General features: G+C 52.9%; 16 protein-coding genes across 16 annotated transcripts in view; 1 reads left to right on the top strand and 15 right to left on the bottom strand.

Moving 5' to 3' along the window:
* Positions 1 to 1427, bottom strand: part of LOC129135824 (protein FAM90A15) — a 3011-nt gene extending 1584 nt beyond the window's left edge. Inside the window, exons 1-3 of the mRNA XM_054657637.2 lie at positions 1305 to 1427; positions 611 to 810; positions 44 to 152 (exon numbers count right to left, since the gene is read on the bottom strand). Coding sequence (XP_054513612.1) covers positions 44 to 152; positions 611 to 810; positions 1305 to 1427 — 432 coding nt within the window. The remainder of the gene's footprint in view (positions 1 to 43; positions 153 to 610; positions 811 to 1304) is intronic.
* A 4634-nt stretch (positions 1428 to 6061) lies between these two features.
* LOC129135823 (protein FAM90A15) lies at positions 6062 to 9081 on the bottom strand. Its single transcript, XM_054657636.2, has 4 exons — positions 8948 to 9081; positions 8254 to 8453; positions 7689 to 7797; positions 6062 to 7024 (listed from the first exon to the last, which is right to left on the bottom strand). Exons 1-4 carry the CDS (start codon positions 9068 to 9070, stop codon positions 6062 to 6064), a joined length of 1395 nt encoding a protein of 464 aa, XP_054513611.1. The 5' UTR covers positions 9071 to 9081.
* A 4638-nt stretch (positions 9082 to 13719) lies between these two features.
* On the bottom strand, positions 13720 to 16784 carry LOC129135818 (protein FAM90A15). Its single transcript, XM_054657630.2, has 4 exons — positions 16606 to 16784; positions 15912 to 16111; positions 15347 to 15455; positions 13720 to 14682 (listed from the first exon to the last, which is right to left on the bottom strand). The coding sequence occupies exons 1-4, from the start codon at positions 16726 to 16728 to the stop codon at positions 13720 to 13722; spliced, it is 1395 nt and encodes a 464-aa protein (XP_054513605.1). The 5' UTR covers positions 16729 to 16784.
* A 4599-nt stretch (positions 16785 to 21383) lies between these two features.
* LOC129135822 (protein FAM90A15) lies at positions 21384 to 24405 on the bottom strand. The gene is made up of 4 exons (XM_054657635.2): positions 24272 to 24405; positions 23578 to 23777; positions 23011 to 23119; positions 21384 to 22346 (listed from the first exon to the last, which is right to left on the bottom strand). Exons 1-4 carry the CDS (start codon positions 24392 to 24394, stop codon positions 21384 to 21386), a joined length of 1395 nt encoding a protein of 464 aa, XP_054513610.1. The 5' UTR covers positions 24395 to 24405.
* A 4638-nt stretch (positions 24406 to 29043) lies between these two features.
* On the bottom strand, positions 29044 to 32065 carry LOC129135816 (protein FAM90A15). The gene is made up of 4 exons (XM_054657628.2): positions 31932 to 32065; positions 31238 to 31437; positions 30671 to 30779; positions 29044 to 30006 (listed from the first exon to the last, which is right to left on the bottom strand). The coding sequence occupies exons 1-4, from the start codon at positions 32052 to 32054 to the stop codon at positions 29044 to 29046; spliced, it is 1395 nt and encodes a 464-aa protein (XP_054513603.1). The 5' UTR covers positions 32055 to 32065.
* A 4071-nt stretch (positions 32066 to 36136) lies between these two features.
* Positions 36137 to 39755, bottom strand: LOC129135815 (protein FAM90A15). Its single transcript, XM_054657627.2, has 4 exons — positions 39577 to 39755; positions 38883 to 39082; positions 38316 to 38424; positions 36137 to 37651 (listed from the first exon to the last, which is right to left on the bottom strand). Exons 1-4 carry the CDS (start codon positions 39697 to 39699, stop codon positions 36689 to 36691), a joined length of 1395 nt encoding a protein of 464 aa, XP_054513602.1. The 5' UTR covers positions 39700 to 39755; the 3' UTR covers positions 36137 to 36688.
* Positions 39756 to 44343: 4588 nt separating this feature from the next.
* On the bottom strand, positions 44344 to 47365 carry LOC129135814 (protein FAM90A15). The gene is made up of 4 exons (XM_054657626.2): positions 47232 to 47365; positions 46538 to 46737; positions 45971 to 46079; positions 44344 to 45306 (listed from the first exon to the last, which is right to left on the bottom strand). The coding sequence occupies exons 1-4, from the start codon at positions 47352 to 47354 to the stop codon at positions 44344 to 44346; spliced, it is 1395 nt and encodes a 464-aa protein (XP_054513601.1). The 5' UTR covers positions 47355 to 47365.
* Positions 47366 to 51436: 4071 nt separating this feature from the next.
* Positions 51437 to 55055, bottom strand: LOC129135813 (protein FAM90A15). Its single transcript, XM_054657625.2, has 4 exons — positions 54877 to 55055; positions 54183 to 54382; positions 53616 to 53724; positions 51437 to 52951 (listed from the first exon to the last, which is right to left on the bottom strand). Exons 1-4 carry the CDS (start codon positions 54997 to 54999, stop codon positions 51989 to 51991), a joined length of 1395 nt encoding a protein of 464 aa, XP_054513600.1. The 5' UTR covers positions 55000 to 55055; the 3' UTR covers positions 51437 to 51988.
* A 4577-nt stretch (positions 55056 to 59632) lies between these two features.
* On the bottom strand, positions 59633 to 62641 carry LOC129135821 (protein FAM90A15). Its single transcript, XM_054657633.2, has 4 exons — positions 62519 to 62641; positions 61825 to 62024; positions 61260 to 61368; positions 59633 to 60595 (listed from the first exon to the last, which is right to left on the bottom strand). The coding sequence occupies exons 1-4, from the start codon at positions 62639 to 62641 to the stop codon at positions 59633 to 59635; spliced, it is 1395 nt and encodes a 464-aa protein (XP_054513608.1).
* A 4068-nt stretch (positions 62642 to 66709) lies between these two features.
* Positions 66710 to 70336, bottom strand: LOC129135812 (protein FAM90A15). The gene is made up of 4 exons (XM_054657624.2): positions 70158 to 70336; positions 69464 to 69663; positions 68899 to 69007; positions 66710 to 68234 (listed from the first exon to the last, which is right to left on the bottom strand). Exons 1-4 carry the CDS (start codon positions 70278 to 70280, stop codon positions 67272 to 67274), a joined length of 1395 nt encoding a protein of 464 aa, XP_054513599.2. The 5' UTR covers positions 70281 to 70336; the 3' UTR covers positions 66710 to 67271.
* A 4012-nt stretch (positions 70337 to 74348) lies between these two features.
* Positions 74349 to 77975, bottom strand: LOC129135811 (protein FAM90A15). Its single transcript, XM_054657623.2, has 4 exons — positions 77797 to 77975; positions 77103 to 77302; positions 76538 to 76646; positions 74349 to 75873 (listed from the first exon to the last, which is right to left on the bottom strand). The coding sequence occupies exons 1-4, from the start codon at positions 77917 to 77919 to the stop codon at positions 74911 to 74913; spliced, it is 1395 nt and encodes a 464-aa protein (XP_054513598.2). The 5' UTR covers positions 77920 to 77975; the 3' UTR covers positions 74349 to 74910.
* Positions 77976 to 81997: 4022 nt separating this feature from the next.
* On the bottom strand, positions 81998 to 85614 carry LOC129135810 (protein FAM90A15). Its single transcript, XM_054657622.2, has 4 exons — positions 85436 to 85614; positions 84742 to 84941; positions 84177 to 84285; positions 81998 to 83512 (listed from the first exon to the last, which is right to left on the bottom strand). Exons 1-4 carry the CDS (start codon positions 85556 to 85558, stop codon positions 82550 to 82552), a joined length of 1395 nt encoding a protein of 464 aa, XP_054513597.1. The 5' UTR covers positions 85559 to 85614; the 3' UTR covers positions 81998 to 82549.
* Positions 85615 to 89636: 4022 nt separating this feature from the next.
* On the bottom strand, positions 89637 to 93253 carry LOC129135809 (protein FAM90A15). The gene is made up of 4 exons (XM_054657621.2): positions 93075 to 93253; positions 92381 to 92580; positions 91816 to 91924; positions 89637 to 91151 (listed from the first exon to the last, which is right to left on the bottom strand). Exons 1-4 carry the CDS (start codon positions 93195 to 93197, stop codon positions 90189 to 90191), a joined length of 1395 nt encoding a protein of 464 aa, XP_054513596.1. The 5' UTR covers positions 93198 to 93253; the 3' UTR covers positions 89637 to 90188.
* Positions 93254 to 105472: 12219 nt separating this feature from the next.
* Positions 105473 to 108542, bottom strand: LOC129135808 (protein FAM90A15). Its single transcript, XM_054657620.2, has 4 exons — positions 108359 to 108542; positions 107665 to 107864; positions 107100 to 107208; positions 105473 to 106435 (listed from the first exon to the last, which is right to left on the bottom strand). The coding sequence occupies exons 1-4, from the start codon at positions 108479 to 108481 to the stop codon at positions 105473 to 105475; spliced, it is 1395 nt and encodes a 464-aa protein (XP_054513595.1). The 5' UTR covers positions 108482 to 108542.
* Positions 108543 to 112559: 4017 nt separating this feature from the next.
* LOC134810906 (putative protein FAM90A23) lies at positions 112560 to 116122 on the bottom strand. Its single transcript, XM_063817352.1, has 4 exons — positions 116000 to 116122; positions 115566 to 115699; positions 114739 to 114847; positions 112560 to 114074 (listed from the first exon to the last, which is right to left on the bottom strand). The coding sequence occupies exons 1-4, from the start codon at positions 116120 to 116122 to the stop codon at positions 113112 to 113114; spliced, it is 1329 nt and encodes a 442-aa protein (XP_063673422.1). The 3' UTR covers positions 112560 to 113111.
* A 10152-nt stretch (positions 116123 to 126274) lies between these two features.
* On the top strand, positions 126275 to 129288 carry LOC129135648 (olfactory receptor 7E24-like). Its single transcript, XM_054656543.2, has 2 exons — positions 126275 to 126490; positions 128433 to 129288. Exons 1-2 carry the CDS (start codon positions 126316 to 126318, stop codon positions 129131 to 129133), a joined length of 876 nt encoding a protein of 291 aa, XP_054512518.2. The 5' UTR covers positions 126275 to 126315; the 3' UTR covers positions 129134 to 129288.
* The last annotated feature ends 4225 nt before the right edge of the window (positions 129289 to 133513 follow it).

The raw sequence follows: 133513 nt of genomic DNA, 5'->3' as shown, positions 1-133513 counted from the left end.
GACCTAGAGGAGAAAAGGACCAGGGGCCCGGGGTGACACTCACCCTCAGATAATCAGAAGATTCCGTGGATCCTTTTCGATTCGGCAGCGGCTTCTCTGGAGGTTTCCCAGAAAATATGTGGAGGAGAGCCTTCCTCTGCGGGTCTTGTTGCCTGCAGAACAGAAAAAGGTCAGGCCGTGCCCCCTGGTTTTCCCCAGGAGACAGGGAGAACCCTGTGTGGGGCCCAGCCCCGTTCCGTGTTTTGTGATACAGAAATGGACATCTGGTGCCCTTTCCGCCTCTGCACCTTCCCTCACGTGCCAACCTTCCCGTCCCCCAGGTGGCCCTCTAGGCTTCCCAACTAAGGACTGTGATTTGGATTCCATCGCTTTTCCCCCTGTCGTGGGGAACCTGCACGAAGCGCCCCCGCCTCTCCCCGTCCCTGATTCTCCCAGAGCCAAAGGAGCTCCTGGGTGTGGAACCCCGGAGGACACGGAGCTCCGGCCTATTTCTCTGCAGCGTTCCTTCCCTGGCCCGGAGACGGAAAGGCACACGGTGTGCAGGTGCAGAGACACCATGTCCTTAGGAGGCAGTACCCTAAGAGTGGTGAAAACCCCTCCCACTGCTCACCTTGGTCTCTCTTCCTTCTCTCCCTTATCCTTGTTCAAGGGCCCCGGGTTGGCTTCAACCTGGGGCTTCCATGGTTTCAGGTTTTCCTTCCCTTCCTTTTTCCCCAAGGTCGCTGGAACCAGGGCTGCCTTCCAGCACTTCATGGGGCACCTGGTACTTCTGGCCGTGTGGCCAAAGGCCCCGCAGTTTTTGCACTTGAGCTGTGGGTGGAAAGGAAGTGATGTCGGTGAGTGAGCTGAAGCCACAGGCAGCGATCCCACGTCCACATTGGGACGGATTGTGAATTCAGAGCTGAATAAGGATTCCAAAGAGGGGACACCGGCATGGGGGCCGTTAAGTGCTGGGAGAGTTCGGATACGATGTTCCCTCCCAAAGCCCACGTGACGGAGGAACTCTGAAAGGAAGGACTCAAGGTTCCAAGGGGCACGACGGTGAACCCGAAGTCAACAACACAGCCAAACGTGGCTACACAGGACTCTAAGTAGAAAGGGAGGTTGCCCCCAAGAGTCTCTCAAGGGACCTATCGGGCCGGGGAGAAGGTCCCAAGCCACGCCCACCTTGGATGGGAAAAGCAACCTGGGTGGTGGTGACAGAGCTCTTTGGAATCCAACCCAGTCTCTGAGGACCGTGTGACATCCCCTCCCCCCGTCCCCACCCCCACCCCGATACCCAAGAGATCCAGGGCTAGACTTACCCTGGGATCTTCTTCATCGGGCGGGGGAGCCCTTGGCCCAACTGGGGCCCTCCGCTGCTTCTGGAGGGTCTGGGCTCTCACCAGTCTCTTGGCCCAAGATTTGGGGTCCCGACGTGCCATCATCTTCGTCGCCTGGGGGTTTTGTGACCGCCTTTTTCAGGGGTTGACTGTTGGGTCACCTGAAACACACACAAACACACACATGTCGATGGTTAAGCACATTGGATATTCACACACCCACAGGAAGCCACCTGCTAACTCCCTGCCAGTGTGGTCATGAGGAGACCTCACCACCAGTCGGTCAAATCTGTAGAACACAATGTGCTGTGTGCATCCTCGGATACTGTGTGTTCCTCTGCCATGACTACCTAGTCCAAGAGTAAACCGCACCTGCCACAGGGCCCGTGGCCTAGGTATGGGGAGTTGAGCTTTCAACCCCAAACAAGCAACTGATTCTGGAGACTGGACTTAGGTCTCTCATGATTCACTCCGGTAGAAGACACGGTGATTCTATCTCCCTTGACGGACAGAATGATCGAAGACACAGGGCATGGCTTGCGCCACCCTTTGGCAGGTCTGTTTGAAGTCAGGGATAAGGGATGCTTCCTGTGACAACTTGAATCGCTACTCTGGCCATTTCATTAGGCAACTTCCAAACACAAATTCATAGAGAGAAGTTACCTTCCTCTCTACCACACTAGCAGGTGATGGTCTTTCCTGTTCTACCTTTTGGCTTTAGCTCCAGCCCCTCTTTACTTATTTATTTTTTCTGGTATTTTACGCATACCACACGAATTCATCTGAACAAACGGGGAACAAGTGCCACATCGCATCGACGTCTTACACGGCTGAAGGGCAAACCACCCTTTTTTCCAAAGTCCTTTTTCCATTTACCCACCAATTCAGCATGCTGCAGTACATTTCTTTTCGCATTCCCATCTTGGTCTTATCCCACATGTGGAGACGGATATGTTTTCTCGTTTTCTGTTGCAAGAATTACTAGTAACGAGAACACATCCTTCCCCACCAGCAAGCCCCAGTGTGATCGGTTTCTTTCGGCCTCCTGTGTCTCTTCCCCCCACCCCCACACCCCTCAGGGATTGCGTGAAAAAAACAATAGTTCAGTGAAACTAACCTGAAATTACGCGTCTACTTGCTTTCCCCGGCTGGCGCTGAGATGGGCAGGTGCTGGAGCAGCCCCACTGGAAGCGATGCAGCATCCAGGACGACGGAGGAAGGGGCGGAGAGGGACCTCTGCTTTCCAGGCTGCCTTTTATACTGCCTCTGGTCACCTGACATGGAACGTACCCTAACCTAATCAGTTACCTGTACCTTAATTGCAATTAACTTAATCCAATTACGTGACCTGGAAAGGTCTATCTGCACAGCCCACTCTAAGATCATGTCCACTGCTGACAGACATTCTAAAACCTACGTGTACAGCTGCAAGCTTTGAAGAATAGATGCTCCCCGTCAGACATGTAACACTGGTGCCTGTACCCCTGTCTTCTTTTCCATCTTTTTGTTTTGTTTTGTTTTGTTTTGTTTTTAAAAAATGTGGTAAAATAGACACCTTTTAATTGGACCACATTTAGTCTATCTCGACGTGGGCCTCAGTGTCATCAAGGAGATTCTCCTTGACGTGCAGTCACGGCCATGATCCATCTTCAGAGCTTCTCTTTCTTCCCCAAGGTAAGTCTGTCAGCAGAGAACCCTGACCGCACCCTCATGTGTTTTCTCCTCCAGGAGGCGCTTGGAAACCACCGTGAATTGGACCGCACTGGGAAACACAGATGAGGAAAGTCAACAACGCTTTGTCCTTCAGTGCCTGGCTCCTTTTTCAGCTCGTCTTGCGACTCCAGGCATTATGCCTGAAAAGTGTCCCGGACGCCTGTGAGGCTCTAATTCCCTGGGTCCCATTGCCATGTCTCTGGATTTGCGAAGATCCACCGCACCTTCTGTGGAACTCCCGTGTCGGTGAACTTTTGTGCCACGGCCCCTAATTCTGCCCATGGTCATCTGCAGCTGCACGACTTAGGGTCCATGTTCCTTGGACGGGAAGAGACAGGCAGGAGTCGGAATGATGAACCAGCACACTGGGGCATTTTCTCACGTAGCCCAAGTGACCCCATGGTGTTCTTGAGCTTTGGAACCAGTCGCGTCCCCTTTGACACTGCACCCGGCTCCCAGTCTCTCAATCGTGTTGGCCCTCCGGCGATCTCCCGTTGGATGAATTGCTCCTGCTGAAACTCGAGTCCCCTTTGATTTGCGCTTCATTAATTATTCATGATTCAGGTGGGAAGGCCTGCTGACGACCCCCTGTGGCCGTTCTCTGAGCTTTCCTGTCACATCGTTTCCTTCCACGCTCTTTGGTTCCTTATGGTCCTGCTCCTTCTGCTGTCAGAGGAGCAGAGAGTTGATCTTATTGATTCTGGATACGGATACTTTCTAGGTGATCTGGATAATCCAGATAACGACCCTCAACAGCGGCGGAAAGGGAGCAGCCATTTGGTGTGTCTCAGAAAATCCCGCTCAGTTCCGAGGCCCCCTAGATGTGGAATCCTGCTCAGAGTTGTTCCCAGGTCAGAGAATGGAGAGAGCCTGTGCATGATGGGATCTCCCTGCCTAGATCTTTCAGTGAGTCTCTACCTCAGCTACTCTTAGGATCAGGGGGAGAACCACGGTGTCAGACATCCGGAAAGAAGACGGGATGAATGTTTTACCTCTGAAGTACATCCCAAATGTGGGAGTTGACTTCAGCTTTGCTGGGGTCTATTTGGCCAGTGAAACTCTGCCTGGTTCATTCGCACATCCGGAAGCCACTTCACGGGGGGCCGTCGCAACTGGAACCACACACTTGGCATCGGCGGTTGAGCCAAATGGGGACTCGTGGTGCAAGCAACGCTCCCCACGTGTTAGCGTGGGTGAGATTCGGTTGGCGGAATTTTACTAGGTGCGTGTTAGTAGAGTGGGGCTGAGGTTTTCTTGCTCCTGTGGTTGTATACGAAGTCAAAGGTCCTGCCCAGCCCTGCGGTCCCCTCAGTCAACTCTGTTTCGGAGACATAACGATTTGGATTGCCAACAAGTCAAGAAATGTTCAAGCCCTTGGATGTAGGGTAAAGAAAGGGAGATCAGACTGTCACTGTGTCTATGTAGAAGGGGAAGACATAAGAGACTCCATTTTGAAAAAGACCTGTACTTTAAACAATTGCTTTGCTGAGATGTTGATCATTTGTAGCTTTGCCGCGGCCCCTTTGACCCAACTTGGAGCTCACAAAAACCTGTGTTGTATAACATCGAGGCTTAAGGGATCTAGGGCTGTGCAGGGCGTGCCTTGTTAACCAAATGTTTACGAGCAGTATACTTGGTAAAAGTCATTGCCATTCTCTAGTCTCAATAAACCAGGGGCACAATGCACCGTGGAAAGCCACAGGGACCTCTGCCCTTGAAAACAGGGTATTGTCCAAGGTTTCTCCCCATGTGACAGTCTGAAATATGGCCTCGTGGGATGGGAAAGACCTGACTGTCCCCCAGCCTGACACCCGTAATGGGTCTGTGCTGAGGTGGATTAGTCAAAGAGGAAAGCCTCTTGCAGTTGAGATGCAGGAAGGCCACTGTCTCCTGCTTGCCCCTGGGAACTGAATGTCTCGGTGTAAAGCCCGATCGTACATTTGTTCAACTCTGAGCTCGGAGAAAAGCTGCCCTGTGGCGGGAGGCGAGACGTGTTGGCAGTAATGCTGCCTAGTTATTCTTTACTCCGCTGAGATGTTTGGGTGGAGAGAAACATAAATCTGGCCTACGTGCACGTCCAGGCATAGTACCTTCCCTTGAACTTAGTCATGATATAGATTCTTTGGCTCACGTGTGGTTTTTTTTTGTTTGTTTGTTGTTGACCTTCTCCTTATTATCACCCTGCTCTCCTACTACATTCCTTTTTGCTGAAATAATGAAAATCATAATCAATAAAAACTGAGGGAACTCAGAGGCCGGTGCCGGTGCAGGTCCTTGGTGTGCTGAGTGCCGGTCCCTTGGACCCACTGTTGTCTCCCTATACTTTGTCTCTGTGTCTTATTTCTTCTCTCCGTCTCTCATCCCACCCGACTAGAAACACCCACAGGTGTGGAGGGGCAGGCCACCCCTTCACTCGGAAAATCAGTTAAACACAAACACGGAATGAGAGTCAAATGACAATATGTCATCTTTTTGAGAATTTTATTCACTTCAAAACCAATTAAACACACACATGTACAAAGGCATTCCACAGCCCAGTTTTCGAGGCTGAGGAAAGACCCCGAGAGCGCTCTGCACAGCACGCTTCCCAGCGTCCGAAACACTGCTCTCAGGGCGGGGCACAGCGGAAGGGCTGCACCTCTCAGGGTTCCCTAACTTTTCCCTTATTCAGTCATCTAGAGAGCAAATACACAGTAATTCCCCAGTTTCCTATTGACGTCCCAGCGGAAGTCTGACTCCTGCGCGTCACGCAGTTTCTGAGGCAACGAATCTCTGGCACGGAAGCTTTTCCTGGCGCGTTTCCGGAGAACCACGCGAACTACAACGTCCCTCACCAGAATTCAATGAGGCAGAGTCCCTGCATCTGCTCCCTGCCTGGCCTGGGCTCCCACATCCACAGAAGCGCCACAGCCGGGGAGCTTCGGAGTCACCGCACAGAGTCTGCTCTCTGCTCTGCACTCCTCAGTCCCACAGTCCCCTCCAAGTCACGGGAGCTGGAGGCCAAGGAGCCCCTGCCACCTGCAGTCTCACTCCAGGTCAGAATCGCTGTCCTCTGAGGAGGAGGAAACCTGAAGGTCCTCATAGAGGACGCTCGGTGGGACACGAACACGGGGACCCTCAGACTTCTCTGACACATGAGGGCTCTGAGCGAGGAAGGCTCCCGGCTTCTCAGGAGAGTGAAATGAGGGGGCCGCCAGGAGGCTGGAGCTCCAGCGTCCGTTTTCCAGTCTCCGGAAGAGCACTGTGAGAGGCTGGGCCCCATCATGGCTGGCCGCTGGGTGATGGGACATGGTGCAGGCCTGGGCAGTAGGCAGGCAAGGTCTGCTGTGCGGAGGCTGCCGGTCGACGCTGGGCACCTGGGCGGGTGTCCTCCTGCCCATCTGGGGCGACGTACTTGGTCCAAGTTCGGTTGCGGCTGGCGGAGGTTGGAGATTCTCCGGGGCCCCCAGCTCACCTCCCTGGATGGCGCTTTCGGGGATCTGGAAGGGACCCAGTCTCGGTTTCTTGGGGAAGTTCAGGCAAGCCTGAATCCGAGCCTGGGCAGGTCTCTTGGCTCCTGGCCCGAAGCTGAGATTGGAGCCTAGGCCCAAGCTGTGTGTGGCGGCTGGCGGGCAGGGCTGTGAGGTCACCGCAGGACGTTTGTCCTGTGCCTGGGGTCTGATGGCCTGGAGCAGGCCGTGGGTTTTGGAGGCAGCCTGGGGAACTTCTCGGCAGCCACCCTCAGGGCTGCTGTGTGTCGGCTTCACCACGAGGAGAGGCTCGGGGCCCTGCTGCCTGACTGCAGGCTGAGGGATGTCGGCCGCAGCCCCTGTCTGTCTTTCCTTTGGTCCAAGACTTGAGGAGGAGCTCAGACTGGCTTTTCTGAGGGGAGACGGCGAAGCCAAGACGGAGCCCCTGTCAGACGTTTCGGTAGCTGAGCGATCAGCGAGGACAGGGCCCAGGCGCGGCCTCTTACTGGTTGTGTGGACCGGCATTGGCCCGCTTGCAACCTGAAAGAGAGGAAACAACACAGGTTAGAAGTTCCTCCGCATGGAGCCAACGTGAAAATCAAGCACATCCAAAGACAAGGTGCACACGCCATGAAATTCTTAGTACAGTATCGACAGGCGGTCCTTGGAAGTAGGGACAGACCCTCCACTTGAGTGCTGATCAGGACAAGACACATGAAAGATGCGCTCTCGAGCTATGTGTAGCTGATCTAAGCACACCATTGTTCAAAAGATCGCGTCTTGGGCATTAACTGGATCAAAGCGCCTCCACTCAGCCTTCCATGAAGTGGAACGGACTGAGGCCCTTCCGAAGGCAGGTTGGTGGCTCAAGGGTACTCAGGACGTCTTCTCTGAACACATGCATGTTCCTGGGTTTAGCCTTCTCCACGTTTGGGGCCTCTGAGGGACTAATTTCCTCATGCCGCTAGGAACATGTTGTTGGCAGGCTTGCCATAATTGGACAGAAAGAAAGCAACAGGAAATACGGCATCTTCAGATGCCTTCGCCTGGAATCAAATTGACCTGGAAGGATCGTGGAGTCCCTGACCCCAAGAAGGCAAGAAAGAGGGGTTCCCCGATTTCCTCCCGCAGACGGGAAGCTGAAAGGAAATCAACCAGGGTGACCTAGAGGAGAAAAGGACCAGGGGCCCGGGGTGACACTCACCCTCAGATAATCAGAAGATTCCGTGGATCCTTTTCGATTCGGCAGCGGCTTCTCTGGAGGTTTCCCAGAAAATATGTGGAGGAGAGCCTTCCTCTGCGGGTCTTGTTGCCTGCAGAACAGAAAAAGGTTTTCTGTTCTCCTGGTTTTCCCCAGGAGACAGGGAGAACCCTGTGTGGGGCCCAGCCCCGTTCCGTGTTTTGTGATACAGAAATGGACATCTGGTGCCCTTTCCGCCTCTGCACCTTCCCTCACGTGCCAACCTTCCCGTCCCCCAGGTGGCCCTCTAGGCTTCCCAACTAAGGACTGTGATTTGGATTCCATCGCTTTTCCCCCTGTCGTGGGGAACCTGCACGAAGCGCCCCCGCCTCTCCCCGTCCCTGAATCTCCCAGAGCCAAAGGAGCTCTTGGGTGTGGAACCCCGGAGGACACGGAGCTCCGGCCTATTTCTCTGCAGCGTTCCTTCCCTGGCCCGGAGACGGAAAGGCACACGGTGTGCAGGTGCAGAGACACCATGTCCTTAGGAGGCAGTACCCTAAGAGTGGTGAAAACCCCTCCCACTGCTCACCTTGGTCTCTCTTCCTTCTCTCCCTTATCCTTGTTCAAGGGCCCCGGGTTGGCTTCAACCTGGGGCTTCCATGGTTTCAGGTTTTCCTTCCCTTCCTTTTTCCCCAAGGTCGCTGGAACCAGGGCTGCCTTCCAGCACTTCATGGGGCACCTGGTACTTCTGGCCGTGTGGCCAAAGGCCCCGCAGTTTTTGCACTTGAGCTGTGGGTGGAAAGGAAGTGATGTCGGTGAGTGAGCTGAAGCCACAGGCAGCGATCCCACGTCCACATTGGGACGGATTGTGAATTCAGAGCTGAATAAGGATTCCAAAGAGGGGACACCGGCATGGGGGCCGTTAAGTGCTGGGAGAGTTCGGATACGATGTTCCCTCCCAAAGCCCACGTGACGGAGGAACTCTGAAAGGAAGGACTCAAGGTTCCAAGGGGCACGACGGTGAACCCGAAGTCAACAACACAGCCAAACGTGGCTACACAGGACTCTAAGTAGAAAGGGAGGTTGCCCCCAAGAGTCTCTCAAGGGACCTATCGGGCCGGGGAGAAGGTCCCAAGCCACGCCCACCTTGGATGGGAAAAGCAACCTGGGTGGTGGTGACAGAGCTCTTTGGAATCCAACCCAGTCTCTGAGGACCGTGTGACACCCCCTCCCCCCGTCCCCACCCCCACCCCGATACCCAAGAGATCCAGGGCTAGACTTACCCTGGGATCTTCTTCATCGGGCGGGGGAGCCCTTGGCCCAACTGGGGCCCTCCGCTGCTTCTGGAGGGTCTGGGCTCTCACCAGTCTCTTGGCCCAAGATTTGGGGTCCCGACGTGCCATCATCTTCGTCGCCTGGGGGTTTTGTGACCGCCTTTTTCAGGGGTTGACTGTTGGGTCACCTGAAACACACACAAACACACACATGTCGATGGTTAAGCACATTGGATATTCACACACCCACAGGAAGCCACCTGCTAACTCCCTGCCGGTGTGGTCATGAGGAGACCTCACCACCAGTCGGTCAAATCTGTAGAACACAATGTGCTGTGTGCATCCTCGGATACTGTGTGTTCCTCTGCCATGACTACCTAGTCCAAGAGTAAACCGCACCTGCCACAGGGCCCGTGGCCTAGGTATGGGGAGTTGAGCTTTCAACCCCAAACAAGCAACTGATTCTGGAGACTGGACTTAGGTCTCTCACGATTCACTCCGGTAGAAGACACGGTGATTCTATCTCCCTTGACGGACAGAATGATCGAAGACACAGGGCATGGCTTGCGCCACCCTTTGGCAGGTCTGTTTGAAGTCAGGGATAAGGGATGCTTCCTGTGACAACTTGAATCGCTACTCTGGCCATTTCATTAGGCAACTTCCAAACACAAATTCATAGAGAGAAGTTACCTTCCTCTCTACCACACTAGCAGGTGATGGTCTTTCCTGTTCTACCTTTTGGCTTTAGCTCCAGCCCCTCTTTACTTATTTATTTTTTCTGGTATTTTACGCATACCACACGAATTCATCTGAACAAACGGGGAACAAGTGCCACATCGCATCGACGTCTTACACGGCTGAAGGGCAAACCACCCTTTTTTCCAAAGTCCTTTTTCCATTTACCCACCAATTCAGCATGCTGCAGTACATTTCTTTTCGCATTCCCATCTTGGTCTTATCCCACATGTGGAGACGGATATGTTTTCTCATTTTCTGTTGCAAGAATTACTAGTAACGAGAACACATCCTTCCCCACCAGCAAGCCCCAGTGTGATCGGTTTCTTTCGGCCTCCTGTGTCTCTTCCCCCCACCCCCACACCCCTCAGGGATTGCGTGAAAAAAACAATAGTTCAGTGAAACTAACCTGAAATTACGCGTCTACTTGCTTTCCCCGGCTGGCGCTGAGATGGGCAGGTGCTGGAGCAGCCCCGCTGGAAGCGATGCAGCATCCAGGACGACGGAGGAAGGGGCGGAGAGGGACCTCTGCTTTCCAGGCTGCCTTTTATACTGCCTCTGGTCACCTGACATGGAACGTACCCTAACCTAATCAGTTACCTGTACCTTAATTGCAATTAACTTAATCCAATTACGTGACCTGGAAAGGTCTATCTGCACAGCCCACTCTAAGATCATGTCCACTGCTGACAGACATTCTAAAACCTACGTGTACAGCTGCAAGCTTTGAAGAATAGATGCTCCCCGTCAGACATGTAACACTGGTGCCTGTACCCCTGTCTTCTTTTCCATCTTTTTGTTTTGTTTTGTTTTGTTTTGTTTTGTTTTAAAAAATGTGGTAAAATAGACACCTTTTAATTGGACCACATTTAGTCTATCTCGACGTGGGCCTCAGTGTCATCAAGGAGATTCTCCTTGACGTGCAGTCACGGCCATGATCCATCTCCAGAGCTTCTCTTTCTTCCCCAAGGTAAGTCTGTCAGCAGAGAACCCTGACCGCACCCTCATGTGTTTTCTCCTCCAGGAGGCGCTTGGAAACCACCGTGAATTGGACCGCACTGGGAAACACAGATGAGGAAAGTCAACAACGCTTTGTCCTTCAGTGCCTGGCTCCTTTTTCAGCTCGTCTTGCGACTCCAGGCATTATGCCTGAAAAGTGTCCCGGACGCCTGTGAGGCTCTAATTCCCTGGGTCCCATTGCCATGTCTCTGGATTTGCGAAGATCCACCGCACCTTCTGTGGAACTCCCGTGTCGGTGAACTTTTGTGCCACGGCCCCTAATTCTGCCCATGGTCATCTGCAGCTGCACGACTTAGGGTCCATGTTCCTTGGACGGGAAGAGACAGGCAGGAGTCGGAATGATGAACCAGCACACTGGGGCATTTTCTCACGTAGCCCAAGTGACCCCATGGTGTTCTTGAGCTTTGGAACCAGTCGCGTCCCCTTTGACACTGCACCCGGCTCCCAGTCTCTCAATCGTGTTGGCCCTCCGGCGATCTCCCGTTGGATGAATTGCTCCTGCTGAAACTCGAGTCCCCTTTGATTTGCGCTTCATTAATTATTCATGATTCAGGTGGGAAGGCCTGCTGACGACCCCCTGTGGCCGTTCTCTGAGCTTTCCTGTCACATCGTTTCCTTCCACGCTCTTTGGTTCCTTATGGTCCTGCTCCTTCTGCTGTCAGAGGAGCAGAGAGTTGATCTTATTGATTCTGGATACGGATACTTTCTAGGTGATCTGGATAATCCAGATAACGACCCTCAACAGCGGCGGAAAGGGAGCAGCCATTTGGTGTGTCTCAGAAAATCCCGCTCAGTTCCGAGGCCCCCTAGATGTGGAATCCTGCTCAGAGTTGTTCCCAGGTCAGAGAATGGAGAGAGCCTGTGCATGATGGGATCTCCCTGCCTAGATCTTTCAGTGAGTCTCTACCTCAGCTACTCTTAGGATCAGGGGGAGAACCACGGTGTCAGACATCCGGAAAGAAGACGGGATGAATGTTTTACCTCTGAAGTACATCCCAAATGTGGGAGTTGACTTCAGCTTTGCTGGGGTCTATTTGGCCAGTGAAACTCTGCCTGGTTCATTCGCACATCCGGAAGCCACTTCACGGGGGGCCGTCGCAACTGGAACCACACACTTGGCATCGGCGGTTGAGCCAAATGGGGACTCGTGGTGCAAGCAACGCTCCCCACGTGTTAGCGTGGGTGAGATTCGGTTGGCGGAATTTTACTAGGTGCGTGTTAGTAGAGTGGGGCTGAGGTTTTCTTGCTCCTGTGGTTGTATACGAAGTCAAAGGTCCTGCCCAGCCCTGCGGTCCCCTCAGTCAACTCTGTTTCGGAGACATAACGATTTGGATTGCCAACAAGTCAAGAAATGTTCAAGCCCTTGGATGTAGGGTAAAGAAAGGGAGATCAGACTGTCACTGTGTCTATGTAGAAGGGGAAGACATAAGAGACTCCATTTTGAAAAAGACCTGTACTTTAAACAATTGCTTTGCTGAGATGTTGATCATTTGTAGCTTTGCCGCGGCCCCTTTGACCCAACTTGGAGCTCACAAAAACCTGTGTTGTATAACATCGAGGCTTAAGGGATCTAGGGCTGTGCAGGGCGTGCCTTGTTAACCAAATGTTTACGAGCAGTATACTTGGTAAAAGTCATTGCCATTCTCTAGTCTCAATAAACCAGGGGCACAATGCACCGTGGAAAGCCACAGGGACCTCTGCCCTTGAAAACAGGGTATTGTCCAAGGTTTCTCCCCATGTGACAGTCTGAAATATGGCCTCGTGGGATGGGAAAGACCTGACTGTCCCCCAGCCTGACACCCGTAATGGGTCTGTGCTGAGGTGGATTAGTCAAAGAGGAAAGCCTCTTGCAGTTGAGATGCAGGAAGGCCACTGTCTCCTGCTTGCCCCTGGGAACTGAATGTCTCGGTGTAAAGCCCGATCGTACATTTGTTCAACTCTGAGCTCGGAGAAAAGCTGCCCTGTGGCGGGAGGCGAGACGTGTTGGCAGTAATGCTGCCTAGTTATTCTTTACTCCGCTGAGATGTTTGGGTGGAGAGAAACATAAATCTGGCCTACGTGCACGTCCAGGCATAGTACCTTCCCTTGAACTTAGTCATGATATAGATTCTTTGGCTCACGTGTGTGTTTTTTGTTTTTGTTTTTGTTTTTGTTGTTGTTGACCTTCTCCTTATTATCACCCTGCTCTCCTACTACATTCCTTTTTGCTGAAATAATGAAAATCATAATCAATAAAAACTGAGGGAACTCAGAGGCCGGTGCCGGTGCAGGTCCTTGGTGTGCTGAGTGCCGGTCCCCTGGACCCACTGTTGTCTCCCTATACTTTGTCTCTGTGTCTTATTTCTTCTCTCCGTCTCTCATCCCACCCGACTAGAAACACCCACAGGTGTGGAGGGGCAGGCCACCCCTTCACTCGGAAAATCAGTTAAACACAAACACGGAATGAGAGTCAAAAGACAATATGTCATCTTTTTGAGAATTTTATTCACTTCAAAACCAATTAAACACACACATGTACAAAGGCATTCCACAGCCCAGTTTTCGAGGCTGAGGAAAGACCCCGAGAGCGCTCTGCACAGCACGCTTCCCAGCGTCCGAAACACTGCTCTCAGGGCGGGGCACAGCGGAAGGGCTGCACCTCTCAGGGTTCCCTAACTTTTCCCTTATTCAGTCATCTAGAGAGCAAATACACAGTAATTCCCCAGTTTCCTATTGACGTCCCAGCGGAAGTCTGACTCCTGCGCGTCACGCAGTTTCTGAGGCAACGAATCTCTGGCACGGAAGCTTTTCCTGGCGCGTTTCCGGAGAACCACGCGAACTACAACGTCCCTCACCAGAATTCAATGAGGCAGAGTCCCTGCATCTGCTCCCTGCCTGGCCTGGGCTCCCACATCCACAGAAGCGCCACAGCCGGGGAGCTTCGGAGTCACCGCACAGAGTCTGCTCTCTGCTCTGCACTCCTCAGTCCCACAGTCCCCTCCAAGTCACGGGAGCTGGAGGCCAAGGAGCCCCTGCCACCTGCAGTCTCACTCCAGGTCAGAATCGCTGTCCTCTGAGGAGGAGGAAACCTGAAGGTCCTCATAGAGGACGCTCGGTGGGACACGAACACGGGGACCCTCAGACTTCTCTGACACATGAGGGCTCTGAGCGAGGAAGGCTCCCGGCTTCTCAGGAGAGTGAAATGAGGGGGCCGCCAGGAGGCTGGAGCTCCAGCGTCCGTTTTCCAGTCTCCGGAAGAGCACTGTGAGAGGCTGGGCCCCATCATGGCTGGCCGCTGGGTGATGGGACATGGTGCAGGCCTGGGCAGTAGGCAGGCAAGGTCTGCTGTGCGGAGGCTGCCGGTCGACGCTGGGCACCTGGGCGGGTGTCCTCCTGCCCATCTGGGGCGACGTACTTGGTCCAAGTTCGGTTGCGGCTGGCGGAGGTTGGAGATTCTCCGGGGCCCCCAGCTCACCTCCCTGGATGGCGCTTTCGGGGATCTGGAAGGGACCCAGTCTCGGTTTCTTGGGGAAGTTCAGGCAAGCCTGAATCCGAGCCTGGGCAGGTCTCTTGGCTCCTGGCCCGAAGCTGAGATTGGAGCCTAGGCCCAAGCTGTGTGTGGCGGCTGGCGGGCAGGGCTGTGAGGTCACCGCAGGACGTTTGTCCTGTGCCTGGGGTCTGATGGCCTGGAGCAGGCCGTGGGTTTTGGAGGCAGCCTGGGGAACTTCTCGGCAGCCACCCTCAGGGCTGCTGTGTGTCGGCTTCACCACGAGGAGAGGCTCGGGGCCCTGCTGCCTGACTGCAGGCTGAGGGATGTCGGCCGCAGCCCCTGTCTGTCTTTCCTTTGGTCCAAGACTTGAGGAGGAGCTCAGACTGGCTTTTCTGAGGGGAGACGGCGAAGCCAAGACGGAGCCCCTGTCAGACGTTTCGGTAGCTGAGCGATCAGCGAGGACAGGGCCCAGGCGCGGCCTCTTACTGGTTGTGTGGACCGGCATTGGCCCGCTTGCAACCTGAAAGAGAGGAAACAACACAGGTTAGAAGTTCCTCCGCATGGAGCCAACGTGAAAATCAAGCACATCCAAAGACAAGGTGCACACGCCATGAAATTCTTAGTACAGTATCGACAGGCGGTCCTTGGAAGTAGGGACAGACCCTCCACTTGAGTGCTGATCAGGACAAGACACATGAAAGATGCGCTCTCGAGCTATGTGTAGCTGATCTAAGCACACCATTGTTCAAAAGATCGCGTCTTGGGCATTAACTGGATCAAAGCGCCTCCACTCAGCCTTCCATGAAGTGGAACGGACTGAGGCCCTTCCGAAGGCAGGTTGGTGGCTCAAGGGTACTCAGGACGTCTTCTCTGAACACATGCATGTTCCTGGGTTTAGCCTTCTCCACGTTTGGGGCCTCTGAGGGACTAATTTCCTCATGCCGCTAGGAACATGTTGTTGGCAGGCTTGCCATAATTGGACAGAAAGAAAGCAACAGGAAATACGGCATCTTCAGATGCCTTCGCCTGGAATCAAATTGACCTGGAAGGATCGTGGAGTCCCTGACCCCAAGAAGGCAAGAAAGAGGGGTTCCCCGATTTCCTCCCGCAGACGGGAAGCTGAAAGGAAATCAACCAGGGTGACCTAGAGGAGAAAAGGACCAGGGGCCCGGGGTGACACTCACCCTCAGATAATCAGAAGATTCCGTGGATCCTTTTCGATTCGGCAGCGGCTTCTCTGGAGGTTTCCCAGAAAATATGTGGAGGAGAGCCTTCCTCTGCGGGTCTTGTTGCCTGCAGAACAGAAAAAGGTTTTCTGTTCTCCTGGTTTTCCCCAGGAGACAGGGAGAACCCTGTGTGGGGCCCAGCCCCGTTCCGTGTTTTGTGATACAGAAATGGACATCTGGTGCCCTTTCCGCCTCTGCACCTTCCCTCACGTGCCAACCTTCCCGTCCCCCAGGTGGCCCTCTAGGCTTCCCAACTAAGGACTGTGATTTGGATTCCATCGCTTTTCCCCCTGTCGTGGGGAACCTGCACGAAGCGCCCCCGCCTCTCCCCGTCCCTGAATCTCCCAGAGCCAAAGGAGCTCCTGGGTGTGGAACCCCGGAGGACACGGAGCTCCGGCCTATTTCTCTGCAGCGTTCCTTCCCTGGCCCGGAGACGGAAAGGCACACGGTGTGCAGGTGCAGAGACACCATGTCCTTAGGAGGCAGTACCCTAAGAGTGGTGAAAACCCCTCCCACTGCTCACCTTGGTCTCTCTTCCTTCTCTCCCTTATCCTTGTTCAAGGGCCCCGGGTTGGCTTCAACCTGGGGCTTCCATGGTTTCAGGTTTTCCTTCCCTTCCTTTTTCCCCAAGGTCGCTGGAACCAGGGCTGCCTTCCAGCACTTCATGGGGCACCTGGTACTTCTGGCCGTGTGGCCAAAGGCCCCGCAGTTTTTGCACTTGAGCTGTGGGTGGAAAGGAAGTGATGTCGGTGAGTGAGCTGAAGCCACAGGCAGCGATCCCACGTCCACATTGGGACGGATTGTGAATTCAGAGCTGAATAAGGATTCCAAAGAGGGGACACCGGCATGGGGGCCGTTAAGTGCTGGGAGAGTTCGGATACGATGTTCCCTCCCAAAGCCCACGTGACGGAGGAACTCTGAAAGGAAGGACTCAAGGTTCCAAGGGGCACGACGGTGAACCCGAAGTCAACAACACAGCCAAACGTGGCTACACAGGACTCTAAGTAGAAAGGGAGGTTGCCCCCAAGAGTCTCTCAAGGGACCTATCGGGCCGGGGAGAAGGTCCCAAGCCACGCCCACCTTGGATGGGAAAAGCAACCTGGGTGGTGGTGACAGAGCTCTTTGGAATCCAACCCAGTCTCTGAGGACCGTGTGACAACCCCTCCCCCCGTCCCCACCCCCACCCCGATACCCAAGAGATCCAGGGCTAGACTTACCCTGGGATCTTCTTCATCGGGCGGGGGAGCCCTTGGCCCAACTGGGGCCCTCCGCTGCTTCTGGAGGGTCTGGGCTCTCACCAGCCTCTTGGCCCAAGATTTGGGGTCCCGACGTGCCATCATCTTCGTCGCCTGGGGGTTTTGTGACCGCCTTTTTCAGGGGTTGACTGTTGGGTCACCTGAAACACACACAAACACACACATGTCGATGGTTAAGCACATTGGATATTCACACACCCACAGGAAGCCACCTGCTAACTCCCTGCCGGTGTGGTCATGAGGAGACCTCACCACCAGTCGGTCAAATCTGTAGAACACAATGTGCTGTGTGCATCCTCGGATACTGTGTGTTCCTCTGCCATGACTACCTAGTCCAAGAGTAAACCGCACCTGCCACAGGGCCCGTGGCCTAGGTATGGGGAGTTGAGCTTTCAACCCCAAACAAGCAACTGATTCTGGAGACTGGACTTAGGTCTCTCACGATTCACTCCGGTAGAAGACGCGGTGATTCTATCTCCCTTGACGGACAGAATGATCGAAGACACAGGGCATGGCTTGCGCCACCCTTTGGCAGGTCTGTTTGAAGTCAGGGATAAGGGATGCTTCCTGTGACAACTTGACTCGCTACTCTGGCCATTTCATTAGGCAACTTCCAAACACAAATTCATAGAGAGAAGTTACCTTCCTCTCTACCACACTAGCAGGTGATGGTCTTTCCTGTTCTACCTTTTGGCTTTAGCTCCAGCCCCTCTTTACTTATTTATTTTTTCTGGTATTTTACGCATACCACACGAATTCATCTGAACAAACGGGGAACAAGTGCCACATCGCATCGACGTCTTACACGGCTGAAGGGCAAACCACCCTTTTTTCCAAAGTCCTTTTTCCATTTACCCACCAATTCAGCATGCTGCAGTACATTTCTTTTCGCATTCCCATCTTGGTCTTATCCCACATGTGGAGACGGATATGTTTTCTCGTTTTCTGTTGCAAGAATTACTAGTAACGAGAACACATCCTTCCCCACCAGCAAGCCCCAGTGTGATCGGTTTCTTTCGGCCTCCTGTGTCTCTTCCCCCCACCCCCACACCCCTCAGGGATTGCGTGAAAAAAACAATAGTTCAGTGAAACTAACCTGAAATTACACGTCTACTTGCTTTCCCCGGCTGGCGCTGAGATGGGCAGGTGCTGGAGCAGCCCCGCTGGAAGCGATGCAGCATCCAGGACGACGGAGGAAGGGGCGGAGAGGGACCTCTGCTTTCCAGGCTGCCTTTTATACTGCCTCTGGTCACCTGACATGGAACGTACCCTAACCTAATCAGTTACCTGTACCTTAATTGCAATTAACTTAATCCAATTACGTGACCTGGAAAGGTCTATCTGCACAGCCCACTCTAACATCATGTCCACTGCTGACAGACATTCTAAAACCTACGTGTACAGCTGCAAGCTTTGAAGAATAGATGCTCCCCGTCAGACATGTAACACTGGTGCCTGTACCCCTGTCTTCTTTTCCATCTTTTTGTTTTGTTTTGTTTTGTTTTGTTTTGTTTTGTTTTAAAAAATGTGGTAAAATAGACACCTTTTAATTGGACCACATTTAGTCTATCTCGACGTGGGCCTCAGTGTCATCAAGGAGATTCTCCTTGACGTGCAGTCACGGCCATGATCCATCTCCAGAGCTTCTCTTTCTTCCCCAAGGTAAGTCTGTCAGCAGAGAACCCTGACCGCACCCTCATGTGTTTTCTCCTCCAGGAGGCGCTTGGAAACCACCGTGAATTGGACCGCACTGGGAAACACAGATGAGGAAAGTCAACAACGCTTTGTCCTTCAGTGCCTGGCTCCTTTTTCAGCTCGTCTTGCGACTCCAGGCATTATGCCTGAAAAGTGTCCCGGACGCCTGTGAGGCTCTAATTCCCTGGGTCCCATTGCCATGTCTCTGGATTTGCGAAGATCCACCGCACCTTCTGTGGAACTCCCGTGTCGGTGAACTTTTGTGCCACGGCCCCTAATTCTGCCCATGGTCATCTGCAGCTGCACGACTTAGGGTCCATGTTCCTTGGACGGGAAGAGACAGGCAGGAGTCGGAATGATGAACCAGCACACTGGGGCATTTTCTCACGTAGCCCAAGTGACCCCATGGTGTTCTTGAGCTTTGGAACCAGTCGCGTCCCCTTTGACACTGCACCCGGCTCCCAGTCTCTCAATCGTGTTGGCCCTCCGGCAATCTCCCGTTGGATGAATTGCTCCTGCTGAAACTCGAGTCCCCTTTGATTTGCGCTTCATTAATTATTCATGATTCAGGTGGGAAGGCCTGCTGACGACCCCCTGTGGCCGTTCTCTGAGCTTTCCTGTCACATCGTTTCCTTCCACGCTCTTTGGTTCCTTATGGTCCTGCTCCTTCTGCTGTCAGAGGAGCAGAGAGTTGATCTTATTGATTCTGGATACGGATACTTTCTAGGTGATCTGGATAATCCAGATAACGACCCTCAACAGCGGCGGAAAGGGAGCAGCCATTTGGTGTGTCTCAGAAAATCCCGCTCAGTTCCGAGGCCCCCTAGATGTGGAATCCTGCTCAGAGTTGTTCCCAGGTCAGAGAATGGAGAGAGCCTGTGCATGATGGGATCTCCCTGCCTAGATCTTTCAGTGAGTCTCTACCTCAGCTACTCTTAGGATCAGGGGGAGAACCACGGTGTCAGACATCCGGAAAGAAGACGGGATGAATGTTTTACCTCTGAAGTACATCCCAAATGTGGGAGTTGACTTCAGCTTTGCTGGGGTCTATTTGGCCAGTGAAACTCTGCCTGGTTCATTCGCACATCCGGAAGCCACTTCACGGGGGGCCGTCGCAACTGGAACCACACACTTGGCATCGGCGGTTGAGCCAAATGGGGACTCGTGGTGCAAGCAACGCTCCCCACGTGTTAGCGTGGGTGAGATTCGGTTGGCGGAATTTTACTAGGTGCGTGTTAGTAGAGTGGGGCTGAGGTTTTCTTGCTCCTGTGGTTGTATACGAAGTCAAAGGTCCTGCCCAGCCCTGCGGTCCCCTCAGTCAACTCTGTTTCGGAGACATAACGATTTGGATTGCCAACAAGTCAAGAAATGTTCAAGCCCTTGGATGTAGGGTAAAGAAAGGGAGATCAGACTGTCACTGTGTCTATGTAGAAGGGGAAGACATAAGAGACTCCATTTTGAAAAAGACCTGTACTTTAAACAATTGCTTTGCTGAGATGTTGATCATTTGTAGCTTTGCCGCGGCCCCTTTGACCCAACTTGGAGCTCACAAAAACCTGTGTTGTATAACATCGAGGCTTAAGGGATCTAGGGCTGTGCAGGGCGTGCCTTGTTAACCAAATGTTTACGAGCAGTATACTTGGTAAAAGTCATTGCCATTCTCTAGTCTCAATAAACCAGGGGCACAATGCACCGTGGAAAGCCACAGGGACCTCTGCCCTTGAAAGCAGGGTATTGTCCAAGGTTTCTCCCCATGTGACAGTCTGAAATATGGCCTCGTGGGATGGGAAAGACCTGACTGTCCCCCAGCCTGACACCCGTAATGGGTCTGTGCTGAGGTGGATTAGTCAAAGAGGAAAGCCTCTTGCAGTTGAGATGCAGGAAGGCCACTGTCTCCTGCTTGCCCCTGGGAACTGAATGTCTCGGTGTAAAGCCCGATCGTACATTTGTTCAACTCTGAGTTCGGAGAAAAGCTGCCCTGTGGCGGGAGGCGAGACGTGTTGGCAGTAATGCTGCCTAGTTATTCTTTACTCCGCTGAGATGTTTGGGTGGAGAGAAACATAAATCTGGCCTACGTGCATGTCCAGGCATAGTACCTTCCCTTGAACTTGGTCATGATATAGATTCTTTGGCTCACGTGTGTGTTTTTTTTTTTTTGTTTTTGTTTTTGTTGTTGTTGACCTTCTCCTTATTATCACCCTGCTCTCCTACTACATTCCTTTTTGCTGAAATAATGAAAATCATAATCAATAAAAACTGAGGGAACTCAGAGGCCGGTGCCGGTGCAGGTCCTTGGTGTGCTGAGTGCCGGTCCCCTGGACCCACTGTTGTCTCCCTATACTTTGTCTCTGTGTCTTATTTCTTCTCTCCGTCTCTCATCCCACCCGACTAGAAACACCCACAGGTGTGGAGGGGCAGGCCACCCCTTCACTCGGAAAATCAGTTAAACACAAACACGGAATGAGAGTCAAAAGACAATATGTCATCTTTTTGAGAATTTTATTCACTTCAAAACCAATTAAACACACACATGTACAAAGGCATTCCACAGCCCAGTTTTCGAGGCTGAGGAAAGACCCCGAGAGCGCTCTGCACAGCACGCTTCCCAGCGTCCGAAACACTGCTCTCAGGGCGGGGCACAGCGGAAGGGCTGCACCTCTCAGGGTTCCCTAACTTTTCCCTTATTCAGTCATCTAGAGAGCAAATACACAGTAATTCCCCAGTTTCCTATTGACGTCCCAGCGGAAGTCTGACTCCTGCGCGTCACGCAGTTTCTGAGGCAACGAATCTCTGGCACGGAAGCTTTTCCTGGCGCGTTTCCGGAGAACCACGCGAACTACAACGTCCCTCACCAGAATTCAATGAGGCAGAGTCCCTGCATCTGCTCCCTGCCTGGCCTGGGCTCCCACATCCACAGAAGGGCCACAGCCGGGGAGCTTCGGAGTCACCGCACAGAGTCTGCTCTCTGCTCTGCACTCCTCAGTCCCACAGTCCCCTCCAAGTCACGGGAGCTGGAGGCCAAGGAGCCCCTGCCACCTGCAGTCTCACTCCAGGTCAGAATCGCTGTCCTCTGAGGAGGAGGAAACCTGAAGGTCCTCATAGAGGACGCTCGGTGGGACACGAACACGGGGACCCTCAGACTTCTCTGACACATGAGGGCTCTGAGCGAGGAAGGCTCCCGGCTTCTCAGGAGAGTGAAATGAGGGGGCCGCCAGGAGGCTGGAGCTCCAGCGTCCGTTTTCCAGTCTCCGGAAGAGCACTGTGAGAGGCTGGGCCCCATCATGGCTGGCCGCTGGGTGATGGGACATGGTGCAGGCCTGGGCAGTAGGCAGGCAAGGTCTGCTGTGCGGAGGCTGCCGGTCGACGCTGGGCACCTGGGCGGGTGTCCTCCTGCCCATCTGGGGCGACGTACTTGGTCCAAGTTCGGTTGCGGCTGGCGGAGGTTGGAGATTCTCCGGGGCCCCCAGCTCACCTCCCTGGATGGCGCTTTCGGGGATCTGGAAGGGACCCAGTCTCGGTTTCTTGGGGAAGTTCAGGCAAGCCTGAATCCGAGCCTGGGCAGGTCTCTTGGCTCCTGGCCCGAAGCTGAGATTGGAGCCTAGGCCCAAGCTGTGTGTGGCGGCTGGCGGGCAGGGCTGTGAGGTCACCGCAGGACGTTTGTCCTGTGCCTGGGGTCTGATGGCCTGGAGCAGGCCGTGGGTTTTGGAGGCAGCCTGGGGAACTTCTCGGCAGCCACCCTCAGGGCTGCTGTGTGTCGGCTTCACCACGAGGAGAGGCTCGGGGCCCTGCTGCCTGACTGCAGGCTGAGGGATGTCGGCCGCAGCCCCTGTCTGTCTTTCCTTTGGTCCAAGACTTGAGGAGGAGCTCAGACTGGCTTTTCTGAGGGGAGACGGCGAAGCCAAGACGGAGCCCCTGTCAGACGTTTCGGTAGCTGAGCGATCAGCGAGGACAGGGCCCAGGCGCGGCCTCTTACTGGTTGTGTGGACCGGCATTGGCCCGCTTGCAACCTGAAAGAGAGGAAACAACACAGGTTAGAAGTTCCTCCGCATGGAGCCAACGTGAAAATCAAGCACATCCAAAGACAAGGTGCACACGCCATGAAATTCTTAGTACAGTATCGACAGGCGGTCCTTGGAAGTAGGGACAGACCCTCCACTTGAGTGCTGATCAGGACAAGACACATGAAAGATGCGCTCTCGAGCTATGTGTAGCTGATCTAAGCACACCATTGTTCAAAAGATCGCGTCTTGGGCATTAACTGGATCAAAGCGCCTCCACTCAGCCTTCCATGAAGTGGAACGGACTGAGGCCCTTCCGAAGGCAGGTTGGTGGCTCAAGGGTACTCAGGACGTCTTCTCTGAACACATGCATGTTCCTGGGTTTAGCCTTCTCCACGTTTGGGGCCTCTGAGGGACTAATTTCCTCATGCCGCTAGGAACATGTTGTTGGCAGGCTTGCCATAATTGGACAGAAAGAAAGCAACAGGAAATACGGCATCTTCAGATGCCTTCGCCTGGAATCAAATTGACCTGGAAGGATCGTGGAGTCCCTGACCCCAAGAAGGCAAGAAAGAGGGGTTCCCCGATTTCCTCCCGCAGACGGGAAGCTGAAAGGAAATCAACCAGGGTGACCTAGAGGAGAAAAGGACCAGGGGCCCGGGGTGACACTCACCCTCAGATAATCAGAAGATTCCGTGGATCCTTTTCGATTCGGCAGCGGCTTCTCTGGAGGTTTCCCAGAAAATATGTGGAGGAGAGCCTTCCTCTGCGGGTCTTGTTGCCTGCAGAACAGAAAAAGGTCAGGCCGTGCCCCCTGGTTTTCCCCAGGAGACAGGGAGAACCCTGTGTGGGGCCCAGCCCCGTTCCGTGTTTTGTGATACAGAAATGGACATCTGGTGCCCTTTCCGCCTCTGCACCTTCCCTCACGTGCCAACCTTCCCGTCCCCCAGGTGGCCCTCTAGGCTTCCCAACTAAGGACTGTGATTTGGATTCCATCGCTTTTCCCCCTGTCGTGGGGAACCTGCACGAAGCGCCCCCGCCTCTCCCCGTCCCTGAATCTCCCAGAGCCAAAGGAGCTCCTGGGTGTGGAACCCCGGAGGACACGGAGCTCCGGCCTATTTCTCTGCAGCGTTCCTTCCCTGGCCCGGAGACGGAAAGGCACACGGTGTGCAGGTGCAGAGACACCATGTCCTTAGGAGGCAGTACCCTAAGAGTGGTGAAAACCCCTCCCACTGCTCACCTTGGTCTCTCTTCCTTCTCTCCCTTATCCTTGTTCAAGGGCCCCGGGTTGGCTTCAACCTGGGGCTTCCATGGTTTCAGGTTTTCCTTCCCTTCCTTTTTCCCCAAGGTCGCTGGAACCAGGGCTGCCTTCCAGCACTTCATGGGGCACCTGGTACTTCTGGCCGTGTGGCCAAAGGCCCCGCAGTTTTTGCACTTGAGCTGTGGGTGGAAAGGAAGTGATGTCGGTGAGTGAGCTGAAGCCACAGGCAGCGATCCCACGTCCACATTGGGACGGATTGTGAATTCAGAGCTGAATAAGGATTCCAAAGAGGGGACACCGGCATGGGGGCCGTTAAGTGCTGGGAGAGTTCGGATACGATGTTCCCTCCCAAAGCCCACGTGACGGAGGAACTCTGAAAGGAAGGACTCAAGGTTCCAAGGGGCACGACGGTGAACCCGAAGTCAACAACACAGCCAAACGTGGCTACACAGGACTCTAAGTAGAAAGGGAGGTTGCCCCCAAGAGTCTCTCAAGGGACCTATCGGGCCGGGGAGAAGGTCCCAAGCCACGCCCACCTTGGATGGGAAAAGCAACCTGGGTGGTGGTGACAGAGCTCTTTGGAATCCAACCCAGTCTCTGAGGACCGTGTGACACCCCCTCCCCCCGTCCCCACCCCCACCCCGATACCCAAGAGATCCAGGGCTAGACTTACCCTGGGATCTTCTTCATCGGGCGGGGGAGCCCTTGGCCCAACTGGGGCCCTCCGCTGCTTCTGGAGGGTCTGGGCTCTCACCAGTCTCTTGGCCCAAGATTTGGGGTCCCGACGTGCCATCATCTTCGTCGCCTGGGGGTTTTGTGACCGCCTTTTTCAGGGGTTGACTGTTGGGTCACCTGAAACACACACAAACACACACATGTCGATGGTTAAGCACATTGGATATTCACACACCCACAGGAAGCCACCTGCTAACTCCCTGCCGGTGTGGTCATGAGGAGACCTCACCACCAGTCGGTCAAATCTGTAGAACACAATGTGCTGTGTGCATCCTCGGATACTGTGTGTTCCTCTGCCATGACTACCTAGTCCAAGAGTAAACCGCACCTGCCACAGGGCCCGTGGCCTAGGTATGGGGAGTTGAGCTTTCAACCCCAAACAAGCAACTGATTCTGGAGACTGGACTTAGGTCTCTCACGATTCACTCCGGTAGAAGACACGGTGATTCTGTCTCCCTTGACGGACAGAATGATCGAAGACACAGGGCATGGCTTGCGCCACCCTTTGGCAGGTCTGTTTGAAGTCAGGGATAAGGGATGCTTCCTGTGACAACTTGAATCGCTACTCTGGCCATTTCATTAGGCAACTTCCAAACACAAATTCATAGAGAGAAGTTACCTTCCTCTCTACCACACTAGCAGGTGATGGTCTTTCCTGTTCTACCTTTTGGCTTTAGCTCCAGCCCCTCTTTACTTATTTATTTTTTCTGGTATTTTACGCATACCACACGAATTCATCTGAACAAACGGGGAACAAGTGCCACATCGCATCGACGTCTTACACGGCTGAAGGGCAAACCACCCTTTTTTCCAAAGTCCTTTTTCCATTTACCCACCAATTCAGCATGCTGCAGTACATTTCTTTTCGCATTCCCATCTTGGTCTTATCCCACATGTGGAGACGGATATGTTTTCTCATTTTCTGTTGCAAGAATTACTAGTAACGAGAACACATCCTTCCCCACCAGCAAGCCCCAGTGTGATCGGTTTCTTTCGGCCTCCTGTGTCTCTTCCCCCCACCCCCACACCCCTCAGGGATTGCGTGAAAAAAACAATAGTTCAGTGAAACTAACCTGAAATTACGCGTCTACTTGCTTTCCCCGGCTGGCGCTGAGATGGGCAGGTGCTGGAGCAGCCCCGCTGGAAGCGATGCAGCATCCAGGACGACGGAGGAAGGGGCGGAGAGGGACCTCTGCTTTCCAGGCTGCCTTTTATACTGCCTCTGGTCACCTGACATGGAACGTACCCTAACCTAATCAGTTACCTGTACCTTAATTGCAATTAACTTAATCCAATTACGTGACCTGGAAAGGTCTATCTGCACAGCCCACTCTAAGATCATGTCCACTGCTGACAGACATTCTAAAACCTACGTGTACAGCTGCAAGCTTTGAAGAATAGATGCTCCCCGTCAGACATGTAACACTGGTGCCTGTACCCCTGTCTTCTTTTCCATCTTTTTGTTTTGTTTTGTTTTGTTTTGTTTTGTTTTAAAAAATGTGGTAAAATAGACACCTTTTAATTGGACCACATTTAGTCTATCTCGACGTGGGCCTCAGTGTCATCAAGGAGATTCTCCTTGACGTGCAGTCACGGCCATGATCCATCTTCAGAGCTTCTCTTTCTTCCCCAAGGTAAGTCTGTCAGCAGAGAACCCTGACCGCACCCTCATGTGTTTTCTCCTCCAGGAGGCGCTTGGAAACCACCGTGAATTGGACCGCACTGGGAAACACAGATGAGGAAAGTCAACAACGCTTTGTCCTTCAGTGCCTGGCTCCTTTTTCAGCTCGTCTTGCGACTCCAGGCATTATGCCTGAAAAGTGTCCCGGACGCCTGTGAGGCTCTAATTCCCTGGGTCCCATTGCCATGTCTCTGGATTTGCGAAGATCCACCGCACCTTCTGTGGAACTCCCGTGTCGGTGAACTTTTGTGCCACGGCCCCTAATTCTGCCCATGGTCATCTGCAGCTGCACGACTTAGGGTCCATGTTCCTTGGACGGGAAGAGACAGGCAGGAGTCGGAATGATGAACCAGCACACTGGGGCATTTTCTCACGTAGCCCAAGTGACCCCATGGTGTTCTTGAGCTTTGGAACCAGTCGCGTCCCCTTTGACACTGCACCCGGCTCCCAGTCTCTCAATCGTGTTGGCCCTCCGGCGATCTCCCGTTGGATGAATTGCTCCTGCTGAAACTCGAGTCCCCTTTGATTTGCGCTTCATTAATTATTCATGATTCAGGTGGGAAGGCCTGCTGACGACCCCCTGTGGCCGTTCTCTGAGCTTTCCTGTCACATCGTTTCCTTCCACGCTCTTTGGTTCCTTATGGTCCTGCTCCTTCTGCTGTCAGAGGAGCAGAGAGTTGATCTTATTGATTCTGGATACGGATACTTTCTAGGTGATCTGGATAATCCAGATAACGACCCTCAACAGCGGCGGAAAGGGAGCAGCCATTTGGTGTGTCTCAGAAAATCCCGCTCAGTTCCGAGGCCCCCTAGATGTGGAATCCTGCTCAGAGTTGTTCCCAGGTCAGAGAATGGAGAGAGCCTGTGCATGATGGGATCTCCCTGCCTAGATCTTTCAGTGAGTCTCTACCTCAGCTACTCTTAGGATCAGGGGGAGAACCACGGTGTCAGACATCCGGAAAGAAGACGGGATGAATGTTTTACCTCTGAAGTACATCCCAAATGTGGGAGTTGACTTCAGCTTTGCTGGGGTCTATTTGGCCAGTGAAACTCTGCCTGGTTCATTCGCACATCCGGAAGCCACTTCACGGGGGGCCGTCGCAACTGGAACCACACACTTGGCATCGGCGGTTGAGCCAAATGGGGACTCGTGGTGCAAGCAACGCTCCCCACGTGTTAGCGTGGGTGAGATTCGGTTGGCGGAATTTTACTAGGTGCGTGTTAGTAGAGTGGGGCTGAGGTTTTCTTGCTCCTGTGGTTGTATACGAAGTCAAAGGTCCTGCCCAGCCCTGCGGTCCCCTCAGTCAACTCTGTTTCGGAGACATAACGATTTGGATTGCCAACAAGTCAAGAAATGTTCAAGCCCTTGGATGTAGGGTAAAGAAAGGGAGATCAGACTGTCACTGTGTCTATGTAGAAGGGGAAGACATAAGAGACTCCATTTTGAAAAAGACCTGTACTTTAAACAATTGCTTTGCTGAGATGTTGATCATTTGTAGCTTTGCCGCGGCCCCTTTGACCCAACTTGGAGCTCACAAAAACCTGTGTTGTATAACATCGAGGCTTAAGGGATCTAGGGCTGTGCAGGGCGTGCCTTGTTAACCAAATGTTTACGAGCAGTATACTTGGTAAAAGTCATTGCCATTCTCTAGTCTCAATAAACCAGGGGCACAATGCACCGTGGAAAGCCACAGGGACCTCTGCCCTTGAAAGCAGGGTATTGTCCAAGGTTTCTCCCCATGTGACAGTCTGAAATATGGCCTCGTGGGATGGGAAAGACCTGACTGTCCCCCAGCCTGACACCCGTAATGGGTCTGTGCTGAGGTGGATTAGTCAAAGAGGAAAGCCTCTTGCAGTTGAGATGCAGGAAGGCCACTGTCTCCTGCTTGCCCCTGGGAACTGAATGTCTCGGTGTAAAGCCCGATCGTACATTTGTTCAACTCTGAGCTCGGAGAAAAGCTGCCCTGTGGCGGGAGGCGAGACGTGTTGGCAGTAATGCTGCCTAGTTATTCTTTACTCCGCTGAGATGTTTGGGTGGAGAGAAACATAAATCTGGCCTACGTGCATGTCCAGGCATAGTACCTTCCCTTGAACTTAGTCATGATATAGATTCTTTGGCTCACGTGTGTGTTTTTTGTTTTTGTTTTTGTTTTTGTTGTTGTTGACCTTCTCCTTATTATCACCCTGCTCTCCTACTACATTCCTTTTTGCTGAAATAATGAAAATCATAATCAATAAAAACTGAGGGAACTCAGAGGCCGGTGCCGGTGCAGGTCCTTGGTGTGCTGAGTGCCGGTCCCCTGGACCCACTGTTGTCTCCCTATACTTTGTCTCTGTGTCTTATTTCTTCTCTCCGTCTCTCATCCCACCCGACTAGAAACACCCACAGGTGTGGAGGGGCAGGCCACCCCTTCACTCGGAAAATCAGTTAAACACAAACACGGAATGAGAGTCAAAAGACAATATGTCATCTTTTTGAGAATTTTATTCACTTCAAAACCAATTAAACACACACATGTACAAAGGCATTCCACAGCCCAGTTTTCGAGGCTGAGGAAAGACCCCGAGAGCGCTCTGCACAGCACGCTTCCCAGCGTCCGAAACACTGCTCTCAGGGCGGGGCACAGCGGAAGGGCTGCACCTCTCAGGGTTCCCTAACTTTTCCCTTATTCAGTCATCTAGAGAGCAAATACACAGTAATTCCCCAGTTTCCTATTGACGTCCCAGCGGAAGTCTGACTCCTGCGCGTCACGCAGTTTCTGAGGCAACGAATCTCTGGCACGGAAGCTTTTCCTGGCGCGTTTCCGGAGAACCACGCGAACTACAACGTCCCTCACCAGAATTCAATGAGGCAGAGTCCCTGCATCTGCTCCCTGCCTGGCCTGGGCTCCCACATCCACAGAAGCGCCACAGCCGGGGAGCTTCGGAGTCACCGCACAGAGTCTGCTCTCTGCTCTGCACTCCTCAGTCCCACAGTCCCCTCCAAGTCACGGGAGCTGGAGGCCAAGGAGCCCCTGCCACCTGCAGTCTCACTCCAGGTCAGAATCGCTGTCCTCTGAGGAGGAGGAAACCTGAAGGTCCTCATAGAGGACGCTCGGTGGGACACGAACACGGGGACCCTCAGACTTCTCTGACACATGAGGGCTCTGAGCGAGGAAGGCTCCCGGCTTCTCAGGAGAGTGAAATGAGGGGGCCGCCAGGAGGCTGGAGCTCCAGCGTCCGTTTTCCAGTCTCCGGAAGAGCACTGTGAGAGGCTGGGCCCCATCATGGCTGGCCGCTGGGTGATGGGACATGGTGCAGGCCTGGGCAGTAGGCAGGCAAGGTCTGCTGTGCGGAGGCTGCCGGTCGACGCTGGGCACCTGGGCGGGTGTCCTCCTGCCCATCTGGGGCGACGTACTTGGTCCAAGTTCGGTTGCGGCTGGCGGAGGTTGGAGATTCTCCGGGGCCCCCAGCTCACCTCCCTGGATGGCGCTTTCGGGGATCTGGAAGGGACCCAGTCTCGGTTTCTTGGGGAAGTTCAGGCAAGCCTGAATCCGAGCCTGGGCAGGTCTCTTGGCTCCTGGCCCGAAGCTGAGATTGGAGCCTAGGCCCAAGCTGTGTGTGGCGGCTGGCGGGCAGGGCTGTGAGGTCACCGCAGGACGTTTGTCCTGTGCCTGGGGTCTGATGGCCTGGAGCAGGCCGTGGGTTTTGGAGGCAGCCTGGGGAACTTCTCGGCAGCCACCCTCAGGGCTGCTGTGTGTCGGCTTCACCACGAGGAGAGGCTCGGGGCCCTGCTGCCTGACTGCAGGCTGAGGGATGTCGGCCGCAGCCCCTGTCTGTCTTTCCTTTGGTCCAAGACTTGAGGAGGAGCTCAGACTGGCTTTTCTGAGGGGAGACGGCGAAGCCAAGACGGAGCCCCTGTCAGACGTTTCGGTAGCTGAGCGATCAGCGAGGACAGGGCCCAGGCGCGGCCTCTTACTGGTTGTGTGGACCGGCATTGGCCCGCTTGCAACCTGAAAGAGAGGAAACAACACAGGTTAGAAGTTCCTCCGCATGGAGCCAACGTGAAAATCAAGCACATCCAAAGACAAGGTGCACACGCCATGAAATTCTTAGTACAGTATCGACAGGCGGTCCTTGGAAGTAGGGACAGACCCTCCACTTGAGTGCTGATCAGGACAAGACACATGAAAGATGCGCTCTCGAGCTATGTGTAGCTGATCTAAGCACACCATTGTTCAAAAGATCGCGTCTTGGGCATTAACTGGATCAAAGCGCCTCCACTCAGCCTTCCATGAAGTGGAACGGACTGAGGCCCTTCCGAAGGCAGGTTGGTGGCTCAAGGGTACTCAGGACGTCTTCTCTGAACACATGCATGTTCCTGGGTTTAGCCTTCTCCACGTTTGGGGCCTCTGAGGGACTAATTTCCTCATGCCGCTAGGAACATGTTGTTGGCAGGCTTGCCATAATTGGACAGAAAGAAAGCAACAGGAAATACGGCATCTTCAGATGCCTTCGCCTGGAATCAAATTGACCTGGAAGGATCGTGGAGTCCCTGACCCCAAGAAGGCAAGAAAGAGGGGTTCCCCGATTTCCTCCCGCAGACGGGAAGCTGAAAGGAAATCAACCAGGGTGACCTAGAGGAGAAAAGGACCAGGGGCCCGGGGTGACACTCACCCTCAGATAATCAGAAGATTCCGTGGATCCTTTTCGATTCGGCAGCGGCTTCTCTGGAGGTTTCCCAGAAAATATGTGGAGGAGAGCCTTCCTCTGCGGGTCTTGTTGCCTGCAGAACAGAAAAAGGTCAGGCCGTGCCCCCTGGTTTTCCCCAGGAGACAGGGAGAACCCTGTGTGGGGCCCAGCCCCGTTCCGTGTTTTGTGATACAGAAATGGACATCTGGTGCCCTTTCCGCCTCTGCACCTTCCCTCACGTGCCAACCTTCCCGTCCCCCAGGTGGCCCTCTAGGCTTCCCAACTAAGGACTGTGATTTGGATTCCATCGCTTTTCCCCCTGTCGTGGGGAACCTGCACGAAGCGCCCCCGCCTCTCCCCGTCCCTGAATCTCCCAGAGCCAAAGGAGCTCCTGGGTGTGGAACCCCGGAGGACACGGAGCTCCGGCCTATTTCTCTGCAGCGTTCCTTCCCTGGCCCGGAGACGGAAAGGCACACGGTGTGCAGGTGCAGAGACACCATGTCCTTAGGAGGCAGTACCCTAAGAGTGGTGAAAACCCCTCCCACTGCTCACCTTGGTCTCTCTTCCTTCTCTCCCTTATCCTTGTTCAAGGGCCCCGGGTTGGCTTCAACCTGGGGCTTCCATGGTTTCAGGTTTTCCTTCCCTTCCTTTTTCCCCAAGGTCGCTGGAACCAGGGCTGCCTTCCAGCACTTCATGGGGCACCTGGTACTTCTGGCCGTGTGGCCAAAGGCCCCGCAGTTTTTGCACTTGAGCTGTGGGTGGAAAGGAAGTGATGTCGGTGAGTGAGCTGAAGCCACAGGCAGCGATCCCACGTCCACATTGGGACGGATTGTGAATTCAGAGCTGAATAAGGATTCCAAAGAGGGGACACCGGCATGGGGGCCGTTAAGTGCTGGGAGAGTTCGGATACGATGTTCCCTCCCAAAGCCCACGTGACGGAGGAACTCTGAAAGGAAGGACTCAAGGTTCCAAGGGGCACGACGGTGAACCCGAAGTCAACAACACAGCCAAACGTGGCTACACAGGACTCTAAGTAGAAAGGGAGGTTGCCCCCAAGAGTCTCTCAAGGGACCTATCGGGCCGGGGAGAAGGTCCCAAGCCACGCCCACCTTGGATGGGAAAAGCAACCTGGGTGGTGGTGACAGAGCTCTTTGGAATCCAACCCAGTCTCTGAGGACCGTGTGACACCCCCTCCCCCCGTCCCCACCCCCACCCCGATACCCAAGAGATCCAGGGCTAGACTTACCCTGGGATCTTCTTCATCGGGCGGGGGAGCCCTTGGCCCAACTGGGGCCCTCCGCTGCTTCTGGAGGGTCTGGGCTCTCACCAGTCTCTTGGCCCAAGATTTGGGGTCCCGACGTGCCATCATCTTCGTCGCCTGGGGGTTTTGTGACCGCCTTTTTCAGGGGTTGACTGTTGGGTCACCTGAAACACACACAAACACACACATGTCGATGGTTAAGCACATTGGATATTCACACACCCACAGGAAGCCACCTGCTAACTCCCTGCCGGTGTGGTCATGAGGAGACCTCACCACCAGTCGGTCAAATCTGTAGAACACAATGTGCTGTGTGCATCCTCGGATACTGTGTGTTCCTCTGCCATGACTACCTAGTCCAAGAGTAAACCGCACCTGCCACAGGGCCCGTGGCCTAGGTATGGGGAGTTGAGCTTTCAACCCCAAACAAGCAACTGATTCTGGAGACTGGACTTAGGTCTCTCACGATTCACTCCGGTAGAAGACACGGTGATTCTGTCTCCCTTGACGGACAGAACGATCGAAGACACAGGGCATGGCTTGCGCCACCCTTTGGCAGGTCTGTTTGAAGTCAGGGATAAGGGATGCTTCCTGTGACAACTTGAATCGCTACTCTGGCCATTTCATTAGGCAACTTCCAAACACAAATTCATAGAGAGAAGTTACCTTCCTCTCTACCACACTAGCAGGTGATGGTCTTTCCTGTTCTACCTTTTGGCTTTAGCTCCAGCCCCTCTTTACTTATTTATTTTTTCTGGTATTTTACGCATACCACACGAATTCATCTGAACAAACGGGGAACAAGTGCCACATCGCATCGACGTCTTACACGGCTGAAGGGCAAACCACCCTTTTTTCCAAAGTCCTTTTTCCATTTACCCACCAATTCAGCATGCTGCAGTACATTTCTTTTCGCATTCCCATCTTGGTCTTATCCCACATGTGGAGACGGATATGTTTTCTCATTTTCTGTTGCAAGAATTACTAGTAACGAGAACACATCCTTCCCCACCAGCAAGCCCCAGTGTGATCGGTTTCTTTCGGCCTCCTGTGACTCTTCCCCCCACCCCCACACCCCTCAGGGATTGCGTGAAAAAAACAATAGTTCAGTGAAACTAACCTGAAATTACGCGTCTACTTGCTTTCCCCGGCTGGCGCTGAGATGGGCAGGTGCTGGAGCAGCCCCGCTGGAAGCGATGCAGCATCCAGGACGACGGAGGAAGGGGCGGAGAGGGACCTCTGCTTTCCAGGCTGCCTTTTATACTGCCTCTGGTCACCTGACATGGAACGTACCCTAACCTAATCAGTTACCTGTACCTTAATTGCAATTAACTTAATCCAATTACGTGACCTGGAAAGGTCTATCTGCACAGCCCACTCTAACATCATGTCCACTGCTGACAGACATTCTAAAACCTACGTGTACAGCTGCAAGCTTTGAAGAATAGATGCTCCCCGTCAGACATGTAACACTGGTGCCTGTACCCCTGTCTTCTTTTCCATCTTTTTGTTTTGTTTTGTTTTGTTTTGTTTTTAAAAAATGTGGTAAAATAGACACCTTTTAATTGGACCACATTTAGTCTATCTCGACGTGGGCCTCAGTGTCATCAAGGAGATTCTCCTTGACGTGCAGTCACGGCCATGATCCATCTTCAGAGCTTCTCTTTCTTCCCCAAGGTAAGTCTGTCAGCAGAGAACCCTGACCGCACCCTCATGTGTTTTCTCCTCCAGGAGGCGCTTGGAAACCACCGTGAATTGGACCGCACTGGGAAACACAGATGAGGAAAGTCAACAACGCTTTGTCCTTCAGTGCCTGGCTCCTTTTTCAGCTCGTCTTGCGACTCCAGGCATTATGCCTGAAAAGTGTCCCGGACGCCTGTGAGGCTCTAATTCCCTGGGTCCCATTGCCATGTCTCTGGATTTGCGAAGATCCACCGCACCTTCTGTGGAACTCCCGTGTCGGTGAACTTTTGTGCCACGGCCCCTAATTCTGCCCATGGTCATCTGCAGCTGCACGACTTAGGGTCCATGTTCCTTGGACGGGAAGAGACAGGCAGGAGTCGGAATGATGAACCAGCACACTGGGGCATTTTCTCACGTAGCCCAAGTGACCCCATGGTGTTCTTGAGCTTTGGAACCAGTCGCGTCCCCTTTGACACTGCACCCGGCTCCCAGTCTCTCAATCGTGTTGGCCCTCCGGCGATCTCCCGTTGGATGAATTGCTCCTGCTGAAACTCGAGTCCCCTTTGATTTGCGCTTCATTAATTATTCATGATTCAGGTGGGAAGGCCTGCTGACGACCCCCTGTGGCCGTTCTCTGAGCTTTCCTGTCACATCGTTTCCTTCCACGCTCTTTGGTTCCTTATGGTCCTGCTCCTTCTGCTGTCAGAGGAGCAGAGAGTTGATCTTATTGATTCTGGATACGGATACTTTCTAGGTGATCTGGATAATCCAGATAACGACCCTCAACAGCGGCGGAAAGGGAGCAGCCATTTGGTGTGTCTCAGAAAATCCCGCTCAGTTCCGAGGCCCCCTAGATGTGGAATCCTGCTCAGAGTTGTTCCCAGGTCAGAGAATGGAGAGAGCCTGTGCATGATGGGATCTCCCTGCCTAGATCTTTCAGTGAGTCTCTACCTCAGCTACTCTTAGGATCAGGGGGAGAACCACGGTGTCAGACATCCGGAAAGAAGACGGGATGAATGTTTTACCTCTGAAGTACATCCCAAATGTGGGAGTTGACTTCAGCTTTGCTGGGGTCTATTTGGCCAGTGAAACTCTGCCTGGTTCATTCGCACATCCGGAAGCCACTTCACGGGGGGCCGTCGCAACTGGAACCACACACTTGGCATCGGCGGTTGAGCCAAATGGGGACTCGTGGTGCAAGCAACGCTCCCCACGTGTTAGCGTGGGTGAGATTCGGTTGGCGGAATTTTACTAGGTGCGTGTTAGTAGAGTGGGGCTGAGGTTTTCTTGCTCCTGTGGTTGTATACGAAGTCAAAGGTCCTGCCCAGCCCTGCGGTCCCCTCAGTCAACTCTGTTTCGGAGACATAACGATTTGGATTGCCAACAAGTCAAGAAATGTTCAAGCCCTTGGATGTAGGGTAAAGAAAGGGAGATCAGACTGTCACTGTGTCTATGTAGAAGGGGAAGACATAAGAGACTCCATTTTGAAAAAGACCTGTACTTTAAACAATTGCTTTGCTGAGATGTTGATCATTTGTAGCTTTGCCGCGGCCCCTTTGACCCAACTTGGAGCTCACAAAAACCTGTGTTGTATAACATCGAGGCTTAAGGGATCTAGGGCTGTGCAGGGCGTGCCTTGTTAACCAAATGTTTACGAGCAGTATACTTGGTAAAAGTCATTGCCATTCTCTAGTCTCAATAAACCAGGGGCACAATGCACCGTGGAAAGCCACAGGGACCTCTGCCCTTGAAAACAGGGTATTGTCCAAGGTTTCTCCCCATGTGACAGTCTGAAATATGGCCTCGTGGGATGGGAAAGACCTGACTGTCCCCCAGCCTGACACCCGTAATGGGTCTGTGCTGAGGTGGATTAGTCAAAGAGGAAAGCCTCTTGCAGTTGAGATGCAGGAAGGCCACTGTCTCCTGCTTGCCCCTGGGAACTGAATGTCTCGGTGTAAAGCCCGATCGTACATTTGTTCAACTCTGAGCTCGGAGAAAAGCTGCCCTGTGGCGGGAGGCGAGACGTGTTGGCAGTAATGCTGCCTAGTTATTCTTTACTCCGCTGAGATGTTTGGGTGGAGAGAAACATAAATCTGGCCTACGTGCATGTCCAGGCATAGTACCTTCCCTTGAACTTAGTCATGATATAGATTCTTTGGCTCACGTGTGGTTTTTTTTTGTTTGTTTGTTGTTGACCTTCTCCTTATTATCACCCTGCTCTCCTACTACATTCCTTTTTGCTGAAATAATGAAAATCATAATCAATAAAAACTGAGGGAACTCAGAGGCCGGTGCCGGTGCAGGTCCTTGGTGTGCTGAGTGCCGGTCCCCTGGACCCACTGTTGTCTCCCTATACTTTGTCTCTGTGTCTTATTTCTTCTCTCCGTCTCTCATCCCACCCGACTAGAAACACCCACAGGTGTGGAGGGGCAGGCCACCCCTTCACTCGGAAAATCAGTTAAACACAAACACGGAATGAGAGTCAAAAGACAATATGTCATCTTTTTGAGAATTTTATTCACTTCAAAACCAATTAAACACACACATGTACAAAGGCATTCCACAGCCCAGTTTTCGAGGCTGAGGAAAGACCCCGAGAGCGCTCTGCACAGCACGCTTCCCAGCGTCCGAAACACTGCTCTCAGGGCGGGGCACAGCGGAAGGGCTGCACCTCTCAGGGTTCCCTAACTTTTCCCTTATTCAGTCATCTAGAGAGCAAATACACAGTAATTCCCCAGTTTCCTATTGACGTCCCAGCGGAAGTCTGACTCCTGCGCGTCACGCAGTTTCTGAGGCAACGAATCTCTGGCACGGAAGCTTTTCCTGGCGCGTTTCCGGAGAACCACGCGAACTACAACGTCCCTCACCAGAATTCAATGAGGCAGAGTCCCTGCATCTGCTCCCTGCCTGGCCTGGGCTCCCACATCCACAGAAGCGCCACAGCCGGGGAGCTTCGGAGTCACCGCACAGAGTCTGCTCTCTGCTCTGCACTCCTCAGTCCCACAGTCCCCTCCAAGTCACGGGAGCTGGAGGCCAAGGAGCCCCTGCCACCTGCAGTCTCACTCCAGGTCAGAATCGCTGTCCTCTGAGGAGGAGGAAACCTGAAGGTCCTCATAGAGGACGCTCGGTGGGACACGAACACGGGGACCCTCAGACTTCTCTGACACATGAGGGCTCTGAGCGAGGAAGGCTCCCGGCTTCTCAGGAGAGTGAAATGAGGGGGCCGCCAGGAGGCTGGAGCTCCAGCGTCCGTTTTCCAGTCTCCGGAAGAGCACTGTGAGAGGCTGGGCCCCATCATGGCTGGCCGCTGGGTGATGGGACATGGTGCAGGCCTGGGCAGTAGGCAGGCAAGGTCTGCTGTGCGGAGGCTGCCGGTCGACGCTGGGCACCTGGGCGGGTGTCCTCCTGCCCATCTGGGGCGACGTACTTGGTCCAAGTTCGGTTGCGGCTGGCGGAGGTTGGAGATTCTCCGGGGCCCCCAGCTCACCTCCCTGGATGGCGCTTTCGGGGATCTGGAAGGGACCCAGTCTCGGTTTCTTGGGGAAGTTCAGGCAAGCCTGAATCCGAGCCTGGGCAGGTCTCTTGGCTCCTGGCCCGAAGCTGAGATTGGAGCCTAGGCCCAAGCTGTGTGTGGCGGCTGGCGGGCAGGGCTGTGAGGTCACCGCAGGACGTTTGTCCTGTGCCTGGGGTCTGATGGCCTGGAGCAGGCCGTGGGTTTTGGAGGCAGCCTGGGGAACTTCTCGGCAGCCACCCTCAGGGCTGCTGTGTGTCGGCTTCACCACGAGGAGAGGCTCGGGGCCCTGCTGCCTGACTGCAGGCTGAGGGATGTCGGCCGCAGCCCCTGTCTGTCTTTCCTTTGGTCCAAGACTTGAGGAGGAGCTCAGACTGGCTTTTCTGAGGGGAGACGGCGAAGCCAAGACGGAGCCCCTGTCAGACGTTTCGGTAGCTGAGCGATCAGCGAGGACAGGGCCCAGGCGCGGCCTCTTACTGGTTGTGTGGACCGGCATTGGCCCGCTTGCAACCTGAAAGAGAGGAAACAACACAGGTTAGAAGTTCCTCCGCATGGAGCCAACGTGAAAATCAAGCACATCCAAAGACAAGGTGCACACGCCATGAAATTCTTAGTACAGTATCGACAGGCGGTCCTTGGAAGTAGGGACAGACCCTCCACTTGAGTGCTGATCAGGACAAGACACATGAAAGATGCGCTCTCGAGCTATGTGTAGCTGATCTAAGCACACCATTGTTCAAAAGATCGCGTCTTGGGCATTAACTGGATCAAAGCGCCTCCACTCAGCCTTCCATGAAGTGGAACGGACTGAGGCCCTTCCGAAGGCAGGTTGGTGGCTCAAGGGTACTCAGGACGTCTTCTCTGAACACATGCATGTTCCTGGGTTTAGCCTTCTCCACGTTTGGGGCCTCTGAGGGACTAATTTCCTCATGCCGCTAGGAACATGTTGTTGGCAGGCTTGCCATAATTGGACAGAAAGAAAGCAACAGGAAATACGGCATCTTCAGATGCCTTCGCCTGGAATCAAATTGACCTGGAAGGATCGTGGAGTCCCTGACCCCAAGAAGGCAAGAAAGAGGGGTTCCCCGATTTCCTCCCGCAGACGGGAAGCTGAAAGGAAATCAACCAGGGTGACCTAGAGGAGAAAAGGACCAGGGGCCCGGGGTGACACTCACCCTCAGATAATCAGAAGATTCCGTGGATCCTTTTCGATTCGGCAGCGGCTTCTCTGGAGGTTTCCCAGAAAATATGTGGAGGAGAGCCTTCCTCTGCGGGTCTTGTTGCCTGCAGAACAGAAAAAGGTCAGGCCGTGCCCCCTGGTTTTCCCCAGGAGACAGGGAGAACCCTGTGTGGGGCCCAGCCCCGTTCCGTGTTTTGTGATACAGAAATGGACATCTGGTGCCCTTTCCGCCTCTGCACCTTCCCTCACGTGCCAACCTTCCCGTCCCCCAGGTGGCCCTCTAGGCTTCCCAACTAAGGACTGTGATTTGGATTCCATCGCTTTTCCCCCTGTCGTGGGGAACCTGCACGAAGCGCCCCCGCCTCTCCCCGTCCCTGATTCTCCCAGAGCCAAAGGAGCTCCTGGGTGTGGAACCCCGGAGGACACGGAGCTCCGGCCTATTTCTCTGCAGCGTTCCTTCCCTGGCCCGGAGACGGAAAGGCACACGGTGTGCAGGTGCAGAGACACCATGTCCTTAGGAGGCAGTACCCTAAGAGTGGTGAAAACCCCTCCCACTGCTCACCTTGGTCTCTCTTCCTTCTCTCCCTTATCCTTGTTCAAGGGCCCCGGGTTGGCTTCAACCTGGGGCTTCCATGGTTTCAGGTTTTCCTTCCCTTCCTTTTTCCCCAAGGTCGCTGGAACCAGGGCTGCCTTCCAGCACTTCATGGGGCACCTGGTACTTCTGGCCGTGTGGCCAAAGGCCCCGCAGTTTTTGCACTTGAGCTGTGGGTGGAAAGGAAGTGATGTCGGTGAGTGAGCTGAAGCCACAGGCAGCGATCCCACGTCCACATTGGGACGGATTGTGAATTCAGAGCTGAATAAGGATTCCAAAGAGGGGACACCGGCATGGGGGCCGTTAAGTGCTGGGAGAGTTCGGATACGATGTTCCCTCCCAAAGCCCACGTGACGGAGGAACTCTGAAAGGAAGGACTCAAGGTTCCAAGGGGCACGACGGTGAACCCGAAGTCAACAACACAGCCAAACGTGGCTACACAGGACTCTAAGTAGAAAGGGAGGTTGCCCCCAAGAGTCTCTCAAGGGACCTATCGGGCCGGGGAGAAGGTCCCAAGCCACGCCCACCTTGGATGGGAAAAGCAACCTGGGTGGTGGTGACAGAGCTCTTTGGAATCCAACCCAGTCTCTGAGGACCGTGTGACACCCCCTCCCCCCCTCCCCACCCCCACCCCGATACCCAAGAGATCCAGGGCTAGACTTACCCTGGGATCTTCTTCATCGGGCGGGGGAGCCCTTGGCCCAACTGGGGCCCTCCGCTGCTTCTGGAGGGTCTGGGCTCTCACCAGTCTCTTGGCCCAAGATTTGGGGTCCCGACGTGCCATCATCTTCGTCGCCTGGGGGTTTTGTGACCGCCTTTTTCAGGGGTTGACTGTTGGGTCACCTGAAACACACACAAACACACACATGTCGATGGTTAAGCACATTGGATATTCACACACCCACAGGAAGCCACCTGCTAACTCCCTGCCGGTGTGGTCATGAGGAGACCTCACCACCAGTCGGTCAAATCTGTAGAACACAATGTGCTGTGTGCATCCTCGGATACTGTGTGTTCCTCTGCCATGACTACCTAGTCCAAGAGTAAACCGCACCTGCCACAGGGCCCGTGGCCTAGGTATGGGGAGTTGAGCTTTCAACCCCAAACAAGCAACTGATTCTGGAGACTGGACTTAGGTCTCTCACGATTCACTCCGGTAGAAGACACGGTGATTCTATCTCCCTTGACGGACAGAACGATCGAAGACACAGGGCATGGCTTGCGCCACCCTTTGGCAGGTCTGTTTGAAGTCAGGGATAAGGGATGCTTCCTGTGACAACTTGAATCGCTACTCTGGCCATTTCATTAGGCAACTTCCAAACACAAATTCATAGAGAGAAGTTACCTTCCTCTCTACCACACTAGCAGGTGATGGTCTTTCCTGTTCTACCTTTTGGCTTTAGCTCCAGCCCCTCTTTACTTATTTATTTTTTCTGGTATTTTACGCATACCACACGAATTCATCTGAACAAACGGGGAACAAGTGCCACATCGCATCGACGTCTTACACGGCTGAAGGGCAAACCACCCTTTTTTCCAAAGTCCTTTTTCCATTTACCCACCAATTCAGCATGCTGCAGTACATTTCTTTTCGCATTCCCATCTTGGTCTTATCCCACATGTGGAGACGGATATGTTTTCTCGTTTTCTGTTGCAAGAATTACTAGTAACGAGAACACATCCTTCCCCACCAGCAAGCCCCAGTGTGATCGGTTTCTTTCGGCCTCCTGTGTCTCTTCCCCCCACCCCCACACCCCTCAGGGATTGCGTGAAAAAAACAATAGTTCAGTGAAACTAACCTGAAATTACGCGTCTACTTGCTTTCCCCGGCTGGCGCTGAGATGGGCAGGTGCTGGAGCAGCCCCGCTGGAAGCGATGCAGCATCCAGGACGACGGAGGAAGGGGCGGAGAGGGACCTCTGCTTTCCAGGCTGCCTTTTATACTGCCTCTGGTCACCTGACATGGAACGTACCCTAACCTAATCAGTTACCTGTACCTTAATTGCAATTAACTTAATCCAATTACGTGACCTGGAAAGGTCTATCTGCACAGCCCACTCTAAGATCGTGTCCACTGCTGACAGACATTCTAAAACCTACGTGTACAGCTGCAAGCTTTGAAGAATAGATGCTCCCCGTCAGACATGTAACACTGGTGCCTGTACCCCTGTCTTCTTTTCCATCTTTTTGTTTTGTTTTGTTTTGTTTTGTTTTAAAAAATGTGGTAAAATAGACACCTTTTAATTGGACCACATTTAGTCTATCTCGACGTGGGCCTCAGTGTCATCAAGGAGATTCTCCTTGACGTGCAGTCACGGCCATGATCCATCTTCAGAGCTTCTCTTTCTTCCCCAAGGTAAGTCTGTCAGCAGAGAACCCTGACCGCACCCTCATGTGTTTTCTCCTCCAGGAGGCGCTTGGAAACCACCGTGAATTGGACCGCACTGGGAAACACAGATGAGGAAAGTCAACAACGCTTTGTCCTTCAGTGCCTGGCTCCTTTTTCAGCTCGTCTTGCGACTCCAGGCATTATGCCTGAAAAGTGTCCCGGACGCCTGTGAGGCTCTAATTCCCTGGGTCCCATTGCCATGTCTCTGGATTTGCGAAGATCCACCGCACCTTCTGTGGAACTCCCGTGTCGGTGAACTTTTGTGCCACGGCCCCTAATTCTGCCCATGGTCATCTGCAGCTGCACGACTTAGGGTCCATGTTCCTTGGACGGGAAGAGACAGGCAGGAGTCGGAATGATGAACCAGCACACTGGGGCATTTTCTCACGTAGCCCAAGTGACCCCATGGTGTTCTTGAGCTTTGGAACCAGTCGCGTCCCCTTTGACACTGCACCCGGCTCCCAGTCTCTCAATCGTGTTGGCCCTCCGGCGATCTCCCGTTGGATGAATTGCTCCTGCTGAAACTCGAGTCCCCTTTGATTTGCGCTTCATTAATTATTCATGATTCAGGTGGGAAGGCCTGCTGACGACCCCCTGTGGCCGTTCTCTGAGCTTTCCTGTCACATCGTTTCCTTCCACGCTCTTTGGTTCCTTATGGTCCTGCTCCTTCTGCTGTCAGAGGAGCAGAGAGTTGATCTTATTGATTCTGGATACGGATACTTTCTAGGTGATCTGGATAATCCAGATAACGACCCTCAACAGCGGCGGAAAGGGAGCAGCCATTTGGTGTGTCTCAGAAAATCCCGCTCAGTTCCGAGGCCCCCTAGATGTGGAATCCTGCTCAGAGTTGTTCCCAGGTCAGAGAATGGAGAGAGCCTGTGCATGATGGGATCTCCCTGCCTAGATCTTTCAGTGAGTCTCTACCTCAGCTACTCTTAGGATCAGGGGGAGAACCACGGTGTCAGACATCCGGAAAGAAGACGGGATGAATGTTTTACCTCTGAAGTACATCCCAAATGTGGGAGTTGACTTCAGCTTTGCTGGGGTCTATTTGGCCAGTGAAACTCTGCCTGGTTCATTCGCACATCCGGAAGCCACTTCACGGGGGGCCGTCGCAACTGGAACCACACACTTGGCATCGGCGGTTGAGCCAAATGGGGACTCGTGGTGCAAGCAACGCTCCCCACGTGTTAGCGTGGGTGAGATTCGGTTGGCGGAATTTTACTAGGTGCGTGTTAGTAGAGTGGGGCTGAGGTTTTCTTGCTCCTGTGGTTGTATACGAAGTCAAAGGTCCTGCCCAGCCCTGCGGTCCCCTCAGTCAACTCTGTTTCGGAGACATAACGATTTGGATTGCCAACAAGTCAAGAAATGTTCAAGCCCTTGGATGTAGGGTAAAGAAAGGGAGATCAGACTGTCACTGTGTCTATGTAGAAGGGGAAGACATAAGAGACTCCATTTTGAAAAAGACCTGTACTTTAAACAATTGCTTTGCTGAGATGTTGATCATTTGTAGCTTTGCCGCGGCCCCTTTGACCCAACTTGGAGCTCACAAAAACCTGTGTTGTATAACATCGAGGCTTAAGGGATCTAGGGCTGTGCAGGGCGTGCCTTGTTAACCAAATGTTTACGAGCAGTATACTTGGTAAAAGTCATTGCCATTCTCTAGTCTCAATAAACCAGGGGCACAATGCACCGTGGAAAGCCACAGGGACCTCTGCCCTTGAAAACAGGGTATTGTCCAAGGTTTCTCCCCATGTGACAGTCTGAAATATGGCCTCGTGGGATGGGAAAGACCTGACTGTCCCCCAGCCTGACACCCGTAATGGGTCTGTGCTGAGGTGGATTAGTCAAAGAGGAAAGCCTCTTGCAGTTGAGATGCAGGAAGGCCACTGTCTCCTGCTTGCCCCTGGGAACTGAATGTCTCGGTGTAAAGCCCGATCGTACATTTGTTCAACTCTGAGCTCGGAGAAAAGCTGCCCTGTGGCGGGAGGCGAGACGTGTTGGCAGTAATGCTGCCTTGTTATTCTTTACTCCGCTGAGATGTTTGGGTGGAGAGAAACATAAATCTGGCCTACGTGCATGTCTAGGCATAGTACCTTCCCTTGAACTTAGTCATGATATAGATTCTTTGGCTCACGTGTGTGTTTTTTTTTGTTTGTTTTGTTTTTGTTGTTGTTGACCTTCTCCTTATTATCACCCTGCTCTCCTACTACATTCCTTTTTGCTGAAATAATGAAAATCATAATCAATAAAAACTGAGGGAACTCAGAGGCCGGTGCCGGTGCAGGTCCTTGGTGTGCTGAGTGCCGGTCCCCTGGACCCACTGTTGTCTCCCTATACTTTGTCTCTGTGTCTTATTTCTTCTCTCCGTCTCTCATCCCACCCGACTAGAAACACCCACAGGTGTGGAGGGGCAGGCCACCCCTTCACTCGGAAAATCAGTTAAACACAAACACGGAATGAGAGTCAAAAGACAATATGTCATCTTTTTGAGAATTTTATTCACTTCAAAACCAATTAAACACACACATGTACAAAGGCATTCCACAGCCCAGTTTTCGAGGCTGAGGAAAGACCCCGAGAGCGCTCTGCACAGCACGCTTCCCAGCGTCCGAAACACTGCTCTCAGGGCGGGGCACAGCGGAAGGGCTGCACCTCTCAGGGTTCCCTAACTTTTCCCTTATTCAGTCATCTAGAGAGCAAATACACAGTAATTCCCCAGTTTCCTATTGACGTCCCAGCGGAAGTCTGACTCCTGCGCGTCACGCAGTTTCTGAGGCAACGAATCTCTGGCACGGAAGCTTTTCCTGGCGCGTTTCCGGAGAACCACGCGAACTACAACGTCCCTCACCAGAATTCAATGAGGCAGAGTCCCTGCATCTGCTCCCTGCCTGGCCTGGGCTCCCACATCCACAGAAGCGCCACAGCCGGGGAGCTTCAGAGTCACCGCACAGAGTCTGCTCTCTGCTCTGCACTCCTCAGTCCCACAGTCCCCTCCAAGTCACGGGAGCTGGAGGCCAAGGAGCCCCTGCCACCTGCAGTCTCACTCCAGGTCAGAATCGCTGTCCTCTGAGGAGGAGGAAACCTGAAGGTCCTCATAGAGGACGCTCGGTGGGACACGAACACGGGGACCCTCAGACTTCTCTGACACATGAGGGCTCTGAGCGAGGAAGGCTCCCGGCTTCTCAGGAGAGTGAAATGAGGGGGCCGCCAGGAGGCTGGAGCTCCAGCGTCCGTTTTCCAGTCTCCGGAAGAGCACTGTGAGAGGCTGGGCCCCATCATGGCTGGCCGCTGGGTGATGGGACATGGTGCAGGCCTGGGCAGTAGGCAGGCAAGGTCTGCTGTGCGGAGGCTGCCGGTCGACGCTGGGCACCTGGGCGGGTGTCCTCCTGCCCATCTGGGGCGACGTACTTGGTCCAAGTTCGGTTGCGGCTGGCGGAGGTTGGAGATTCTCCGGGGCCCCCAGCTCACCTCCCTGGATGGCGCTTTCGGGGATCTGGAAGGGACCCAGTCTCGGTTTCTTGGGGAAGTTCAGGCAAGCCTGAATCCGAGCCTGGGCAGGTCTCTTGGCTCCTGGCCCGAAGCTGAGATTGGAGCCTAGGCCCAAGCTGTGTGTGGCGGCTGGCGGGCAGGGCTGTGAGGTCACCGCAGGACGTTTGTCCTGTGCCTGGGGTCTGATGGCCTGGAGCAGGCCGTGGGTTTTGGAGGCAGCCTGGGGAACTTCTCGGCAGCCACCCTCAGGGCTGCTGTGTGTCGGCTTCACCACGAGGAGAGGCTCGGGGCCCTGCTGCCTGACTGCAGGCTGAGGGATGTCGGCCGCAGCCCCTGTCTGTCTTTCCTTTGGTCCAAGACTTGAGGAGGAGCTCAGACTGGCTTTTCTGAGGGGAGACGGCGAAGCCAAGACGGAGCCCCTGTCAGACGTTTCGGTAGCTGAGCGATCAGCGAGGACAGGGCCCAGGCGCGGCCTCTTACTGGTTGTGTGGACCGGCATTGGCCCGCTTGCAACCTGAAAGAGAGGAAACAACACAGGTTAGAAGTTCCTCCGCATGGAGCCAACGTGAAAATCAAGCACATCCAAAGACAAGGTGCACACGCCATGAAATTCTTAGTACAGTATCGACAGGCGGTCCTTGGAAGTAGGGACAGACCCTCCACTTGAGTGCTGATCAGGACAAGACACATGAAAGATGCGCTCTCGAGCTATGTGTAGCTGATCTAAGCACACCATTGTTCAAAAGATCGCGTCTTGGGCATTAACTGGATCAAAGCGCCTCCACTCAGCCTTCCATGAAGTGGAACGGACTGAGGCCCTTCCGAAGGCAGGTTGGTGGCTCAAGGGTACTCAGGACGTCTTCTCTGAACACATGCATGTTCCTGGGTTTAGCCTTCTCCACGTTTGGGGCCTCTGAGGGACTAATTTCCTCATGCCGCTAGGAACATGTTGTTGGCAGGCTTGCCATAATTGGACAGAAAGAAAGCAACAGGAAATACGGCATCTTCAGATGCCTTCGCCTGGAATCAAATTGACCTGGAAGGATCGTGGAGTCCCTGACCCCAAGAAGGCAAGAAAGAGGGGTTCCCCGATTTCCTCCCGCAGACGGGAAGCTGAAAGGAAATCAACCAGGGTGACCTAGAGGAGAAAAGGACCAGGGGCCCGGGGTGACACTCACCCTCAGATAATCAGAAGATTCCGTGGATCCTTTTCGATTCGGCAGCGGCTTCTCTGGAGGTTTCCCAGAAAATATGTGGAGGAGAGCCTTCCTCTGCGGGTCTTGTTGCCTGCAGAACAGAAAAAGGTCAGGCCGTGCCCCCTGGTTTTCCCCAGGAGACAGGGAGAACCCTGTGTGGGGCCCAGCCCCGTTCCGTGTTTTGTGATACAGAAATGGACATCTGGTGCCCTTTCCGCCTCTGCACCTTCCCTCACGTGCCAACCTTCCCGTCCCCCAGGTGGCCCTCTAGGCTTCCCAACTAAGGACTGTGATTTGGATTCCATCGCTTTTCCCCCTGTCGTGGGGAACCTGCACGAAGCGCCCCCGCCTCTCCCCGTCCCTGAATCTCCCAGAGCCAAAGGAGCTCCTGGGTGTGGAACCCCGGAGGACACGGAGCTCCGGCCTATTTCTCTGCAGCGTTCCTTCCCTGGCCCGGAGACGGAAAGGCACACGGTGTGCAGGTGCAGAGACACCATGTCCTTAGGAGGCAGTACCCTAAGAGTGGTGAAAACCCCTCCCACTGCTCACCTTGGTCTCTCTTCCTTCTCTCCCTTATCCTTGTTCAAGGGCCCCGGGTTGGCTTCAACCTGGGGCTTCCATGGTTTCAGGTTTTCCTTCCCTTCCTTTTTCCCCAAGGTCGCTGGAACCAGGGCTGCCTTCCAGCACTTCATGGGGCACCTGGTACTTCTGGCCGTGTGGCCAAAGGCCCCGCAGTTTTTGCACTTGAGCTGTGGGTGGAAAGGAAGTGATGTCGGTGAGTGAGCTGAAGCCACAGGCAGCGATCCCACGTCCACATTGGGACGGATTGTGAATTCAGAGCTGAATAAGGATTCCAAAGAGGGGACACCGGCATGGGGGCCGTTAAGTGCTGGGAGAGTTCGGATACGATGTTCCCTCCCAAAGCCCACGTGACGGAGGAACTCTGAAAGGAAGGACTCAAGGTTCCAAGGGGCACGACGGTGAACCCGAAGTCAACAACACAGCCAAACGTGGCTACACAGGACTCTAAGTAGAAAGGGAGGTTGCCCCCAAGAGTCTCTCAAGGGACCTATCGGGCCGGGGAGAAGGTCCCAAGCCACGCCCACCTTGGATGGGAAAAGCAACCTGGGTGGTGGTGACAGAGCTCTTTGGAATCCAACCCAGTCTCTGAGGACCGTGTGACACCCCCTCCCCCCGTCCCCACCCCCACCCCGATACCCAAGAGATCCAGGGCTAGACTTACCCTGGGATCTTCTTCATCGGGCGGGGGAGCCCTTGGCCCAACTGGGGCCCTCCGCTGCTTCTGGAGGGTCTGGGCTCTCACCAGTCTCTTGGCCCAAGATTTGGGGTCCCGACGTGCCATCATCTTCGTCGCCTGGGGGTTTTGTGACCGCCTTTTTCAGGGGTTGACTGTTGGGTCACCTGAAACACACACAAACACACACATGTCGATGGTTAAGCACATTGGATATTCACACACCCACAGGAAGCCACCTGCTAACTCCCTGCCGGTGTGGTCATGAGGAGACCTCACCACCAGTCGGTCAAATCTGTAGAACACAATGTGCTGTGTGCATCCTCGGATACTGTGTGTTCCTCTGCCATGACTACCTAGTCCAAGAGTAAACCGCACCTGCCACAGGGCCCGTGGCCTAGGTATGGGGAGTTGAGCTTTCAACCCCAAACAAGCAACTGATTCTGGAGACTGGACTTAGGTCTCTCACGATTCACTCCGGTAGAAGACACGGTGATTCTATCTCCCTTGACGGACAGAACGATCGAAGACACAGGGCATGGCTTGCGCCACCCTTTGGCAGGTCTGTTTGAAGTCAGGGATAAGGGATGCTTCCTGTGACAACTTGAATCGCTACTCTGGCCATTTCATTAGGCAACTTCCAAACACAAATTCATAGAGAGAAGTTACCTTCCTCTCTACCACACTAGCAGGTGATGGTCTTTCCTGTTCTACCTTTTGGCTTTAGCTCCAGCCCCTCTTTACTTATTTATTTTTTCTGGTATTTTACGCATACCACACGAATTCATCTGAACAAACGGGGAACAAGTGCCACATCGCATCGACGTCTTACACGGCTGAAGGGCAAACCACCCTTTTTTCCAAAGTCCTTTTTCCATTTACCCACCAATTCAGCATGCTGCAGTACATTTCTTTTCGCATTCCCATCTTGGTCTTATCCCACATGTGGAGACGGATATGTTTTCTCATTTTCTGTTGCAAGAATTACTAGTAACGAGAACACATCCTTCCCCACCAGCAAGCCCCAGTGTGATCGGTTTCTTTCGGCCTCCTGTGTCTCTTCCCCCCACCCCCACACCCCTCAGGGATTGCGTGAAAAAAACAATAGTTCAGTGAAACTAACCTGAAATTACGCGTCTACTTGCTTTCCCCGGCTGGCGCTGAGATGGGCAGGTGCTGGAGCAGCCCCGCTGGAAGCGATGCAGCATCCAGGACGACGGAGGAAGGGGCGGAGAGGGACCTCTGCTTTCCAGGCTGCCTTTTATACTGCCTCTGGTCACCTGACATGGAACGTACCCTAACCTAATCAGTTACCTGTACCTTAATTGCAATTAACTTAATCCAATTACGTGACCTGGAAAGGTCTATCTGCACAGCCCACTCTAACATCGTGTCCACTGCTGACAGACATTCTAAAACCTACGTGTACAGCTGCAAGCTTTGAAGAATAGATGCTCCCCGTCAGACATGTAACACTGGTGCCTGTACCCCTGTCTTCTTTTCCATCTTTTTGTTTTGTTTTGTTTTGTTTTGTTTTTAAAAAATGTGGTAAAATAGACACCTTTTAATTGGACCACATTTAGTCTATCTCGACGTGGGCCTCAGTGTCATCAAGGAGATTCTCCTTGACGTGCAGTCACGGCCATGATCCATCTTCAGAGCTTCTCTTTCTTCCCCAAGGTAAGTCTGTCAGCAGAGAACCCTGACCGCACCCTCATGTGTTTTCTCCTCCAGGAGGCGCTTGGAAACCACCGTGAATTGGACCGCACTGGGAAACACAGATGAGGAAAGTCAACAACGCTTTGTCCTTCAGTGCCTGGCTCCTTTTTCAGCTCGTCTTGCGACTCCAGGCATTATGCCTGAAAAGTGTCCCGGACGCCTGTGAGGCTCTAATTCCCTGGGTCCCATTGCCATGTCTCTGGATTTGCGAAGATCCACCGCACCTTCTGTGGAACTCCCGTGTCGGTGAACTTTTGTGCCACGGCCCCTAATTCTGCCCATGGTCATCTGCAGCTGCACGACTTAGGGTCCATGTTCCTTGGACGGGAAGAGACAGGCAGGAGTCGGAATGATGAACCAGCACACTGGGGCATTTTCTCACGTAGCCCAAGTGACCCCATGGTGTTCTTGAGCTTTGGAACCAGTCGCGTCCCCTTTGACACTGCACCCGGCTCCCAGTCTCTCAATCGTGTTGGCCCTCCGGCGATCTCCCGTTGGATGAATTGCTCCTGCTGAAACTCGAGTCCCCTTTGATTTGCGCTTCATTAATTATTCATGATTCAGGTGGGAAGGCCTGCTGACGACCCCCTGTGGCCGTTCTCTGAGCTTTCCTGTCACATCGTTTCCTTCCACGCTCTTTGGTTCCTTATGGTCCTGCTCCTTCTGCTGTCAGAGGAGCAGAGAGTTGATCTTATTGATTCTGGATACGGATACTTTCTAGGTGATCTGGATAATCCAGATAACGACCCTCAACAGCGGCGGAAAGGGAGCAGCCATTTGGTGTGTCTCAGAAAATCCCGCTCAGTTCCGAGGCCCCCTAGATGTGGAATCCTGCTCAGAGTTGTTCCCAGGTCAGAGAATGGAGAGAGCCTGTGCATGATGGGATCTCCCTGCCTAGATCTTTCAGTGAGTCTCTACCTCAGCTACTCTTAGGATCAGGGGGAGAACCACGGTGTCAGACATCCGGAAAGAAGACGGGATGAATGTTTTACCTCTGAAGTACATCCCAAATGTGGGAGTTGACTTCAGCTTTGCTGGGGTCTATTTGGCCAGTGAAACTCTGCCTGGTTCATTCGCACATCCGGAAGCCACTTCACGGGGGGCCGTCGCAACTGGAACCACACACTTGGCATCGGCGGTTGAGCCAAATGGGGACTCGTGGTGCAAGCAACGCTCCCCACGTGTTAGCGTGGGTGAGATTCGGTTGGCGGAATTTTACTAGGTGCGTGTTAGTAGAGTGGGGCTGAGGTTTTCTTGCTCCTGTGGTTGTATACGAAGTCAAAGGTCCTGCCCAGCCCTGCGGTCCCCTCAGTCAACTCTGTTTCGGAGACATAACGATTTGGATTGCCAACAAGTCAAGAAATGTTCAAGCCCTTGGATGTAGGGTAAAGAAAGGGAGATCAGACTGTCACTGTGTCTATGTAGAAGGGGAAGACATAAGAGACTCCATTTTGAAAAGGACCTGTACTTTAAACAATTGCTTTGCTGAGATGTTGATCATTTGTAGCTTTGCCGCGGCCCCTTTGACCCAACTTGGAGCTCACAAAAACCTGTGTTGTATAACATCGAGGCTTAAGGGATCTAGGGCTGTGCAGGGCGTGCCTTGTTAACCAAATGTTTACGAGCAGTATACTTGGTAAAAGTCATTGCCATTCTCTAGTCTCAATAAACCAGGGGCACAATGCACCGTGGAAAGCCACAGGGACCTCTGCCCTTGAAAACAGGGTATTGTCCAAGGTTTCTCCCCATGTGACAGTCTGAAATATGGCCTCGTGGGATGGGAAAGACCTGACTGTCCCCCAGCCTGACACCCGTAATGGGTCTGTGCTGAGGTGGATTAGTCAAAGAGGAAAGCCTCTTGCAGTTGAGATGCAGGAAGGCCACTGTCTCCTGCTTGCCCCTGGGAACTGAATGTCTCGGTGTAAAGCCCGATCGTACATTTGTTCAACTCTGAGCTCGGAGAAAAGCTGCCCTGTGGCGGGAGGCGAGACGTGTTGGCAGTAATGCTGCCTAGTTATTCTTTACTCCGCTGAGATGTTTGGGTGGAGAGAAACATAAATCTGGCCTACGTGCATGTCCAGGCATAGTACCTTCCCTTGAACTTAGTCATGATATAGATTCTTTGGCTCACGTGTGGTTTTTTTTTGTTTGTTTGTTGTTGACCTTCTCCTTATTATCACCCTGCTCTCCTACTACATTCCTTTTTGCTGAAATAATGAAAATCATAATCAATAAAAACTGAGGGAACTCAGAGGCCGGTGCCGGTGCAGGTCCTTGGTGTGCTGAGTGCCGGTCCCCTGGACCCACTGTTGTCTCCCTATACTTTGTCTCTGTGTCTTATTTCTTCTCTCCGTCTCTCATCCCACCCGACTAGAAACACCCACAGGTGTGGAGGGGCAGGCCACCCCTTCACTCGGAAAATCAGTTAAACACAAACACGGAATGAGAGTCAAAAGACAATATGTCATCTTTTTGAGAATTTTATTCACTTCAAAACCAATTAAACACACACATGTACAAAGGCATTCCACAGCCCAGTTTTCGAGGCTGAGGAAAGACCCCGAGAGCGCTCTGCACAGCACGCTTCCCAGCGTCCGAAACACTGCTCTCAGGGCGGGGCACAGCGGAAGGGCTGCACCTCTCAGGGTTCCCTAACTTTTCCCTTATTCAGTCATCTAGAGAGCAAATACACAGTAATTCCCCAGTTTCCTATTGACGTCCCAGCGGAAGTCTGACTCCTGCGCGTCACGCAGTTTCTGAGGCAACGAATCTCTGGCACGGAAGCTTTTCCTGGCGCGTTTCCGGAGAACCACGCGAACTACAACGTCCCTCACCAGAATTCAATGAGGCAGAGTCCCTGCATCTGCTCCCTGCCTGGCCTGGGCTCCCACATCCACAGAAGCGCCACAGCCGGGGAGCTTCGGAGTCACCGCACAGAGTCTGCTCTCTGCTCTGCACTCCTCAGTCCCACAGTCCCCTCCAAGTCACGGGAGCTGGAGGCCAAGGAGCCCCTGCCACCTGCAGTCTCACTCCAGGTCAGAATCGCTGTCCTCTGAGGAGGAGGAAACCTGAAGGTCCTCATAGAGGACGCTCGGTGGGACACGAACACGGGGACCCTCAGACTTCTCTGACACATGAGGGCTCTGAGCGAGGAAGGCTCCCGGCTTCTCAGGAGAGTGAAATGAGGGGGCCGCCAGGAGGCTGGAGCTCCAGCGTCCGTTTTCCAGTCTCCGGAAGAGCACTGTGAGAGGCTGGGCCCCATCATGGCTGGCCGCTGGGTGATGGGACATGGTGCAGGCCTGGGCAGTAGGCAGGCAAGGTCTGCTGTGCGGAGGCTGCCGGTCGACGCTGGGCACCTGGGCGGGTGTCCTCCTGCCCATCTGGGGCGACGTACTTGGTCCAAGTTCGGTTGCGGCTGGCGGAGGTTGGAGATTCTCCGGGGCCCCCAGCTCACCTCCCTGGATGGCGCTTTCGGGGATCTGGAAGGGACCCAGTCTCGGTTTCTTGGGGAAGTTCAGGCAAGCCTGAATCCGAGCCTGGGCAGGTCTCTTGGCTCCTGGCCCGAAGCTGAGATTGGAGCCTAGGCCCAAGCTGTGTGTGGCGGCTGGCGGGCAGGGCTGTGAGGTCACCGCAGGACGTTTGTCCTGTGCCTGGGGTCTGATGGCCTGGAGCAGGCCGTGGGTTTTGGAGGCAGCCTGGGGAACTTCTCGGCAGCCACCCTCAGGGCTGCTGTGTGTCGGCTTCACCACGAGGAGAGGCTCGGGGCCCTGCTGCCTGACTGCAGGCTGAGGGATGTCGGCCGCAGCCCCTGTCTGTCTTTCCTTTGGTCCAAGACTTGAGGAGGAGCTCAGACTGGCTTTTCTGAGGGGAGACGGCGAAGCCAAGACGGAGCCCCTGTCAGACGTTTCGGTAGCTGAGCGATCAGCGAGGACAGGGCCCAGGCGCGGCCTCTTACTGGTTGTGTGGACCGGCATTGGCCCGCTTGCAACCTGAAAGAGAGGAAACAACACAGGTTAGAAGTTCCTCCGCATGGAGCCAACGTGAAAATCAAGCACATCCAAAGACAAGGTGCACACGCCATGAAATTCTTAGTACAGTATCGACAGGCGGTCCTTGGAAGTAGGGACAGACCCTCCACTTGAGTGCTGATCAGGACAAGACACATGAAAGATGCGCTCTCGAGCTATGTGTAGCTGATCTAAGCACACCATTGTTCAAAAGATCGCGTCTTGGGCATTAACTGGATCAAAGCGCCTCCACTCAGCCTTCCATGAAGTGGAACGGACTGAGGCCCTTCCGAAGGCAGGTTGGTGGCTCAAGGGTACTCAGGACGTCTTCTCTGAACACATGCATGTTCCTGGGTTTAGCCTTCTCCACGTTTGGGGCCTCTGAGGGACTAATTTCCTCATGCCGCTAGGAACATGTTGTTGGCAGGCTTGCCATAATTGGACAGAAAGAAAGCAACAGGAAATACGGCATCTTCAGATGCCTTCGCCTGGAATCAAATTGACCTGGAAGGATCGTGGAGTCCCTGACCCCAAGAAGGCAAGAAAGAGGGGTTCCCCGATTTCCTCCCGCAGACGGGAAGCTGAAAGGAAATCAACCAGGGTGACCTAGAGGAGAAAAGGACCAGGGGCCCGGGGTGACACTCACCCTCAGATAATCAGAAGATTCCGTGGATCCTTTTCGATTCGGCAGCGGCTTCTCTGGAGGTTTCCCAGAAAATATGTGGAGGAGAGCCTTCCTCTGCGGGTCTTGTTGCCTGCAGAACAGAAAAAGGTCAGGCCGTGCCCCCTGGTTTTCCCCAGGAGACAGGGAGAACCCTGTGTGGGGCCCAGCCCCGTTCCGTGTTTTGTGATACAGAAATGGACATCTGGTGCCCTTTCCGCCTCTGCACCTTCCCTCACGTGCCAACCTTCCCGTCCCCCAGGTGGCCCTCTAGGCTTCCCAACTAAGGACTGTGATTTGGATTCCATCGCTTTTCCCCCTGTCGTGGGGAACCTGCACGAAGCGCCCCCGCCTCTCCCCGTCCCTGAATCTCCCAGAGCCAAAGGAGCTCCTGGGTGTGGAACCCCGGAGGACACGGAGCTCCGGCCTATTTCTCTGCAGCGTTCCTTCCCTGGCCCGGAGACGGAAAGGCACACGGTGTGCAGGTGCAGAGACACCATGTCCTTAGGAGGCAGTACCCTAAGAGTGGTGAAAACCCCTCCCACTGCTCACCTTGGTCTCTCTTCCTTCTCTCCCTTATCCTTGTTCAAGGGCCCCGGGTTGGCTTCAACCTGGGGCTTCCATGGTTTCAGGTTTTCCTTCCCTTCCTTTTTCCCCAAGGTCGCTGGAACCAGGGCTGCCTTCCAGCACTTCATGGGGCACCTGGTACTTCTGGCCGTGTGGCCAAAGGCCCCGCAGTTTTTGCACTTGAGCTGTGGGTGGAAAGGAAGTGATGTCGGTGAGTGAGCTGAAGCCACAGGCAGCGATCCCACGTCCACATTGGGACGGATTGTGAATTCAGAGCTGAATAAGGATTCCAAAGAGGGGACACCGGCATGGGGGCCGTTAAGTGCTGGGAGAGTTCGGATACGATGTTCCCTCCCAAAGCCCACGTGACGGAGGAACTCTGAAAGGAAGGACTCAAGGTTCCAAGGGGCACGACGGTGAACCCGAAGTCAACAACACAGCCAAACGTGGCTACACAGGACTCTAAGTAGAAAGGGAGGTTGCCCCCAAGAGTCTCTCAAGGGACCTATCGGGCCGGGGAGAAGGTCCCAAGCCACGCCCACCTTGGATGGGAAAAGCAACCTGGGTGGTGGTGACAGAGCTCTTTGGAATCCAACCCAGTCTCTGAGGACCGTGTGACACCCCCTCCCCCCGTCCCCACCCCCACCCCGATACCCAAGAGATCCAGGGCTAGACTTACCCTGGGATCTTCTTCATCGGGCGGGGGAGCCCTTGGCCCAACTGGGGCCCTCCGCTGCTTCTGGAGGGTCTGGGCTCTCACCAGTCTCTTGGCCCAAGATTTGGGGTCCCGACGTGCCATCATCTTCGTCGCCTGGGGGTTTTGTGACCGCCTTTTTCAGGGGTTGACTGTTGGGTCACCTGAAACACACACAAACACACACATGTCGATGGTTAAGCACATTGGATATTCACACACCCACAGGAAGCCACCTGCTAACTCCCTGCCGGTGTGGTCATGAGGAGACCTCACCACCAGTCGGTCAAATCTGTAGAACACAATGTGCTGTGTGCATCCTCGGATACTGTGTGTTCCTCTGCCATGACTACCTAGTCCAAGAGTAAACCGCACCTGCCACAGGGCCCGTGGCCTAGGTATGGGGAGTTGAGCTTTCAACCCCAAACAAGCAACTGATTCTGGAGACTGGACTTAGGTCTCTCACGATTCACTCCGGTAGAAGACACGGTGATTCTATCTCCCTTGACGGACAGAACGATCGAAGACACAGGGCATGGCTTGCGCCACCCTTTGGCAGGTCTGTTTGAAGTCAGGGATAAGGGATGCTTCCTGTGACAACTTGAATCGCTACTCTGGCCATTTCATTAGGCAACTTCCAAACACAAATTCATAGAGAGAAGTTACCTTCCTCTCTACCACACTAGCAGGTGATGGTCTTTCCTGTTCTACCTTTTGGCTTTAGCTCCAGCCCCTCTTTACTTATTTATTTTTTCTGGTATTTTACGCATACCACACGAATTCATCTGAACAAACGGGGAACAAGTGCCACATCGCATCGACGTCTTACACGGCTGAAGGGCAAACCACCCTTTTTTCCAAAGTCCTTTTTCCATTTACCCACCAATTCAGCATGCTGCAGTACATTTCTTTTCGCATTCCCATCTTGGTCTTATCCCACATGTGGAGACGGATATGTTTTCTCATTTTCTGTTGCAAGAATTACTAGTAACGAGAACACATCCTTCCCCACCAGCAAGCCCCAGTGTGATCGGTTTCTTTCGGCCTCCTGTGTCTCTTCCCCCCACCCCCACACCCCTCAGGGATTGCGTGAAAAAAACAATAGTTCAGTGAAACTAACCTGAAATTACGCGTCTACTTGCTTTCCCCGGCTGGCGCTGAGATGGGCAGGTGCTGGAGCAGCCCCGCTGGAAGCGATGCAGCATCCAGGACGACGGAGGAAGGGGCGGAGAGGGACCTCTGCTTTCCAGGCTGCCTTTTATACTGCCTCTGGTCACCTGACATGGAACGTACCCTAACCTAATCAGTTACCTGTACCTTAATTGCAATTAACTTAATCCAATTACGTGACCTGGAAAGGTCTATCTGCACAGCCCACTCTAAGATCGTGTCCACTGCTGACAGACATTCTAAAACCTACGTGTACAGCTGCAAGCTTTGAAGAATAGATGCTCCCCGTCAGACATGTAACACTGGTGCCTGTACCCCTGTCTTCTTTTCCATCTTTTTGTTTTGTTTTGTTTTGTTTTGTTTTAAAAAATGTGGTAAAATAGACACCTTTTAATTGGACCACATTTAGTCTATCTCGACGTGGGCCTCAGTGTCATCAAGGAGATTCTCCTTGACGTGCAGTCACGGCCATGATCCATCTTCAGAGCTTCTCTTTCTTCCCCAAGGTAAGTCTGTCAGCAGAGAACCCTGACCGCACCCTCATGTGTTTTCTCCTCCAGGAGGCGCTTGGAAACCACCGTGAATTGGACCGCACTGGGAAACACAGATGAGGAAAGTCAACAACGCTTTGTCCTTCAGTGCCTGGCTCCTTTTTCAGCTCGTCTTGCGACTCCAGGCATTATGCCTGAAAAGTGTCCCGGACGCCTGTGAGGCTCTAATTCCCTGGGTCCCATTGCCATGTCTCTGGATTTGCGAAGATCCACCGCACCTTCTGTGGAACTCCCGTGTCGGTGAACTTTTGTGCCACGGCCCCTAATTCTGCCCATGGTCATCTGCAGCTGCACGACTTAGGGTCCATGTTCCTTGGACGGGAAGAGACAGGCAGGAGTCGGAATGATGAACCAGCACACTGGGGCATTTTCTCACGTAGCCCAAGTGACCCCATGGTGTTCTTGAGCTTTGGAACCAGTCGCGTCCCCTTTGACACTGCACCCGGCTCCCAGTCTCTCAATCGTGTTGGCCCTCCGGCGATCTCCCGTTGGATGAATTGCTCCTGCTGAAACTCGAGTCCCCTTTGATTTGCGCTTCATTAATTATTCATGATTCAGGTGGGAAGGCCTGCTGACGACCCCCTGTGGCCGTTCTCTGAGCTTTCCTGTCACATCGTTTCCTTCCACGCTCTTTGGTTCCTTATGGTCCTGCTCCTTCTGCTGTCAGAGGAGCAGAGAGTTGATCTTATTGATTCTGGATACGGATACTTTCTAGGTGATCTGGATAATCCAGATAACGACCCTCAACAGCGGCGGAAAGGGAGCAGCCATTTGGTGTGTCTCAGAAAATCCCGCTCAGTTCCGAGGCCCCCTAGATGTGGAATCCTGCTCAGAGTTGTTCCCAGGTCAGAGAATGGAGAGAGCCTGTGCATGATGGGATCTCCCTGCCTAGATCTTTCAGTGAGTCTCTACCTCAGCTACTCTTAGGATCAGGGGGAGAACCACGGTGTCAGACATCCGGAAAGAAGACGGGATGAATGTTTTACCTCTGAAGTACATCCCAAATGTGGGAGTTGACTTCAGCTTTGCTGGGGTCTATTTGGCCAGTGAAACTCTGCCTGGTTCATTCGCACATCCGGAAGCCACTTCACGGGGGGCCGTCGCAACTGGAACCACACACTTGGCATCGGCGGTTGAGCCAAATGGGGACTCGTGGTGCAAGCAACGCTCCCCACGTGTTAGCGTGGGTGAGATTCGGTTGGCGGAATTTTACTAGGTGCGTGTTAGTAGAGTGGGGCTGAGGTTTTCTTGCTCCTGTGGTTGTATACGAAGTCAAAGGTCCTGCCCAGCCCTGCGGTCCCCTCAGTCAACTCTGTTTCGGAGACATAACGATTTGGATTGCCAACAAGTCAAGAAATGTTCAAGCCCTTGGATGTAGGGTAAAGAAAGGGAGATCAGACTGTCACTGTGTCTATGTAGAAGGGGAAGACATAAGAGACTCCATTTTGAAAAAGACCTGTACTTTAAACAATTGCTTTGCTGAGATGTTGATCATTTGTAGCTTTGCCGCGGCCCCTTTGACCCAACTTGGAGCTCACAAAAACCTGTGTTGTATAACATCGAGGCTTAAGGGATCTAGGGCTGTGCAGGGCGTGCCTTGTTAACCAAATGTTTACGAGCAGTATACTTGGTAAAAGTCATTGCCATTCTCTAGTCTCAATAAACCAGGGGCACAATGCACCGTGGAAAGCCACAGGGACCTCTGCCCTTGAAAACAGGGTATTGTCCAAGGTTTCTCCCCATGTGACAGTCTGAAATATGGCCTCGTGGGATGGGAAAGACCTGACTGTCCCCCAGCCTGACACCCGTAATGGGTCTGTGCTGAGGTGGATTAGTCAAAGAGGAAAGCCTCTTGCAGTTGAGATGCAGGAAGGCCACTGTCTCCTGCTTGCCCCTGGGAACTGAATGTCTCGGTGTAAAGCCCGATCGTACATTTGTTGAACTCTGAGCTCGGAGAAAAGCTGCCCTGTGGCGGGAGGCGAGACGTGTTGGCAGTAATGCTGCCTAGTTATTCTTTACTCCGCTGAGATGTTTGGGTGGAGAGAAACATAAATCTGGCCTACGTGCACGTCCAGGCATAGTACCTTCCCTTGAACTTAGTCATGATATAGATTCTTTGGCTCACGTGTGGTTTTTTTTTGTTTGTTTGTTGTTGACCTTCTCCTTATTATCACCCTGCTCTCCTACTACATTCCTTTTTGCTGAAATAATGAAAATCATAATCAATAAAAACTGAGGGAACTCAGAGGCCGGTGCCGGTGCAGGTCCTTGGTGTGCTGAGTGCCGGTCCCCTGGACCCACTGTTGTCTCCCTATACTTTGTCTCTGTGTCTTATTTCTTCTCTCCGTCTCTCATCCCACCCGACTAGAAACACCCACAGGTGTGGAGGGGCAGGCCACCCCTTCACTCGGAAAATCAGTTAAACACAAACACGGAATGAGAGTCAAAAGACAATATGTCATCTTTTTGAGAATTTTATTCACTTCAAAACCAATTAAACACACACATGTACAAAGGCATTCCACAGCCCAGTTTTCGAGGCTGAGGAAAGACCCCGAGAGCGCTCTGCACAGCACGCTTCCCAGCGTCCGAAACACTGCTCTCAGGGCGGGGCACAGCGGAAGGGCTGCACCTCTCAGGGTTCCCTAACTTTTCCCTTATTCAGTCATCTAGAGAGCAAATACACAGTAATTCCCCAGTTTCCTATTGACGTCCCAGCGGAAGTCTGACTCCTGCGCGTCACGCAGTTTCTGAGGCAACGAATCTCTGGCACGGAAGCTTTTCCTGGCGCGTTTCCGGAGAACCACGCGAACTACAACGTCCCTCACCAGAATTCAATGAGGCAGAGTCCCTGCATCTGCTCCCTGCCTGGCCTGGGCTCCCACATCCACAGAAGCGCCACAGCCGGGGAGCTTCGGAGTCACCGCACAGAGTCTGCTCTCTGCTCTGCACTCCTCAGTCCCACAGTCCCCTCCAAGTCACGGGAGCTGGAGGCCAAGGAGCCCCTGCCACCTGCAGTCTCACTCCAGGTCAGAATCGCTGTCCTCTGAGGAGGAGGAAACCTGAAGGTCCTCATAGAGGACGCTCGGTGGGACACGAACACGGGGACCCTCAGACTTCTCTGACACATGAGGGCTCTGAGCGAGGAAGGCTCCCGGCTTCTCAGGAGAGTGAAATGAGGGGGCCGCCAGGAGGCTGGAGCTCCAGCGTCCGTTTTCCAGTCTCCGGAAGAGCACTGTGAGAGGCTGGGCCCCATCATGGCTGGCCGCTGGGTGATGGGACATGGTGCAGGCCTGGGCAGTAGGCAGGCAAGGTCTGCTGTGCGGAGGCTGCCGGTCGACGCTGGGCACCTGGGCGGGTGTCCTCCTGCCCATCTGGGGCGACGTACTTGGTCCAAGTTCGGTTGCGGCTGGCGGAGGTTGGAGATTCTCCGGGGCCCCCAGCTCACCTCCCTGGATGGCGCTTTCGGGGATCTGGAAGGGACCCAGTCTCGGTTTCTTGGGGAAGTTCAGGCAAGCCTGAATCCGAGCCTGGGCAGGTCTCTTGGCTCCTGGCCCGAAGCTGAGATTGGAGCCTAGGCCCAAGCTGTGTGTGGCGGCTGGCGGGCAGGGCTGTGAGGTCACCGCAGGACGTTTGTCCTGTGCCTGGGGTCTGATGGCCTGGAGCAGGCCGTGGGTTTTGGAGGCAGCCTGGGGAACTTCTCGGCAGCCACCCTCAGGGCTGCTGTGTGTCGGCTTCACCACGAGGAGAGGCTCGGGGCCCTGCTGCCTGACTGCAGGCTGAGGGATGTCGGCCGCAGCCCCTGTCTGTCTTTCCTTTGGTCCAAGACTTGAGGAGGAGCTCAGACTGGCTTTTCTGAGGGGAGACGGCGAAGCCAAGACGGAGCCCCTGTCAGACGTTTCGGTAGCTGAGCGATCAGCGAGGACAGGGCCCAGGCGCGGCCTCTTACTGGTTGTGTGGACCGGCATTGGCCCGCTTGCAACCTGAAAGAGAGGAAACAACACAGGTTAGAAGTTCCTCCGCATGGAGCCAACGTGAAAATCAAGCACATCCAAAGACAAGGTGCACACGCCATGAAATTCTTAGTACAGTATCGACAGGCGGTCCTTGGAAGTAGGGACAGACCCTCCACTTGAGTGCTGATCAGGACAAGACACATGAAAGATGCGCTCTCGAGCTATGTGTAGCTGATCTAAGCACACCATTGTTCAAAAGATCGCGTCTTGGGCATTAACTGGATCAAAGCGCCTCCACTCAGCCTTCCATGAAGTGGAACGGACTGAGGCCCTTCCGAAGGCAGGTTGGTGGCTCAAGGGTACTCAGGACGTCTTCTCTGAACACATGCATGTTCCTGGGTTTAGCCTTCTCCACGTTTGGGGCCTCTGAGGGACTAATTTCCTCATGCCGCTAGGAACATGTTGTTGGCAGGCTTGCCATAATTGGACAGAAAGAAAGCAACAGGAAATACGGCATCTTCAGATGCCTTCGCCTGGAATCAAATTGACCTGGAAGGATCGTGGAGTCCCTGACCCCAAGAAGGCAAGAAAGAGGGGTTCCCCGATTTCCTCCCGCAGACGGGAAGCTGAAAGGAAATCAACCAGGGTGACCTAGAGGAGAAAAGGACCAGGGGCCCGGGGTGACACTCACCCTCAGATAATCAGAAGATTCCGTGGATCCTTTTCGATTCGGCAGCGGCTTCTCTGGAGGTTTCCCAGAAAATATGTGGAGGAGAGCCTTCCTCTGCGGGTCTTGTTGCCTGCAGAACAGAAAAAGGTTTTCTGTTCTCCTGGTTTTCCCCAGGAGACAGGGAGAACCCTGTGTGGGGCCCAGCCCCGTTCCGTGTTTGGTGATACAGAAATGGACATCTGGTGCCCTTTCCGCCTCTGCACCTTCCCTCACGTGCCAACCTTCCCGTCCCCCAGGTGGCCCTCTAGGCTTCCCAACTAAGGACTGTGATTTGGATTCCATCGCCTTTCCCCCTGTCGTGGGGAACCTGCACGAAGCGCCCCCGCCTCTCCCCGTCCCTGAATCTCCCAGAGCCAAAGGAGCTCCTGGGTGTGGAACCCCGGAGGACACGGAGCTCCGGCCTATTTCTCTGCAGCGTTCCTTCCCTGGCCCGGAGACGGAAAGGCACACGGTGTGCAGGTGCAGAGACACCATGTCCTTAGGAGGCAGTACCCTAAGAGTGGTGAAAACCCCTCCCACTGCTCACCTTGGTCTCTCTTCCTTCTCTCCCTTATCCTTGTTCAAGGGCCCCGGGTTGGCTTCAACCTGGGGCTTCCATGGTTTCAGGTTTTCCTTCCCTTCCTTTTTCCCCAAGGTCGCTGGAACCAGGGCTGCCTTCCAGCACTTCATGGGGCACCTGGTACTTCTGGCCGTGTGGCCAAAGGCCCCGCAGTTTTTGCACTTGAGCTGTGGGTGGAAAGGAAGTGATGTCGGTGAGTGAGCTGAAGCCACAGGCAGCGATCCCACGTCCACATTGGGACGGATTGTGAATTCAGAGCTGAATAAGGATTCCAAAGAGGGGACACCGGCATGGGGGCCGTTAAGTGCTGGGAGAGTTCGGATACGATGTTCCCTCCCAAAGCCCACGTGACGGAGGAACAATGAAAGGAAGGACTCAAGGTTCCAAGGGGCACGACGGTGAACCCGATGTCAACAACACAGCCAAACGTGGCTACACAGGACTCTAAGTAGAAAGGGAGGTTGCCCCCAAGAGTCTCTCAAGGGACCTATCGGGCCGGGGAGAAGGTCCCAAGCCACGCCCACCTTGGATGGGAAAAGCAACCTGGGTGGTGGTGACAGAGCTCTTTGGAATCCAACCCAGTCTCTGAGGACCGTGTGACACCCCCTCCCCCCGTCCCCACCCCCACCCCGATACCCAAGAGATCCAGGGCTAGACTTACCCTGGGATCTTCTTCATCGGGCGGGGGAGCCCTTGGCCCAACTGGGGCCCTCCGCTGCTTCTGGAGGGTCTGGGCTCTCACCAGTCTCTTGGCCCAAGATTTGGGGTCCCGACGTGCCATCATCTTCGTCGCCTGGGGGTTTTGTGACCGCCTTTTTCAGGGGTTGACTGTTGGGTCACCTGAAACACACACAAACACACACATGTCGATGGTTAAGCACATTGGATATTCACACACCCACAGGAAGCCACCTGCTAACTCCCTGCCGGTGTGGTCATGAGGAGACCTCACCACCAGTCGGTCAAATCTGTAGAACACAATGTGCTGTGTGCATCCTCGGATACTGTGTGTTCCTCTGCCATGACTACCTAGTCCAAGAGTAAACCGCACCTGCCACAGGGCCCGTGGCCTAGGTATGGGGAGTTGAGCTTTCAACCCCAAACAAGCAACTGATTCTGGAGACTGGACTTAGGTCTCTCACGATTCACTCCGGTAGAAGACACGGTGATTCTATCTCCCTTGACGGACAGAACGATCGAAGACACAGGGCATGGCTTGCGCCACCCTTTGGCAGGTCTGTTTGAAGTCAGGGATAAGGGATGCTTCCTGTGACAACTTGAATCGCTACTCTGGCCATTTCATTAGGCAACTTCCAAACACAAATTCATAGAGAGAAGTTACCTTCCTCTCTACCACACTAGCAGGTGATGGTCTTTCCTGTTCTACCTTTTGGCTTTAGCTCCAGCCCCTCTTTACTTATTTATTTTTTCTGGTATTTTACGCATATCACACGAATTCATCTGAACAAACGGGGAACAAGTGCCACATCGCATCGACGTCTTACACGGCTGAAGGGCAAACCACCCTTTTTTCCAAAGTCCTTTTTCCATTTACCCACCAATTCAGCATGCTGCAGTACATTTCTTTTCGCATTCCCATCTTGGTCTTATCCCACATGTGGAGACGGATATGTTTTCTCGTTTTCTGTTGCAAGAATTACTAGTAACGAGAACACATCCTTCCCCACCAGCAAGCCCCAGTGTGATCGGTTTCTTTCGGCCTCCTGTGTCTCTTCCCCCCACCCCCACACCCCTCAGGGATTGCGTGAAAAAAACAATAGTTCAGTGAAACTAACCTGAAATTACGCGTCTACTTGCTTTCCCCGGCTGGCGCTGAGATGGGCAGGTGCTGGAGCAGCCCCTCTGGAAGCGATGCAGCATCCAGGACGACGGAGGAAGGGGCGGAGAGGGACCTCTGCTTTCCAGGCTGCCTTTTATACTGCCTCTGGTCACCTGACATGGAACGTACCCTAACCTAATCAGTTACCTGTACCTTAATTGCAATTAACTTAATCCAATTACGTGACCTGGAAAGGTCTATCTGCACAGCCCACTCTAAGATCGTGTCCACTGCTGACAGACATTCTAAAACCTACGTGTACAGCTGCAAGCTTTGAAGAATAGATGCTCCCCGTCAGACATGTAACACTGGTGCCTGTACCCCTGTCTTCTTTTCCATCTTTTTGTTTTGTTTTGTTTTGTTTTGTTTTAAAAAATGTGGTAAAATAGACACCTTTTAATTGGACCACATTTAGTCTATCTCGACGTGGGCCTCAGTGTCATCAAGGAGATTCTCCTTGACGTGCAGTCACGGCCATGATCCATCTTCAGAGCTTCTCTTTCTTCCCCAAGGTAAGTCTGTCAGCAGAGAACCCTGACCGCACCCTCATGTGTTTTCTCCTCCAGGAGGCGCTTGGAAACCACCGTGAATTGGACCGCACTGGGAAACACAGATGAGGAAAGTCAACAACGCTTTGTCCTTCAGTGCCTGGCTCCTTTTTCAGCTCGTCTTGCGACTCCAGGCATTATGCCTGAAAAGTGTCCCGGACGCCTGTGAGGCTCTAATTCCCTGGGTCCCATTGCCATGTCTCTGGATTTGCGAAGATCCACCGCACCTTCTGTGGAACTCCCGTGTCGGTGAACTTTTGTGCCACGGCCCCTAATTCTGCCCATGGTCATCTGCAGCTGCACGACTTAGGGTCCATGTTCCTTGGACGGGAAGAGACAGGCAGGAGTCGGAATGATGAACCAGCACACTGGGGCATTTTCTCACGTAGCCCAAGTGACCCCATGGTGTTCTTGAGCTTTGGAACCAGTCGCGTCCCCTTTGACACTGCACCCGGCTCCCAGTCTCTCAATCGTGTTGGCCCTCCGGCGATCTCCCGTTGGATGAATTGCTCCTGCTGAAACTCGAGTCCCCTTTGATTTGCGCTTCATTAATTATTCATGATTCAGGTGGGAAGGCCTGCTGACGACCCCCTGTGGCCGTTCTCTGAGCTTTCCTGTCACATCGTTTCCTTCCACGCTCTTTGGTTCCTTATGGTCCTGCTCCTTCTGCTGTCAGAGGAGCAGAGAGTTGATCTTATTGATTCTGGATACGGATACTTTCTAGGTGATCTGGATAATCCAGATAACGACCCTCAACAGCGGCGGAAAGGGAGCAGCCATTTGGTGTGTCTCAGAAAATCCCGCTCAGTTCCGAGGCCCCCTAGATGTGGAATCCTGCTCAGAGTTGTTCCCAGGTCAGAGAATGGAGAGAGCCTGTGCATGATGGGATCTCCCTGCCTAGATCTTTCAGTGAGTCTCTACCTCAGCTACTCTTAGGATCAGGGGGAGAACCACGGTGTCAGACATCCGGAAAGAAGACGGGATGAATGTTTTACCTCTGAAGTACATCCCAAATGTGGGAGTTGACTTCAGCTTTGCTGGGGTCTATTTGGCCAGTGAAACTCTGCCTGGTTCATTCGCACATCCGGAAGCCACTTCACGGGGGGCCGTCGCAACTGGAACCACACACTTGGCATCGGCGGTTGAGCCAAATGGGGACTCGTGGTGCAAGCAACGCTCCCCACGTGTTAGCGTGGGTGAGATTCGGTTGGCGGAATTTTACTAGGTGCGTGTTAGTAGAGTGGGGCTGAGGTTTTCTTGCTCCTGTGGTTGTATACGAAGTCAAAGGTCCTGCCCAGCCCTGCGGTCCCCTCAGTCAACTCTGTTTCGGAGACATAACGATTTGGATTGCCAACAAGTCAAGAAATGTTCAAGCCCTTGGATGTAGGGTAAAGAAAGGGAGATCAGACTGTCACTGTGTCTATGTAGAAGGGGAAGACATAAGAGACTCCATTTCGAAAAGGACCTGTACTTTAAACAATTGCTTTGCTGAGATGTTGATCATTTGTAGCTTTGCCGCGGCCCCTTTGACCCAACTTGGAGCTCACAAAAACCTGTGTTGTATAACATCGAGGCTTAAGGGATCTAGGGCTGTGCAGGGCGTGCCTTGTTAACCAAATGTTTACGAGCAGTATACTTGGTAAAAGTCATTGCCATTCTCTAGTCTCAATAAACCAGGGGCACAATGCACCGTGGAAAGCCACAGGGACCTCTGCCCTTGAAAGCAGGGTATTGTCCAAGGTTTCTCCCCATGTGACAGTCTGAAATATGGCCTCGTGGGATGGGAAAGACCTGACTGTCCCCCAGCCTGACACCCGTAATGGGTCTGTGCTGAGGTGGATTAGTCAAAGAGGAAAGCCTCTTGCAGTTGAGATGCAGGAAGGCCACTGTCTCCTGCTTGCCCCTGGGAACTGAATGTCTCGGTGTAAAGCCCGATCGTACATTTGTTCAACTCTGAGCTCGGAGAAAAGCTGCCCTGTGGCGGGAGGCGAGACGTGTTGGCAGTAATGCTGCCTTGTTATTCTTTACTCCGCTGAGATGTTTGGGTGGAGAGAAACATAAATCTGGCCTACGTGAACGTCCAGGCATAGTACCTTCCCTTGAACTTAGTAATGATATAGATTCTTTGGCTCACGTGTGTTTTTTTTTGTTGTTGTTGTTGACCTTCTCCTTATTATCACCCTGCTCTCCTACTACATTCCTTTTTGCTGAAATAATGAAAATCATAATCAACAAAAACTGAGGGAACTCAGAGGCCGGTGCCGGTGCAGGTCCTTGGTGTGCTGAGTGCCGGTCCCCTGGACCCACTGTTGTCTCCCTATACTTTGTCTCTGTGTCTTATTTCTTCTCTCCGTCTCTCATCCCACCCGACTAGAAACACCCACAGGTGTGGAGGGGCAGGCCACCCCTTCACTCGGAAAATCAGTTAAACACAAACACGGAATGAGAGTCAAAAGACAATATGTCATCTTTTTGAGAATTTTATTCACTTCAAAACCAATTAAACACACACATGTACAAAGGCATTCCACAGCCCAGTTTTCGAGGCTGAGGAAAGACCCCGAGAGCGCTCTGCACAGCACGCTTCCCAGCGTCCGAAACACTGCTCTCAGGGCGGGGCACAGCGGAAGGGCTGCACCTCTCAGGGTTCCCTAACTTTTCCCTTATTCAGTCATCTAGAGAGCAAATACACAGTAATTCCCCAGTTTCCTATTGACGTCCCAGCGGAAGTCTGACTCCTGCGCGTCACGCAGTTTCTGAGGCAACGAATCTCTGGCACGGAAGCTTTTCCTGGCGCGTTTCCGGAGAACCACGCGAACTACAACGTCCCTCACCAGAATTCAATGAGGCAGAGTCCCTGCATCTGCTCCCTGCCTGGCCTGGGCTCCCACATCCACAGAAGCGCCACAGCCGGGGAGCTTCGGAGTCACCGCACAGAGTCTGCTCTCTGCTCTGCACTCCTCAGTCCCACAGTCCCCTCCAAGTCACGGGAGCTGGAGGCCAAGGAGCCCCTGCCACCTGCAGTCTCACTCCAGGTCAGAATCGCTGTCCTCTGAGGAGGAGGAAACCTGAAGGTCCTCATAGAGGACGCTCGGTGGGACACGAACACGGGGACCCTCAGACTTCTCTGACACATGAGGGCTCTGAGCGAGGAAGGCTCCCGGCTTCTCAGGAGAGTGAAATGAGGGGGCCGCCAGGAGGCTGGAGCTCCAGCGTCCGTTTTCCAGTCTCCGGAAGAGCACTGTGAGAGGCTGGGCCCCATCATGGCTGGCCGCTGGGTGATGGGACATGGTGCAGGCCTGGGCAGTAGGCAGGCAAGGTCTGCTGTGCGGAGGCTGCCGGTCGACGCTGGGCACCTGGGCGGGTGTCCTCCTGCCCATCTGGGGCGACGTACTTGGTCCAAGTTCGGTTGCGGCTGGCGGAGGTTGGAGATTCTCCGGGGCCCCCAGCTCACCTCCCTGGATGGCGCTTTCGGGGATCTGGAAGGGACCCAGTCTCGGTTTCTTGGGGAAGTTCAGGCAAGCCTGAATCCGAGCCTGGGCAGGTCTCTTGGCTCCTGGCCCGAAGCTGAGATTGGAGCCTAGGCCCAAGCTGTGTGTGGCGGCTGGCGGGCAGGGCTGTGAGGTCATCGCAGGACGTTTGTCCTGTGCCTGGGGTCTGATGGCCTGGAGCAGGCCGTGGGTTTTGGAGGCAGCCTGGGGAACTTCTCGGCAGCCACCCTCAGGGCTGCTGTGTGTCGGCTTCACCACGAGGAGAGGCTCGGGGCCCTGCTGCCTGACTGCAGGCTGAGGGATGTCGGCCGCAGCCCCTGTCTGTCTTTCCTTTGGTCCAAGACTTGAGGAGGAGCTCAGACTGGCTTTTCTGAGGGGAGACGGCGAAGCCAAGACGGAGCCCCTGTCAGACGTTTCGGTAGCTGAGCGATCAGCGAGGACAGGGCCCAGGCGCGGCCTCTTACTGGTTGTGTGGACCGGCATTGGCCCGCTTGCAACCTGAAAGAGAGGAAACAACACAGGTTAGAAGTTCCTCCGCATGGAGCCAACGTGAAAATCAAGCACATCCAAAGACAAGGTGCACACGCCATGAAATTCTTAGTACAGTATCGACAGGCGGTCCTTGGAAGTAGGGACAGACCCTCCACTTGAGTGCTGATCAGGACAAGACACATGAAAGATGCGCTCTCGAGCTATGTGTAGCTGATCTAAGCACACCATTGTTCAAAAGATCGCGTCTTGGGCATTAACTGGATCAAAGCGCCTCCACTCAGCCTTCCATGAAGTGGAACGGACTGAGGCCCTTCCGAAGGCAGGTTGGTGGCTCAAGGGTACTCAGGACGTCTTCTCTGAACACATGCATGTTCCTGGGTTTAGCCTTCTCCACGTTTGGGGCCTCTGAGGGACTAATTTCCTCATGCCGCTAGGAACATGTTGTTGGCAGGCTTGCCATAATTGGACAGAAAGAAAGCAACAGGAAATACGGCATCTTCAGATGCCTTCGCCTGGAATCAAATTGACCTGGAAGGATCGTGGAGTCCCTGACCCCAAGAAGGCAAGAAAGAGGGGTTCCCCGATTTCCTCCCGCAGACGGGAAGCTGAAAGGAAATCAACCAGGGTGACCTAGAGGAGAAAAGGACCAGGGGCCCGGGGTGACACTCACCCTCAGATAATCAGAAGATTCCGTGGATCCTTTTCGATTCGGCAGCGGCTTCTCTGGAGGTTTCCCAGAAAATATGTGGAGGAGAGCCTTCCTCTGCGGGTCTTGTTGCCTGCAGAACAGAAAAAGGTTTTCTGTTCTCCTGGTTTTCCCCAGGAGACAGGGAGAACCCTGTGTGGGGCCCAGCCCCGTTCCGTGTTTTGTGATACAGAAATGGACATCTGGTGCCCTTTCCGCCTCTGCACCTTCCCTCACGTGCCAACCTTCCCGTCCCCCAGGTGGCCCTCTAGGCTTCCCAACTAAGGACTGTGATTTGGATTCCATCGCCTTTCCCCCTGTCGTGGGGAACCTGCACGAAGCGCCCCCGCCTCTCCCCGTCCCTGAATCTCCCAGAGCCAAAGGAGCTCCTGGGTGTGGAACCCCGGAGGACACGGAGCTCCGGCCTATTTCTCTGCAGCGTTCCTTCCCTGGCCCGGAGACGGAAAGGCACACGGTGTGCAGGTGCAGAGACACCATGTCCTTAGGAGGCAGTACCCTAAGAGTGGTGAAAACCCCTCCCACTGCTCACCTTGGTCTCTCTTCCTTCTCTCCCTTATCCTTGTTCAAGGGCCCCGGGTTGGCTTCAACCTGGGGCTTCCATGGTTTCAGGTTTTCCTTCCCTTCCTTTTTCCCCAAGGTCGCTGGAACCAGGGCTGCCTTCCAGCACTTCATGGGGCACCTGGTACTTCTGGCCGTGTGGCCAAAGGCCCCGCAGTTTTTGCACTTGAGCTGTGGGTGGAAAGGAAGTGATGTCGGTGAGTGAGCTGAAGCCACAGGCAGCGATCCCACGTCCACATTGGGACGGATTGTGAATTCAGAGCTGAATAAGGATTCCAAAGAGGGGACACCGGCATGGGGGCCGTTCAGTGCTGGGAGAGTTCGGATACGATGTTCCCTCCCAAAGCCCACGTGACGGAGGAACAATGAAAGGAAGGACTCAAGGTTCCAAGGGGCACGACGGTGAACCCGATGTCAACAACACAGCCAAACGTGGCTACGCAGGACTCTAAGTAGAAAGGGAGGTTGCCCCCAAGAGTCTCTCAAGGGACCTATCGGGCCGGGGAGAAGGTCCCAAGCCACGCCCACCTTGGATGGGAAAAGCAACCTGGGTGGTGGTGACAGAGCTCTTTGGAATCCAACCCAGTCTCTGAGGACCGTGTGACACCCCCTCCCCCCGTCCCCACCCCCACCCCGATACCCAAGAGATCCAGGGCTAGACTTACCCTGGGATCTTCTTCATCGGGCGGGGGAGCCCTTGGCCCAACTGGGGCCCTCCGCTGCTTCTGGAGGGTCTGGGCTCTCACCAGTCTCTTGGCCCAAGATTTGGGGTCCCGACGTGCCATCATCTTCGTCGCCTGGGGGTTTTGTGACCGCCTTTTTCAGGGGTTGACTGTTGGGTCACCTGAAACACACACAAACACACACATGTCGATGGTTAAGCACATTGGATATTCACACACCCACAGGAAGCCACCTGCTAACTCCCTGCCGGTGTGGTCATGAGGAGACCTCACCACCAGTCGGTCAAATCTGTAGAACACAATGTGCTGTGTGCATCCTCGGATACTGTGTGTTCCTCTGCCATGACTACCTAGTCCAAGAGTAAACCGCACCTGCCACAGGGCCCGTGGCCTAGGTATGGGGAGTTGAGCTTTCAACCCCAAACAAGCAACTGATTCTGGAGACTGGACTTAGGTCTCTCACGATTCACTCCGGTAGAAGACACGGTGATTCTATCTCCCTTGACGGACAGAACGATCGAAGACACAGGGCATGGCTTGCGCCACCCTTTGGCAGGTCTGTTTGAAGTCAGGGATAAGGGATGCTTCCTGTGACAACTTGAATCGCTACTCTGGCCATTTCATTAGGCAACTTCCAAACACAAATTCATAGAGAGAAGTTACCTTCCTCTCTACCACACTAGCAGGTGATGGTCTTTCCTGTTCTACCTTTTGGCTTTAGCTCCAGCCCCTCTTTACTTATTTATTTTTTCTGGTATTTTACGCATATCACACGAATTCATCTGAACAAACGGGGAACAAGTGCCACATCGCATCGACGTCTTACACGGCTGAAGGGCAAACCACCCTTTTTTCCAAAGTCCTTTTTCCATTTACCCACCAATTCAGCATGCTGCAGTACATTTCTTTTCGCATTCCCATCTTGGTCTTATCCCACATGTGGAGACGGATATGTTTTCTCGTTTTCTGTTGCAAGAATTACTAGTAACGAGAACACATCCTTCCCCACCAGCAAGCCCCAGTGTGATCGGTTTCTTTCGGCCTCCTGTGTCTCTTCCCCCCACCCCCACACCCCTCAGGGATTGCGTGAAAAAAACAATAGTTCAGTGAAACTAACCTGAAATTACGCGTCTACTTGCTTTCCCCGGCTGGCGCTGAGATGGGCAGGTGCTGGAGCAGCCCCGCTGGAAGCGATGCAGCATCCAGGACGACGGAGGAAGGGGCGGAGAGGGACCTCTGCTTTCCAGGCTGCCTTTTATACTGCCTCTGGTCACCTGACATGGAACGTACCCTAACCTAATCAGTTACCTGTACCTTAATTGCAATTAACTTAATCCAATTACGTGACCTGGAAAGGTCTATCTGCACAGCCCACTCTAAGATCGTGTCCACTGCTGACAGACATTCTAAAACCTACGTGTACAGCTGCAAGCTTTGAAGAATAGATGCTCCCCGTCAGACATGTAACACTGGTGCCTGTACCCCTGTCTTCTTTTCCATCTTTTTGTTTTGTTTTGTTTTGTTTTGTTTTAAAAAATGTGGTAAAATAGACACCTTTTAATTGGACCACATTTAGTCTATCTCGACGTGGGCCTCAGTGTCATCAAGGAGATTCTCCTTGACGTGCAGTCACGGCCATGATCCATCTTCAGAGCTTCTCTTTCTTCCCCAAGGTAAGTCTGTCAGCAGAGAACCCTGACCGCACCCTCATGTGTTTTCTCCTCCAGGAGGCGCTTGGAAACCACCGTGAATTGGACCGCACTGGGAAACACAGATGAGGAAAGTCAACAACGCTTTGTCCTTCAGTGCCTGGCTCCTTTTTCAGCTCGTCTTGCGACTCCAGGCATTATGCCTGAAAAGTGTCCCGGACGCCTGTGAGGCTCTAATTCCCTGGGTCCCATTGCCATGTCTCTGGATTTGCGAAGATCCACCGCACCTTCTGTGGAACTCCCGTGTCGGTGAACTTTTGTGCCACGGCCCCTAATTCTGCCCATGGTCATCTGCAGCTGCACGACTTAGGGTCCATGTTCCTTGGACGGGAAGAGACAGGCAGGAGTCGGAATGATGAACCAGCACACTGGGGCATTTTCTCACGTAGCCCAAGTGACCCCATGGTGTTCTTGAGCTTTGGAACCAGTCGCGTCCCCTTTGACACTGCACCCGGCTCCCAGTCTCTCAATCGTGTTGGCCCTCCGGCGATCTCCCGTTGGATGAATTGCTCCTGCTGAAACTCGAGTCCCCTTTGATTTGCGCTTCATTAATTATTCATGATTCAGGTGGGAAGGCCTGCTGACGACCCCCTGTGGCCGTTCTCTGAGCTTTCCTGTCACATCGTTTCCTTCCACGCTCTTTGGTTCCTTATGGTCCTGCTCCTTCTGCTGTCAGAGGAGCAGAGAGTTGATCTTATTGATTCTGGATACGGATACTTTCTAGGTGATCTGGATAATCCAGATAACGACCCTCAACAGCGGCGGAAAGGGAGCAGCCATTTGGTGTGTCTCAGAAAATCCCGCTCAGTTCCGAGGCCCCCTAGATGTGGAATCCTGCTCAGAGTTGTTCCCAGGTCAGAGAATGGAGAGAGCCTGTGCATGATGGGATCTCCCTGCCTAGATCTTTCAGTGAGTCTCTACCTCAGCTACTCTTAGGATCAGGGGGAGAACCACGGTGTCAGACATCCGGAAAGAAGACGGGATGAATGTTTTACCTCTGAAGTACATCCCAAATGTGGGAGTTGACTTCAGCTTTGCTGGGGTCTATTTGGCCAGTGAAACTCTGCCTGGTTCATTCGCACATCCGGAAGCCACTTCACGGGGGGCCGTCGCAACTGGAACCACACACTTGGCATCGGCGGTTGAGCCAAATGGGGACTCGTGGTGCAAGCAACGCTCCCCACGTGTTAGCGTGGGTGAGATTCGGTTGGCGGAATTTTACTAGGTGCGTGTTAGTAGAGTGGGGCTGAGGTTTTCTTGCTCCTGTGGTTGTATACGAAGTCAAAGGTCCTGCCCAGCCCTGCGGTCCCCTCAGTCAACTCTGTTTCGGAGACATAACGATTTGGATTGCCAACAAGTCAAGAAATGTTCAAGCCCTTGGATGTAGGGTAAAGAAAGGGAGATCAGACTGTCACTGTGTCTATGTAGAAGGGGAAGACATAAGAGACTCCATTTTGAAAAGGACCTGTACTTTAAACAATTGCTTTGCTGAGATGTTGATCATTTGTAGCTTTGCCGCGGCCCCTTTGACCCAACTTGGAGCTCACAAAAACCTGTGTTGTATAACATCGAGGCTTAAGGGATCTAGGGCTGTGCAGGGCGTGCCTTGTTAACCAAATGTTTACGAGCAGTATACTTGGTAAAAGTCATTGCCATTCTCTAGTCTCAATAAACCAGGGGCACAATGCACCGTGGAAAGCCACAGGGACCTCTGCCCTTGAAAGCAGGGTATTGTCCAAGGTTTCTCCCCATGTGACAGTCTGAAATATGGCCTCGTGGGATGGGAAAGACCTGACTGTCCCCCAGCCTGACACCCGTAATGGGTCTGTGCTGAGGTGGATTAGTCAAAGAGGAAAGCCTCTTGCAGTTGAGATGCAGGAAGGCCACTGTCTCCTGCTTGCCCCTGGGAACTGAATGTCTCGGTGTAAAGCCCGATCGTACATTTGTTCAACTCTGAGCTCGGAGAAAAGCTGCCCTGTGGCGGGAGGCGAGACGTGTTGGCAGTAATGCTGCCTTGTTATTCTTTACTCCGCTGAGATGTTTGGGTGGAGAGAAACATAAATCTGGCCTACGTGAACGTCCAGGCATAGTACCTTCCCTTGAACTTAGTAATGATATAGATTCTTTGGCTCACGTGTGTTTTTTTTTGTTGTTGTTGTTGACCTTCTCCTTATTATCACCCTGCTCTCCTACTACATTCCTTTTTGCTGAAATAATGAAAATCATAATCAACAAAAACTGAGGGAACTCAGAGGCCGGTGCCGGTGCAGGTCCTTGGTGTGCTGAGTGCCGGTCCCCTGGACCCACTGTTGTCTCCCTATACTTTGTCTCTGTGTCTTATTTCTTCTCTCCGTCTCTCATCCCACCCGACTAGAAACACCCACAGGTGTGGAGGGGCAGGCCACCCCTTCACTCGGAAAATCAGTTAAACACAAACACGGAATGAGAGTCAAAAGACAATATGTCATCTTTTTGAGAATTTTATTCACTTCAAAACCAATTAAACACACACATGTACAAAGGCATTCCACAGCCCAGTTTTCGAGGCTGAGGAAAGACCCCGAGAGCGCTCTGCACAGCACGCTTCCCAGCGTCCGAAACACTGCTCTCAGGGCGGGGCACAGCGGAAGGGCTGCACCTCTCAGGGTTCCCTAACTTTTCCCTTATTCAGTCATCTAGAGAGCAAATACACAGTAATTCCCCAGTTTCCTATTGACGTCCCAGCGGAAGTCTGACTCCTGCGCGTCACGCAGTTTCTGAGGCAACGAATCTCTGGCACGGAAGCTTTTCCTGGCGCGTTTCCGGAGAACCACGCGAACTACAACGTCCCTCACCAGAATTCAATGAGGCAGAGTCCCTGCATCTGCTCCCTGCCTGGCCTGGGCTCCCACATCCACAGAAGCGCCACAGCCGGGGAGCTTCGGAGTCACCGCACAGAGTCTGCTCTCTGCTCTGCACTCCTCAGTCCCACAGTCCCCTCCAAGTCACGGGAGCTGGAGGCCAAGGAGCCCCTGCCACCTGCAGTCTCACTCCAGGTCAGAATCGCTGTCCTCTGAGGAGGAGGAAACCTGAAGGTCCTCATAGAGGACGCTCGGTGGGACACGAACACGGGGACCCTCAGACTTCTCTGACACATGAGGGCTCTGAGCGAGGAAGGCTCCCGGCTTCTCAGGAGAGTGAAATGAGGGGGCCGCCAGGAGGCTGGAGCTCCAGCGTCCGTTTTCCAGTCTCCGGAAGAGCACTGTGAGAGGCTGGGCCCCATCATGGCTGGCCGCTGGGTGATGGGACATGGTGCAGGCCTGGGCAGTAGGCAGGCAAGGTCTGCTGTGCGGAGGCTGCCGGTCGACGCTGGGCACCTGGGCGGGTGTCCTCCTGCCCATCTGGGGCGACGTACTTGGTCCAAGTTCGGTTGCGGCTGGCGGAGGTTGGAGATTCTCCGGGGCCCCCAGCTCACCTCCCTGGATGGCGCTTTCGGGGATCTGGAAGGGACCCAGTCTCGGTTTCTTGGGGAAGTTCAGGCAAGCCTGAATCCGAGCCTGGGCAGGTCTCTTGGCTCCTGGCCCGAAGCTGAGATTGGAGCCTAGGCCCAAGCTGTGTGTGGCGGCTGGCGGGCAGGGCTGTGAGGTCATCGCAGGACGTTTGTCCTGTGCCTGGGGTCTGATGGCCTGGAGCAGGCCGTGGGTTTTGGAGGCAGCCTGGGGAACTTCTCGGCAGCCACCCTCAGGGCTGCTGTGTGTCGGCTTCACCACGAGGAGAGGCTCGGGGCCCTGCTGCCTGACTGCAGGCTGAGGGATGTCGGCCGCAGCCCCTGTCTGTCTTTCCTTTGGTCCAAGACTTGAGGAGGAGCTCAGACTGGCTTTTCTGAGGGGAGACGGCGAAGCCAAGACGGAGCCCCTGTCAGACGTTTCGGTAGCTGAGCGATCAGCGAGGACAGGGCCCAGGCGCGGCCTCTTACTGGTTGTGTGGACCGGCATTGGCCCGCTTGCAACCTGAAAGAGAGGAAACAACACAGGTTAGAAGTTCCTCCGCATGGAGCCAACGTGAAAATCAAGCACATCCAAAGACAAGGTGCACACGCCATGAAATTCTTAGTACAGTATCGACAGGCGGTCCTTGGAAGTAGGGACAGACCCTCCACTTGAGTGCTGATCAGGACAAGACACATGAAAGATGCGCTCTCGAGCTATGTGTAGCTGATCTAAGCACACCATTGTTCAAAAGATCGCGTCTTGGGCATTAACTGGATCAAAGCGCCTCCACTCAGCCTTCCATGAAGTGGAACGGACTGAGGCCCTTCCGAAGGCAGGTTGGTGGCTCAAGGGTACTCAGGACGTCTTCTCTGAACACATGCATGTTCCTGGGTTTAGCCTTCTCCACGTTTGGGGCCTCTGAGGGACTAATTTCCTCATGCCGCTAGGAACATGTTGTTGGCAGGCTTGCCATAATTGGACAGAAAGAAAGCAACAGGAAATACGGCATCTTCAGATGCCTTCGCCTGGAATCAAATTGACCTGGAAGGATCGTGGAGTCCCTGACCCCAAGAAGGCAAGAAAGAGGGGTTCCCCGATTTCCTCCCGCAGACGGGAAGCTGAAAGGAAATCAACCAGGGTGACCTAGAGGAGAAAAGGACCAGGGGCCCGGGGTGACACTCACCCTCAGATAATCAGAAGATTCCGTGGATCCTTTTCGATTCGGCAGCGGCTTCTCTGGAGGTTTCCCAGAAAATATGTGGAGGAGAGCCTTCCTCTGCGGGTCTTGTTGCCTGCAGAACAGAAAAAGGTTTTCTGTTCTCCTGGTTTTCCCCAGGAGACAGGGAGAACCCTGTGTGGGGCCCAGCCCCGTTCCGTGTTTGGTGATACAGAAATGGACATCTGGTGCCCTTTCCGCCTCTGCACCTTCCCTCACGTGCCAACCTTCCCGTCCCCCAGGTGGCCCTCTAGGCTTCCCAACTAAGGACTGTGATTTGGATTCCATCGCCTTTCCCCCTGTCGTGGGGAACCTGCACGAAGCGCCCCCGCCTCTCCCCGTCCCTGAATCTCCCAGAGCCAAAGGAGCTCCTGGGTGTGGAACCCCGGAGGACACGGAGCTCCGGCCTATTTCTCTGCAGCGTTCCTTCCCTGGCCCGGAGACGGAAAGGCACACGGTGTGCAGGTGCAGAGACACCATGTCCTTAGGAGGCAGTACCCTAAGAGTGGTGAAAACCCCTCCCACTGCTCACCTTGGTCTCTCTTCCTTCTCTCCCTTATCCTTGTTCAAGGGCCCCGGGTTGGCTTCAACCTGGGGCTTCCATGGTTTCAGGTTTTCCTTCCCTTCCTTTTTCCCCAAGGTCGCTGGAACCAGGGCTGCCTTCCAGCACTTCATGGGGCACCTGGTACTTCTGGCCGTGTGGCCAAAGGCCCCGCAGTTTTTGCACTTGAGCTGTGGGTGGAAAGGAAGTGATGTCGGTGAGTGAGCTGAAGCCACAGGCAGCGATCCCACGTCCACATTGGGACGGATTGTGAATTCAGAGCTGAATAAGGATTCCAAAGAGGGGACACCGGCATGGGGGCCGTTAAGTGCTGGGAGAGTTCGGATACGATGTTCCCTCCCAAAGCCCACGTGACGGAGCAACACTGAAAGGAAGGACTCAAGGTTCCAAGGGGCACGACGGTGAACCCGATGTCAACAACGCAGCCAAACGTGGCTACGCAGGACTCTAAGTAGAAAGGGAGGTTGCCCCCAAGAGTCTCTCAAGGGACCTATCGGGCCGGGGAGAAGGTCCCAAGCCACGCCCACCTTGGATGGGAAAAGCAACCTGGGTGGTGGTGACAGAGCTCTTTGGAATCCAACCCAGTCTCTGAGGACCGTGTGACACCCCCTCCCCCCGTCCCCACCCCCACCCCGATACCCAAGAGATCCAGGGCTAGACTTACCCTGGGATCTTCTTCATCGGGCGGGGGAGCCCTTGGCCCAACTGGGGCCCTCCGCTGCTTCTGGAGGGTCTGGGCTCTCACCAGTCTCTTGGCCCAAGATTTGGGGTCCCGACGTGCCATCATCTTCGTCGCCTGGGGGTTTTGTGACCGCCTTTTTCAGGGGTTGACTGTTGGGTCACCTGAAACACACACAAACACACACATGTCGATGGTTAAGCACATTGGATATTCACACACCCACAGGAAGCCACCTGCTAACTCCCTGCCGGTGTGGTCATGAGGAGACCTCACCACCAGTCGGTCAAATCTGTAGAACACAATGTGCTGTGTGCATCCTCGGATACTGTGTGTTCCTCTGCCATGACTACCTAGTCCAAGAGTAAACCGCACCTGCCACAGGGCCCGTGGCCTAGGTATGGGGAGTTGAGCTTTCAACCCCAAACAAGCAACTGATTCTGGAGACTGGACTTAGGTCTCTCACGATTCACTCCGGTAGAAGACACGGTGATTCTATCTCCCTTGACGGACAGAACGATCGAAGACACAGGGCATGGCTTGCGCCACCCTTTGGCAGGTCTGTTTGAAGTCAGGGATAAGGGATGCTTCCTGTGACAACTTGAATCGCTACTCTGGCCATTTCATTAGGCAACTTCCAAACACAAATTCATAGAGAGAAGTTACCTTCCTCTCTACCACACTAGCAGGTGATGGTCTTTCCTGTTCTACCTTTTGGCTTTAGCTCCAGCCCCTCTTTACTTATTTATTTTTTCTGGTATTTTACGCATACCACACGAATTCATCTGAACAAACGGGGAACAAGTGCCACATCGCATCGACGTCTTACACGGCTGAAGGGCAAACCACCCTTTTTTCCAAAGTCCTTTTTCCATTTACCCACCAATTCAGCATGCTGCAGTACATTTCTTTTCGCATTCCCATCTTGGTCTTATCCCACATGTGGAGACGGATATGTTTTCTCGTTTTCTGTTGCAAGAATTACTAGTAACGAGAACACATCCTTCCCCACCAGCAAGCCCCAGTGTGATCGGTTTCTTTCGGCCTCCTGTGTCTCTTCCCCCCACCCCCACACCCCTCAGGGATTGCGTGAAAAAAACAATAGTTCAGTGAAACTAACCTGAAATTACGCGTCTACTTGCTTTCCCCGGCTGGCGCTGAGATGGGCAGGTGCTGGAGCAGCCCCGCTGGAAGCGATGCAGCATCCAGGACGACGGAGGAAGGGGCGGAGAGGGACCTCTGCTTTCCAGGCTGCCTTTTATACTGCCTCTGGTCACCTGACATGGAACGTACCCTAACCTAATCAGTTACCTGTACCTTAATTGCAATTAACTTAATCCAATTACGTGACCTGGAAAGGTCTATCTGCACAGCCCACTCTAAGATCGTGTCCACTGCTGACAGACATTCTAAAACCTACGTGTACAGCTGCAAGCTTTGAAGAATAGATGCTCCCCGTCAGACATGTAACACTGGTGCCTGTACCCCTGTCTTCTTTTCCATCTTTTTGTTTTGTTTTGTTTTGTTTTGTTTTAAAAAATGTGGTAAAATAGACACCTTTTAATTGGACCACATTTAGTCTATCTCGACGTGGGCCTCAGTGTCATCAAGGAGATTCTCCTTGACGTGCAGTCACGGCCATGATCCATCTTCAGAGCTTCTCTTTCTTCCCCAAGGTAAGTCTGTCAGCAGAGAACCCTGACCGCACCCTCATGTGTTTTCTCCTCCAGGAGGCGCTTGGAAACCACCGTGAATTGGACCGCACTGGGAAACACAGATGAGGAAAGTCAACAACGCTTTGTCCTTCAGTGCCTGGCTCCTTTTTCAGCTCGTCTTGCGACTCCAGGCATTATGCCTGAAAAGTGTCCCGGACGCCTGTGAGGCTCTAATTCCCTGGGTCCCATTGCCATGTCTCTGGATTTGCGAAGATCCACCGCACCTTCTGTGGAACTCCCGTGTCGGTGAACTTTTGTGCCACGGCCCCTAATTCTGCCCATGGTCATCTGCAGCTGCACGACTTAGGGTCCATGTTCCTTGGACGGGAAGAGACAGGCAGGAGTCGGAATGATGAACCAGCACACTGGGGCATTTTCTCACGTAGCCCAAGTGACCCCATGGTGTTCTTGAGCTTTGGAACCAGTCGCGTCCCCTTTGACACTGCACCCGGCTCCCAGTCTCTCAATCGTGTTGGCCCTCCGGCGATCTCCCGTTGGATGAATTGCTCCTGCTGAAACTCGAGTCCCCTTTGATTTGCGCTTCATTAATTATTCATGATTCAGGTGGGAAGGCCTGCTGACGACCCCCTGTGGCCGTTCTCTGAGCTTTCCTGTCACATCGTTTCCTTCCACGCTCTTTGGTTCCTTATGGTCCTGCTCCTTCTGCTGTCAGAGGAGCAGAGAGTTGATCTTATTGATTCTGGATACGGATACTTTCTAGGTGATCTGGATAATCCAGATAACGACCCTCAACAGCGGCGGAAAGGGAGCAGCCATTTGGTGTGTCTCAGAAAATCCCGCTCAGTTCCGAGGCCCCCTAGATGTGGAATCCTGCTCAGAGTTGTTCCCAGGTCAGAGAATGGAGAGAGCCTGTGCATGATGGGATCTCCCTGCCTAGATCTTTCAGTGAGTCTCTACCTCAGCTACTCTTAGGATCAGGGGGAGAACCACGGTGTCAGACATCCGGAAAGAAGACGGGATGAATGTTTTACCTCTGAAGTACATCCCAAATGTGGGAGTTGACTTCAGCTTTGCTGGGGTCTATTTGGCCAGTGAAACTCTGCCTGGTTCATTCGCACATCCGGAAGCCACTTCACGGGGGGCCGTCGCAACTGGAACCACACACTTGGCATCGGCGGTTGAGCCAAATGGGGACTCGTGGTGCAAGCAACGCTCCCCACGTGTTAGCGTGGGTGAGATTCGGTTGGCGGAATTTTACTAGGTGCGTGTTAGTAGAGTGGGGCTGAGGTTTTCTTGCTCCTGTGGTTGTATACGAAGTCAAAGGTCCTGCCCAGCCCTGCGGTCCCCTCAGTCAACTCTGTTTCGGAGACATAACGATTTGGATTGCCAACAAGTCAAGAAATGTTCAAGCCCTTGGATGTAGGGTAAAGAAAGGGAGATCAGACTGTCACTGTGTCTATGTAGAAGGGGAAGACATAAGAGACTCCATTTTGAAAAGGACCTGTACTTTAAACAATTGCTTTGCTGAGATGTTGATCATTTGTAGCTTTGCCGCGGCCCCTTTGACCCAACTTGGAGCTCACAAAAACCTGTGTTGTATAACATCGAGGCTTAAGGGATCTAGGGCTGTGCAGGGCGTGCCTTGTTAACCAAATGTTTACGAGCAGTATACTTGGTAAAAGTCATTGCCATTCTCTAGTCTCAATAAACCAGGGGCACAATGCACCGTGGAAAGCCACAGGGACCTCTGCCCTTGAAAGCAGGGTATTGTCCAAGGTTTCTCCCCATGTGACAGTCTGAAATATGGCCTCGTGGGATGGGAAAGACCTGACTGTCCCCCAGCCTGACACCCGTAATGGGTCTGTGCTGAGGTGGATTAGTCAAAGAGGAAAGCCTCTTGCAGTTGAGATGCAGGAAGGCCACTGTCTCCTGCTTGCCCCTGGGAACTGAATGTCTCGGTGTAAAGCCCGATCGTACATTTGTTCAACTCTGAGCTCGGAGAAAAGCTGCCCTGTGGCGGGAGGCGAGACGTGTTGGCAGTAATGCTGCCTTGTTATTCTTTACTCCGCTGAGATGTTTGGGTGGAGAGAAACATAAATCTGGCCTACGTGAACGTCCAGGCATAGTACCTTCCCTTGAACTTAGTAATGATATAGATTCTTTGGCTCACGTGTGTTTTTTTTTGTTGTTGTTGTTGACCTTCTCCTTATTATCACCCTGCTCTCCTACTACATTCCTTTTTGCTGAAATAATGAAAATCATAATCAACAAAAACTGAGGGAACTCAGAGGCCGGTGCCGGTGCAGGTCCTTGGTGTGCTGAGTGCCGGTCCCCTGGACCCACTGTTGTCTCCCTATACTTTGTCTCTGTGTCTTATTTCTTCTCTCCGTCTCTCATCCCACCCGACTAGAAACACCCACAGGTGTGGAGGGGCAGGCCACCCCTTCACTCGGAAAATCAGTTAAACACAAACACGGAATGAGAGTCAAAAGACAATATGTCATCTTTTTGAGAATTTTATTCACTTCAAAACCAATTAAACACACACATGTACAAAGGCATTCCACAGCCCAGTTTTCGAGGCTGAGGAAAGACCCCGAGAGCGCTCTGCACAGCACGCTTCCCAGCGTCCGAAACACTGCTCTCAGGGCGGGGCACAGCGGAAGGGCTGCACCTCTCAGGGTTCCCTAACTTTTCCCTTATTCAGTCATCTAGAGAGCAAATACACAGTAATTCCCCAGTTTCCTATTGACGTCCCAGCGGAAGTCTGACTCCTGCGCGTCACGCAGTTTCTGAGGCAACGAATCTCTGGCACGGAAGCTTTTCCTGGCGCGTTTCCGGAGAACCACGCGAACTACAACGTCCCTCACCAGAATTCAATGAGGCAGAGTCCCTGCATCTGCTCCCTGCCTGGCCTGGGCTCCCACATCCACAGAAGCGCCACAGCCGGGGAGCTTCGGAGTCACCGCACAGAGTCTGCTCTCTGCTCTGCACTCCTCAGTCCCACAGTCCCCTCCAAGTCACGGGAGCTGGAGGCCAAGGAGCCCCTGCCACCTGCAGTCTCACTCCAGGTCAGAATCGCTGTCCTCTGAGGAGGAGGAAACCTGAAGGTCCTCATAGAGGACGCTCGGTGGGACACGAACACGGGGACCCTCAGACTTCTCTGACACATGAGGGCTCTGAGCGAGGAAGGCTCCCGGCTTCTCAGGAGAGTGAAATGAGGGGGCCGCCAGGAGGCTGGAGCTCCAGCGTCCGTTTTCCAGTCTCCGGAAGAGCACTGTGAGAGGCTGGGCCCCATCATGGCTGGCCGCTGGGTGATGGGACATGGTGCAGGCCTGGGCAGTAGGCAGGCAAGGTCTGCTGTGCGGAGGCTGCCGGTCGACGCTGGGCACCTGGGCGGGTGTCCTCCTGCCCATCTGGGGCGACGTACTTGGTCCAAGTTCGGTTGCGGCTGGCGGAGGTTGGAGATTCTCCGGGGCCCCCAGCTCACCTCCCTGGATGGCGCTTTCGGGGATCTGGAAGGGACCCAGTCTCGGTTTCTTGGGGAAGTTCAGGCAAGCCTGAATCCGAGCCTGGGCAGGTCTCTTGGCTCCTGGCCCGAAGCTGAGATTGGAGCCTAGGCCCAAGCTGTGTGTGGCGGCTGGCGGGCAGGGCTGTGAGGTCACCGCAGGACGTTTGTCCTGTGCCTGGGGTCTGATGGCCTGGAGCAGGCCGTGGGTTTTGGAGGCAGCCTGGGGAACTTCTCGGCAGCCACCCTCAGGGCTGCTGTGTGTCGGCTTCACCACGAGGAGAGGCTCGGGGCCCTGCTGCCTGACTGCAGGCTGAGGGATGTCGGCCGCAGCCCCTGTCTGTCTTTCCTTTGGTCCAAGACTTGAGGAGGAGCTCAGACTGGCTTTTCTGAGGGGAGACGGCGAAGCCAAGACGGAGCCCCTGTCAGACGTTTCGGTAGCTGAGCGATCAGCGAGGACAGGGCCCAGGCGCGGCCTCTTACTGGTTGTGTGGACCGGCATTGGCCCGCTTGCAACCTGAAAGAGAGGAAACAACACAGGTTAGAAGTTCCTCCGCATGGAGCCAACGTGAAAATCAAGCACATCCAAAGACAAGGTGCACACGCCATGAAATTCTTAGTACAGTATCGACAGGCGGTCCTTGGAAGTAGGGACAGACCCTCCACTTGAGTGCTGATCAGGACAAGACACATGAAAGATGCGCTCTCGAGCTATGTGTAGCTGATCTAAGCACACCATTGTTCAAAAGATCGCGTCTTGGGCATTAACTGGATCAAAGCGCCTCCACTCAGCCTTCCATGAAGTGGAACGGACTGAGGCCCTTCCGAAGGCAGGTTGGTGGCTCAAGGGTACTCAGGACGTCTTCTCTGAACACATGCATGTTCCTGGGTTTAGCCTTCTCCACGTTTGGGGCCTCTGAGGGACTAATTTCCTCATGCCGCTAGGAACATGTTGTTGGCAGGCTTGCCATAATTGGACAGAAAGAAAGCAACAGGAAATACGGCATCTTCAGATGCCTTCGCCTGGAATCAAATTGACCTGGAAGGATCGTGGAGTCCCTGACCCCAAGAAGGCAAGAAAGAGGGGTTCCCCGATTTCCTCCCGCAGACGGGAAGCTGAAAGGAAATCAACCAGGGTGACCTAGAGGAGAAAAGGACCAGGGGCCCGGGGTGACACTCACCCTCAGATAATCAGAAGATTCCGTGGATCCTTTTCGATTCGGCAGCGGCTTCTCTGGAGGTTTCCCAGAAAATATGTGGAGGAGAGCCTTCCTCTGCGGGTCTTGTTGCCTGCAGAACAGAAAAAGGTTTTCTGTTCTCCTGGTTTTCCCCAGGAGACAGGGAGAACCCTGTGTGGGGCCCAGCCCCGTTCCGTGTTTGGTGATACAGAAATGGACATCTGGTGCCCTTTCCGCCTCTGCACCTTCCCTCACGTGCCAACCTTCCCGTCCCCCAGGTGGCCCTCTAGGCTTCCCAACTAAGGACTGTGATTTGGATTCCATCGCCTTTCCCCCTGTCGTGGGGAACCTGCACGAAGCGCCCCCGCCTCTCCCCGTCCCTGAATCTCCCAGAGCCAAAGGAGCTCCTGGGTGTGGAACCCCGGAGGACACGGAGCTCCGGCCTATTTCTCTGCAGCGTTCCTTCCCTGGCCCGGAGACGGAAAGGCACACGGTGTGCAGGTGCAGAGACACCATGTCCTTAGGAGGCAGTACCCTAAGAGTGGTGAAAACCCCTCCCACTGCTCACCTTGGTCTCTCTTCCTTCTCTCCCTTATCCTTGTTCAAGGGCCCCGGGTTGGCTTCAACCTGGGGCTTCCATGGTTTCAGGTTTTCCTTCCCTTCCTTTTTCCCCAAGGTCGCTGGAACCAGGGCTGCCTTCCAGCACTTCATGGGGCACCTGGTACTTCTGGCCGTGTGGCCAAAGGCCCCGCAGTTTTTGCACTTGAGCTGTGGGTGGAAAGGAAGTGATGTCGGTGAGTGAGCTGAAGCCACAGGCAGCGATCCCACGTCCACATTGGGACGGATTGTGAATTCAGAGCTGAATAAGGATTCCAAAGAGGGGACACCGGCATGGGGGCCGTTAAGTGCTGGGAGAGTTCGGATACGATGTTCCCTCCCAAAGCCCACGTGACGGAGCAACACTGAAAGGAAGGACTCAAGGTTCCAAGGGGCACGACGGTGAACCCGATGTCAACAACGCAGCCAAACGTGGCTACGCAGGACTCTAAGTAGAAAGGGAGGTTGCCCCCAAGAGTCTCTCAAGGGACCTATCGGGCCGGGGAGAAGGTCCCAAGCCACGCCCACCTTGGATGGGAAAAGCAACCTGGGTGGTGGTGACAGAGCTCTTTGGAATCCAACCCAGTCTCTGAGGACCGTGTGACACCCCCTCCCCCCGTCCCCACCCCCACCCCGATACCCAAGAGATCCAGGGCTAGACTTACCCTGGGATCTTCTTCATCGGGCGGGGGAGCCCTTGGCCCAACTGGGGCCCTCCGCTGCTTCTGGAGGGTCTGGGCTCTCACCAGTCTCTTGGCCCAAGATTTGGGGTCCCGACGTGCCATCATCTTCGTCGCCTGGGGGTTTTGTGACCGCCTTTTTCAGGGGTTGACTGTTGGGTCACCTGAAACACACACAAACACACACATGTCGATGGTTAAGCACATTGGATATTCACACACCCACAGGAAGCCACCTGCTAACTCCCTGCCGGTGTGGTCATGAGGAGACCTCACCACCAGTCGGTCAAATCTGTAGAACACAATGTGCTGTGTGCATCCTCGGATACTGTGTGTTCCTCTGCCATGACTACCTAGTCCAAGAGTAAACCGCACCTGCCACAGGGCCCGTGGCCTAGGTATGGGGAGTTGAGCTTTCAACCCCAAACAAGCAACTGATTCTGGAGACTGGACTTAGGTCTCTCACGATTCACTCCGGTAGAAGACACGGTGATTCTATCTCCCTTGACGGACAGAACGATCGAAGACACAGGGCATGGCTTGCGCCACCCTTTGGCAGGTCTGTTTGAAGTCAGGGATAAGGGATGCTTCCTGTGACAACTTGAATCGCTACTCTGGCCATTTCATTAGGCAACTTCCAAACACAAATTCATAGAGAGAAGTTACCTTCCTCTCTACCACACTAGCAGGTGATGGTCTTTCCTGTTCTACCTTTTGGCTTTAGCTCCAGCCCCTCTTTACTTGTTTATTTTTTCTGGTATTTTACGCATACCACACGAATTCATCTGAACAAACGGGGAACAAGTGCCACATCGCATCGACGTCTTACACGGCTGAAGGGCAAACCACCCTTTTTTCCAAAGTCCTTTTTCCATTTACCCACCAATTCAGCATGCTGCAGTACATTTCTTTTCGCATTCCCATCTTGGTCTTATCCCACATGTGGAGACGGATATGTTTTCTCGTTTTCTGTTGCAAGAATTACTAGTAACGAGAACACATCCTTCCCCACCAGCAAGCCCCAGTGTGATCGGTTTCTTTCGGCCTCCTGTGTCTCTTCCCCCCACCCCCACACCCCTCAGGGATTGCGTGAAAAAAACAATAGTTCAGTGAAACTAACCTGAAATTACGCGTCTACTTGCTTTCCCCGGCTGGCGCTGAGATGGGCAGGTGCTGGAGCAGCCCCGCTGGAAGCGATGCAGCATCCAGGACGACGGAGGAAGGGGCGGAGAGGGACCTCTGCTTTCCAGGCTGCCTTTTATACTGCCTCTGGTCACCTGACATGGAACGTACCCTAACCTAATCAGTTACCTGTACCTTAATTGCAATTAACTTAATCCAATTACGTGACCTGGAAAGGTCTATCTGCACAGCCCACTCTAAGATCGTGTCCACTGCTGACAGACATTCTAAAACCTACGTGTACAGCTGCAAGCTTTGAAGAATAGATGCTCCCCGTCAGACATGTAACACTGGTGCCTGTACCCCTGTCTTCTTTTCCATCTTTTTGTTTTGTTTTGTTTTGTTTTGTTTTAAAAAATGTGGTAAAATAGACACCTTTTAATTGGACCACATTTAGTCTATCTCGACGTGGGCCTCAGTGTCATCAAGGAGATTCTCCTTGACGTGCAGTCACGGCCATGATCCATCTTCAGAGCTTCTCTTTCTTCCCCAAGGTAAGTCTGTCAGCAGAGAACCCTGACCGCACCCTCATGTGTTTTCTCCTCCAGGAGGCGCTTGGAAACCACCGTGAATTGGACCGCACTGGGAAACACAGATGAGGAAAGTCAACAACGCTTTGTCCTTCAGTGCCTGGCTCCTTTTTCAGCTCGTCTTGCGACTCCAGGCATTATGCCTGAAAAGTGTCCCGGACGCCTGTGAGGCTCTAATTCCCTGGGTCCCATTGCCATGTCTCTGGATTTGCGAAGATCCACCGCACCTTCTGTGGAACTCCCGTGTCGGTGAACTTTTGTGCCACGGCCCCTAATTCTGCCCATGGTCATCTGCAGCTGCACGACTTAGGGTCCATGTTCCTTGGACGGGAAGAGACAGGCAGGAGTCGGAATGATGAACCAGCACACTGGGGCATTTTCTCACGTAGCCCAAGTGACCCCATGGTGTTCTTGAGCTTTGGAACCAGTCGCGTCCCCTTTGACACTGCACCCGGCTCCCAGTCTCTCAATCGTGTTGGCCCTCCGGCGATCTCCCGTTGGATGAATTGCTCCTGCTGAAACTCGAGTCCCCTTTGATTTGCGCTTCATTAATTATTCATGATTCAGGTGGGAAGGCCTGCTGACGACCCCCTGTGGCCGTTCTCTGAGCTTTCCTGTCACATCGTTTCCTTCCACGCTCTTTGGTTCCTTATGGTCCTGCTCCTTCTGCTGTCAGAGGAGCAGAGAGTTGATCTTATTGATTCTGGATACGGATACTTTCTAGGTGATCTGGATAATCCAGATAACGACCCTCAACAGCGGCGGAAAGGGAGCAGCCATTTGGTGTGTCTCAGAAAATCCCGCTCAGTTCCGAGGCCCCCTAGATGTGGAATCCTGCTCAGAGTTGTTCCCAGGTCAGAGAATGGAGAGAGCCTGTGCATGATGGGATCTCCCTGCCTAGATCTTTCAGTGAGTCTCTACCTCAGCTACTCTTAGGATCAGGGGGAGAACCACGGTGTCAGACATCCGGAAAGAAGACGGGATGAATGTTTTACCTCTGAAGTACATCCCAAATGTGGGAGTTGACTTCAGCTTTGCTGGGGTCTATTTGGCCAGTGAAACTCTGCCTGGTTCATTCGCACATCCGGAAGCCACTTCACGGGGGGCCGTCGCAACTGGAACCACACACTTGGCATCGGCGGTTGAGCCAAATGGGGACTCGTGGTGCAAGCAACGCTCCCCACGTGTTAGCGTGGGTGAGATTCGGTTGGCGGAATTTTACTAGGTGCGTGTTAGTAGAGTGGGGCTGAGGTTTTCTTGCTCCTGTGGTTGTATACGAAGTCAAAGGTCCTGCCCAGCCCTGCGGTCCCCTCAGTCAACTCTGTTTCGGAGACATAACGATTTGGATTGCCAACAAGTCAAGAAATGTTCAAGCCCTTGGATGTAGGGTAAAGAAAGGGAGATCAGACTGTCACTGTGTCTATGTAGAAGGGGAAGACATAAGAGACTCCATTTTGAAAAGGACCTGTACTTTAAACAATTGCTTTGCTGAGATGTTGATCATTTGTAGCTTTGCCGCGGCCCCTTTGACCCAACTTGGAGCTCACAAAAACCTGTGTTGTATAACATCGAGGCTTAAGGGATCTAGGGCTGTGCAGGGCGTGCCTTGTTAACCAAATGTTTACGAGCAGTATACTTGGTAAAAGTCATTGCCATTCTCTAGTCTCAATAAACCAGGGGCACAATGCACCGTGGAAAGCCACAGGGACCTCTGCCCTTGAAAGCAGGGTATTGTCCAAGGTTTCTCCCCATGTGACAGTCTGAAATATGGCCTCGTGGGATGGGAAAGACCTGACTGTCCCCCAGCCTGACACCCGTAATGGGTCTGTGCTGAGGTGGATTAGTCAAAGAGGAAAGCCTCTTGCAGTTGAGATGCAGGAAGGCCACTGTCTCCTGCTTGCCCCTGGGAACTGAATGTCTCGGTGTAAAGCCCGATCGTACATTTGTTCAACTCTGAGCTCGGAGAAAAGCTGCCCTGTGGCGGGAGGCGAGACGTGTTGGCAGTAATGCTGCCTTGTTATTCTTTACTCCGCTGAGATGTTTGGGTGGAGAGAAACATAAATCTGGCCTACGTGAACGTCCAGGCATAGTACCTTCCCTTGAACTTAGTAATGATATGGATTCTTTGGCTCACGTGTGTTTTTTTTTGTTGTTGTTGTTGACCTTCTCCTTATTATCACCCTGCTCTCCTACTACATTCCTTTTTGCTGAAATAATGAAAATCATAATCAACAAAAACTGAGGGAACTCAGAGGCCGGTGCCGGTGCAGGTCCTTGGTGTGCTGAGTGCCGGTCCCCTGGACCCACTGTTGTCTCCCTATACTTTGTCTCTGTGTCTTATTTCTTCTCTCCGTCTCTCATCCCACCCGACTAGAAACACCCACAGGTGTGGAGGGGCAGGCCACCCCTTCACTCGGAAAATCAGTTAAACACAAACACGGAATGAGAGTCAAAAGACAATATGTCATCTTTTTGAGAATTTTATTCACTTCAAAACCAATTAAACACACACATGTACAAAGGCATTCCACAGCCCAGTTTTCGAGGCTGAGGAAAGACCCCGAGAGCGCTCTGCACAGCACGCTTCCCAGCGTCCGAAACACTGCTCTCAGGGCGGGGCACAGCGGAAGGGCTGCACCTCTCAGGGTTCCCTAACTTTTCCCTTATTCAGTCATCTAGAGAGCAAATACACAGTAATTCCCCAGTTTCCTATTGACGTCCCAGCGGAAGTCTGACTCCTGCGCGTCACGCAGTTTCTGAGGCAACGAATCTCTGGCACGGAAGCTTTTCCTGGCGCGTTTCCGGAGAACCACGCGAACTACAACGTCCCTCACCAGAATTCAATGAGGCAGAGTCCCTGCATCTGCTCCCTGCCTGGCCTGGGCTCCCACATCCACAGAAGCGCCACAGCCGGGGAGCTTCGGAGTCACCGCACAGAGTCTGCTCTCTGCTCTGCACTCCTCAGTCCCACAGTCCCCTCCAAGTCACGGGAGCTGGAGGCCAAGGAGCCCCTGCCACCTGCAGTCTCACTCCAGGTCAGAATCGCTGTCCTCTGAGGAGGAGGAAACCTGAAGGTCCTCATAGAGGACGCTCGGTGGGACACGAACACGGGGACCCTCAGACTTCTCTGACACATGAGGGCTCTGAGCGAGGAAGGCTCCCGGCTTCTCAGGAGAGTGAAATGAGGGGGCCGCCAGGAGGCTGGAGCTCCAGCGTCCGTTTTCCAGTCTCCGGAAGAGCACTGTGAGAGGCTGGGCCCCATCATGGCTGGCCGCTGGGTGATGGGACATGGTGCAGGCCTGGGCAGTAGGCAGGCAAGGTCTGCTGTGCGGAGGCTGCCGGTCGACGCTGGGCACCTGGGCGGGTGTCCTCCTGCCCATCTGGGGCGACGTACTTGGTCCAAGTTCGGTTGCGGCTGGCGGAGGTTGGAGATTCTCCGGGGCCCCCAGCTCACCTCCCTGGATGGCGCTTTCGGGGATCTGGAAGGGACCCAGTCTCGGTTTCTTGGGGAAGTTCAGGCAAGCCTGAATCCGAGCCTGGGCAGGTCTCTTGGCTCCTGGCCCGAAGCTGAGATTGGAGCCTAGGCCCAAGCTGTGTGTGGCGGCTGGCGGGCAGGGCTGTGAGGTCACCGCAGGACGTTTGTCCTGTGCCTGGGGTCTGATGGCCTGGAGCAGGCCGTGGGTTTTGGAGGCAGCCTGGGGAACTTCTCGGCAGCCACCCTCAGGGCTGCTGTGTGTCGGCTTCACCACGAGGAGAGGCTCGGGGCCCTGCTGCCTGACTGCAGGCTGAGGGATGTCGGCCGCAGCCCCTGTCTGTCTTTCCTTTGGTCCAAGACTTGAGGAGGAGCTCAGACTGGCTTTTCTGAGGGGAGACGGCGAAGCCAAGACGGAGCCCCTGTCAGACGTTTCGGTAGCTGAGCGATCAGCGAGGACAGGGCCCAGGCGCGGCCTCTTACTGGTTGTGTGGACCGGCATTGGCCCGCTTGCAACCTGAAAGAGAGGAAACAACACAGGTTAGAAGTTCCTCCGCATGGAGCCAACGTGAAAATCAAGCACATCCAAAGACAAGGTGCACACGCCATGAAATTCTTAGTACAGTATCGACAGGCGGTCCTTGGAAGTAGGGACAGACCCTCCACTTGAGTGCTGATCAGGACAAGACACATGAAAGATGCGCTCTCGAGCTATGTGTAGCTGATCTAAGCACACCATTGTTCAAAAGATCGCGTCTTGGGCATTAACTGGATCAAAGCGCCTCCACTCAGCCTTCCATGAAGTGGAACGGACTGAGGCCCTTCCGAAGGCAGGTTGGTGGCTCAAGGGTACTCAGGACGTCTTCTCTGAACACATGCATGTTCCTGGGTTTAGCCTTCTCCACGTTTGGGGCCTCTGAGGGACTAATTTCCTCATGCCGCTAGGAACATGTTGTTGGCAGGCTTGCCATAATTGGACAGAAAGAAAGCAACAGGAAATACGGCATCTTCAGATGCCTTCGCCTGGAATCAAATTGACCTGGAAGGATCGTGGAGTCCCTGACCCCAAGAAGGCAAGAAAGAGGGGTTCCCCGATTTCCTCCCGCAGACGGGAAGCTGAAAGGAAATCAACCAGGGTGACCTAGAGGAGAAAAGGACCAGGGGCCCGGGGTGACACTCACCCTCAGATAATCAGAAGATTCCGTGGATCCTTTTCGATTCGGCAGCGGCTTCTCTGGAGGTTTCCCAGAAAATATGTGGAGGAGAGCCTTCCTCTGCGGGTCTTGTTGCCTGCAGAACAGAAAAAGGTTTTCTGTTCTCCTGGTTTTCCCCAGGAGACAGGGAGAACCCTGTGTGGGGCCCAGCCCCGTTCCGTGTTTGGTGATACAGAAATGGACATCTGGTGCCCTTTCCGCCTCTGCACCTTCCCTCACGTGCCAACCTTCCCGTCCCCCAGGTGGCCCTCTAGGCTTCCCAACTAAGGACTGTGATTTGGATTCCATCGCCTTTCCCCCTGTCGTGGGGAACCTGCACGAAGCGCCCCCGCCTCTCCCCGTCCCTGAATCTCCCAGAGCCAAAGGAGCTCCTGGGTGTGGAACCCCGGAGGACACGGAGCTCCGGCCTATTTCTCTGCAGCGTTCCTTCCCTGGCCCGGAGACGGAAAGGCACACGGTGTGCAGGTGTAGAGACACCATGTCCTTAGGAGGCAGTACCCTAAGAGTGGTGAAAACCCCTCCCACTGCTCACCTTGGTCTCTCTTCCTTCTCTCCCTTATCCTTGTTCAAGGGCCCCGGGTTGGCTTCAACCTGGGGCTTCCATGGTTTCAGGTTTTCCTTCCCTTCCTTTTTCCCCAAGGTCGCTGGAACCAGGGCTGCCTTCCAGCACTTCATGGGGCACCTGGTACTTCTGGCCGTGTGGCCAAAGGCCCCGCAGTTTTTGCACTTGAGCTGTGGGTGGAAAGGAAGTGATGTCGGTGAGTGAGCTGAAGCCACAGGCAGCGATCCCACGTCCACATTGGGACGGATTGTGAATTCAGAGCTGAATAAGGATTCCAAAGAGGGGACACCGGCATGGGGGCCGTTAAGTGCTGGGAGAGTTCGGATACGATGTTCCCTCCCAAAGCCCACGTGACGGAGCAACACTGAAAGGAAGGACTCAAGGTTCCAAGGGGCACGACGGTGAACCCGATGTCAACAACGCAGCCAAACGTGGCTACGCAGGACTCTAAGTAGAAAGGGAGGTTGCCCCCAAGAGTCTCTCAAGGGACCTATCGGGCCGGGGAGAAGGTCCCAAGCCACGCCCACCTTGGATGGGAAAAGCAACCTGGGTGGTGGTGACAGAGCTCTTTGGAATCCAACCCAGTCTCTGAGGACCGTGTGACACCCCCTCCCCCCGTCCCCACCCCCACCCCGATACCCAAGAGATCCAGGGCTAGACTTACCCTGGGATCTTCTTCATCGGGCGGGGGAGCCCTTGGCCCAACTGGGGCCCTCCGCTGCTTCTGGAGGGTCTGGGCTCTCACCAGTCTCTTGGCCCAAGATTTGGGGTCCCGACGTGCCATCATCTTCGTCGCCTGGGGGTTTTGTGACCGCCTTTTTCAGGGGTTGACTGTTGGGTCACCTGAAACACACACAAACACACACATGTCGATGGTTAAGCACATTGGATATTCACACACCCACAGGAAGCCACCTGCTAACTCCCTGCCGGTGTGGTCATGAGGAGACCTCACCACCAGTCGGTCAAATCTGTAGAACACAATGTGCTGTGTGCATCCTCGGATACTGTGTGTTCCTCTGCCATGACTACCTAGTCCAAGAGTAAACCGCACCTGCCACAGGGCCCGTGGCCTAGGTATGGGGAGTTGAGCTTTCAACCCCAAACAAGCAACTGATTCTGGAGACTGGACTTAGGTCTCTCACGATTCACTCCGGTAGAAGACACGGTGATTCTATCTCCCTTGACGGACAGAACGATCGAAGACACAGGGCATGGCTTGCGCCACCCTTTGGCAGGTCTGTTTGAAGTCAGGGATAAGGGATGCTTCCTGTGACAACTTGAATCGCTACTCTGGCCATTTCATTAGGCAACTTCCAAACACAAATTCATAGAGAGAAGTTACCTTCCTCTCTACCACACTAGCAGGTGATGGTCTTTCCTGTTCTACCTTTTGGCTTTAGCTCCAGCCCCTCTTTACTTATTTATTTTTTCTGGTATTTTACGCATACCACACGAATTCATCTGAACAAACGGGGAACAAGTGCCACATCGCATCGACGTCTTACACGGCTGAAGGGCAAACCACCCTTTTTTCCAAAGTCCTTTTTCCATTTACCCACCAATTCAGCATGCTGCAGTACATTTCTTTTCGCATTCCCATCTTGGTCTTATCCCACATGTGGAGACGGATATGTTTTCTCGTTTTCTGTTGCAAGAATTACTAGTAACGAGAACACATCCTTCCCCACCAGCAAGCCCCAGTGTGATCGGTTTCTTTCGGCCTCCTGTGTCTCTTCCCCCCACCCCCACACCCCTCAGGGATTGCGTGAAAAAAACAATAGTTCAGTGAAACTAACCTGAAATTACGCGTCTACTTGCTTTCCCCGGCTGGCGCTGAGATGGGCAGGTGCTGGAGCAGCCCCGCTGGAAGCGATGCAGCATCCAGGACGACGGAGGAAGGGGCGGAGAGGGACCTCTGCTTTCCAGGCTGCCTTTTATACTGCCTCTGGTCACCTGACATGGAACGTACCCTAACCTAATCAGTTACCTGTACCTTAATTGCAATTAACTTAATCCAATTACGTGACCTGGAAAGGTCTATCTGCACAGCCCACTCTAAGATCGTGTCCACTGCTGACAGACATTCTAAAACCTACGTGTACAGCTGCAAGCTTTGAAGAATAGATGCTCCCCGTCAGACATGTAACACTGGTGCCTGTACCCCTGTCTTCTTTTCCATCTTTTTGTTTTGTTTTGTTTTGTTTTGTTTTAAAAAATGTGGTAAAATAGACACCTTTTAATTGGACCACATTTAGTCTATCTCGACGTGGGCCTCAGTGTCATCAAGGAGATTCTCCTTGACGTGCAGTCACGGCCATGATCCATCTTCAGAGCTTCTCTTTCTTCCCCAAGGTAAGTCTGTCAGCAGAGAACCCTGACCGCACCCTCATGTGTTTTCTCCTCCAGGAGGCGCTTGGAAACCACCGTGAATTGGACCGCACTGGGAAACACAGATGAGGAAAGTCAACAACGCTTTGTCCTTCAGTGCCTGGCTCCTTTTTCAGCTCGTCTTGCGACTCCAGGCATTATGCCTGAAAAGTGTCCCGGACGCCTGTGAGGCTCTAATTCCCTGGGTCCCATTGCCATGTCTCTGGATTTGCGAAGATCCACCGCACCTTCTGTGGAACTCCCGTGTCGGTGAACTTTTGTGCCACGGCCCCTAATTCTGCCCATGGTCATCTGCAGCTGCACGACTTAGGGTCCATGTTCCTTGGACGGGAAGAGACAGGCAGGAGTCGGAATGATGAACCAGCACACTGGGGCATTTTCTCACGTAGCCCAAGTGACCCCATGGTGTTCTTGAGCTTTGGAACCAGTCGCGTCCCCTTTGACACTGCACCCGGCTCCCAGTCTCTCAATCGTGTTGGCCCTCCGGCGATCTCCCGTTGGATGAATTGCTCCTGCTGAAACTCGAGTCCCCTTTGATTTGCGCTTCATTAATTATTCATGATTCAGGTGGGAAGGCCTGCTGACGACCCCCTGTGGCCGTTCTCTGAGCTTTCCTGTCACATCGTTTCCTTCCACGCTCTTTGGTTCCTTATGGTCCTGCTCCTTCTGCTGTCAGAGGAGCAGAGAGTTGATCTTATTGATTCTGGATACGGATACTTTCTAGGTGATCTGGATAATCCAGATAACGACCCTCAACAGCGGCGGAAAGGGAGCAGCCATTTGGTGTGTCTCAGAAAATCCCGCTCAGTTCCGAGGCCCCCTAGATGTGGAATCCTGCTCAGAGTTGTTCCCAGGTCAGAGAATGGAGAGAGCCTGTGCATGATGGGATCTCCCTGCCTAGATCTTTCAGTGAGTCTCTACCTCAGCTACTCTTAGGATCAGGGGGAGAACCACGGTGTCAGACATCCGGAAAGAAGACGGGATGAATGTTTTACCTCTGAAGTACATCCCAAATGTGGGAGTTGACTTCAGCTTTGCTGGGGTCTATTTGGCCAGTGAAACTCTGCCTGGTTCATTCGCACATCCGGAAGCCACTTCACGGGGGGCCGTCGCAACTGGAACCACACACTTGGCATCGGCGGTTGAGCCAAATGGGGACTCGTGGTGCAAGCAACGCTCCCCACGTGTTAGCGTGGGTGAGATTCGGTTGGCGGAATTTTACTAGGTGCGTGTTAGTAGAGTGGGGCTGAGGTTTTCTTGCTCCTGTGGTTGTATACGAAGTCAAAGGTCCTGCCCAGCCCTGCGGTCCCCTCAGTCAACTCTGTTTCGGAGACATAACGATTTGGATTGCCAACAAGTCAAGAAATGTTCAAGCCCTTGGATGTAGGGTAAAGAAAGGGAGATCAGACTGTCACTGTGTCTATGTAGAAGGGGAAGACATAAGAGACTCCATTTTGAAAAGGACCTGTACTTTAAACAATTGCTTTGCTGAGATGTTGATCATTTGTAGCTTTGCCGCGGCCCCTTTGACCCAACTTGGAGCTCACAAAAACCTGTGTTGTATAACATCGAGGCTTAAGGGATCTAGGGCTGTGCAGGGCGTGCCTTGTTAACCAAATGTTTACGAGCAGTATACTTGGTAAAAGTCATTGCCATTCTCTAGTCTCAATAAACCAGGGGCACAATGCACCGTGGAAAGCCACAGGGACCTCTGCCCTTGAAAGCAGGGTATTGTCCAAGGTTTCTCCCCATGTGACAGTCTGAAATATGGCCTCGTGGGATGGGAAAGACCTGACTGTCCCCCAGCCTGACACCCGTAATGGGTCTGTGCTGAGGTGGATTAGTCAAAGAGGAAAGCCTCTTGCAGTTGAGATGCAGGAAGGCCACTGTCTCCTGCTTGCCCCTGGGAACTGAATGTCTCGGTGTAAAGCCCGATCGTACATTTGTTCAACTCTGAGCTCGGAGAAAAGCTGCCCTGTGGCGGGAGGCGAGACGTGTTGGCAGTAATGCTGCCTTGTTATTCTTTACTCCGCTGAGATGTTTGGGTGGAGAGAAACATAAATCTGGCCTACGTGAACGTCCAGGCATAGTACCTTCCCTTGAACTTAGTAATGATATAGATTCTTTGGCTCACGTGTGTTTTTTTTTGTTGTTGTTGTTGACCTTCTCCTTATTATCACCCTGCTCTCCTACTACATTCCTTTTTGCTGAAATAATGAAAATCATAATCAACAAAAACTGAGGGAACTCAGAGGCCGGTGCCGGTGCAGGTCCTTGGTGTGCTGAGTGCCGGTCCCCTGGACCCACTGTTGTCTCCCTATACTTTGTCTCTGTGTCTTATTTCTTCTCTCCGTCTCTCATCCCACCCGACTAGAAACACCCACAGGTGTGGAGGGGCAGGCCACCCCTTCACTCGGAAAATCAGTTAAACACAAACACGGAATGAGAGTCAAAAGACAATATGTCATCTTTTTGAGAATTTTATTCACTTCAAAACCAATTAAACACACACATGTACAAAGGCATTCCACAGCCCAGTTTTCGAGGCTGAGGAAAGACCCCGAGAGCGCTCTGCACAGCACGCTTCCCAGCGTCCGAAACACTGCTCTCAGGGCGGGGCACAGCGGAAGGGCTGCACCTCTCAGGGTTCCCTAACTTTTCCCTTATTCAGTCATCTAGAGAGCAAATACACAGTAATTCCCCAGTTTCCTATTGACGTCCCAGCGGAAGTCTGACTCCTGCGCGTCACGCAGTTTCTGAGGCAACGAATCTCTGGCACGGAAGCTTTTCCTGGCGCGTTTCCGGAGAACCACGCGAACTACAACGTCCCTCACCAGAATTCAATGAGGCAGAGTCCCTGCATCTGCTCCCTGCCTGGCCTGGGCTCCCACATCCACAGAAGCGCCACAGCCGGGGAGCTTCGGAGTCACCGCACAGAGTCTGCTCTCTGCTCTGCACTCCTCAGTCCCACAGTCCCCTCCAAGTCACGGGAGCTGGAGGCCAAGGAGCCCCTGCCACCTGCAGTCTCACTCCAGGTCAGAATCGCTGTCCTCTGAGGAGGAGGAAACCTGAAGGTCCTCATAGAGGACGCTCGGTGGGACACGAACACGGGGACCCTCAGACTTCTCTGACACATGAGGGCTCTGAGCGAGGAAGGCTCCCGGCTTCTCAGGAGAGTGAAATGAGGGGGCCGCCAGGAGGCTGGAGCTCCAGCGTCCGTTTTCCAGTCTCCGGAAGAGCACTGTGAGAGGCTGGGCCCCATCATGGCTGGCCGCTGGGTGATGGGACATGGTGCAGGCCTGGGCAGTAGGCAGGCAAGGTCTGCTGTGCGGAGGCTGCCGGTCGACGCTGGGCACCTGGGCGGGTGTCCTCCTGCCCATCTGGGGCGACGTACTTGGTCCAAGTTCGGTTGCGGCTGGCGGAGGTTGGAGATTCTCCGGGGCCCCCAGCTCACCTCCCTGGATGGCGCTTTCGGGGATCTGGAAGGGACCCAGTCTCGGTTTCTTGGGGAAGTTCAGGCAAGCCTGAATCCGAGCCTGGGCAGGTCTCTTGGCTCCTGGCCCGAAGCTGAGATTGGAGCCTAGGCCCAAGCTGTGTGTGGCGGCTGGCGGGCAGGGCTGTGAGGTCACCGCAGGACGTTTGTCCTGTGCCTGGGGTCTGATGGCCTGGAGCAGGCCGTGGGTTTTGGAGGCAGCCTGGGGAACTTCTCGGCAGCCACCCTCAGGGCTGCTGTGTGTCGGCTTCACCACGAGGAGAGGCTCGGGGCCCTGCTGCCTGACTGCAGGCTGAGGGATGTCGGCCGCAGCCCCTGTCTGTCTTTCCTTTGGTCCAAGACTTGAGGAGGAGCTCAGACTGGCTTTTCTGAGGGGAGACGGCGAAGCCAAGACGGAGCCCCTGTCAGACGTTTCGGTAGCTGAGCGATCAGCGAGGACAGGGCCCAGGCGCGGCCTCTTACTGGTTGTGTGGACCGGCATTGGCCCGCTTGCAACCTGAAAGAGAGGAAACAACACAGGTTAGAAGTTCCTCCGCATGGAGCCAACGTGAAAATCAAGCACATCCAAAGACAAGGTGCACACGCCATGAAATTCTTAGTACAGTATCGACAGGCGGTCCTTGGAAGTAGGGACAGACCCTCCACTTGAGTGCTGATCAGGACAAGACACATGAAAGATGCGCTCTCGAGCTATGTGTAGCTGATCTAAGCACACCATTGTTCAAAAGATCGCGTCTTGGGCATTAACTGGATCAAAGCGCCTCCACTCAGCCTTCCATGAAGTGGAACGGACTGAGGCCCTTCCGAAGGCAGGTTGGTGGCTCAAGGGTACTCAGGACGTCTTCTCTGAACACATGCATGTTCCTGGGTTTAGCCTTCTCCACGTTTGGGGCCTCTGAGGGACTAATTTCCTCATGCCGCTAGGAACATGTTGTTGGCAGGCTTGCCATAATTGGACAGAAAGAAAGCAACAGGAAATACGGCATCTTCAGATGCCTTCGCCTGGAATCAAATTGACCTGGAAGGATCGTGGAGTCCCTGACCCCAAGAAGGCAAGAAAGAGGGGTTCCCCGATTTCCTCCCGCAGACGGGAAGCTGAAAGGAAATCAACCAGGGTGACCTAGAGGAGAAAAGGACCAGGGGCCCGGGGTGACACTCACCCTCAGATAATCAGAAGATTCCGTGGATCCTTCTCGATTCGGCAGCGGCTTCTCTGGAGGTTTCCCAGAAAATATGTGGAGGAGAGCCTTCCTCTGCGGGTCTTGTTGCCTGCAGAACAGAAAAAGGTTTTCTGTTCTCCTGGTTTTCCCCAGGAGACAGGGAGAACCCTGTGTGGGGCCCAGCCCCGTTCCGTGTTTGGTGATACAGAAATGGACATCTGGTGCCCTTTCCGCCTCTGCACCTTCCCTCACGTGCCAACCTTCCCGTCCCCCAGGTGGCCCTCTAGGCTTCCCAACTAAGGACTGTGATTTGGATTCCATCGCCTTTCCCCCTGTCGTGGGGAACCTGCACGAAGCGCCCCCGCCTCTCCCCGTCCCTGAATCTCCCAGAGCCAAAGGAGCTCCTGGGTGTGGAACCCCGGAGGACACGGAGCTCCGGCCTATTTCTCTGCAGCGTTCCTTCCCTGGCCCGGAGACGGAAAGGCACACGGTGTGCAGGTGCAGAGACACCATGTCCTTAGGAGGCAGTACCCTAAGAGTGGTGAAAACCCCTCCCACTGCTCACCTTGGTCTCTCTTCCTTCTCTCCCTTATCCTTGTTCAAGGGCCCCGGGTTGGCTTCAACCTGGGGCTTCCATGGTTTCAGGTTTTCCTTCCCTTCCTTTTTCCCCAAGGTCGCTGGAACCAGGGCTGCCTTCCAGCACTTCATGGGGCACCTGGTACTTCTGGCCGTGTGGCCAAAGGCCCCGCAGTTTTTGCACTTGAGCTGTGGGTGGAAAGGAAGTGATGTCGGTGAGTGAGCTGAAGCCACAGGCAGCGATCCCACGTCCACATTGGGACGGATTGTGAATTCAGAGCTGAATAAGGATTCCAAAGAGGGGACACCGGCATGGGGGCCGTTAAGTGCTGGGAGAGTTCGGATACGATGTTCCCTCCCAAAGCCCACGTGACGGAGCAACACTGAAAGGAAGGACTCAAGGTTCCAAGGGGCACGACGGTGAACCCGATGTCAACAACGCAGCCAAACGTGGCTACGCAGGACTCTAAGTAGAAAGGGAGGTTGCCCCCAAGAGTCTCTCAAGGGACCTATCGGGCCGGGGAGAAGGTCCCAAGCCACGCCCACCTTGGATGGGAAAAGCAACCTGGGTGGTGGTGACAGAGCTCTTTGGAATCCAACCCAGTCTCTGAGGACCGTGTGACACCCCCTCCCCCCGTCCCCACCCCCACCCCGATACCCAAGAGATCCAGGGCTAGACTTACCCTGGGATCTTCTTCATCGGGCGGGGGAGCCCTTGGCCCAACTGGGGCCCTCCGCTGCTTCTGGAGGGTCTGGGCTCTCACCAGTCTCTTGGCCCAAGATTTGGGGTCCCGACGTGCCATCATCTTCGTCGCCTGGGGGTTTTGTGACCGCCTTTTTCAGGGGTTGACTGTTGGGTCACCTGAAACACACACAAACACACACATGTCGATGGTTAAGCACATTGGATATTCACACACCCACAGGAAGCCACCTGCTAACTCCCTGCCGGTGTGGTCATGAGGAGACCTCACCACCAGTCGGTCAAATCTGTAGAACACAATGTGCTGTGTGCATCCTCGGATACTGTGTGTTCCTCTGCCATGACTACCTAGTCCAAGAGTAAACCGCACCTGCCACAGGGCCCGTGGCCTAGGTATGGGGAGTTGAGCTTTCAACCCCAAACAAGCAACTGATTCTGGAGACTGGACTTAGGTCTCTCACGATTCACTCCGGTAGAAGACACGGTGATTCTATCTCCCTTGACGGACAGAACGATCGAAGACACAGGGCATGGCTTGCGCCACCCTTTGGCAGGTCTGTTTGAAGTCAGGGATAAGGGATGCTTCCTGTGACAACTTGAATCGCTACTCTGGCCATTTCATTAGGCAACTTCCAAACACAAATTCATAGAGAGAAGTTACCTTCCTCTCTACCACACTAGCAGGTGATGGTCTTTCCTGTTCTACCTTTTGGCTTTAGCTCCAGCCCCTCTTTACTTGTTTATTTTTTCTGGTATTTTACGCATACCACACGAATTCATCTGAACAAACGGGGAACAAGTGCCACATCGCATCGACGTCTTACACGGCTGAAGGGCAAACCACCCTTTTTTCCAAAGTCCTTTTTCCATTTACCCACCAATTCAGCATGCTGCAGTACATTTCTTTTCGCATTCCCATCTTGGTCTTATCCCACATGTGGAGACGGATATGTTTTCTCGTTTTCTGTTGCAAGAATTACTAGTAACGAGAACACATCCTTCCCCACCAGCAAGCCCCAGTGTGATCGGTTTCTTTCGGCCTCCTGTGACTCTTCCCACCACCCCCACACCCCTCAGGGATTGCGTGAAAAAAACAATAGTTCAGTGAAACTAACCTGAAATTACGCGTCTACTTGCTTTCCCCGGCTGGCGCTGAGATGGGCAGGTGCTGGAGCAGCCCCGCTGGAAGCGATGCAGCATCCAGGACGACGGAGGAAGGGGCGGAGAGGGACCTCTGCTTTCCAGGCTGCCTTTTATACTGCCTCTGGTCACCTGACATGGAACGTACCCTAACCTAATCAGTTACCTGTACCTTAATTGCAATTAACTTAATCCAATTACGTGACCTGGAAAGGTCTATCTGCACAGCCCACTCTAAGATCGTGTCCACTGCTGACAGACATTCTAAAACCTACGTGTACAGCTGCAAGCTTTGAAGAATAGATGCTCCCCGTCAGACATGTAACACTGGTGCCTGTACCCCTGTCTTCTTTTCCATCTTTTTGTTTTGTTTTGTTTTGTTTTGTTTTGTTTTAAAAAAATGTGGTAAAATAGACACCTTTTAATTGGACCACATTTAGTCTATCTCGACGTGGGCCTCAGTGTCATCAAGGAGATTCTCCTTGACGTGCAGTCACGGCCATGATCCATCTTCAGAGCTTCTCTTTCTTCCCCAAGGTAAGTCTGTCAGCAGAGAACCCTGACCGCACCCTCATGTGTTTTCTCCTCCAGGAGGCGCTTGGAAACCACCGTGAATTGGACCGCACTGGGAAACACAGATGAGGAAAGTCAACAACGCTTTGTCCTTCAGTGCCTGGCTCCTTTTTCAGCTCGTCTTGCGACTCCAGGCATTATGCCTGAAAAGTGTCCCGGACGCCTGTGAGGCTCTAATTCCCTGGGTCCCATTGCCATGTCTCTGGATTTGCGAAGATCCACCGCACCTTCTGTGGAACTCCCGTGTCGGTGAACTTTTGTGCCACGGCCCCTAATTCTGCCCATGGTCATCTGCAGCTGCACGACTTAGGGTCCATGTTCCTTGGACGGGAAGAGACAGGCAGGAGTCGGAATGATGAACCAGCACACTGGGGCATTTTCTCACGTAGCCCAAGTGACCCCATGGTGTTCTTGAGCTTTGGAACCAGTCGCGTCCCCTTTGACACTGCACCCGGCTCCCAGTCTCTCAATCGTGTTGGCCCTCCGGCGATCTCCCGTTGGATGAATTGCTCCTGCTGAAACTCGAGTCCCCTTTGATTTGCGCTTCATTAATTATTCATGATTCAGGTGGGAAGGCCTGCTGACGACCCCCTGTGGCCGTTCTCTGAGCTTTCCTGTCACATCGTTTCCTTCCACGCTCTTTGGTTCCTTATGGTCCTGCTCCTTCTGCTGTCAGAGGAGCAGAGAGTTGATCTTATTGATTCTGGATACGGATACTTTCTAGGTGATCTGGATAATCCAGATAACGACCCTCAACAGCGGCGGAAAGGGAGCAGCCATTTGGTGTGTCTCAGAAAATCCCGCTCAGTTCCGAGGCCCCCTAGATGTGGAATCCTGCTCAGAGTTGTTCCCAGGTCAGAGAATGGAGAGAGCCTGTGCATGATGGGATCTCCCTGCCTAGATCTTTCAGTGAGTCTCTACCTCAGCTACTCTTAGGATCAGGGGGAGAACCACGGTGTCAGACATCCGGAAAGAAGACGGGATGAATGTTTTACCTCTGAAGTACATCCCAAATGTGGGAGTTGACTTCAGCTTTGCTGGGGTCTATTTGGCCAGTGAAACTCTGCCTGGTTCATTCGCACATCCGGAAGCCACTTCACGGGGGGCCGTCGCAACTGGAACCACACACTTGGCATCGGCGGTTGAGCCAAATGGGGACTCGTGGTGCAAGCAACGCTCCCCACGTGTTAGCGTGGGTGAGATTCGGTTGGCGGAATTTTACTAGGTGCGTGTTAGTAGAGTGGGGCTGAGGTTTTCTTGCTCCTGTGGTTGTATACGAAGTCAAAGGTCCTGCCCAGCCCTGCGGTCCCCTCAGTCAACTCTGTTTCGGAGACATAACGATTTGGATTGCCAACAAGTCAAGAAATGTTCAAGCCCTTGGATGTAGGGTAAAGAAAGGGAGATCAGACTGTCACTGTGTCTATGTAGAAGGGGAAGACATAAGAGACTCCATTTTGAAAAGGACCTGTACTTTAAACAATTGCTTTGCTGAGATGTTGATCATTTGTAGCTTTGCCGCGGCCCCTTTGACCCAACTTGGAGCTCACAAAAACCTGTGTTGTATAACATCGAGGCTTAAGGGATCTAGGGCTGTGCAGGGCGTGCCTTGTTAACCAAATGTTTACGAGCAGTATACTTGGTAAAAGTCATTGCCATTCTCTAGTCTCAATAAACCAGGGGCACAATGCACCGTGGAAAGCCACAGGGACCTCTGCCCTTGAAAGCAGGGTATTGTCCAAGGTTTCTCCCCATGTGACAGTCTGAAATATGGCCTCGTGGGATGGGAAAGACCTGACTGTCCCCCAGCCTGACACCCGTAATGGGTCTGTGCTGAGGTGGATTAGTCAAAGAGGAAAGCCTCTTGCAGTTGAGATGCAGGAAGGCCACTGTCTCCTGCTTGCCCCTGGGAACTGAATGTCTCGGTGTAAAGCCCGATCGTACATTTGTTCAACTCTGAGCTCGGAGAAAAGCTGCCCTGTGGCGGGAGGCGAGACGTGTTGGCAGTAATGCTGCCTTGTTATTCTTTACTCCGCTGAGATGTTTGGGTGGAGAGAAACATAAATCTGGCCTACGTGAACGTCCAGGCATAGTACCTTCCCTTGAACTTAGTAATGATATAGATTCTTTGGCTCACGTGTGTTTTTTTTTGTTGTTGTTGTTGACCTTCTCCTTATTATCACCCTGCTCTCCTACTACATTCCTTTTTGCTGAAATAATGAAAATCATAATCAACAAAAACTGAGGGAACTCAGAGGCCGGTGCCGGTGCAGGTCCTTGGTGTGCTGAGTGCCGGTCCCCTGGACCCACTGTTGTCTCCCTATACTTTGTCTCTGTGTCTTATTTCTTCTCTCCGTCTCTCATCCCACCCGACTAGAAACACCCACAGGTGTGGAGGGGCAGGCCACCCCTTCACTCGGAAAATCAGTTAAACACAAACACGGAATGAGAGTCAAAAGACAATATGTCATCTTTTTGAGAATTTTATTCACTTCAAAACCAATTAAACACACACATGTACAAAGGCATTCCACAGCCCAGTTTTCGAGGCTGAGGAAAGACCCCGAGAGCGCTCTGCACAGCACGCTTCCCAGCGTCCGAAACACTGCTCTCAGGGCGGGGCACAGCGGAAGGGCTGCACCTCTCAGGGTTCCCTAACTTTTCCCTTATTCAGTCATCTAGAGAGCAAATACACAGTAATTCCCCAGTTTCCTATTGACGTCCCAGCGGAAGTCTGACTCCTGCGCGTCACGCAGTTTCTGAGGCAACGAATCTCTGGCACGGAAGCTTTTCCTGGCGCGTTTCCGGAGAACCACGCGAACTACAACGTCCCTCACCAGAATTCAATGAGGCAGAGTCCCTGCATCTGCTCCCTGCCTGGCCTGGGCTCCCACATCCACAGAAGCGCCACAGCCGGGGAGCTTCGGAGTCACCGCACAGAGTCTGCTCTCTGCTCTGCACTCCTCAGTCCCACAGTCCCCTCCAAGTCACGGGAGCTGGAGGCCAAGGAGCCCCTGCCACCTGCAGTCTCACTCCAGGTCAGAATCGCTGTCCTCTGAGGAGGAGGAAACCTGAAGGTCCTCATAGAGGACGCTCGGTGGGACACGAACACGGGGACCCTCAGACTTCTCTGACACATGAGGGCTCTGAGCGAGGAAGGCTCCCGGCTTCTCAGGAGAGTGAAATGAGGGGGCCGCCAGGAGGCTGGAGCTCCAGCGTCCGTTTTCCAGTCTCCGGAAGAGCACTGTGAGAGGCTGGGCCCCATCATGGCTGGCCGCTGGGTGATGGGACATGGTGCAGGCCTGGGCAGTAGGCAGGCAAGGTCTGCTGTGCGGAGGCTGCCGGTCGACGCTGGGCACCTGGGCGGGTGTCCTCCTGCCCATCTGGGGCGACGTACTTGGTCCAAGTTCGGTTGCGGCTGGCGGAGGTTGGAGATTCTCCGGGGCCCCCAGCTCACCTCCCTGGATGGCGCTTTCGGGGATCTGGAAGGGACCCAGTCTCGGTTTCTTGGGGAAGTTCAGGCAAGCCTGAATCCGAGCCTGGGCAGGTCTCTTGGCTCCTGGCCCGAAGCTGAGATTGGAGCCTAGGCCCAAGCTGTGTGTGGCGGCTGGCGGGCAGGGCTGTGAGGTCACCGCAGGACGTTTGTCCTGTGCCTGGGGTCTGATGGCCTGGAGCAGGCCGTGGGTTTTGGAGGCAGCCTGGGGAACTTCTCGGCAGCCACCCTCAGGGCTGCTGTGTGTCGGCTTCACCACGAGGAGAGGCTCGGGGCCCTGCTGCCTGACTGCAGGCTGAGGGATGTCGGCCGCAGCCCCTGTCTGTCTTTCCTTTGGTCCAAGACTTGAGGAGGAGCTCAGACTGGCTTTTCTGAGGGGAGACGGCGAAGCCAAGACGGAGCCCCTGTCAGACGTTTCGGTAGCTGAGCGATCAGCGAGGACAGGGCCCAGGCGCGGCCTCTTACTGGTTGTGTGGACCGGCATTGGCCCGCTTGCAACCTGAAAGAGAGGAAACAACACAGGTTAGAAGTTCCTCCGCATGGAGCCAACGTGAAAATCAAGCACATCCAAAGACAAGGTGCACACGCCATGAAATTCTTAGTACAGTATCGACAGGCGGTCCTTGGAAGTAGGGACAGACCCTCCACTTGAGTGCTGATCAGGACAAGACACATGAAAGATGCGCTCTCGAGCTATGTGTAGCTGATCTAAGCACACCATTGTTCAAAAGATCGCGTCTTGGGCATTAACTGGATCAAAGCGCCTCCACTCAGCCTTCCATGAAGTGGAACGGACTGAGGCCCTTCCGAAGGCAGGTTGGTGGCTCAAGGGTACTCAGGACGTCTTCTCTGAACACATGCATGTTCCTGGGTTTAGCCTTCTCCACGTTTGGGGCCTCTGAGGGACTAATTTCCTCATGCCGCTAGGAACATGTTGTTGGCAGGCTTGCCATAATTGGACAGAAAGAAAGCAACAGGAAATACGGCATCTTCAGATGCCTTCGCCTGGAATCAAATTGACCTGGAAGGATCGTGGAGTCCCTGACCCCAAGAAGGCAAGAAAGAGGGGTTCCCCGATTTCCTCCCGCAGACGGGAAGCTGAAAGGAAATCAACCAGGGTGACCTAGAGGAGAAAAGGACCAGGGGCCCGGGGTGACACTCACCCTCAGATAATCAGAAGATTCCGTGGATCCTTTTCGATTCGGCAGCGGCTTCTCTGGAGGTTTCCCAGAAAATATGTGGAGGAGAGCCTTCCTCTGCGGGTCTTGTTGCCTGCAGAACAGAAAAAGGTTTTCTGTTCTCCTGGTTTTCCCCAGGAGACAGGGAGAACCCTGTGTGGGGCCCAGCCCCGTTCCGTGTTTGGTGATACAGAAATGGACATCTGGTGCCCTTTCCGCCTCTGCACCTTCCCTCACGTGCCAACCTTCCCGTCCCCCAGGTGGCCCTCTAGGCTTCCCAACTAAGGACTGTGATTTGGATTCCATCGCTTTTCCCCCTGTCGTGGGGAACCTGCACGAAGCGCCCCCACCTCTCCCCGTCCCTGATTCTCCCAGAGCCAAAGGAGCTCCTGGGTGTGGAACCCCGGAGGACACGGAGCTCCGGCCTATTTCTCTGCAGCGTTCCTTCCCTGGCCCGGAGACGGAAAGGCACACGGTGTGCAGGTGCAGAGACACCATGTCCTTAGGAGGCAGTACCCTAAGAGTGGTGAAAACCCCTCCCACTGCTCACCTTGGTCTCTCTTCCTTCTCTCCCTTATCCTTGTTCAAGGGCCCCGGGTTGGCTTCAACCTGGGGCTTCCATGGTTTCAGGTTTTCCTTCCCTTCCTTTTTCCCCAAGGTCGCTGGAACCAGGGCTGCCTTCCAGCACTTCATGGGGCACCTGGTACTTCTGGCCGTGTGGCCAAAGGCCCCGCAGTTTTTGCACTTGAGCTGTGGGTGGAAAGGAAGTGATGTCGGTGAGTGAGCTGAAGCCACAGGCAGCGATCCCACGTCCACATTGGGACGGATTGTGAATTCAGAGCTGAATAAGGATTCCAAAGAGGGGACACCGGCATGGGGGCCGTTAAGTGCTGGGAGAGTTCGGATACGATGTTCCCTCCCAAAGCCCACGTGACGGAGCAACACTGAAAGGAAGGACTCAAGGTTCCAAGGGGCACGACGGTGAACCCGATGTCAACAACACAGCCAAACGTGGCTACAAAGGACTCTAAGTAGAAAGGGAGGTTGCCCCCAAGAGTCTCTCAAGGGACCTATCGGGCCGGGGAGAAGGTCCCAAGCCACGCCCACCTTGGATGGGAAAAGCAACCTGGGTGGTGGTGACAGAGCTCTTTGGAATCCAACCCAGTCTCTGAGGACCGTGTGACACCCCCTCCCCCCGTCCCCACCCCCACCCCGATACCCAAGAGATCCAGGGCTAGACTTACCCTGGGATCTTCTTCATCGGGCGGGGGAGCCCTTGGCCCAACTGGGGCCCTCCGCTGCTTCTGGAGGGTCTGGGCTCTCACCAGTCTCTTGGCCCAAGATTTGGGGTCCCGACGTGCCATCATCTTCGTCGCCTGGGGGTTTTATGACCGCCTTTTTCAGGGGTGGACAGTTGGGTCACCTGAAACACACACAAACACACACATGTCGATGGTTAAGCACATTGGATATTCACACACCCACAGGAAGCCACCTGCTAACTCCCTGCCGGTGTGGTCATGAGGAGACCTCACCACCAGTCGGTCAAATCTGTAGAACACAATATGCTGTGTGCATCCTCGGATACTGTGTGTTCCTCTGCCATGACTACCTAGTCCAAGAGTAAACCGCACCTGCCACAGGGCCCGTGGCCTAGGTATGGGGAGTTGAGCTTTCAACCCCAAACAAGCAACTGATTCTGGAGACTGGACTTAGGTCTCTCACGATTCACTCCGGTAGAAGACACGGTGATTCTATCTCCCTTGACGGACAGAATGATCGAAGACACAGGGCATGGCTTGCGCCACCCTTTGGCAGGTCTGTTTGAAGTCAGGGATAAGGGATGCTTCCTGTGACAACTTGAATCGCTACTCTGGCCATTTCATTAGGCAACTTCCAAACACAAATTCATAGAGAGAAGTTACCTTCCTCTCTACCACACTAGCAGGTGATGGTCTTTCCTGTTCTACCTTTTGGCTTTAGCTCCAGCCCCTCTTTACTTATTTATTTTTTCTGGTATTTTACGCATACCACACGAATTCATCTGAACAAACGGGGAACAAGTGCCACATCGTATCGACGTCTTACACGGCTGAAGGGCAAACCACCCTTTTTTCCAAAGTCCTTTTTCCATTTACCCACCAATTCAGCATGCTGCAGTACATTTCTTTTCGCATTCCCATCTTGGTCTTATCCCACACGTGAAGACGGATATGTTTTCTCGTTTTCTGTTGCAAGAATTACTAGTAACGAGAACACATCCTTCCCCACCAGCAAGCCCCAGTGTGATCGGTTTCTTTCGGCCTCCTGTGTCTCTTCCCCCCACCCCCACACCCCTCAGGGATTGCGTGAAAAAAACAATAGTTCAGTGAAACTAACCTGAAATTACGCGTCTACTTGCTTTCCCCGGCTGGCGCTGAGATGGGCAGGTGCTGGAGCAGCCCCGCTGGAAGCGATGCAGCATCCAGGACGACGGAGGAAGGGGCGGAGAGGGACCTCTGCTTTCCAGGCTGCCTTTTATACTGCCTCTGGTCACCTGACATGGAACGTACCCTAACCTAATCAGTTACCTGTACCTTAATTGCAATTAACTTAATCCAATTACGTGACCTGGAAAGGTCTATCTGCACAGCCCACTCTAAGATCGTGTCCACTGCTGACAGACATTCTAAAACCTACGTGTACAGCTGCAAGCTTTGAAGAATAGATGCTCCCCGTCAGACATGTAACACTGGTGCCTGTACCCCTGTCTTCTTTTCCATCTTTTTGTTTTGTTTTGTTTTGTTTTGTTTTAAAAAATGTGGTAAAATAGACACCTTTTAATTGGACCACATTTAGTCTATCTCGACGTGGGCCTCAGTGTCATCAAGGAGATTCTCCTTGACGTGCAGTCACGGCCATGATCCATCTTCAGAGCTTCTCTTTCTTCCCCAAGGTAAGTCTGTCAGCAGAGAACCCTGACCGCACCCTCATGTGTTTTCTCCTCCAGGAGGCGCTTGGAAACCACCGTGAATTGGACCGCACTGGGAAACACAGATGAGGAAAGTCAACAACGCTTTGTCCTTCAGTGCCTGGCTCCTTTTTCAGCTCGTCTTGCGACTCCAGGCATTATGCCTGAAAAGTGTCCCGGACGCCTGTGAGGCTCTAATTCCCTGGGTCCCATTGCCATGTCTCTGGATTTGCGAAGATCCACCGCACCTTCTGTGGAACTCCCGTGTCGGTGAACTTTTGTGCCACGGCCCCTAATTCTGCCCATGGTCATCTGCAGCTGCACGACTTAGGGTCCATGTTCCTTGGACGGGAAGAGACAGGCAGGAGTCGGAATGATGAACCAGCACACTGGGGCATTTTCTCACGTAGCCCAAGTGACCCCATGGTGTTCTTGAGCTTTGGAACCAGTCGCGTCCCCTTTGACACTGCACCCGGCTCCCAGTCTCTCAATCGTGTTGGCCCTCCGGCGATCTCCCGTTGGATGAATTGCTCCTGCTGAAACTCGAGTCCCCTTTGATTTGCGCTTCATTAATTATTCATGATTCAGGTGGGAAGGCCTGCTGACGACCCCCTGTGGCCGTTCTCTGAGCTTTCCTGTCACATCGTTTCCTTCCACGCTCTTTGGTTCCTTATGGTCCTGCTCCTTCTGCTGTCAGAGGAGCAGAGAGTTGATCTTATTGATTCTGGATACGGATACTTTCTAGGTGATCTGGATAATCCAGATAACGACCCTCAACAGCGGCGGAAAGGGAGCAGCCATTTGGTGTGTCTCAGAAAATCCCGCTCAGTTCCGAGGCCCCCTAGATGTGGAATCCTGCTCAGAGTTGTTCCCAGGTCAGAGAATGGAGAGAGCCTGTGCATGATGGGATCTCCCTGCCTAGATCTTTCAGTGAGTCTCTACCTCAGCTACTCTTAGGATCAGGGGGAGAACCACGGTGTCAGACATCCGGAAAGAAGACGGGATGAATGTTTTACCTCTGAAGTACATCCCAAATGTGGGAGTTGACTTCAGCTTTGCTGGGGTCTATTTGGCCAGTGAAACTCTGCCTGGTTCATTCGCACATCCGGAAGCCACTTCACGGGGGGCCGTCGCAACTGGAACCACACACTTGGCATCGGCGGTTGAGCCAAATGGGGACTCGTGGTGCAAGCAACGCTCCCCACGTGTTAGCGTGGGTGAGATTCGGTTGGCGGAATTTTACTAGGTGCGTGTTAGTAGAGTGGGGCTGAGGTTTTCTTGCTCCTGTGGTTGTATACGAAGTCAAAGGTCCTGCCCAGCCCTGCGGTCCCCTCAGTCAACTCTGTTTCGGAGACATAACGATTTGGATTGCCAACAAGTCAAGAAATGTTCAAGCCCTTGGATGTAGGGTAAAGAAAGGGAGATCAGACTGTCACTGTGTCTATGTAGAAGGGGAAGACATAAGAGACTCCATTTTGAAAAGGACCTGTACTTTAAACAATTGCTTTGCTGAGATGTTGATCATTTGTAGCTTTGCCGCGGCCCCTTTGACCCAACTTGGAGCTCACAAAAACCTGTGTTGTATAACATCGAGGCTTAAGGGATCTAGGGCTGTGCAGGGCGTGCCTTGTTAACCAAATGTTTACGAGCAGTATACTTGGTAAAAGTCATTGCCATTCTCTAGTCTCAATAAACCAGGGGCACAATGCACCGTGGAAAGCCACAGGGACCTCTGCCCTTGAAAGCAGGGTATTGTCCAAGGTTTCTCCCCATGTGACAGTCTGAAATATGGCCTCGTGGGATGGGAAAGACCTGACTGTCCCCCAGCCTGACACCCGTAATGGGTCTGTGCTGAGGTGGATTAGTCAAAGAGGAAAGCCTCTTGCAGTTGAGATGCAGGAAGGCCACTGTCTCCTGCTTGCCCCTGGGAACTGAATGTCTCGGTGTAAAGCCCGATCGTACATTTGTTCAACTCTGAGCTCGGAGAAAAGCTGCCCTGTGGCGGGAGGCGAGACGTGTTGGCAGTAATGCTGCCTTGTTATTCTTTACTCCGCTGAGATGTTTGGGTGGAGAGAAACATAAATCTGGCCTACGTGAACGTCCAGGCATAGTACCTTCCCTTGAACTTAGTAATGATATAGATTCTTTGGCTCACGTGTGTTTTTTTTTGTTGTTGTTGTTGACCTTCTCCTTATTATCACCCTGCTCTCCTACTACATTCCTTTTTGCTGAAATAATGAAAATCATAATCAACAAAAACTGAGGGAACTCAGAGGCCGGTGCCGGTGCAGGTCCTTGGTGTGCTGAGTGCCGGTCCCCTGGACCCACTGTTGTCTCCCTATACTTTGTCTCTGTGTCTTATTTCTTCTCTCCGTCTCTCATCCCACCCGACTAGAAACACCCACAGGTGTGGAGGGGCAGGCCACCCCTTCACTCGGAAAATCAGTTAAACACAAACACGGAATGAGAGTCAAAAGACAATATGTCATCTTTTTGAGAATTTTATTCACTTCAAAACCAATTAAACACACACATGTACAAAGGCATTCCACAGCCCAGTTTTCGAGGCTGAGGAAAGACCCCGAGAGCGCTCTGCACAGCACGCTTCCCAGCGTCCGAAACACTGCTCTCAGGGCGGGGCACAGCGGAAGGGCTGCACCTCTCAGGGTTCCCTAACTTTTCCCTTATTCAGTCATCTAGAGAGCAAATACACAGTAATTCCCCAGTTTCCTATTGACGTCCCAGCGGAAGTCTGACTCCTGCGCGTCACGCAGTTTCTGAGGCAACGAATCTCTGGCACGGAAGCTTTTCCTGGCGCGTTTCCGGAGAACCACGCGAACTACAACGTCCCTCACCAGAATTCAATGAGGCAGAGTCCCTGCATCTGCTCCCTGCCTGGCCTGGGCTCCCACATCCACAGAAGCGCCACAGCCGGGGAGCTTCGGAGTCACCGCACAGAGTCTGCTCTCTGCTCTGCACTCCTCAGTCCCACAGTCCCCTCCAAGTCACGGGAGCTGGAGGCCAAGGAGCCCCTGCCACCTGCAGTCTCACTCCAGGTCAGAATCGCTGTCCTCTGAGGAGGAGGAAACCTGAAGGTCCTCATAGAGGACGCTCGGTGGGACACGAACACGGGGACCCTCAGACTTCTCTGACACATGAGGGCTCTGAGCGAGGAAGGCTCCCGGCTTCTCAGGAGAGTGAAATGAGGGGGCCGCCAGGAGGCTGGAGCTCCAGCGTCCGTTTTCCAGTCTCCGGAAGAGCACTGTGAGAGGCTGGGCCCCATCATGGCTGGCCGCTGGGTGATGGGACATGGTGCAGGCCTGGGCAGTAGGCAGGCAAGGTCTGCTGTGCGGAGGCTGCCGGTCGACGCTGGGCACCTGGGCGGGTGTCCTCCTGCCCATCTGGGGCGACGTACTTGGTCCAAGTTCGGTTGCGGCTGGCGGAGGTTGGAGATTCTCCGGGGCCCCCAGCTCACCTCCCTGGATGGCGCTTTCGGGGATCTGGAAGGGACCCAGTCTCGGTTTCTTGGGGAAGTTCAGGCAAGCCTGAATCCGAGCCTGGGCAGGTCTCTTGGCTCCTGGCCCGAAGCTGAGATTGGAGCCTAGGCCCAAGCTGTGTGTGGCGGCTGGCGGGCAGGGCTGTGAGGTCACCGCAGGACGTTTGTCCTGTGCCTGGGGTCTGATGGCCTGGAGCAGGCCGTGGGTTTTGGAGGCAGCCTGGGGAACTTCTCGGCAGCCACCCTCAGGGCTGCTGTGTGTCGGCTTCACCACGAGGAGAGGCTCGGGGCCCTGCTGCCTGACTGCAGGCTGAGGGATGTCGGCCGCAGCCCCTGTCTGTCTTTCCTTTGGTCCAAGACTTGAGGAGGAGCTCAGACTGGCTTTTCTGAGGGGAGACGGCGAAGCCAAGACGGAGCCCCTGTCAGACGTTTCGGTAGCTGAGCGATCAGCGAGGACAGGGCCCAGGCGCGGCCTCTTACTGGTTGTGTGGACCGGCATTGGCCCGCTTGCAACCTGAAAGAGAGGAAACAACACAGGTTAGAAGTTCCTCCGCATGGAGCCAACGTGAAAATCAAGCACATCCAAAGACAAGGTGCACACGCCATGAAATTCTTAGTACAGTATCGACAGGCGGTCCTTGGAAGTAGGGACAGACCCTCCACCTGAGTGCTGATCAGGACAAGACACATGAAAGATGCGCTCTCGAGCTATGTGTAGCTGATCTAAGCACACCATTGTTCAAAAGATCGCGTCTTGGGCATTAACTGGATCAAAGCGCCTCCACTCAGCCTTCCATGAAGTGGAACTGACTGATGACCTTCCGAAGGCAGGTTGGTGGCTCGAGGGTACTCAGGACGTCTTCTCTGAACACATGCATGTTCCTGGGTTTAGCCTTCTCCACGTTTGGGGCCTCTGAGGGACTAATTTCCTCATGCCGCTAGGAACATGTTGTTGGCAGGCTTGCCATAATTGGACAGAAAGAAAGCAACAGGAAATACGGCATCTTCAGATGCCTTCGCCTGGAATCAAATTGACCTGGAAGGATCGTGGAGTCCCTGACCCCAAGAAGGCAAGAAAGAGGGGTTCCCCGATTTCCTCCCGCAGACGGGAAGCTGAAAGGAAATCAACCAGGGTGACCTAGAGGAGAAAAGGACCAGGGGCCCGGGGTGACACTCACCCTCAGATAATCAGAAGATTCCGTGGATCCTTTTCGATTCGGCAGCGGCTTCTCTGGAGGTTTCCCAGAAAATATGTGGAGGAGAGCCTTCCTCTGCGGGTCTTGTTGCCTGCAGAACAGAAAAAGTTCAGGCTGTGCCCCATGGTTTTCCCCAGGAGACAGGGAGAACCCTGTGTGGGGCCCAGCCCCGTTCCGTGTTTTGTGATACAGAAATGGACATCTGGTGCCCTTTCCGCCTCTGCACCTTCCCTCACGTGCCAACCTTCCCGTCCCCCAGGTGGCCCTCTAGGCTTCCCAACTAAGGACTGTGATTTGGATTCCATCGCTTTTCCCCCTGTCGTGGGGAACCTGCACGAAGCGCCCCCACCTCTCCCCGTCCCTGATTCTCCCAGAGCCAAAGGAGCTCCTGGGTGTGGAACCCCGGAGGACACGGAGCTCCGGCCTATTTCTCTGCAGCGTTCCTTCCCTGGCCCGGAGACGGAAAGGCACACGGTGTGCAGGTGCAGAGACACCATGTCCTTAGGAGGCAGTACCCTAAGAGTGGTGAAAACCCCTCCCACTGCTCACCTTGGTCTCTCTTCCTTCTCTCCCTTATCCTTGTTCAAGGGCCCCGGGTTGGCTTCAACCTGGGGCTTCCATGGTTTCAGGTTTTCCTTCCCTTCCTTTTTCCCCAAGGTCGCTGGAACCAGGGCTGCCTGCCAGCACTTCATGGGGCACCTGGTACTTCTGGCCGTGTGGCCAAAGGCCCCGCAGTTTTTGCACTTGAGCTGTGGGTGGAAAGGAAGTGATGTCGGTGAGTGAGCTGAAGCCACAGGCAGCGATCCCACGTCCACATTGGGACGGATTGTGAATTCAGAGCTGAATAAGGATTCCAAAGAGGGGACACCGGCATGGGGGCCGTTAAGTGCTGGGAGAGTTCGGATACGATGTTCCCTCCCAAAGACCACGTGACGGAGCAACACTGAAAGGAAGGACTCAAGGTTACAAGGGGCACGACGGTGAACCCGATGTCAACAACACAGCCAAACGTGGCTACAAAGGACTCTAAGTAGAAAGGGAGGTTGCCCCCAAGAGTCTCTCAAGGGACCTATCGGGCCGGGGAGAAGGTCCCAAGCCACGCCCACCTTGGATGGGAAAAGCAACCTGGGTGGTGGTGACAGAGCTCTTTGGAATCCAACCCAGTCTCTGAGGACCGTGTGACACCCCCTCCCCCCGTCCCCACCCCCACCCCGATACCCAAGAGATCCAGGGCTAGACTTACCCTGGGATCTTCTTCATCGGGCGGGGGAGCCCTTGGCCCAACTGGGGCCCTCCGCTGCTTCTGGAGGGTCTGGGCTCTCACCAGTCTCTTGGCCCAAGATTTGGGGTCCCGACGTGCCATCATCTTCGTCGCCTGGGGGTTTTATGACCGCCTTTTTCAGGGGTGGACAGTTGGGTCACCTGAAACACACACAAACACACACATGTCGATGGTTAAGCACATTGGATATTCACACACCCACAGGAAGCCACCTGCTAACTCCCTGCCGGTGTGGTCATGAGGAGACCTCACCACCAGTCGGTCAAATCTGTAGAACACAATATGCTGTGTGCATCCTCGGATACTGTGTGTTCCTCTGCCATGACTACCTAGTCCAAGAGTAAACCGCACCTGCCACAGGGCCCGTGGCCTAGGTATGGGGAGTTGAGCTTTCAACCCCAAACAAGCAACTGATTCTGGAGACTGGACTTAGGTCTCTCACGATTCACTCCGGTAGAAGACACGGTGATTCTATCTCCCTTGACGGACAGAATGATCGAAGACACAGGGCATGGCTTGCGCCACCCTTTGGCAGGTCTGTTTGAAGTCAGGGATAAGGGATGCTTCCTGTGACAACTTGAATCGCTACTCTGGCCATTTCATTAGGCAACTTCCAAACACAAATTCATAGAGAGAAGTTACCTTCCTCTCTACCACACTAGCAGGTGATGGTCTTTCCTGTTCTACCTTTTGGCTTTAGCTCCAGCCCCTCTTTACTTATTTATTTTTTCTGGTATTTTACGCATACCACACGAATTCATCTGAACAAACGGGGAACAAGTGCCACATCGTATCGACGTCTTACACGGCTGAAGGGCAAACCACCCTTTTTTCCAAAGTCCTTTTTCCATTTACCCACCAATTCAGCATGCTGCAGTACATTTCTTTTCGCATTCCCATCTTGGTCTTATCCCACACGTGAAGACGGATATGTTTTCTCGTTTTCTGTTGCAAGAATTACTAGTAACGAGAACACATCCTTCCCCACCAGCAAGCCCCAGTGTGATCGGTTTCTTTCGGCCTCCTTTGTCTCTTCCCCCCACCCCCACACCCCTCAGGGATTGCGTGAAAAAAACAATTGTTCAGTGAAACTAACCTGAAATTACGCGTCTACTTGCTTTCCCCGGCTGGCGCTGAGATGGGCAGGTGCTGGAGCAGCCCCGCTGGAAGCGATGCAGCATCCAGGACGATGGAGGAAGGGGCGGAGTGGGACCTCGGCTTTCCAGGATGCTTTTTATACTGCCTCTGGTCACCTGACGTGGAACGTACCCTAACCTAATCAGTTACCTGTACCTTAATTGCAATTAACTTAATCCAATTACGTGACCTGGAAAGGTCTATCTGCACAGCCCACTCTAACATCATGTCCACTGCTGACAGACATTCTAAAACCTACGTGTACAGCTGCAAGCTTTGAAGAATAGATGCTCCCCGTCAGACATGTAACACCGGTGCCTGTACCCCTGTCTTCTTTTCCATCTTTTTGTTTTGTTTTGTTTTGTTTTGTTTTAAAAAAATGTGGTAAAATAGACACCTTTTAATTGGACCACATTTAGTCTATCTCGACGTGGGCCTCAGTGTCATCAAGGAGATTCTCCTTGACGTGCAGTCACGGCCATGATCCATCTTCAGAGCTTCTCTTTCTTCCCCAAGGTAAGTCTGTCAGCAGAGAACCCTGACCGCACCCTCATGTGTTTTCTCCTCCAGGAGGCGCTTGGAAACCACCGTGAATTGGACCGCACTGGGAAACACAGATGAGGAAAGTCAACAACGCTTTGTCCTTCAGTGCCTGGCTCCTTTTTCAGCTCGTCTTGCGACTCCAGGCATTATGCCTGAAAAGTGTCCCGGACGCCTGTGAGGCTCTAATTCCCTGGGTCCCATTGCCATGTCTCTGGATTTGCGAAGATCCACCGCACCTTCTGTGGAACTCCCGTGTCGGTGAACTTTTGTGCCACGGCCCCTAATTCTGCCCATGGTCATCTGCAGCTGCACGACTTAGGGTCCATGTTCCTTGGACGGGAAGAGACAGGCAGGAGTCGGAATGATGAACCAGCACACTGGGGCATTTTCTCACGTAGCCCAAGTGACCCCATGGTGTTCTTGAGCTTTGGAACCAGTCGCGTCCCCTTTGACACTGCACCCGGCTCCCAGTCTCTCAATCGTGTTGGCCCTCCGGCGATCTCCCGTTGGATGAATTGCTCCTGCTGAAACTCGAGTCCCCTTTGATTTGCGCTTCATTAATTATTCATGATTCAGGTGGGAAGGCCTGCTGACGACCCCCTGTGGCCGTTCTCTGAGCTTTCCTGTCACATCGTTTCCTTCCACGCTCTTTGGTTCCTTATGGTCCTGCTCCTTCTGCTGTCAGAGGAGCAGAGAGTTGATCTTATTGATTCTGGATACGGATACTTTCTAGGTGATCTGGATAATCCAGATAACGACCCTCAACAGCGGCGGAAAGGGAGCAGCCATTTGGTGTGTCTCAGAAAATCCCGCTCAGTTCCGAGGCCCCCTAGATGTGGAATCCTGCTCAGAGTTGTTCCCAGGTCAGAGAATGGAGAGAGCCTGTGCATGATGGGATCTCCCTGCCTAGATCTTTCAGTGAGTCTCTACCTCAGCTACTCTTAGGATCAGGGGGAGAACCACGGTGTCAGACATCCGGAAAGAAGACGGGATGAATGTTTTACCTCTGAAGTACATCCCAAATGTGGGAGTTGACTTCAGCTTTGCTGGGGTCTATTTGGCCAGGGAAACTCTGCCTGGTTCATTCGCACATCCGGAAGCCACTTCACGGGGGGCCGTCGCAACTGGAACCACACACTTGGCATCGGCGGTTGAGCCAAATGGGGACTCGTGGTGCAAGCAACGCTCCCCACGTGTTAGCGTGGGTGAGATTCGGTTGGCGGAATTTTACTAGGTGCGTGTTAGTAGAGTGGGGCTGAGGTTTTCTTGCTCCTGTGGTTGTATACGAAGTCAAAGGTCCTGCCCAGCCCTGCGGTCCCCTCAGTCAACTCTGTTTCGGAGACATAACGATTTGGATTGCCAACAAGTCAAGAAATGTTCAAGCCCTTGGATGTAGGGTAAAGAAAGGGAGATCAGACTGTCACTGTGTCTATGTAGAAGGGGAAGACATAAGAGACTCCATTTTGTAAAAAACCTGTATTTTAAACAATTGCTTTGCTGAGAAGTTGATCATTTGTAGCTTTGCCGCGGCCCCTTTGACCCAACTTGGAGCTTACAAAAACCTGTGTTGTATAAAATCGAGGCTTAAGGGATCTAGGGCTGTGCAGGGCGTGCCTTGTTAACCAAATGTTTACGAGCAGTATACTTGGTAAAAGTCATTGCCATTCCCTAGTCTCAATAAACCAGGGGCACAATGCACCGTGGAAAGCCACAGGGACCTCTGCCCCTGAAAGCAGGTTATTTTCCAACGTTTCTCCCCTTTTGACAGTCTGAAACATGGCCTCGGAGAATGGGAAAAACCTGACTCGCCCCCAGCCTGACACCCGTGAAGGTTCTCTGCTGAGGTGGATTAGTGAAAGAGGAAAGCCTCTTGCAGATGAGAGAGAGGACAGCCACTGTCTCCTGCAGCCTCGCTTGCCTCCCTGGGTCTTAAGATTCCCATCGCAGGGGGGTGAGGCACTCCCCGCGATGCGAGGTGCAATAGTCAGCCCCTCTTGCCCCCCTGGCTCTTAGGATCCCCATCGCAGGGGGGTTAGGTACGCCCCGTAATGCCTGTAGTAAGAGCCAGCCCCTCTTTTCCGCCTGGCTCTTAGAACCCCCATCTCTGTGGTTTGAGGCACGCCCATCGATGAGGGGATTAAGAGCACGCCCCTCTTACCTCCCTGGCTCTTAGGACTCCCATCGCAGGCGTTGAGGCACGCCCCGCGATGCGGAGTGTAAATGCCAGGCCCTCTGGACACCCTGTTTTTTAGGATCCCCGGTGGACTCACATCCTGTTTATCATATTGTGAGTAATATCGTCTCGCGCTCTGGAGATTATGAACTGTTTCACCCACCAGTATACACCCCGGTGTACAGAGATTGTACAGCCGTCCGTATTGGGAGTCATATCATCCTCTTCCTCCCTGAATATTAAGAGCAGTATCACAGCGGTGTTTCTACTCCCTGGGATATCGCGTGTCATATCCTCCTCTCCCACGTTGCAATTAGAAACAATATCAGTGTGGGCCTGTTCACCTTCTGTGATACTGAAAGTAATATCATCCTCTTCCCTCCAGGATTGTGGGAACAATATCCCTGGGGGTGTCCACTTTCTGCCATATATGTAGTCATATCACCCCCTCCGCCTTGGAATGTTTTTAAGGACCATCTCACACGGGGGTGTACCCTTCCTACGATGTTGGGAGTAATAGCATTCTCTTCTTCCGTGAATATTAGGAAGAAAATCACCGGGTGTATGCACACCCAGTGCTATATTGGGAGTAATGTCATACTCCACCTCCTGAAGATTATATTCGGATCAATATCACCGGCTGGGTGTACACCTACTGCGATATTGAACGTAATATCATGCTCTCTCCCTCCCTGAACATTAGGAGAAATATCACAGGTGGGTGTACACCCACTGAGGTATTAGGGAGTAATATTAGTGTGAATTATCCCTTATTTTTTATGAACATGAATATGAATGGCCGATATTAATATTAATATTAAAAAATAATTGCTAATAAAAAGTTTTCAGATTATTAATATTAATATTAATTATTAGGAGCTAATATTACTGTTCTCTAATGAATAAGATCAATATCAGTTAATATCAGGCATCATTAATCATTAATATTAATCATGTATTGTTATCGTTAGTATAACTATTTAATATTAATTATCATTAGTATCGGTATTGATTTTAAAAATTATATTATGGGATATTAATATTGATAATTATTAGTGTCAATTAATAATTGAGATTATTAATTGCGGTAAGTAGCATTGCGTCATTCCACCCCTTCCTCGGCAGCTCGTTTACGACCCAAAACGGGGACACAAATGCCCCTGAGGGAGCAGCGGTAGACTGGGATAAATGAAAATGCTCATGTGGTGGAGAGCCGTGTTTTTGGGTACCAGCCCTTGACCTGCGTCGACCTTCTCAACTGCAAAAACAGTTCACCGCCCTATACCAAGAATCCACAAGCCCTAATTGATTTGCTCCAAACTGTTTTCCATACCCACAGCCACACCTGGGCTGATTGGCCCCAGTTGCTCATTTTCCTCTTTAACAGCGAAGAAAGGCGGAGAGTCCTCCAAGCAGCAACTACGTGGCTAGAGGAACATGCAGCAGCTGATTATCAAAACCCCCAATAGTATGGAAGGACCCAGTTGCCCGGAACCGACCCCCACTTGGACCCACATGAAAGAGAGGATATGCAAAGGCTAAACCGAGACAGGGAAGCTCTGTTCGAAGGATTAATGAGGGGAGCTCAGAAGGCCACAAACGTTAACAAGCTCTCTGAAGTCATTCAGGGAAAAGAAGAATGTCCAGCACAATTCTACGAGAGAATGTGTGAGGCCTATCATATGTATACTCCCTTTGATCCCGATAGCCCTGAAAATCAGCGCATGATTCACATGGCTTTAGTCCATCAAAGCTCAGAAGACATGAGAAGAAAACTGCAGAAACAGACTGGGCTTGCAGGCATGAATCCATCCCAATTACTAGAAATAGCTAGCCAGGTGTTTGTAAACAGGGATGCAGTAAGCCGTAAGGAAAACCGCAGAGAGAATGGAAGTCAGGCCCGGCGACACGCCGACCTGTTTGTCAGCTTCAGCAATCAGAGGGGCCCCCCCAAAGAGGCAAGGGAAGGGGGGCCCTGGGAAAGAAACTCAGCTTGGCTGTCAGAGTTTGCAGCGTAACAAGTGTGCTGATTGTAAAGAAATAGGACAGTGGAAGAACAAATGCCCTGAGCTGAAAAGAAAACAAGGTGACTCAGAGCAGGAGGCCCCGGAAAAGGAGGAAGGGGCCGTGCTCAACCTGGAAGAAGGGTTCTTGGACTGAGGGAGACCGGGCTCAAGCGTCCCCATTCTGACTTCTGGTCAGAATGACGGTCGGGGGTGGAGAATTGACTTTCTTGTAGATAGCGGTGCTGAACATTCGCTAGTAACCGCCCCGGTCGCCCCCTAATCCAAGAAGACTATTGAGGTCAACGGAGCCACGGGGGTTTCAGCAAAGCAAGCTTTCTGCTTGCCTCGGACTTGTAGTGTAGGAGGACATAAAGTCATTCATCAGTTTTGGTACATGCCTGACTGTCTCTTGACCTTTTCGGGAAGGGACTTGCTCAGCAAGCTCACAGCCACTCCCTCTTTCACAGAGCACGGCTCTTCGCTGCTAAAGTTACCAGGAATGGGAGTCATTATGACGCTTATGGTCCCCCGAGAGGAGGAATGGAGACTTTTCTGAACTGAGCCGGGCCAAGAGAGAAGACCAGCTCTGGCTAAGCAGTGGCCAAGAGTACGGGCAGAAGAGAACCCTCTGGGATTGGCCAGTTAAGACTGGGGTCCAGCCGGTGAGGCAAAAACAGGAGCCCGTACCCAGAGAATCCCTTCAAGGTATCCAGGTCCATCTCAAGCACCTAAGAACTTTTGGAATGATTGTTCCTTGTCAGTCTCCATGGAACACTCCCCTCCTGCCTGTTCCCAAGCCACGGACCAAGGACTACCGGCCGGTACAGGATTTGCGCTTGCTTCATCAAGCCACACTGACTTTACATCCAAAAGTACCTAACTTGTCCACATTGTTGTGGTTGCCGCCAGCTGAGGACAGCTGGTTCACCTGCTTGGACCTGAAAGACGCTTTCTTTCCTATCAGATTAGCCCCTGAGAGGCAGCAGTTGTTTGCCTTTCAGTGGGAAGATCCGGAGTCACGTGTCACTACTCAGTACACTTGGACCGGACTTCCCCAAGGGTTCAAGAACTCCCCCACCATCTTCGGGGAGGCATGGGCTCGAGACCTCCAGAAGTTTCCCAGCAGAGACCTAGGCTGCGTGTTGCTCCAGTAGGTTGATGACCTTCTGCTGGGACACCCCACGGAAGTCGGGTGTGCCAAGGGAACAGATGCCCTACACCAGCACCTGGAGGACTGTGGGTAGAAGGTGTCCAAGAAGGAAGCTCAGATCTGCCGACAGCAGGTACGTTACTTGGGATTTACTATCCGACAGGGGTCGGAACGCAGCCCAGGATCAGAAAGAAAGCAGGTCATTTGCCATCTAGCGGAGCCTAAGAGCACAAAGCAGGTGAGAGAATTCTTAGGAGCTGTGGGGCTTTGTAGACAGTGGATCCCAAACTTTGCAGTATTAGCCAAGTTTTTGTATGAGGTCACGAATGGGGCGGGGAACGGGAAACTTTGGAATGTGGATCCCAACAACAGCAAGTCTTTCATGAGTTAAAGGAAAAACTTCTGGCAGCCCCAGCCCTGAGGCTACCCGATCTGACAAAGCCTTTTCCATTGTATGCATCAGAGAGAGAAAAGATGGCAGCTGGACTTTGAATCCAAACTGTGGGGCCCTGGCCGAGGCCGGTGGCCTACCTCTCTCAACAACTAGACGGGATTTCTAAAGGATGGCCCCCCTGTTGGAGGGCCTTGGCAGCAACTGCCCTGCTAGTACAAGAAGCAAATAAGCTGACTCTTGGGCGAAACCTGAACATAAAGGCCTCCCGTGCTGTGGTGACTTTTAATGAATACTAAAGAACATCATTGGCTAACGAATGCCAGACTGACCAAGTACCAAACTTTGCTCTGTGAAAGTCCCCGTATAACCATTGAAGTTTGCAAAACCCTACACCCCGCCACCTTGCTGCCGGTATCAGAGAGCCCTGTCGAGCCTGATTGTGTAGAAGCGTTGGACTCAATTGACTCTAGCAGACCTGATCTCCGGGACCAGCCTTGGGCATCAGTAGACTGGAAACTATACGTAGATGGGAGCAGCTTCTTCAACCCCCAAGGAAAGAGAGGTGCAGGGTATGCAGTGATAACCCTGGACACGGTTGTTGTAGCCAGATCGTTGCCCCAGGCCACTTCAGCCCAGAAAGCTGAACTCATTGCTTTCACTGGGGCTTTAGAACTCAGTGAGGGTGAGACTGTCAACATTTACACTGATTCTCGGTATGTCTTTTTAACCCTTCAAGTGCATGGAGCTTGATAGAAAGAAAAGGGCCTATTGAACTCTGGGGGAAAAGACAGAAAATATCAAGAGGAAATCTTGTAATCATTAGAAGCAGTATGGAAACCCCGCAAGGTGGCAGTTAGGCATTGCAGAGGACACCAGCGAGCTTCCACCTTGCTGGGTTTGGGGAATTCCCGCGCTGACTCAGAGGCTCGAAAAGCAGCATCTGCCCCCTTCTGGGCATCAGTGCTCCCTCAAGCACCTGATCTTGGCCCTCCTTCTTCTAAAGAAGAAAAGGACTTTCTCCAGGTAGAGGGAAGGACAAGTGATGGAGGAAGGATGGATTCGGTTACCAGATGGGAGAGTAGCTGTGCCACAGCTGCTAGGAGCTGCAGTTGTACTGGCTGTGCAAGAAACCACCCATCGAGGTCAGGAGTCACTGGAAAAGTTGTTAGGCCGGTATTTCTACATCTCGCCTTTGTCAGCCCTTGCCAAAACGGTGAGGCAGCGGTGTGTTACCTGCCGACAGCATGATGCGAGGCAAGGTCCAGCTGTTCCGCCCGGCATACGAGCTTATGGAGCAGCCCCCTTTGAAGGTCTCTAGGTAGACTTCACAGAGATGCCAAAGTGTGGAGGTAACAAGTATGTACCAGTTCTTGGGCGTACCTACTCTGGGTGGGTGGAGGCCTATCCAACACGAACTGAGAAAGCTCGTGAAGTAACCCCTGTGCTTCTTCGAGATGTGATTCCTAGATTTCGACCGCGCTTACGTATCGGTTCAGACAACGGGCCTGCGTTTTCGGCTGCCTTGATACAGAAGATGGCAAAGGTATTGGGGATCACACGGAACCTGCATGCTGCCTCCCGGCCTCAGAGTTCCGGAAAGGTGGAGCGGATGAATCGGACTATCAAAAATAGTACTATTGTCTTCCCCGCTGGATATTTAAAACAACACCACAAGGCACGTCAAACCACCTGCTAAATTGGAGGGAATGTTATCCTCTCCCCTCCTCCCCCGGCCCCGGATATTACAGACAGCAACACAGGGGTGATGTACACCCACTGCTTTATTGGGAGTAATATCATCCTCTCCCTTCTTGGATAGAAGGAACAGTATCACACTGTGCGTGTAGGCCTGTCGTGAATTTCAATGGAATGTCATCCTGCGCCTCCCTGGATATGATGAACAATATCACGGGGAATATACAACTTCTGAGATATTGGGAGTGATATCATCCTCTCCCCTATGGAGGTTAGGAACAATATCACAGGAGTAGTATACACCCTCTGGGATGTTGGGACTCATATCATCCTCCCGCCCACTGGATACTAAAAACCATATCACAAGGGGCGTGGACACACACTTCGATATTGGTATGAATACCATCCTCTCCCTCTTTGGATATTCGGTGCCATATTTCAGGTGGGGTATACACCGCCCGCAATATTGGAAGTAATATGATTTTCTACCCCCCCGGATATCAGAAACAATATCACAGGGGGTTGTGAACAACCCCTGCGATATTTGGAGTAATATCACCATCTCCGCTCACGATTATTAAGAACAATATCATAGGGGTGTGGGATGTACACCCCCTTTCATATTTGATATCATCCTCTTCCCCCTTGGATATTAGGAACAATATCAGGAAGGGATGTACAGACCCTGCGACCTTTGCTGTCATAGAATTGTCTCTGCCCTAGATATTAGGAAAAAATGTCCCTGGGGATGTGAACAGCCCTGCGATATTGAGAGTAGTATCATCCTCTTCCCTCTTGCATATTGGGAACAACATCACAGGTGGGGTGTACTACCTCTGTGATATTGGGAGTGAAATTTTCCTCTCTTCCCCTGGACACTAGGAAGGGTATCAGAGGGGGAGGGTGTACATTCCCTGTGATATTCAACGTAACCTTATCCTCTCCCTCCCAGGGTATTCAGAACAATATTACAGGAGGGGTATACACCCCCTGTGATATTGGGAGTCATATCATCCTCTCTCCCTGTGGATATTACGAAGAGTATCACAGGGCTGCAGAAACCCCCTGAGGTACTGGGAGTAACATCATCCTCTCTCCCTCTGAATATAGGAAGATTTTCACAGGGGGGTATACACCCCCTGCGATATTGGGAGTAAGATCATCCTCTCCACCCAGGAAATGACTAACAAGGTCACGGGGGGATGTACTCTCCCTGCGATATTGGGAGTAATGTCGTCCTCCCGAAACCTGGATGTTAGCAATGACATCACAGAGGGGGTGTACACACCCTGCCACATTGGAAGTAATATAATCCTCTCCCCATCTGGGTACTGGGAAAGATATCACAGCGTGGGTATACGTTTCCTACGCTGTTGGGAGTAATATCATTCTTTTCCTTTCTGGATATTAGGAAGAATATCACAAGGGTGCTGTACAATTACTTCGATATTGGGAGTAATATCATCCTCTATTTTCCTGGATATTGGGCACAAAACACAAAAGGGTGTACATCCCCTGCGATATTGGGAGTAATCGTATACTCTCTTTCCCTGGATGTTAGAAAACAATATCATCAGGGCTGAACACCCCCCGCGATAATGGGAGTCACGTTTACTATTTCACAGGCCATTTGGAACAATATCATAGGGGGTGTTTACAAACAGGGGTGGTGTACACCCCCTGTGTTATTGGGAGTAAGCTCATTCTCTCCACCTCCGGATATTAAGAACAATATCCCGGCGGGAGGTGGTACACCCCCAGTGATATTGCGAATAATGTCATCCTCTCCTTTCCTGGATATTAGGAAAAATATCACAGGGGGGTGTACTCCTTCTGTGATATTGGAAGCAATATCAACCTCTCCCCAGCTGGATATTAGAAAAAAAAATCTCTCACGGTGTACACCCACTGTGATATGAGGAGAAATATCTTCCTAGGGTATTACGAATAATTTCACAGTCTGTACACACATGGTGTACACTCAATGTGATATTAGGAGTAATATTAACCTAGTAGATAATAAATAACATCGCAGGGTGTACACCCACTTTGATATTAGCTGTAATATTTTTCTAAGTTGTTACAAATAAGATCACAGGGTGTACAAACATGGTGTACACTCACTGTGATATCAGGAGTCGTATCTCTGTGATATATTATGAATAATATCACAGGGTGTACACCCACTGTATTATTAGGAGTAAGATCTCTGTAGGATATTACAATTAAGATCACAGGGTGTAGAGCCACCGTGATATTAGGAGCAATATCTTTCTAGGATATTACAAATAATATCACAGGGTGTACGCCCACTCTACTGTCAGGAGCAATATCTCCCTAGGATATCAAAAATCCTATCACAGGGTATCCAATCTCTGCCTTCCATGTTCTAAGGGATTCTCCAGCTTCAGCCTCCCGAGTAGCTAGGGTTACCCGCCACCACGCCCGGCTAATTTTTTTTTTTTTTATTTTCACTGGAGACGGGGTTTCACCACGTTGGCCAGGCTGGTCTGGAACTCCTGACCTCAGATGATCCATCAGCCTTGGCTGCCCAAAGTGCTGGGATTACAGGTGTGAGCCATGGTGCTGGGCCAAGAGTTATAGATTCAATTCATTTGGAAACACAGCTCCCATTTTTGAGTGTGCATGTACTTTTATAAAGAACTGATGTCAGAAAACTGAAGGATGATAATAAATATGAAAAGTGACAGGCATGTGAAAAGGTCTTCCGATTGAGAACTATAAGTTTCGATTTCGTTTTCAGCTAATGGGGTCCTTGCTCTTGTGTCGTCCTTTTACATATTCTACATCAATGGAAGTTGTAGTACGGTGTCAGAATAAAGTAGAATGTATTTCACGGCTTCTTAATTTCTTTCAATTAGACTGAGATCTTTTTCTGAAAGAGAGAAGGACATTTTCATTGCATTGTATTTTTTCTGAAAAGAGTAGGGCCGTATTTTACGGAGATCACGGATTTGTTATATATGAAGTTTTGGTCTTCTAATATTCTTCCGTGGTTTTTCTCTAAAGTAGTATGTACTGAAAGCCTCATATAGCAAAAAAGTAAATCACGTAATAATTCTGAGATTTTTGGAATTGTCACAACGGAGAAACATTGCTGGCGGTGTATGGTCCGCAAGTGTGAAGATGTTCCTTGTGAATTGCTTGCATCCAGCATTAAGGGCTGGTTTTTATCTTTTATTTTTCCAATCCTCTTTCCTTCTCAAGGTGTCCAAGACACACAGGGCCACAGAATCTCACAGGGGCCTGAGAATTCCTCCTCCTGGGACTCTCAGAGGATCCAGAACTGCAGCCGGTCCTCGCTTTGCTGTCCCTGTCCCTGTCCATGTATCTGGTCACGGTGCTGAGGAACCTGCTCAGCATCCTGGCTGTCAGCTCTGACTCCCCCCTCCACACCCCCAAGTACTTCTTCCTCTCCAACATGTGCTGGGCTGACATCGGTTTCACCTCGGCCACGGTTCCCAAGATGATTGTGGACATGCCGGCGCATAGCAGAGTCATCTCTCATGCAGTCTGCCTGACACAGATTTCCTTCTTTCTCCTTTTTGCATGTATAGAAGGCATGCTCCTGACTGTAATGGCCTATGACTGCTTTCTAGCCATCTGTTGCCCTCTGCACTACCCAGTCATCGTGAATCCTCACCTCTGTGTCTTCTTCGTTTTGGTGTCCTTTTTCCTTAGCCTGTTGGATTCCCAGCTGCACAGTTGGATTGTGTTACAATTCACCAGCATCAAGAATGTGGAAATCTCTAATTCTGTCTGTGACCCCTCTCATCTTCTCAAACTTGCTTGTTCTGACAGCGTCATCAATAGCATATTCATATATTTTGATAGTACTATGTTTGGTTTTCTTCCCATTTCCGGGATCCTTTTGTCTTACTATAAAATTTTCCCCTCCATTCTAAGGATGTCATCGTCAGATGGGAAGTATAAAGCCTTCTCCACCTATGGCTCTCACCTAGCCGCTGTTTGCTGATTTTATGGAGCAGGCATTGGCATGTACCTGGCTTCAGCTGTGTCACCACCCCCCAGGAATGGTGTGGTGGCATCAGTGATGTACGCTGTGGTCACCCTCATGCTGAACCTTTTCATCTACAGCCTGAGAAACAGGGACATACAAAGTGCCCTGCGGAGGCTGCACAGCAGAACAGTCGAATCTCATGATCTGTTCCATCCTTTTTCTTGTGTGAGTGAGAAAGGGTAACCACATTAAATCTCTATATCTGCAAATCCTGCCCCTTAGTCACATTATTTTTGTGGCTTGATGGCTTTTATTCCTTTCCGCATTTCCTTTGTGAATATTGCTTTCTTCGTTATGCCTTTAACTGGAATGGGTGAGGATTCTGGGATCCTTGGTTTAGCAGAAACCTCATGACAGAATCCTCTATACCTAGGCGGCCTCTTTTAGTCTCTGAGCAATAACCTTGTCATCCAGGTGGAATCACAACCATCACTTTATATACACGAAGTCCTCACTTCGTTTTGGAATTCCCTGAAAACTGACTTTATGGAAACAATGTACAGAAGGTCCTCCAACACAACTCGTTGTTCAAAGTTGTGTAGTTATACTGTTGATGAAAAATAAGTGGTTTCACTATATATAATTTTGCTTCAAGGTGAAGTTTCCAAGAGACTTTCAAAGATGTTAAGTGAGTACATACTGTACATCAAATTCATATCCTCTTCCACAGTTCATGTGGAATTTCTTTATAAACTGCTTCTAGAGAATCTATTTAGGCAGGTTCTGTGTAGAGATCCATGTCGCCCTTCCTCAATCTTGGCTTTGAGTCAAATCACCTGGGGAGCTTACGCATGGTGAGGCCTGGGCCTCAAAACTTGAGATTCTGATTTCCTTGCACCTGTGTGAGTATGTGGATTTTTTTTTTCTTTTAAAGCACCAGAGGTAGTTCCAATGACGAAGTTTTTAGAGGCATCAAGCTCCAATGAATAAGAACAGAAATTAATTGTAGTATGATTTCTTCAAATATTATCTTCAAATGCATTGTCCATCAACACCATACAAATGTTTATTATGCTGTTTTTTCTTACCACTTCGCATTTTCTATTTCCTTATTGTCTTTTTTTTTTTTTTTTTTTTTTTTTTTGAGTCAGAGTTTCACTCTTGTTGCCCAGGCTGGAGTTCAATGGCACAGTCTCGGCTCACTGCAACCTCTGCCTCCCGTATTCAAGCAATTCTCCTGTCTCAGCCTTCCAAGTAGCTGGGATTACAGGCATGCGCTACCATGCCTGGCTATCTTTTTTTTTTTTTTGTATTGTTAGTAGAGACAGTGTTTCTCCATTTTGGTCAGGTTGGTCTTGAACTCCTGACCTCAGGTGATCCGCCCGCTTCTGCCTCCCAAAGTACTGAGATTACAGGCATGAGCGACCGCGCCCAGCCACCACTTAGCATTTACATTTTACATTTGTTGAAGTTATAGATTTATACACACATCACTTGCTGCTTTGTTATACACTTGCATATACACAAGATGGGAAATAGAAAAGAATAAAATGGGCACAGTATCCCTGAAGTTTCACATTCCGAGACTTTAAAAATATTTGCTCTTTAGAAATTTGTTTCAATGAAGAAACTGTGGTATACACACCCAGTGAAGTATTATTCAGCCTAAAGAGGAAGAAAGTCCTCTCCACTGCAGACAAAATGGATGAGATTGCAGGTCTGTATATTAAATGAAAGAAGCCAGGCACAGAATGTCAAATATTTCATATCCTCACTTCTATGTAGGAAGAAAAAAGGAAACCTTGGCCAGGCTTTGTGGCTCAGACCTGTAATCCCAGCACTCTGGGAGGCCGAGTCGCACGGATCACTTGAGTCCAGGAGTTCGAGACCCGCTTGGCCAACATGGTGAAACCCCGTCTCTACGGAAAAAACAAACAATTAGCCGGGCGTGGTGACGCGTGCCTCTAGTCTCAGCTACTCGGAGGGCTGAGGCCCAAGAAGCACTTGAACTAGGGAGGCGGAGCTTGCAGTGAGCCCGGATTGTGCCTGTGTACTCCAATCTGGGCAACAGAAAGAGACTCCATCACACAACTACACAGAAAAGGAATCTCAGGAAGGTGGAAAGTATAAAGGTGGTTAGCAGACGCTAGGAAGAAAAGGGGTGGGATGGGGAATGAAGACAAGTGGATAATTGGGTCCCAAAATACAGAAAGATGGAATAAGTAAATTCTAGTGTCTGATAGTACAGTGTGAAAATTTTAGTTCTTGAATATTTGCAGATGCTTTGGTAAGAAACTTCCTAACTTTCTCATTATGCTGGTTTTTAAGCTCTTCTCTTTCTGCTCTTGAAGTCATGCTGGTTTTTTTTGTTTGTTTGTTTTTTGTTTTGAGATGGAGTTTCACTCTTGTTGCCCAGGCTGGAGTGTCATGGTGCAATCTTGGCTCACAGCAACCTCTGCCTCCTGTGTTCAAGCGATTCTCCTGCCTCCACCTCCCGAGTAGCTGGGATTATAGGCATGCGCCTGTAGTAGAGACGGGGGTTTCTCCCTGTCGGTCAGGCTGGTCTTCAACTCCTGACCTCACGTGATCCGCCCACCTCGGCCTCCCAAAGTGCTGGGATTACAGGCGTGAGCGACCGCGCCAGGCCATGCTGTAACCTTATCTGTTGTCTGTTGTTGTTTGTTTATTTTGGAGCCCAGAAATAACTTGGTACCTGTATGTTCAAATGATTTTTAACATGAGTGGTAAGAAAGCTAATTGGTGGAAAAACAGCTTTTTCAAGAAATGGTGTTGGAGAAACTTGATTTCCACATGCAGAAGAATGAAGGTGGACCCTATGTCACACCAGCTGCAAAAATTAACACAAACTGGATCAAAGACCTCACACCAAGCTCTAAAAGAATCATTCGCCTAAAGGAAAACATTGGCCATGCTTTCATGACATCAGATTGGGCAATGTTCTCTGGGATATGACACCAAAAGCATAGGCAACAATAGAAAATTACATTCCTTGGATTACATCTAAATGACAGACACTTTTGTGCAGCAAAAACCACGGCGAACTGAGTGAAAAGATAACCCATGGATTAGGAAAAATATTTGCAAAGCATATATCTGAAAAGAGGCTGATATCCATCATATATAAAGAACAGCTAGAACTAAACAACAAGAAACCCAAAGCATCCCATCAACAGTGGTCAGAAGACTCGAGTAGATGTGTTCCTAAAGAAGATATCGCAATGGCCAATAAGCAACTAAAATGATGTTCAAAATCACTCATCATAGGGAAGCGCAAATCAAACCAAGAATGTGACACCACACATTAGGATGGATATGATAAACAAACAGGCATTGGTGAGACTAGAGGGAAGTAGGGATGACCGAATCTGATCGGAGGGAATGTAAAACCGTGAAGGAACGGGTAAAACAGTATGACGTCAACTGGAAAAATTAGAAACAGAATGATCGGATGTTGCCGCAGTTGCATTTGTGGGTACCCACCAAAAAGAATTACAAGCCAGGAGTGGAAGACAGATTTGTGTACACCCATATTCATAGCAGCATTATTCACAAAAGCCACAATGTGGAAGCAACCCAAGGGTTCGTGGACAGATGAATGAAAAAGCACACTGCAGTTCCTTCACAAAATGGAAGACTATTCAGCCTTCAAAAGGTAGGCACTTCTGGCCGGTGCGGTGGCTCACGCCTGTAATCGCAGCGTCTTGGAAGACCAAGATGGGCGGATCACCTGAGGTCAGGAATTCAAGACCAGCCTGGCCATCTTGGTGAAACCCTGTCTCTACTGAAAATGCAAAAAATGAGATGAGCGTGGTGGCGTGTGCCTATATTCCCAGCTACTCGGGAGGATGTGGCACAAGAATCGCTGGAACCCGGGAAGCAGAGGTGAGCCCAGATTGTGCCACTGTACTCCAGCCTGTGCGACAGAGTGAGACTCCATGGAAACACAAAACAAAACAAAGTCAAACGAACAAACAAAAAACAACAAAAAAAAACAGACAGGCACTTCTGACGCAGGCCGCAACATGGATGAACCTTGAAGACATTATCGTCAGTGAAATAAATAAATCCCAAAAGGATAAACAGGCCCAGGCTCAGTGGCTCGCACCTGTAACACCAGCACTTTGGGAGGCTGAGCCAGGCGGATCCCTTCAGGTCAGGAGTTCAAGAGCAGCCTGGCCAATATGGTGAAAGCTCGTCTCTATTAAAAATCCAAAAATTAGCTGGGCGTGGTGGCGCACACCTGTAATCCCAGCTACTTGGGAGACTGAGACACAAGAATCGCCTGAACCCACGATGTGGACGTTGCAGTGAGCCGAGATCATGCCACTGCACTCCAGCCTGGGTGACAGAGAAAGACTCTGTCTCCAAAACAAA

Source organism: Pan troglodytes, chromosome 7 (genome assembly GCF_028858775.2).
Source record: "Pan troglodytes isolate AG18354 chromosome 7, NHGRI_mPanTro3-v2.0_pri, whole genome shotgun sequence".
NCBI classification, from domain to species: domain Eukaryota; kingdom Metazoa; phylum Chordata; class Mammalia; order Primates; family Hominidae; genus Pan; species Pan troglodytes.
This window is presented reverse-complemented; position numbering and strand designations above follow the sequence as displayed.

Excerpts from the sequence above, each read along its gene's own strand:
- LOC129135816 (XM_054657628.2), bottom strand. The coding sequence starts at position 32,054 with ATGATGGCACGTCGGGACCCCAAATCTTGGGCCAAGAGACTGGTGAGA. Across the intron at positions 30,780-31,237 it reads GAGAAGGAAGAGAGACCAAG|GCAACAAGACCCGCAGAGGA; the intron begins GTGAGCAGTGGG and ends TCTGTTCTGCAG. Across the intron at positions 30,007-30,670 it reads AATCTTCTGATTATCTGAGG|GTTGCAAGCGGGCCAATGCC; the intron begins GTGAGTGTCACC and ends CCTCTCTTTCAG.
- LOC129135822 (XM_054657635.2), bottom strand. The coding sequence starts at position 24,394 with ATGATGGCACGTCGGGACCCCAAATCTTGGGCCAAGAGACTGGTGAGA. Across the intron at positions 23,778-24,271 it reads CCGATGAAGAAGATCCCAGG|CTCAAGTGCAAAAACTGCGG; the intron begins GTAAGTCTAGCC and ends TTCCACCCACAG. Across the intron at positions 23,120-23,577 it reads GAGAAGGAAGAGAGACCAAG|GCAACAAGACCCGCAGAGGA; the intron begins GTGAGCAGTGGG and ends TCTGTTCTGCAG.
- LOC129135811 (XM_054657623.2), bottom strand. The coding sequence starts at position 77,919 with ATGATGGCACGTCGGGACCCCAAATCTTGGGCCAAGAGACTGGTGAGA. Across the intron at positions 77,303-77,796 it reads CCGATGAAGAAGATCCCAGG|CTCAAGTGCAAAAACTGCGG; the intron begins GTAAGTCTAGCC and ends TTCCACCCACAG. Across the intron at positions 75,874-76,537 it reads AATCTTCTGATTATCTGAGG|GTTGCAAGCGGGCCAATGCC; the intron begins GTGAGTGTCACC and ends CCTCTCTTTCAG.
- LOC129135810 (XM_054657622.2), bottom strand. The coding sequence starts at position 85,558 with ATGATGGCACGTCGGGACCCCAAATCTTGGGCCAAGAGACTGGTGAGA. Across the intron at positions 84,286-84,741 it reads GAGAAGGAAGAGAGACCAAG|GCAACAAGACCCGCAGAGGA; the intron begins GTGAGCAGTGGG and ends TCTGTTCTGCAG. Across the intron at positions 83,513-84,176 it reads AATCTTCTGATTATCTGAGG|GTTGCAAGCGGGCCAATGCC; the intron begins GTGAGTGTCACC and ends CCTCTCTTTCAG.
- LOC129135808 (XM_054657620.2), bottom strand. The coding sequence starts at position 108,481 with ATGATGGCACGTCGGGACCCCAAATCTTGGGCCAAGAGACTGGTGAGA. Across the intron at positions 107,865-108,358 it reads CCGATGAAGAAGATCCCAGG|CTCAAGTGCAAAAACTGCGG; the intron begins GTAAGTCTAGCC and ends TTCCACCCACAG. Across the intron at positions 106,436-107,099 it reads AATCTTCTGATTATCTGAGG|GTTGCAAGCGGGCCAATGCC; the intron begins GTGAGTGTCACC and ends CCTCTCTTTCAG.
- LOC129135821 (XM_054657633.2), bottom strand. The coding sequence starts at position 62,641 with ATGATGGCACGTCGGGACCCCAAATCTTGGGCCAAGAGACTGGTGAGA. Across the intron at positions 62,025-62,518 it reads CCGATGAAGAAGATCCCAGG|CTCAAGTGCAAAAACTGCGG; the intron begins GTAAGTCTAGCC and ends TTCCACCCACAG. Across the intron at positions 60,596-61,259 it reads AATCTTCTGATTATCTGAGG|GTTGCAAGCGGGCCAATGCC; the intron begins GTGAGTGTCACC and ends CCTCTCTTTCAG.
- LOC129135648 (XM_054656543.2), top strand. The coding sequence starts at position 126,316 with ATGACTAACAAGGTCACGGGGGGATGTACTCTCCCTGCGATATTGGGA. Across the intron at positions 126,491-128,432 it reads GGAAAGATATCACAGCGTGG|AGGATCCAGAACTGCAGCCG; the intron begins GTATACGTTTCC and ends TGGGACTCTCAG.
- LOC129135814 (XM_054657626.2), bottom strand. The coding sequence starts at position 47,354 with ATGATGGCACGTCGGGACCCCAAATCTTGGGCCAAGAGACTGGTGAGA. Across the intron at positions 46,080-46,537 it reads GAGAAGGAAGAGAGACCAAG|GCAACAAGACCCGCAGAGGA; the intron begins GTGAGCAGTGGG and ends TCTGTTCTGCAG. Across the intron at positions 45,307-45,970 it reads AATCTTCTGATTATCTGAGG|GTTGCAAGCGGGCCAATGCC; the intron begins GTGAGTGTCACC and ends CCTCTCTTTCAG.
- LOC129135812 (XM_054657624.2), bottom strand. The coding sequence starts at position 70,280 with ATGATGGCACGTCGGGACCCCAAATCTTGGGCCAAGAGACTGGTGAGA. Across the intron at positions 69,664-70,157 it reads CCGATGAAGAAGATCCCAGG|CTCAAGTGCAAAAACTGCGG; the intron begins GTAAGTCTAGCC and ends TTCCACCCACAG. Across the intron at positions 69,008-69,463 it reads GAGAAGGAAGAGAGACCAAG|GCAACAAGACCCGCAGAGGA; the intron begins GTGAGCAGTGGG and ends TCTGTTCTGCAG.
- LOC134810906 (XM_063817352.1), bottom strand. The coding sequence starts at position 116,122 with ATGATGGCACGTCGGGACCCCAAATCTTGGGCCAAGAGACTGGTGAGA. Across the intron at positions 115,700-115,999 it reads CCGATGAAGAAGATCCCAGG|TGTTGCTCCGTCACGTGGTC; the intron begins GTAAGTCTAGCC and ends CCTTCCTTTCAG. Across the intron at positions 114,075-114,738 it reads AATCTTCTGATTATCTGAGG|GTTGCAAGCGGGCCAATGCC; the intron begins GTGAGTGTCACC and ends CCTCTCTTTCAG.
- LOC129135809 (XM_054657621.2), bottom strand. The coding sequence starts at position 93,197 with ATGATGGCACGTCGGGACCCCAAATCTTGGGCCAAGAGACTGGTGAGA. Across the intron at positions 92,581-93,074 it reads CCGATGAAGAAGATCCCAGG|CTCAAGTGCAAAAACTGCGG; the intron begins GTAAGTCTAGCC and ends TTCCACCCACAG. Across the intron at positions 91,925-92,380 it reads GAGAAGGAAGAGAGACCAAG|GCAACAAGACCCGCAGAGGA; the intron begins GTGAGCAGTGGG and ends TCTGTTCTGCAG.
- LOC129135813 (XM_054657625.2), bottom strand. The coding sequence starts at position 54,999 with ATGATGGCACGTCGGGACCCCAAATCTTGGGCCAAGAGACTGGTGAGA. Across the intron at positions 54,383-54,876 it reads CCGATGAAGAAGATCCCAGG|CTCAAGTGCAAAAACTGCGG; the intron begins GTAAGTCTAGCC and ends TTCCACCCACAG. Across the intron at positions 53,725-54,182 it reads GAGAAGGAAGAGAGACCAAG|GCAACAAGACCCGCAGAGGA; the intron begins GTGAGCAGTGGG and ends TCTGTTCTGCAG.
- LOC129135823 (XM_054657636.2), bottom strand. The coding sequence starts at position 9,070 with ATGATGGCACGTCGGGACCCCAAATCTTGGGCCAAGAGACTGGTGAGA. Across the intron at positions 8,454-8,947 it reads CCGATGAAGAAGATCCCAGG|CTCAAGTGCAAAAACTGCGG; the intron begins GTAAGTCTAGCC and ends TTCCACCCACAG. Across the intron at positions 7,798-8,253 it reads GAGAAGGAAGAGAGACCAAG|GCAACAAGACCCGCAGAGGA; the intron begins GTGAGCAGTGGG and ends TCTGTTCTGCAG.
- LOC129135818 (XM_054657630.2), bottom strand. The coding sequence starts at position 16,728 with ATGATGGCACGTCGGGACCCCAAATCTTGGGCCAAGAGGCTGGTGAGA. Across the intron at positions 16,112-16,605 it reads CCGATGAAGAAGATCCCAGG|CTCAAGTGCAAAAACTGCGG; the intron begins GTAAGTCTAGCC and ends TTCCACCCACAG. Across the intron at positions 14,683-15,346 it reads AATCTTCTGATTATCTGAGG|GTTGCAAGCGGGCCAATGCC; the intron begins GTGAGTGTCACC and ends CCTCTCTTTCAG.
- LOC129135815 (XM_054657627.2), bottom strand. The coding sequence starts at position 39,699 with ATGATGGCACGTCGGGACCCCAAATCTTGGGCCAAGAGACTGGTGAGA. Across the intron at positions 38,425-38,882 it reads GAGAAGGAAGAGAGACCAAG|GCAACAAGACCCGCAGAGGA; the intron begins GTGAGCAGTGGG and ends TCTGTTCTGCAG. Across the intron at positions 37,652-38,315 it reads AATCTTCTGATTATCTGAGG|GTTGCAAGCGGGCCAATGCC; the intron begins GTGAGTGTCACC and ends CCTCTCTTTCAG.